Source organism: Corvus cornix, chromosome 5, assembly GCF_000738735.6.
Source record: "Corvus cornix cornix isolate S_Up_H32 chromosome 5, ASM73873v5, whole genome shotgun sequence".
Lineage (NCBI taxonomy): Eukaryota > Metazoa > Chordata > Aves > Passeriformes > Corvidae > Corvus > Corvus cornix.
In genome coordinates this window covers 33,975,633-34,097,191 of record NC_046335.1, presented here as the reverse complement: position 1 = coordinate 34,097,191, position 121,559 = coordinate 33,975,633, and the positions used below count along the sequence as shown (strand labels likewise).

Sequence of the window (121,559 nt, the reverse complement as noted above, 5' to 3'; positions counted from 1 at the left end):
GCAGTAGACCAAACAGAAAATAGCTGAAGTATGGATAATGTAACCGATTCATGTTAACAGCAACATTTGGTAAAGTCTGAAAAATGCTTTTTTAGCAGTTTTCGTACCCCAAAACAGGTTAGGATTGGAGATCAGGGTTGGTTTTCCACCACTGTGCTGCTAATATTTAAATTGCAGATGGGTAGATGTATTCAGCAGAGTTCTGCATGTACAGGGAGAGCTTCAGAGAACTGTCCCCATATGTGGGGAGATTGAGTCTTCAAGTCTGGCAGTCGGAACTTGGGCAAGAGCACAGCTCTTGCTGCCAAGAACTGGAGTACTCTGTGGTGGACAGAGTCCTTTCTTGCCAGGGCACTGTTTTGAGTGGAGTATCTGGTGAGTCATCTCAGTTCTGGCATGCTGGAATTGGTGGAATTGCACTTGCTTCCCTAGCACCAAGGTAAGAGGAGTCAGTATGTGAAGGGAAAACAAACCATCTATAAAGGACACAAAAACTAAATGTGCGTGCAATAAAAAAAGAGGCTTCTTTTTACCCTACTAATTTTCAAAGGCTTTCAAGCCTAATACTGAGGAAGGGTTAGTTTATTTTAGGGAATTGGAAATTTTTACTTTCAATACAACTCTAGCAGTACATTGCTGTAGAGCACTGCCCTCAGAATAATTATTTCATATCCACAACTCCCTGATACCTTGGGAAAGTAGGAAGATGCCCTGTTAAAATAGGATGAAAGCGAAGGAGCACTTCGGAAGGGATGCTGTGAGGGAAAGGTATGGGAGGGAGAGTGAAGAACACAACCTGAAACATTGTCTTACAACTACTGTAAGCAGCCTGTTGTAGGCTGTCTGCCCACACTGGGTCTGCTTTTCTAGGTGCGAAAGGCAAAGGGGTGTTTGCAAACGCAAGCAAAAGTGGCAACAAGAGCAAGCTCTGATACATTGTTACCTATTGATAAAATCATTCAGTACTTACTATATTGTACATCACTGCAGTCGAGATCTCTATAGGAGTGTTTTCCTCGGTTGTATAAACATCTTACTGTAAATTCTGGGTTTTAGCCAAAATCTTGAGGTTGCTGAGTCAAAACTTTTTGATGTCTTAAAAGGTCTTTACATTGAAAAACTTTCTCCTCTCTCACTTCTTCTGGCAAATGAGCATCTCTACCCTTCTTTGACCACAGTCATTTTTTCCTGGTGTTTTCCTGAATGCCTTGTGGTCTCACTTTCTTGTTCTTTTGTTTGTTTTCAGAAGCAGAATAAAAGCTCCCAGACTTGGTGTTACAGAATCACAGAATGGGTAAGGTTGGAAGAGACCACTGGGGGTCATCTAATCCAACCTCCCTGCTCCTGTACAGGCTCTGAGCATAAAGGATTGCTGTGGTTTCCCCAAAGACAACCTCCCATGCTGTCTGCATTCCTATTTCTAGTTTCTGTCAGGCAGGAGGAGGAAGGCAAGCTGCAATCTCAACCTTTTGTACCCAGGAAAATTAAGTGCACACAAGAACTGAAGCTTCTGAAGCAGTGTGTTCACCTCCTCACATAAATAAATGTTATCAGCAGTAGGCAGCTCCATTATGTGGTAAAGACCCCTAAAAAAGCAAGCCAGCAAGCAGCAGCATGTTCCCTTCAGGCAGCCAACACTGAGAAGAGCTGCTCTGAGCAGGTTGCTTCACTCTGTCATTGATCCCGTGTATTTCCTCTCTCTCCCTACACTGGGTTGCTTGTCCTGCTGTGTGCCTACAGTTTCCATGTGAGTTTTGCTGTGTGCTTGGGATTGTCACTCCCTACTTCTGGGAAAAGAGTAAACTGTTTGATGGAAAATCTTACTAATTTATCTGAAGAGATTTTACCTTTTCTAGTAATCTGCCGTGGACTTAAAACTGAAAAAGGTTGTGTAAATATTGAACTACCCTGTTAGTCACTATTTGCTTACCATGCAGCTTGTTATGGCAGGAAATTTGCTAGGCCACCTTGTACAGTTCATCTCCAGAGAACCTTATCAGTGGGAAAGAAAAACCCTCCCTTCTGCCTCCCCAGAACACGTTAGACAGAGAAATATTGATCTTTAATGAAGTTATTTTTTATATATTTCTACAAGGTCACAGACTGTATTTGCTTATTTCAGCTTTCTCTGTTTAAACAGAGAGTCAAAGCTGACTCTTCCTCTGAAGAGCAAGCATGAGGCTTGTCTAGGCCAGGGTATTAACTGCTTGTAGAGATGCAGGAGGATATGAAATCTATCAAGCAAAGTTCATCCGAGGTATTTCCAGCTCTCCAGTGAACATTTTACCAAAGCAGGTGAGTCTTCTCCAAGGTGAGTGGCTCAATGGAGATGAAACTTTGCTGTTTAGAAGCAGTTCTCACAGACTAAACATGAGCAGAAAGAGGCAGCTGCCTTGAGAAGGCAAGAGCACAGGTTTTTACCAGTTGTTTGCAGAAAATTCAGAAATCCAGCCTGTCTCTGCTGGAGAAATAGATGGGGAGGATGACTTATTTCAGATCCTTTCCTCCAAAATTTGCAGTGGATTTTTTCCTGCTAAGTTTCATAATAGAATAAGTGATTGAAACCCCATCCTAATCTTTACTTATAACCTATGTCACTTGGTAGGTGGGAACTCACTATTCCTCAAACATTTAAAGAAGATAAATGTGGTTAGGTCCACTTCTGAGATCTTGTACTTGCCTGCATTGTCACATCCTCATGAATGCATAGAGGTCTCTTGCTCACTGTACCCATCATGAGCTGATGTGGCTGATATTACTAAATTCTTGGGCTGCTTTTATTTGCAGTAAATTTATTTTGCTGTTTATGGAAGACAGCAAGAGAAGATTGTTGTTATTACCCCACTGAGTTAAAATGCTCTGTGTTAGTGAGTTTTCATCTCCTTTTTACAGGCACTGGTACTGGCTCTACACCTGATGCTTTCTCTCATTTTCACCCACTCAGATTATCTGTGTGTCTCTGTCAGACCTGGGAAGCTCAGTGCTGTGCTGCAAGACCTTCAGAGTACCAGAGAAATGCAAATGGCTGCAACAGCTGAATTACTATGTGCACATGCACATGGTTCTTCAGGAATTCTTCAATAAGCTCATCCTAGCACATACATAATTTATAAAACACATCAGCACACTCCTGCAGCTGTGTCAGGATGCACTAATTAGCCCAGCTAATGCTCTGCTCTTACAAACAAGAACTCTATTTCAAACATCTGAGAAAATGGCAATTCTTGAGGGGGAAAAAAAGAGAAAAAACCAAAACCACCACCACCCCCCTCTCAATAAAAAAACCCAAACCAATGCCCCACTGGTTATGGGAGGCTCCAAGTTAGCCAAAGTTTTCTTCAGTGGTTGTGCAGGTCAAAAGCAGGAAATCCCAGACATCAGTGTGCTCTGTGATCAGAGGAAATAAGCAATCTGAATTTGATGTTTCTACTTTGCCTGATTGAAGTCAGGGACTTGAACTTGGGCCTCCTGCCTTTCACTTGAGCATCCTAAGCATCAACCTATTGCATTATTCAGGATGGGGTTTGTTCATCTTTTGTCTGAAATGCAAAGGGAAAAGGAAATGGAAACAGTTCCTTCCACAAATACCTGGAGCAGAGCCTCAAGCCCAGCCCTGCTCGTTTATGGTTTGGTGAGAAAATGCTGGAGGATCCTTTCTCCCTTCTCCACCTCGCACAATCTCTGTTACAGAGAGCAAGAGGGAGATGCTGATGCAGCCTTGTATGCTTGCCATTGTCTGGAATGTGGAAGAATGGTCCTTTCCAAAGTGGGTGGTGTGGGTATGATTTTTTTTTATATTATTATTTTGTTGTAGACATATAATACCTAGCTCCTGAGCTGACTGGCCAAGCCAGTGAGCTGTTCTGGAATACGGCTGGCAGGCTCAGCTTCTCTGTCTCATGGATATCTCATGGATATATTCCTTACTTCAGTTCTAGTCTTGCATGGTCTCACCAGCAGCTCTGGTGTTGCTGTGCAGATGTAGGTTGGCACTGTTGCTGCTTTCAGAGCTGATCAGAGCTGTGCCTTTGCCTGAGCTGCCGTTTACACTCTGGCTGCTTGGAGCTATGTGGTGCAAATGAGTGAAAACATTTTGTATGTTCCTATAAACAGGATAAAATGCCTGAATTTGAACTTTTGAAGGGGGAGCAGGTCCCTCACAGCCACTCGATGCCTCTGGCTATGTCTAGCACTTTCGGTTGGATGCTACAGGAGTTGCAGGTTTCTAGGTGTAATGATGTCCCAGGACTATATTTAACTTCACAAACCACAGCTTCTTATTAGCAGCATTAACAGCTGAAAGCACCAGCTCCTAGGTACTTCCAGGGCTCACCTCCTGGCCATTCCTAAATGGTCAAATCATATGATCTTTGAGAAGGTCTTACGTGTCAGTGTCCTCCTTCCAGAACAGAGACGGAAACAAAAGTTGCTTCAAGGAAAGCCTAATGCATATTTTCAAAGAGCTTTGGCTTTAGTTCAGCATTTAAGTACTCATGAGATACATTTTGAACTCTTTAAAATGTGGATGTGTGGCAGAAAAGGAAAACAGCATGAGCTTCAGAACTGAATTCTGTCAGGAAATAGGAAAGGAGTTGAAATGTTTGTTGAAAAGCAAACAAACAAGCCCCTCATACCCAATTAGGTTCTCAATAGAAGTTCATTGCCTGCTTCAAAGACTGACTTCTAAAAGCCTCAGCAATAAGTTAACAGAATTGACTTCTCACTCTTGAGCTTGGACAGCTCAAAACCACTGATCTGAAGAAGCTGAGAAGCCACAGCCAGGCCTCACATCGCTCTCTTGACAGGCGTGCCACAGGTTGTTACGCAGTCGGGGTCACTCTTCCATGTGCAGCCAGTGTGGTTGTCAGCAGCAAGACTGCCCCTGGCTCTGACCAGCTGATTTTGTCTTGTTTTTTCTACAGCTGTCTTGGTTTAGCTTCACAGTCCCTGGGACGTGCTGAAGAAAACCTGAAGTGTTTTCCTCTAAGGACCTTAGTTCATGTCTGCCTTTGGATCTTGAAGGGAAGGTCTGAGGCTACGTTTCAGGGTGATCTTTATGTAGCCTATTAAAATTAGGAAAAGAAATGCATCCTTGCAGGAAGAGCAGAGGAGTCCAAGACATGAGCCTCCTCTGACTCTTTCCCTTTCTGAGGTTTCTATGTCTCCTCGAGGAGTCTTGTGCATATTTCTTGTCTCTAGGACCTAGAGAGAGATCTAGAAAGCAAAAATGAAACTTCGTAGCTCTGCTTCTGTGACATTTCCAGTATATTAAGTCCAGACCTGGCATTTCCTGGCTTGGAATTATATCCTTGAACACAATTTTCTCCAAAGCATGAGCAAAGTCTGCTTCCCACCTATTTAAGCTTTGTAGGGAGAGAAAGGAAAGATGGTCTAAGCTTCAACAATCTTGGAATGAAAGGATGTACATGTTTCAAGCTGTTTATAAGCCCCCTCTTCCCAAAGTTTGTCTTTCACACACACCAACTCTGCAGTGCAGTGCACTTATCTGCATGCAGGGATGACAACAGCAGAAGTCCTGCATCTCCCTTAATTCAGGGACTGAGAGTGCTTCAGTATGTCTGACAGGGCAGATCTCTAGTCTTTCCAGAAAGAAGCTTTTTTTAGCTCCTACATGTTTCTGATGATGTGGAAGATTTATTTTTAATCTGGGAAAGTCTGTAGCAATATTTTGAATTCCTAAATGGTTGGCTGACTGATAATCTATCTGAGATACACTGCAAGCTATTTACAGCCTTAGATGGAGATTTTTATTTAATTACACATACTTCTAAAGTCAAAACTTGTACAGTTCGTCACCCAACAAGAGGACTCTTCACCTTTCATCTCCCCTTTATTTGCCAAGGAAGGGTGAACTTTCTCCTTCGCTCCACTGATGACCTCCACTAATGATACAGATGCAAAAGGTACAGATCCTTTGTGGCCCATCTTCCCAGCAGTTAATGAGCATGCTGGGACAGTAGATCATCTTGCTAGAGACACACAAATTGTAGCAGACAGCAGGAGAAATGGCTCATTATCTATGTTTTGAACTTGAAAATCTGCAAAAACATTGGAAGGTTTCAGTCTGAGTGACACATTTTGAGGTCTCCTACTGCTGGGCCTGAAATACCTTTGATGTTTCTCCAATTTTATGTTATAGTCTCCAAAGCCAGTATTTGTTTCCAGCCCAAGGGTAAGCCTACTCTAATCTTACTCCTGTCAGATGAAAATTATTTCAGAACTCAAAGTCAGTGTATTGCTTAGCTGATTACATTTCTGAAGTTTAAACCAAATTAAATACTCAGCTGATCATACTATACAATTATACTGCCTAAAGGGCAGGATTTAATTTGTCTACAGCTGGGAAAGAAAAAAACCAACCAAACCAAGCAAACAAAAAATCCCCAAACATTTTAAACTACAAACTCTGAGTAAAAAGGAAGGTGATGGTTGCATGAGCAGCTGAAATCTGCTACTATGAAACTGCTGCAGAGGAGAAACCTCCTCTCCAGGATGGAGGCAGGCAGTCCTGCACTGCTGGCCTTCCTATGGGAACCAGTTCAACTTCCAAAGCCTGTGGAAAGCTGACAGGTTTCTCCTGGATTAATGGGCTTGTTGACTCACAAGGAAGGCCCCAGAAGGAGCAGCAGGAGTGTTTGGTGGTAGCCAGGCTCAAAGAGGGGTGCTCTGACTCCTGTCATCAGTGGTAAGTGAGGAAGCTCTTAGAATCACATCATGGTTTGGGTTGAAAAGGACCTTTAAGTTCATCTCATTCCAGCCCCCCTGCCACGGGCAGGGACACCTTCCACCAGACCAGGCTGCTGAAAGCCCCCATCCAACCTGGCCTTGAGCACTTCCAGGGACGGGGCATCCACAGCTGCTCTGGGCAACCCGTTCCAGTGCCTCACCACCCTCACAGTAAAGAATTTCTTCCTAATATCTAATCCAAACCTACCCTCTGTCAGTTTAAAGCCATTACCCCTTGTCCTGTCACCACATGCCTTTGCAAAAAGCCCCTCTCCACATTTGCTCTAGCACCCTTCAGCTTCTGGAAGGCTGCAGTAAGGTCTCCCCAGAGACTTCTCCAGACTGAACAACCTCAACTTAGAGTTTCAGCCTTTCCTCATAGGAGTGGTTTGCCATCCCTCTGAGCATTTTTGTGGCGCTCCTCTGGACTCACTCCAGCAGGCTGATGTCCTTCTTATGCTCAGAACCCCAGGGCTGGATGCAGCACTCCAGGTGGGGTCTCACCAGAGCAGAGCAGAGTGGCGGGGGAGAATCTCCTCCCTCACCCTGCTGGCCACAGTACCTTGTTACTCTTCCACAAAAGCATTGCCCCATGGAGGAGTTATTCACTGGGGAAGGAGAGGCAGGGAGTTGCCAGGACTTCAGTTCCCTCCCTCACCAATTCCACTCATTACAGCATCTTTGCTTGTGATATCAGGATGTGAAGACCCCATTTCACTACTGCTGATAGCAGCATATAATGGAGCTGCCTGGGTAGCTGTGGCTTCCTTCCATCCAGCCCTGACTTACAAAGGTTTTAGGATGTTTCCCTGGAAAGTCCAAATACCACACTGAGACAGCTGGGTACCGGTGATTTGCAAATGAACTTGGGTTCAGGGGCAGTAAATGCATTCATAAAGTACATATTTACAGTTAGCAAACAGTGAAAAGGGGAAGTTCACTGCAATAAATATGAATTAGAAATATGGGCAAGCAATGAGGGAAACAAATATCCTAAGGAGAAAAAAAAGGAATACAGGGCAAGTAAGAGTACTTGGTCAAATCCAGATTAGAAGGAACCCACTGTTTTCCCAGGAGCTGAAAGTGCAGTTTGTCCGCAGTAGCACAGGGTGGGCAGGACCCTGAGGTGAGCTGCTCCTGCCCCAGGAAAGCCAGCAACTGTGGCTCCTGTTCCTTCAAACCAACAGGAATGGATAATTTGCACTTGGGAGTTTTCAGCTAACCACACAGAGAGATCTCTGAACTGCTAATATAGTGTGGAGAGTATTAATAAGTCTTGCTGCTCAGGAAAGCTCTGGGGGTCTGGGAAGCAGCCGTGGAAACAGGATGACCTAATTCCAGTCCCACTGGCTTGCTTTCAGTGCCAACAGAACGAAGATTTGATATGAGGCAAGTGCTAAAAAAGAAGCAAGAAAATATCACCATGGCTAATTAAATCATGCAAAACTGATAGGGAATGGTGTAGAAAATGGATTGTGTTGAGCTAAGCATATTTTCAAGCTCAGCTGATAAATGTAGAAGTTGCAATAATACTTGGGCTACTGGAGAGGTGTTTTCAGTGTCCCAGGGCCCAAGCATTGTCTATTAAACCAGAGCAATTCACATTCAGTGCATTCATCGTTACTCAACATTAACCCCTAGCAGCAAATCACTAGTGACACTTTTAGTGGAGAGCAGGGCCTGAAATGGGTACTGATACATCTATTAATGTCTTTATTAATGGCTGGGCAACATGCACAAGGGTAACTATGTCCTTTGCAGCCTGTATTACAAGCAGAAAAGACAGAGAGTGAGAACAACATGGCTCTGCAGCCAAGTGGCCAAGCAGCCTGCCACAGATCAGGCCCCAGATCAGTCCCTGATAAACCTGGGCCACTTGGGTATGGGAAAAAACCAGCCAGAAAAGCGGGGATTTGTATGGTTAAGGGATATAAAACAGACAAGTCAATGTTACCTTTTCTTAACATCTTTCAGGATAATTAGGTGAAACCAGACTCCAAGCAGTTTCAATCCTTCGTGTGTTTCACTGCTATCTGTTGATCGCCTTGTCTGGTGCAGCACAAGTCAGAGCTGGGGACTTCTCACAGAGGGAGAAGTTTTCTAGCAGCCCTGTGTCTGTGTGGCTGCATGATGCCAACACTTCTGCAGGTGTTCCACTGACACATGAGCAGTACAGACATTTGTCCCTGTAATCTTGTACTGGATAGCCCCTTTTCCTGCTGGAAGTTAATAGTGCAATGCATAATGCTCTGCAGAGAAAAACCTGCCACCTGCCTGATGTACTGGAGGGACAAGCTGAGAGAGAAACTCCTGAAAAAGCATTTAAAATGTCATTTCAGGTAACTACTCTGCATACATCCTTCAGAAGCTACATTAAGCCCACGTGTGCCATTCCTGAAGTACTGCAGCTGACTGGTCCAGTTGCCTGCTTTTTGATTAATGTGAAAGCCATATTTGCCTCGTGTACAAAGACTAAAGCCCCTTTCAGCCCATTTTGTTGCTAAGGCAGGTTGTGATTCTTCTCTGCAGTTTCTCGCCACTGTTCCCCCACCCCTCGTGCTGCTCAACCCATGCTCTGCCGAGCAGGCAGCTGGAGCCATCCATGCCAGCAGCACCTTGCCGGGCAGCAGCAGAAGCCTCACCAGTGCTAAATGCTGACCAGACAAGGAGAAGGGAAAGAGCCCAATATGAGTGCAAATGTGATCATAACATCACTGCATCCTTCTCTGAGGAGCTGCTCAGAGCACTGTGCTGAGACCATTTCTTGTTAGTCTGATCTTTAATGTTTTCAAATTTATGAACACAAACAGCTCTTTGGAAAATAGTCATGGGGGCATCCGGTTCTGTACGGCAAGAGTGAGGAAGGACGGGATATACAGATATTTTGGCTTACAATCTCTTCTCATATATTTCCGTTGATGGCATTCGAACTCTTTGAGAATTAATAAACTAATTCACTAAACAGTCATGCTGTTGTTCACTAAGTTTGTTATCAGCTCATCTATGAAAAGTAGCAGCAGCTTGAGGATTTTCCTCCAAACACTTGGATTTTGCTTAAGGTGGTTCTTGATTACCTCCAACAAACTAAACTGATTTAAGTTCTCTTCTCATGAAAAGTATGATGGGGGAGCTGATTTATTCAGTCAGAGAATTCATCATTGCATAAACAGAGGAAGAGGCTGAATTAGCATTAGTGAAAGATCTATGAATGTTCCTGGAGAAATTTTATTACTTTAACTCAGAGAATTGACTCTGGGGCTTGGCTTATTCTCCTTTGCTCTGTAAGAGTTTCCAGTGGACTGCTCTGTGATGAATAATATCTCAGTTGTTCTTCTTTTCATAAATAAATCTAATTATGCTTTTTCCATGCAGGAAATGGAATCAAATTATAGGTATCACTCATTCATCCTTTTATAACTCCTGTAATATTAGCAAGACAATGTCCTGCTGGTGAAGAAAGCAGTGTGCTTGGCTCTGGGCAGTTGGTAGAAGATGGAAGCATCTGATCAAATTACTCAGCTTCTCAAAGAAATCATTTTTAGAGGATGTTGATGATGATCATTTCCTTACCTTGTTCTGTCCAGGTTGTTCCTAGCCATGGAAAATCACCACGGCAGAGGAGTGATGCTGGACAGGGGGATATGGGTAGTGCTGAGCACGAGGATGTCACCAAGGCAGCCGGCTGGGATAACCCATCAAAGCAAGTGCTTGGTAGTCTCATACGTATCTTGGATTCTTCTACAGGGCTTAAAGCATGTCATCACACATGTCTTGAATTATATATGAACAGCTGATTGGACGTAGCATATCTGTGTAACCACAGCATTATCCACCTGCCTATGGGCTGCCGGCTCTGCCAGATGGGAAACGTCCACTCCTGCACAGCCCAGCTGCCGTCTGTCTTCCTCCTGTGTCAGAGATCCCAGCTGCTGCCACACTGGGGTGGCCTCCATCCCAGCAGAGGTGCTACAGAAGGGGGAAAAGCTCAGGTATGAACATCCCACAGGGATACAAGTGTTTCCATCTCTCCGTCCTGCCCTGGTCAGCTTCCCCTGGTGTTAGTACCACACTGGCCCTGGGGGACAGGTGGCACTCCCAGAGCATCAGGGGGCTGCAGCATGGTAGATCTTGGACCACAGTGGTCACAGGTAGCTGGCAAGGACGGTTCCTGACTCCCCCATTGAGGGGGCCTGGCTGAGGCCTGCTGAGAAGCTGCTGCTTGTGCTTTTACACAGCTGTTGTAGTAGAAGGCGGAGAGGGCTGGACCACCAGCATGGTGAATTGGTAGCAGGGTGGGTGCAACCACACCTGTGCTCAGCACTGGATGAACAGTGATGGTCCCCTCCAACTTTTGGGTGGGCAGGATTGGGGCTCCTGTCCCCAGTACCTGCACTGGCGTTTGGGCAGGTGTGACCCTTTCACCCCAGGCACTCTGCAGCCAGTGACACAGTGCCATCCACCACAGTCAACTGGGAGCAGCAGGCTCTGTGCTCAGGCTGCTTGGGAAATAAATCATTGCTGGCTGAGGTTTGAGCCTGGTTTCTTTACAAGGGGGTTTGTGGAAAAGCAAGGCAGAGGTGGACTCATGGAAGTGGACTCTGGGCAACAAGTGTGGTCACAGTCCAAGCCCCTCTCCTCACCTGTCTGCAGTGGACACAGTCAAAAAACACCAGATCTCCTAGATCTCATAGAGATCTCCTCTACCTTTATTCCTTGAAGAGCTGCTTGCAAGTCCATAAAGTATGTGTATGACTGGGGCTGCCCAACCTACCTGCAGGGCTGGTGCCCTCAGCTGTGCAGCCTCACTCCAGCTCCCTGTGTGCTCAGACAGAGCACATTTTCAGCAGACAGCCTCAGCACCCCCTCCCCAAGCAGGGGGCTCTTCCTTACTAGTCCCCAGCCCCGGGGAACTGACCCAGTTCGACCCCAGTTCTCTGTTTATTTCAAGTTTTATAGCTTTAGAAAAATTCTTGTCTGATGATCTAGATCTACTTACACCCCACTGCTGTGTAGCAACATTCCACCAGTGCTAAGCAATATTTCATTCAGGGACTAAATTTGCTGTCTGAGTTCAGAAGCTCTTCATCACTGTGGGAGCAGATCTCTCAAAATCTCTCTCAAATATTTATCTGCTGCATCATGTCCAGAAAATTACAATCTGGACCTCTTTTTGGACTAGAGAACTGTGAAAATCACTGCCTGTTTCCCTGGGCCTCTTCTCTACATGGGGCTGAACTCTCTATCCATATCCCTGGGAGCCATGGAAAGTCTGGATAATGGTGATGATGGCAAAGAGTTACAGCTTTGTAAACAAGGACATGCAGGGAAACCAGTTAAAGATAGTTCTATAAATCTGCTAGGAAGAGGAAGGGATTGGGGTCCTGAGGCCTTCCCGAGCCAGCAGCTGTGGTTGTTCCCATCTCTGATTGGTTAGGCAGGTACTTTGATGTCTGACCTCAGTCTCTGCTGGACAAAGGTCTACAGCACTGGGCTAAGAAGGATCTTTCCTTCAGTAGGAGGGGAAAGAATGAAAAGTCTGGGACTGGTAACTCTGGCAAGAAGATTCAATACAGCACAGGTCGTGGTAGCTTGAGCTTCAGGGTTTATGAGATTCAGGAAGCCTCACAGAAGACCACGACTGACTTACTACAGTATGTGACAGTTTCTCATCTGCCTGACTACACAGTTCTCCACTTCCCTCTGAACTGCCGTGCTAGGGCTGCTGCCAGACAAGGTAAACTTGAGGCTTCAATCAACATGGCAATTCCCTTGTCCCTTCTGCTAATGATTTTCCACAGCCCTCCTACCTCCCTGGCTATCAGCCTTGTCAAGGAAGATAAAGCTAGATAATCTGCAAGGACTGAGCACCCATTCTCTGGTTGCTGGTCCTCCCCCACCTCTGCCATCCTGGCTCCTCAGTGAGCTGGCACCAATGAAGTCTGAACTTCGACAGTTTCCTGCCTAAAAGGAAACTTCTCCACAACCAGCTCTGACACCTCTTGTCAGCAGCAATTTCAAATTCACCAGGGAACACGAATAAAAAAAGCCCACACCTAAACTGCAGCCCTGTTTCACATGGTCTGGTGCAGGGACAAGTCCCTGGGGATGGAGCTGTGGCTGGAGGAGAGCAGTGTGTGCCCCCGTGGGGTGGCTGTGTGGCTGCTGCTCCCCAGCCTCCCTGCAGGAATGCAGGCAGGCACATCCTCCTGCACGGCCTGGACTCTGGCCGGGGCGAGCTGCCAGCTGGTTCCGCAGTCTCCCTCAGCTGAAAGGGCCTGAGAAGACCACAGAGGATCTCTGTGGCCTGTGCCTGAAAGCTTTTTCTCTATCTGATGTTGCCTCCTAATAGAATTTGACTGGTAGATACTGGCTAGTGTGCATGGGGTGAGAGCATTTTTAAATGGGCGTTGAAAACTCTTTTGTGGAGAATTTCCAGCCGGCTTATTGCTCCAGGTGGGAGAAGCCTGGAGGAAAGCCACATGTATGCAACAGTCTAGACATGTTTGATTTCTTTTTGGAATTAAAGAACAGAAGTCCCATAATACCCTCTTTTTTTTTAGCATTCATACAAGTAGCCAATATAAACAATTCTCTCACTGCCCTGAAATCTGGAGTTGCTCACAGGATGAAGCAGTGACCTACTGAACCTCTGGGAAGAGTAATATTAGCCTCTGTCTGGTGTGCTGCCGCCTTGGCCCGGTGCGCAGCCGCGCTGCCCGAGGCCGAGCTCAGGCGCTTCGGTGCTGCGTGTCTCCAGGCTGCCTCTGGGGTGCTGCTCCCATCCAAGGAGAGGAGATGCATAACGAGGACACTGAACTCAAGGACCCCCCCGTGCTTAGGCACATAACAAAGCCCCTGCTTCTCATATACAGTTTTGCTTCAATCCACCTGGAGGGATAAGCTACCGAGGCTTTGTGTCCTGGGAGCTGGAACTGGCATTAAATCCCATGTGTTGAACGCAGAGAACATTTTTCCATCACACCCAAGAGCTGCTGCTCATGATGGATTTTGAAGTGCCTACAGACACATGTTCAGGGCACCAAGCCTCCAGGCTGACTCACAAGCAGATGACTGCCACCTGAACTGGGGTCACTTCTGAGGTTGTCAGTGCCCTCTCTGCAGATTAGCTTTCATGCACAAGTGATGGAGTTTCTTGTCACAACGTGAAATATTAGGATAAGTGTCAAGGAGGCTGGGTAATTATTGCACTTGCAATCAAGCAAGAATGAGGGCTGCTTGTTCTTCTCAAGCTGGTGGTGGTGCTGCTCCTTTGGGCTTCCCTAAGCCTTCTGTCTACTATAGTTTTGCCTGGAGTTCTGATGCTGTCACTTCTCTAGCTTGTTTTATACAAATGGATTCTTCTCGTCTGGATTTTCTGTGCCTTTAACTTTGGTTCTGCCTACACACTCATGGTTGGAATCACATTGAAGAGGCACACAACAAAGAACAATGTGAAGCAGCTGCCCATATATCCTGCTCAGTTTCAAATGCAGTGGAGGAGATGACAGCTGCCCAGGTTGGACTCCTGAGCATGGAAATAGTTCAAAAACTGACAAAATCATATTGACTGAAAAGATCTGCTCAGGAGCCAGCCTCTCTGACAGCACGAACAGCCAAGAATGGGGTGTCCATATTTTCTCTGTAGTGGTAGGATGAGTGTCAGGGACATAAGAAATAATTAAATGTGAGGAAGGGATTGTTGCCTTTCAGCTGAGCTCTTGTCCTTGCCTTTTAGGACTTCAAGATAAAGAACTGGCATTCTGATCTAATCAGGACTTAGAGAAGCTGATAATGTCTCAAGGCTTCAAGCCCTCTGGATTCATTTTGGTTTAATCCCTGTGTAGTTAATTTTACTTCCCAAAGCTGTTTTGCAGGCTCCTATTACAGTTTTGTTCTTCTCCATGTCCCACCTCAAGCATACGTGGTGCTGGTGCTGGTGGGTAGCTTTGCAAAGGTGCTGCATCCCACCACAAGCTTCTGGGTTGATTGACTCCCCTGTGCCCCATGAGCTTAGGAAGGCAACTTGGGGTCCCCTAGACCAAAGGTGCAACCCCAAAAAGAGCAGTTGCTGCAGTTATCATGGCTGAAAATTCCTTGGGTATCTCTCTCTGTGCTTTGTTTCCTGCCTTGCTCTGGCAAAGCTCCCCATTTCCATGGTGATGATTTATTCCTCTAAATAGTTTCTATTCAAGAACAATATCATGGGTCCTTCTCTGTTGTTGGTTTAATTAAAAATAACCTACTCTTCTCTTGGCATCAGTCTTGGCTAAAGCAGTTGGAGTTGGACACTGACCTCCAACTTCTCTGATCCGGCCTTGCTCCCACCCAGAGATGACCTTTCTGCCTCCCTGCCACTCAGTGTAACCCTTGAGGACTGTCCTACTGCTCCTGACCTGTCCTACTGAGATATCTCACACGAGTGGAGCTAAAAGGAAAACGCAGAGAGGAGGAGAGAGCAGCTGAGCTCTTGCAGAACAGCACCACACAGTCCCACATCTGTCCAGGAGTGAAGAGGAGCATGACACGCTGGGCAGCTCTGCTCTTGAGCTTTCCTTTGCATGAGCCAGGAGGGTTGTGATAAATAGGAAACCTTTCAGAACAGCATGGCCTGTCATGAAATGGCCTGAAGTGCATCACTCATCATCACAGCCTGGATTTTAAATGGGCTGCCAAAGAGGGAGCCTTTCCCCTCCTCCCTAGGACTTGGCTTCCAAAACAGTTATTTTTTACTATGAGTGGAACAAAGACTTGTAGCCTCAAAACTGGAAACAAAAATGAAGGAAAATTAAAAGGCTGAACTGCATATTTTGTAAATCTTAAAGTGTCCATTTTATCGCATAAAAGTCTGAATAGGCAGCCTGGTCTCCATACAACAGGTGCCATTTGGTGTTTCTTGGGACACTTCCTTCTTGCTTTGCATAATGAAAGAGACAGAGCATCTGGTTTCTCTGCCTCATTTTAAATGCCAGTGCTTATTTTGTTAATACATTTACATTCCAATTTTATTCACATGTAGTAAAAAGGAAATGCTTTGAGGTTCTTCTACATAGAAGCACATTAACATGCTTGATTTTTAGGCACCAGTAGCAGACATACTCAGAGCCTGGAGTTCCACCATGGAGTGAGGAGAACGGACTTTGGGGAATTGAATTCCCATCTATGAAAGCAGTTCCTGAATCAATGAAGAAATTTTCTAACTTTTTCTGTTAAATGCAGCCAGCACTGGCTTATGCTGGGAGACGGATGAAAATCTGTCCACAAAAAAGTATGGAATATAAACTTCCAAATGGCTTTTGCTCTGGCGCACAGAACAGCATCCCAGGAATGTCAGGTTGCTGGCTAATCCAGAAGGGCGGGTACCAGGTACATTTCCTTCTGCAATACTCAGGCTGCGAAATCTTTTAAAGCAGTTGCAGTACCTTTTGAACACGCAGTGGAACTCATCCTTATAAGGTGAGAAAGTTCCGTGTTCTGCTGTTAGAAGATAGGAATGTGAGCTCGGCAATGATTGCTTCACGTGAGCCCTTTATCTGAGAAACTGGTGATAAAACTGAAGAAGTTCACGTGACACAAGAAGAATTTCTCCCTTATCTAAAGGAAGCCGGAGATGTCAAGTCAGAGGTACAATATACAGGATGAGTTACGAGGAGGAAATGATGTAAAGGGGCCGGACAGTTTGGAAATCTGCCTGCCTGCTTGTGTCCTATTTTGTGCCTTAGAGGATTATACTGACATCAATACAATATTGATTTTAAAAATCACTGACTGGAAGCTTGAATCTGTTGGCTGTATGACAAAATGGCAAAATCCAAAGTCCTTAGGACCCTCAAGTGTTCCATCTCTATTTTTGACCTCTCTTTGACGTGGAACGGGGAGAAAGCAAGGGAGGATTTTGAGATAAGCCTTTCAATCTATCAGTTATTTGTCATTTCCCTCATGCAATTTTTTCTGAAAGTAGCAGCCTCTATGCCTCTGAAAGTACAGTGGGGGAAGATGCTGTGCTATCAAAACAGTTCATTTGCCTCTTACCAGACACCCACAAAGTTTGCCCGGGAGAGATTTTTCAATCATTTAAACCTTTGTTTTAAGATGGCTTGTCTCCCTTAAAAGCAAAGAGGAAAATGCTACTTCTTGGTATAGAACATAGGCATGCCAAGTGTTAAATTCCAGCTATTTCCTCCATACACTTTGCAAAGCCTGGCCAGAAACATCTTGTCCCATTGTAAGAAGCCTGTGTGGTCCTCAGCTTCTCTTGACGTGTCACTTTAGGTAGTGTCTCTCCGCATGCTCCCTGGTTAATCTTGCCATCAAAACCCTCTTGCTTCCATGCCTCACGCCACTGCTTCTGCCTATTTTGTGTTTCACCTCTTTACAGCCTCTCCTTCCCCATGTTTCCTTTTGCCTGGTCTCAGTGCTTAGCTGAAATGCTGCTTTTCAGCACAGTGTGATGGAAAGCCAGACATCAGTCATCCCTTCTCTAGTCCATGGACTCCAGAAAAAGCAGTTACAAGGCTCCTGGTGAAACCAGAGGGCTGTGAGGGAAGGGCTACATGCTCACCTGGACCCCAGGAAGCATGGACCCAGCACACTTTCTGTTTGGCCAGGATATCTCAAAGCAAAACTCAGGTACCACAAGAAGAGGTCATGACCAGAACTGTAGTTGCAGTGCTGTGAGGCCATGCTATGCCGTTCAGACATGTTTTTTTATCGAGAAGCCTCATCCTTCATGAGGAGCTCAGATGAGGTTTTTTTAAGGAATAGCCCTGGGTTATTTTTATCAAAGACAATGTGGCCACTAGAAGTAGCATAATGGGGCTCAGCATGATTTACTTTTTTCCAGGACAATGGCCATTGTTCTGGTGGAGCTAAGGACAGTCTGGGCTCTTACCAATTGCCATTTTCATATAAACCAGGGCAAAAAGCAAAACAGAACCTGACTCATCAGCTGGGCAGAGCTGCAGTGGTTTCTCTATTGCTGGTGTAACTAAAATGTGGTAAAAACACAATCCAGTCTCTCAAGCCAGCAGATAGGATGAAAAAGAGAGTGTTAGTGAAATCCTGCTTTTTTTGGCCTGAGTAGCCTGATGAAAACTGGCCCTGCTCTGAGCTGGCAGCTGGACTAGCTGTCCTCCCGGGGCCCCTTCCAAACTGGATTTCCCGACGGTACTCAAGAATGACAGACTTCTACTGGCCTGCACAAAAATTTGCCTTGAACTTCCACAAACAGTAAACCAGAGTGAAATTCAAGATCCTAATTCCATTCTGAATTACAAGCCCAGGGCCCAGTGTGGTTTTCTGGTTTTGTTTTTCATCAAGCCCAGGGTATCCCCTGGTGGGGGCTCCCCAGCAGCCAATCCCCTGCCTAGCAGTTCAGGGAGTGCCTCCCACCCAGCAGTCCATGCATGTACATGCCCTCCCTGAGGGCTACGCCCTGCAGCGGTAGCTCTTTCCAAGACTCCCATTCAAGCTGGAAGGAGTGAGAGATGTGTCTGCAGCTATATATTAAAATGCAAGGCCTGAAGTTTTCTCAGTGGGACTACACATAGAATGAATACTGTTTCTGCTCTTCCAGGGAAGCTGGAAGACAGATACTGGCCCTGTTCCTTCTTCAGAGCATCCATCCCAGGCTCATCTGAAAATAGAGACCTACACTGGGACCAGGCTGGTCTGAATGTGCCTAATAAAAGGGGATGGTACCAATGTGAAAGGGTGCTCACACATGCAACTCTGGGCTGTGCTCAGGGGAAACACCCTCATCAACAGTGACCATGGGGGCCTGGAGGTCTCTGGCTTGTGCAGGCAGAGACCAGGGGGAAACAGAAATGCTGTCAGGAAGGATGAGTTTGCTCCAAGGAGATTGGTCTGTCTGCTGAACCAGACTGGAGAACAGTGTCAGGAATTTTTCACTCATTTGCACCCATCTCTAATTTCTTCCACCAACGCTCTGGCAGAACTGAAGTCTATTGATGTTTAAAAAGCTCTTGGAGCTGGTTTTTTCTCTCAGGGTGTTTTAGATGTATGCAATACATTGTGACTATGCTACCAGAAACCTGTTGGATGGGCTAGATTTTGTAAATATGAATGTTAAGTCACAGATAAATGAACAAAGCAGATAAGCAAGTACAAGAGAAAATGCTGCTGTAAATCCAAGGTGTGCCTCTTCCATAGCTTTATTTGGGAATCAGGAAGAAACCAGCACTCAGTCCTGTTCAAGGTAATAGTAGTTTTGGTATTGGGCATACACAATTTGGATTGGGCCTAGACCCTTTTTCTCCCTCCTTTTTTAATTGCTCTTGCCATAATTACCACTATTGTAGGTAGTTGGTTTTTTCCCCTTGTGTGCAAAAGCTATGATGCAAATGGGAGTCACTCCCAGAGAGTGCCCAAGGGCTTGGATGCAAGTGCCCTGAGACACATCATGCTGAAAAATAATAAGGGTCAGGGGACTCATTCCAAACCAGATGGCATTGGCAAACATGCTGTGCCATCACTGTGCTCCAAAAGAAGTACCAGAGCCATGAGCCTTGGTCATGCCTCAAAAAAATCTGTGCAGCTGGGCTGGGACTCACCTCTCCTCTGTGGTGGTCATACAGGAGGGGTTGGACTTTTTCTCCCCAGAGCTATTTGAAAGTCCTGGGCAAACAGGGAAACTGGCCCTGGACAGGAAACTCAGCAATTGCACAGTGCTGACAAATGTCCAGAGACAATAAAGCACAAAAGCATGGAGAAAATGGGGAGCCTTGTGCTCTCCACTTCACTTTTCATGTGTAGGGATCTCAGGTGCCAGTCACAAAGAGACCAGACATCTGCAGACAACCCCATGATATTTAAATTTATTTTTAGCTGCAGCAATGTAAATTTGTGGCTAATGTGATGGTTTAAAAAAACAGAACCAGAAAGGAGTGAAGTTATTTATGTCTTTCAGCAAGAGCCACACAGCCTGTTCCAGCAGCTCTACAGCCCCAGCCTAAGCCCCTGGGCAGAGGGCATGTGCACAGAGATGACACAACGCTGTGAGCTCTGCTCAGCTTTACTACTAACAGACACTATTTGAGCATGTTATAAAGTGGTATTCCAGTAACCTTAGGCTCATACACTCTCTGCTCTCCTCTCACTAAAGTGGGAGTGCTATGGTGCTAAACTGAACTCAGCACAAGGGCGACCAAAATGGAGCTTTACTTGAGTCAGGGGATGAAGAAGTACTTACATTTATTTTCTACAATGTCAATTGTGCACTTTTTGCATTGTCTGTCCTTCAAAGAATGACAGTTTAGGGACTCAGGGGGATGAAGGGGGATGTTTGGTTACTTTTTTTGCCTTAGCAGAAAATCATCCTTGAATAAAGATCCCAGAAACATTATTAACCCCAAAGCAGTATGTTCCAGAAATTATGAGTATGTGAACAGAGTCTATGCACACATACGATGAAAATTATTTCCAAATTTTGTCTTCTGTCTTGTCACAGGACACCTCAACAAGGTGCTGTCAGGACAGGACTTAACCATAAATTTTCAACAAACCCCCTTAATCAACCAAGTTGATATATATTTGTGTAGTTCTAGGGCTGAATTTGGCACCGCCTTGGCAAAGGTTTGCAAAACTGTAATTTGCATGTAAGTTCCCTTGTGTTCTTCATCAAATATTCACACCTTTTTGGTTTTGGTTTCCATTATTCTTCAGGGTACCACATACTTGAGGTACCTGAGATGCACTTAGGTACTCTTGGGTCTGAAATAAATAGGGATTAAAATAGGCTTCATTAGCTGTGGGAAGATCTCTATTAGCAGGGAACTAGAAATGTTTCTCGTAGAGCATATTTCTGGCTCTATACCTGAGATGGCTGTGACCATTAGTACTGTGCATATCAGTAGTTGTAATGATTTGTAGTAGAAAACAATATATTTCACTGTATTTCCCATACAAATATTGTCAGTTCATTTCACACAATTGGCAGCTCTCTTAATTTTTTCACATTTTCCCCTTCAGAAAATACTTACCATTCAAAAAGGAGCAAACCACCTTTATACACAGACAGGTAGACTATGCCACGAGGGTTTTTCTTTCATGTGGGTGTTGCTATAAAGGAAGATTATAATCTAGGGCTCTTGCCTGGGGGTTATCTTGTGAATTGTCTAAGTTCATTTATGAAAGTGTAGGATATGGAATGGAACTTCATAAGAAAGAACCAGGATATTTCACAAAATCTCAGTATCTTGGCATTTCCAGTTCCTAGTCTGCTAGACTGCAGTGCTGTGAGCAGTGTGGCCCAGAGATGTCAGGTGTCAGAGGGGTGTTCAGAGGAACAGGACAGTGCCAAAAACTCAGCCCCAGAGCTGCCAAGTCTTATAGTAAGACCAGGTCACTTTCTTTTCCTCCCAGACTTTTCAAAGTCCTGGCTGATGCAGTACCTGAAAGATGGGGTTTTTTTCAGCCCAACCTTACAAGAGAGAGTAAAGAGCACCTGTGGCTCTTTACCACAACAGTACAAGGAAGTTTTCTGAGGTTCATGCTTCATTAGCTCAGCTTCTCCAGTCATAACCATTTGGGTACAATGTGCATAACCTGCACAGTGATTATGGCAAGATAAAAATCCTTGATGATTTTTTCTGCCCTGTGGTCCATGCACTGCCACCAAAGGTGGGAGACCTTCTGCTGTCCCTGACTATAATTCTATTTCCCAATACCTGCAACATCAGATATCACAGGAATTACTGCAATAAAAAAATACCCTGTGATATTATTTAATTTTTTTTTTTAAAGTTAAGAGATTAAGTAATTGAGAGAAAGAGCCCAGCACACTGACCCTGTGGCTCATTCTCATCATCTCTCTTTTCCCCAGATGGGGATGTCCTTACTTCTTGTCCGACAAGTTTGAGGCAGTGGTGACTGCTTGGGATCACCTTCTCAGAGCTGTGGGTATAAGCAAGATATATCAGGCTGCATATCACCAAAATGCTAGGATGGAGAAGGAGACCATGGTAACAAGCATCTTAGCTGGAGAAACGGCCTTCACTGAGTGGAAAAATGCTGGATGCACAACAGCTACACGGCTGCTTCTGCAGGCGATACTGTCTCTGTTCTTCCAAATGACAGCTGGCTGACACCTCTCTTTGTAAGGTTCATTCCTCTAGAAGATATGACTGCCATGAGATAGCATATTGCAGCTTGGGATGGGGAGATAACACTTCAGCCTTTAGCCTTTCTCTCACAATTTTCATGAAAATGGATTCCAACTCTCCTCTGCAGATTGAAGAAAAGCAGGTGTTTGCCATCTTGTGTGGGACAGATGAGATAGGGCCAGTGATTCAGTGTCAGAGGAGACATACTACGCACATGCCAGGGCTGCAACAACCTCTTCCCAAGTGGGTCCAAGTAGGAGTAGGCCCCACTGTGTCAGCCCCAAGGCCAGAACATTCTGCCTACGATGAGGCTCCTACTTCATCCCCAAAGCTGCCAAGCTCTCCTACAGCACTGCTTTCATTAAATATATAGGGTCAGGGGCCAGGCTGCTGTTGCCATGCAGGCTGCCTCCCAGCCAGCTGAGAGTGCTGAAACCCCATCTACTACTGCCCTGTGAAGAGGATGTGGTAGGGATGTTCAGGGTATTTTTGGCCAGGAGCATTGATGGTGAGTTTGCTGTTGGCCAGAACAGAAGAAAAAAACCACATCTTCCTTGATGTTAACAAGTGGCTCTCCTTTTTCAGTGGGGAAGACCAAGGGGAGCTGTAAGGGCAGCTTTCCAGAGAGGACAGCACCACTGCTTTCTGCCTGTGACCTGGAGGGCAATATACAGCAGCACATCTTTACCTAGACAGTTATTTAAACAGTGCACATGTCAAGCAATGAGCCCAGCCCCAAACTCCCCGCTCGGTGTTTCTTCCTCTTGCACCCAGTTGGGGTTTGGCCCTCCGTTTCACAGCTTAGGTTCCAAGGGCCTCCGCTCTGGCTCAGGAGGGAGAGCCGGGCGCTGCAGCGGGAGTGGGAGGAGCTGCCCCGCGGAGCCAGCACCCCGCTGGCGGTGGAGCCGGGGACCCTCCGCCGGCGGGACGGCATCGCCCCCGCTGCCGCTCCTTACAAGGCTGGAAGGGTTCCACCTTTCCTGCGGGGGGGGCGAGCCGGCCTGCGGGAAGCAGCCTGACCGTAGATGGCTGTGGAAACCTTCAAGCTCCCGGTCGGGCGCCGTGAGGCCAGGCACAGCCCAGGGTGGGAAAACCTAGAGGGGGACATGGCATGGCCCACCAGGGACTCTCGGCTTTTGTCCCTACACCAAGCACAAGACACCGCTGGGGTAGGGGAGAGACAGAGTGATCCGAGGGGAGTCCAGTCCACCAGTGCTGCCGTGATCCAGCTTGGGTGCATCACTCATCCAGGAGACCCGGTCAGGGTCACTGACTGCTGGGCTGGACAGCAGCCACACTAAACCCTGCTTAAAGCTGTCATGTAAAAAGCCTGCAGTTTGATTCCCAGGCATCCCACGTGGAAATGCATCTGTCCTTCCTGGGGCAGGAGCACAACTACAGGGAAGGCCTCTGTTTGATGCCTGCCTTGCAAAAAAATTAATTCAATAAATAATATTTTTTAAAAGTCAGGAAAGAAACATGTACCAATCCACTGGGGTTAATTTGTTGGTCCACCAAAAGACACGAGAGACTGATGTCTTGACATGTGGATTTCAGGCTTAATGTGAGGTCTGCTCTACCACTCTATAGTATTTATTACTCCTCAGCCACTTTATCTCCCTCTCTGCTATTGAAGAAATAGCTTAGGCTTTCTCAAAGGAAAAAAAAAAAATTTAAAAGCAGAATATATAAATGGAGACCAGGATGCCCTGGAAAGAGCTCCTAGAGATGGGAGAAGACCTATTTATGGGATAAACTCTAAATGGTAAAGATGACCTCTGGCCCTGACTGCTGTGCTACGGCCACAGGGAGCACAGGTGGAACATGTACACAGGCAGCAGCCCAGCCTGAATGAGGTGGTGGCTGGGCTGTCCCGAGAGCCTCCTTCCCTTGGTCTCAAAGTGCCACTGTCTGCATTTCTTACCTCCCTCTTTACTTGCTGTGTATCAAAGCTAATTTTATGAGAGGCTTGGAGGGAAGGCACAAGCAGGTAGTCATGGCTCAGAGAGTCAAAGCACTGCAGGGGAGCCCAGGGCTTGCACAGCTGGTTTGGAGCCTCCTCTTAGAGAAGAGATTAAAGGAAGCTGGGGAGAGCAGCTTACTTAGTTTGTCTGCTGAGCAGCTGCCCTTGCTGTATGCTGTTGGTGCTGCCCAGCAGCATCGTCCTTGCTTGTCTTACAGCACTGGACATACTGCTCCACAAGTGTCACCTTCCTCAAAGTGAAGCCACTGCAAATATAAAGTTATGAGGTTCTCTGCTGCTTTCCAAATAAGAAGCTTTCTGATACAAGAGGTAACTTTGCACTGTGCAGTTTGATTTCCAGTAGCTGTGCAGAGTTGCTCCCACTGTACAGAGAAGAAACAGCCAGGAAAATGAGCTAGTTAGGAGACAAGAATAATGAACACAAGATGATTTTCTGTACAAAGGCATGCATAACCCATAGCTGCTTCTATGCAGCAGTTTTTGCTTGCAGAGCGCAGAAGCTTAACCTGTCCTGCAGAGACAGGCAGGCTGCCAGCCACCCAGGTGCTCCTTGAACCCTCCAGAGAAGTGGGGTGAAGGAACTTCTTCAAGAAAAGCCCATAGCCATACCTCTTTGTACAATGGATAGCTTTGCTCCATTAGCTTGCCTTCCCAAAATACACTTCCTGGAGCCTAGTGACTTTAGGCTCAGCATGTGGGTCCTGCTCCAATTCTGAGAAAAGTCTGAATTTGGATCCCAGCCTCACTGACTCAGTATCATGTTCCCCACTCACTGCTGGACCACTGTGTGCTGAGAACAAGCTGACAAGCCTGGAAGGCTCTTGGTATGTCTTTCAGCTGTACAAACTACTTTTCTAAAGGGAATGAGCTCTTCCTCCACACCACACTGTGCTAAGCTGTGCCACCTCTGCTGCTGGTGGAGGCAGGTAGCTTGGAATTGTACAGAAGAAACTGAAAATCTCAGGTGTTTCTCCCAGGACAGCCTTAGGAGCACTAGATGATACTACAGGAGCCTTGATTAGCATCCTGAAGACCACAGATAACAGGTGAGAATCGACCAACTCCCTTTACACTTAGTTTTCATTTAAAGCATTTTAGAGCATTCATGTCCTGATGATGCACTATGATGAGGGCAGGCCTCTCTAGAATCACATGGATCTGCATTTTCTTAGCCCTTTATGAACTATCTGTCATTGTGGCTCCATACCCAAGCATGGATTGTGAATATAGTTTGCAGTTTGATGACACTGTGACCCATCTAACTGTTGAAATAAACGATGCTAAAAGCATGAGGAGATGGCGAGGCTATGAGAAGTGCATTTAGAAGCCAAAACCAGGACTGAAGCATCTCCTGTCAGCATTTGGAGTACTGATGGTGAGTTTTGATGGTAGCTGTAACACAGAGAACTGCCACTTCCTTTATGAGGCAGCTGGAAGTGGATTTAAAGCAGTTTTTGTCCATGTAAGTGTATATAAATGTATTTTTTCCCACAGCTCCTTTCACCTTACCTCTCTCAGCTGAGTCAAGTTCCTGCAGCAGTTGTGCTGCAGTGTGCTTTACACATGGGTATCTGATGAGACTGTCTAGGTCAGGTTCCGTATGTCTGATTTTACATTTTTATGTCCCTACAGTTGTAAATACTTTTCTTCAATCATTAGCCTCTTTACAATCATGTATCTTCATGGTACTGTCTTACCCTCTGAAGCTGACAGTATTGCACAGTATGAAACCCAGTTGGAGGGGATCACGCAAGGTGACACAGGGTTCATCTTCCAAGCTCATGGTGGGGTTGATTGTCCCTAAAGTTCGGCCTTTCTTATAACTGTCCTACTTGTTCTTTAAAATCTCCAGCAGTGGAAATTCAGCAGCTTCCTTTGGTGGCCTCCTCAAGTGCTTTGCTATCCTGACCATTTCCAGATTCCCTAGTGGCCACGGCAAATGGTGTAATGTGTTACTTTTTGCAGTAAACTTTTATGTATTTGAGGACTGGTACTGTGTCTCACTTAAATTTTTTCTTCCCTAGACTAAACAAAGCCTGTTTCTTCCAGTCTCCTCTCAAAGGTCAGGTTTTCTAGACCTCCGAGCCTTCTTGTTACTTCTCCTTTGGACTCTCTCCAGCTGATGTGTATCTGTCTTAAAAACTGGCACCCAGAGCCAGACAGGGGACTCCATCCACAGCCTTACAAATGCTGAGGGGGACAGAAGGCTTGCTTCTCATGTTCTACAAATGACTCTGCTTTGTGCACACACTTCTGGGCATGGATTTCCTGGGGAAAGGCCTGAAAGAGCTGCAGCTCTGGCATTACCATCTGCCTGCACAGCATTCATACCTTGCCATGCCACTGCAATTGCACAGCATTCCCTGGCTGCTGACAGTACAGTCTGCTCCAGATATGTTGATGTGTGCTCGTATGTGTTTGTTCTGCATATAGAACTCACATAGCCTCAACTCTCACACCATGCACTTCCCCACAAAGAATTAAAGACTGCAGTATGTGCCTGGCCTGCTTGTATTGCATTTTGCATTGTATCAAATTTCTACCATCCATCACCCTCCATGGTTTCCCCTACAGGATTATCCCAGGCCTGCATCATTTGTGGAGCAAAAATTATGAGCAAGTGAACTTCATGCACGATCAGGTCTTACACCAGCTCTCTGTAACCTGTCAGGGATGGAGGGGCTGTGTGACCACAGCACTGAGCTCTCTGGCAATGCATTTCTGCAGCAGAATCCTGCAGATCTTCCCCCAGGAATGCTTCTTTTGTGCAAAACTCTCCCATGGATGGATGGATGGAGCCTGGGGTCTGCAGACAGCTACAGACCACTGCAGCAGCATGCAAAATCTTGAGCAAGCACCCTCAAAGAGCTTTGCTCTAAACATATCTGAGTGCAGTTGTGGGTTTGTTCAGGCAGGGATTGCTGACAACTACTGTGACCTACAGCTGCATGCCCTACCTATATTGGCTGTATGTGTAAGGGACCCAGCTCATCCCAGAGCAGTGATGGATGGCATAGCAATGATATTGCTGTCTGCTCAGTGTTAAGATTCGCAGGTTAGTGGCAGAGCCATGTGGGAAAGAAGCCAGTGCGGTGTGTTGTTGCTGAAGTATGATGAGGCAGCTGCCTTGCTCAGAAGAAATGAAATGTTTGTTGGCTTTCTCTCTGGAAAGTGATTCCAAGCCATGGCCAGAAAGGGGTTCTGCCGGAAAACAGCCTGAGGATACCACTGTACAAGTGATATACTTGAAGATGGGGGAGGGCTGGTTTTTTTTCAAGCACTGTACTACAAAATAGCAGACTTGCAATCATGGAGAACATCAAAGTGAATGGATTTTAAGTAGAGTTTTTAAGCTGGAGCTAAATAATGGTGCGTCTGAGAGCTCAGTGACTCTCGTATAAAAAAAGATTTTGTGTGAAGGCAAGGGTGGAGCCAGAAAGAGACTAATCCCGGTGCTTGCTTTTCTTCTACTGTGCTGCAGCTGTTCCCTTTCCAGAAAAACTTTGCAACATTTACCTCCAAAGCTTGTCACACTTGTTCCATGGCCAGTTTTGGTGCCTGGGAAGTGAGAGAAGCAACAAATTCTGCCTCTTGCATCTTTAAGCCATGGGCACATCATCAGGCAAGCTCTGCTCAATCAGAGTGAGAACAAGAGACTCAAACCTAAGTCTCCCTCTTGGTGGCACGAGGAATGAGCCATCCAATATTTCATTTGCAGTGTCCAGAAGCAAGCAGGTTCTTCTGTCTTCCTGCTACCATGTAGAAGGCACTGGTTGGCTTTGCCTTTCAGAGCTCTGCTCATGGAGGTGTGTAGCTTCTGCAGCAGCTGCTGCACCATGGCTTCCCCTGTGCCTCAGGGCAGCCCTGCCTCCACCAGGAGAGATGGCACTGAGCATGGCCTGGATCAAGCCTTTGGTTTGTACAGGGATACACAAGTTGTCAGGGATTTGTCCACTTATGGTGTCAAGTCTGAAGTGTGCTCTCTTCTACACTTTAATCCATTCCCTGTCTCTTGTAGGAACATGGAAAATGCTATTGTCTTAACTTCTCTGGTCCCTGAGTCTCCTTGTTGTTTGGGCCAGACAGAGGTACTGTGTCAGCACTGTGAAATGGAACATCCTTAAAACGCTAACGCAGAAAACCAAAAAGACTGAGGAAAAGAAGCCCACAAAGACCTGCCCCTCAATAAAGGGCAACTTGGAGGCAAAACATGAAAATGAGAAGTACTTATCATAGGTGACTGAAGGTCTCTATGCCCATATCATAGAATAAGGGTGGTAACCCCAGTGAGGTGGTCATTTCACTGTACAATGTGTTTCATGGGCATCTAATGTGATTCTGTCACTGCCACTGGATGGTTTTACTCCCTGTGTCCCTCTGCAGAACCAGCTCGGCAGCTGCCCAAGTTGCTTGGGTTGCATGATGCTCCTGTGCACTTCTGAGCAGCAAACACCTTTCCCTTCAGTGGTAAAGTGAGGGAGAAAAGAGGACATTATATTCTTCTGGATTCCTCAGGTGGAAAGTGTCTTCATAAATAATAAAAACTAGTAGGTACGAAACTTTTAGATGTCTTTGTTGTTTCTATCATGTGATCAGGCTGTAGCTGTTGGTTCACAATTTCTGTTACTGGGTATTCATCGAATAGTTGTATGAAATAAAAATTGGCCTTTCCTCTTCAAAATTATGAATGTTACTGTACTTACATATTTAAATAATCTTTATCTTGAGTGATGCATGGTAAAATGAATACAAGTCTCTGAACGGTGCAGAACTGTTATGATTCTGATAATTATATTTGTGTTTTTGATGTCGGCAAGTGTACATAAGGAGCATCATATGACACATGAAGACAGTGTACAGCATAGAGTACCATTATACCATACATCTGTCCATTATATGGACAGTTATTTATGCCAAGAAGTGAAAGAATACGTCCAATTTCACCTCCAATGTTGGTTAAGAAGCAGGAGAAAACATTCCCCTTTTTTGCAAGTGGAGCTCATTGGTGTAATTCAGGGCTAAATCCAACTTAATGTGGAACATTTCAGCTCAATTCAACCTGGTGCTTTGCAGCATCTTTCTAATTCACTCTCAGCTACCCCTTCTCCCACATTCCTGGGCCCCAAACCCTCTGCTTCCTCTGTATCGGACGAATTGGGACACAAGCTCACTCTGCCCTGCACGGTGTTGTAGAACGGCGTTTCCTCGGGCTTCCTCTCACTTTTGTGAGAAATGCCATGGTGCTTCTCAGGGAGACTACTTGGCAAACAAACTGCCGCTGTCCTTTTTCCCCCCTCCACTTGTTCAACTGACGGAAGCCCATGTCGAGCGTTTGCGTGTCGGTACACTCCTTAATACGTTTTGTTTCCCTTCTAGGGATCTGCTAGATGAGCCAAACGCACATTAGTTTAGCGTTTTCCTGTCAAACAGGATATTTGTGGGCAGACAGCAGCAGGTGTGTCTGGGAGGCCCGGCCGCGGCGCTGGATGCCCCACAGCTTCACCTGCTGACTGCGGGTGTGAGGACTCTGGCTGCCAGTGCTGGCAATCCCAGCCTTGACCAGCGGTTACCAGTCAGGAACAGGATAACACAGCCCTTTCTTTTTGCGTCCTAGGTGTGGGCACACCTGCATGACCCCACAAGGAAGCTGTGTTTTGAGTGGGGCAGCAGGACTGTGGGGCTGTGAGTGAGCGCCCGGGCTGGCAGGATGGGCCACCAGCTGTGCCACAAGGAAACATCCTCACAGTGACAGGATGCACCTGAAGTTGTATCAGGGAAAGTTTATGTTGGGTATTAGGAAAAGGTTCTTCGCCCAGAGGGTGGTTGGGCACTGGAACAGGCTCCCCAGGGGAGTGGTCACAGCACTAAGTCCGACAGAGTTCAAGAAGCATTTGGTCAATGCCCTCAGGCACAGGGTGTGACTCTTGGGGTGTCCCGTGCGGGGCCAAGAGTTGGACTCGATGATCCTTGTGGATCTCTTCCAACTCAAGAATATTCTGTGATTCTGCCACCCGGATCCACCCGTGAGGACGCGCCTGGTACAGGCTCCTGCGCCCCGTCTAGCCGCGGAGCGCTTGAAAGACAAATACCCCGAAAGCGGCGGAGAGCTTCCCCTCACAGCACGGCAGGAGCACGGGGCACCCACCCGCGGCCTCCGCCGCGCGCCGGGGAGGCGCCGGGCGGGCCGCGAGCTGGGCGGGGCTGCTGCAAACCGCCTTATCGCGGCACGCGGATCCCGTGACGGACGGGCATAACGACCAATGAGCGAGGGGCTCTCCCTCGGCGGCCTGTGCTCGGCCGCGCGGATCGCGGCCAATGAGAGGCGCGGAGGCGGGCGATGGGCGGGGCGTCCCGCCCCCGTGTGCTGCGCGCGGCCGAGGCGGAGAGGTGGGAGCGGGCGCCGCCGCCGCGCGCTCGGGCTGAGCGGCCGCGGGGCCGGTACGGGCACAGCGGGCAGCGGCACCGGCGGGACGCGACGCGACGCGGCGGGACGGGCAGCAGCGGCCGCAGCCATGGATCACTACGACCCGCAGCAGACCAACGATTACATGCAGCCGGAGGAGGACTGGGACCGGGACCTGCTCCTCGACCCAGCCTGGGAGAAGCAGCAAAGGAAGGTGGGCGCACTCCTGTCCTCTCCCCTGGCATACATCCTGTGGGGCTGCCGGGACCCGGCCCCGCCGCCCCCTCCACCGCTGCGGCGGGGCCGGTGCGCGCCCGGCCGGGGGCTGGCGCTGCGCTGCGCGGCGTGGCGGGGCGAGGCGGCGGGGCCGCGGGGGCGGGCGGGGCGGGCAGGTGATGGCGGGGCGGGGAGGGAGAGAAGGAAGGAGGTGCTGCGGCGGGTCCCCCGCAGCAACAGATGTCGGCCGGGTCACCGGCTCCCGGCCCGCAGGTGCGCCCGGGCGCAGCGAGGACGGCGGTGGCAGGGCCCCTCCGCATCCCCCCCCGCCACCGGCCGTGCTCCGGCCCCGCCGGCCGGCGGCGGGACAGTAACTGGCTTCTGGTTTGAATGGTGTGGTTTAGGGCAGGGCTTGCGCGGAGCTTATGTCCAAAAATGGTAACATTCGGCCCTTTTTAAACCGAAAGGATGGCGGTGGGGAGGGGAGCTCAGGAGGAGCTCCAGCTTCGCTGCTCGCTAGTTAAATTTTTTTTCCCCTCCTCCTTTAAACCAAAAGCATCCTGTATTAGATCACTCAGGAATCCTAATCCCCGAAACGTTTCCGTTTTAGTCACTCCATCAGACAACAGTAAAGCAGAATTTGGAACACCACTCATGCTGGCATGGCCGGGGCACTTGGGGATGCAGCAGGCTCCCACCGGCTTCCCAGCCAGTCCCTCGTTTTCTCTGGGCTCGTGTTTTGGATCGTGCCTTGCACTCCCCGTGCTGTGAACAAGCAGAAGAACCCTAGACCTTCCATGAGAGGGGGGATGATACTGCTTTTTTATGCACAAATGATATATTAACATACATAATGTAGCCTGAGGTGCGGGGCTTTCTGTAGGAAGCTGGGAACAATTGGGAAGGAAAACACAGCAGTGAGAAGGTGATTATTCCTCTTTAATCCTTCTCCTCTTCCCCTCCTGTGCTTCCAGATCAAAGGTTTTCAGGTTTTCCTGTTCAGAGCTGTCTGAAATGGTCCCACTGAGAAAGTTTTCCCCAGGAGTCTGATGAGTTAATGGAAGGTGATAGCTATAGAGCTGCTGTCAGAGGTTTCCTTGCTCAGGACTTGAGTGCTGAGAGTAGACAGCATGAGGACTAAAGTATACAAGCAGGGGCATTTACTGGAGAAAGAGTTGATAGTATGTGAGGTACTATTTCAGCAAAGGAAAAGTGAGGAATGCAGTCTTGGTCTGGGCTGTGAGTGCTGGGTGGCTTATCAGAAGTCAGAGCTGTATTCCTTTGACGAGGGAAGTTTCTTCCTTTTCAAAAGATCTGCCTGGCTGCAATTTTTTTTCCCAGTCTTATGCCTGTATCTAGCCAACACATCTAGAAACAGCTATTGGGGCCCAGAGCAAGATCGCCAGCCTTGCTGACAGGCTGTGAAGGGAAATTATTGTCATGCTCTGGGGTTTTTTGCCTTTTATGGTGCAGGGTGAGATAAAATATTTTATAAGTAGGGGGACACTGATTTGGTTGTCAAAAGTAGGAGTGGAACCTTAGGACTCAAAAGAAGTCTCAAACCCAAGGTTGTAGTACATGCTGTAAATATCGTGCTCTTTTAGTATTGCCTCCATCCAGGAGATTTTAAGTCCTCTTGGTCCTATCACAAGAGGGTGACAGAGAGCTGCTCTGTTAACTTGGGTTACTTGTGCAGAGGGAAGAAGCCAAGAGGGAGTTTCAAGTAATGAATACGTCTGTTTCAACATAATCACAGGCAACTTCTTGTGGTGGTCGACACCTACCAGTTGAATTTGATGTGCTGGGAGTCACTCTCCAGCTTGCTGGACTGGAGGACTCTGTATAGTTAAATGTCTGTCTCTGGTGATGGGATCACTTCATTGTTTCTCTTCCTGCTGATGGACAGCTGAAGCTGTTCCCTTCTGCAGTGGGTGCAAGCTCAAAGTTTCATGGAGACCCACCCTGCTGGTGTCTGTAGTTAGGAGGATCAGGTCTGGGAGTGATGGCTCTTCCCAGTTGCAGCCCATCAGGCTAATGTCCCCTCAGAGGGATTGGTGATTGGACCCCAGCCTGGACAGGCGATGCAGATATTGAGGGACAGTCTCGTTCTTCTGGGGGTTTGAATGTGACTAAAAGCCCTGTTGGGATCTTGGGGCTTGCTTCCTTCTGAGGTAGGGAGGTAACAGTATCTACCAAGCAAAAGCCTGCAAAGTGAGGTGTAGTAAAACTGTCAGTCCTTCTTACCTGTGAAATGAATTCGTTGCAGTAATTAAAGTTAAATGTTCAGTACAGTACATGTTAGCTAATAGCTTACTGAGAGGAAGAGGAGAGATTCATGCCTACCGAATATTCCTGTAGATTCTTTTCAGGCACAGTCTTTTCTTGTTGACTCACATGTTTTGGGTTTTTCTACACCTCAGTCTGATTTAAGTTCTACTGAATTATTGGCATTATTATTTATAACACTGAGGCCAGCTGGTGAGGCAGACTTGAAACTTTTTTTCTTGGGCCCTCTCTGGGAGCATGCACTGCATGTCTGAAGTGGTGGCATGGCCAGTAATGCAGTGAGCAAATGTCTGTGCAAGAAGTGTCTGTGTCTTGCTGGCTGTTCCCAGCCCAGCCCCTTGTGTCCTGGCTCAGTAAGGCTCTGTAGGCTGTGGACAGCTGTGCCTCATTGCAGTTCTGCCACGCTTTGTGCAGCTGAGGCTTGGGAAGCGAGCAGTCTAGTAATGTTACTCAAGTATGAATTAAGTCCAGCTCCCCTTCACCTGGCTGCGTGGGCTCAGCAGAACTCATGGCAGAAGTGGGAAGATCTACTGAATTTTAGTAACAGCCTCTACAGGAGCGCATTGTAAGGACAAGTTTGCTGAGCTTTTGGGAACTGGTTTGCAGATTTCCTACCTGTGCTGAGACAGACATTACAACCTTTGCTGTCTGGGATGGTGCTTTGAAATGGGTGAATAGGCAAACTGCAGAATGAATTTCATATGTGGAGGGTGAAAGTTGGATAAAGTGACAGTTCCTGGGAGGAAAGCAGCTTTTCCTGTGAAGCCAATTTTTCACGTCTATCCGAAGTGACTCTCTAAGAAGTTTTAAGGAGCTCGTCACAGCACCGCTATTCTTAAGCAGCAAAAAAAACCCCTATTGTGCAAAACAAATTCAGCTACTTTTCACCTGATGTAAGCCTCTGCACAGTCTTTTGTGCAGGAGCAGGGGGTCTCTTCTGGAGATTAAAATACTTTCTCCTTTGAACTACATCTCAGTAGTTTGAACTGTTGAACTCATCTCAGCAGTTTCTTCTAACAGCCTTTTCTTTCCTCTGCCTTCTCTTCTTTTCTCTCTGGAGTCAAGCCTCAAAGTAGCACTAGCCAAGGCATAACAAGATTGATCCTGCTGTTTCCCAGATTTACAAAGCAAAACTTGCTGTAAAGCCATTGCAATGGACTCACCTAGCTGTCGATATAGACAGGCTTGCCATGTAAAAAGTACACACGTGGTCTTTAGTGGCCAAGAGATTGTCACTTGTGCCCACAAGGACATTTCTATCTGCTGATGACACGTTACCAGCTGCAGCATTCAAATTTTTCCTGACAGGCTGGTGAAGGAGCTGGATATGGTGTGAGAGACTAGGTGAGCCACTTGGTGCTCAGCATGCCTGGCTGATCTTCACAGATGAGGTGAAGGGTAATTATAAGGGCAGTCTGTGGCCACTGTATCCTGAGTGGCAGGAATAATGCTGGGGTGAAACTGGCTTTGTTTGGGGGTGCTGGTAGGGGTCAGCCTTCAGGTCCTGCATACAGCTGGCTCTCATGTGGGCCATTCTCTTTTAATGAGCTCATTGCTCAAGGTTTATTTTAAAATCTGGCCTGAAGCAACTTGTCTCAACTGTAGAGCTGGCAGAGAAACTTTAAATGCCAGATTGCTTTTTGACCTGACAGCTGCTTTCTTGACAATAGGAGTAGGAAGCAGTGTTCATTTGCAGTGTGTAGAAGACAGCCATATGCAACTTTAATGCTCTAAGGAATGATAGTAATGCTTGTCTTTATTTTTAAAAAATCAAAAATCAAATTGATGGAACTAATGTGCCTTGTGCTTTATCCACTGCTGCTCTGCCTTGCCACTTTGGCATCTTTGTGACAGTGTGGCAGGAAATTATATCTCTGGCTTTGAGAACTGCACCGGTCAGATTTATGGTGCTGCAGAAGCAGTGATAGCACAGACTTTGGGAGCACCTTTTCTGCACCAAAGAAGTGCTTACTAAGTACAGTTGTTCATGAACTTACAGAAATTTCCTGTTAGAAACCCAAGTTTCCTACACAGGTCTCCTGAAAGCCCTCTCACTACTCTGTGCAATGCACTGCATGTAAAGATGCACATAAATACAAGGGTGATCCCGTCACCTAAGAAGCCATGGGTCTCATGGCCCTGCTGTGTCTGCATCCAGCAGGCCTTACTGCCCTTCTGATTTGAATTTTTCTGTGCTAATCACCTCTCTGAGGTGGGGTTATTAATGGTAGAAAGTACCCATCAAACAGGGCCGTCATGGAAACACCCCACCTCCAAGCCTGCTGGTAAGCATGCTCCAATCAGGTGGTACGAGTGTGACTGTTCTCTCTGATAAAATGTAAAAGCCACAATCATAGCTTCCTTTTCACTTGAATTGAGTGTTCTCTTGTCCAGATAGGGTCTATTTTGAGAAAGGTATCTAGACTTCCAGAAAGCTACCATTGTGGTGGCTGCTGTGGACCCACAAAAAGGTGTGATAACACTCTTAAACTGAAGTTTGCTAAAATTTCTTTCAGTGCCTTCTTAGATTCAGCCATGAGGTAAATAACTGTGCATTGTTGATGAATGCACTGCACTGGGTTGCTTTGCTCCTGCTGTGACACTGCATAGTACTCTGTGTGGGTGATAGCAAGGGATGGTCCTTGCATGGTCTCTGCAGTGTGGGTGTGGTGCAGGGAAGGTGGCCCTGATGTACCTGAGTATTCTGTGTGCCTTGTTTTGTACTGACCAGTATCGATACAGAAGCAGAATGGTGAAATTTGTAAGGCTGCTTGCTCAGCTGCTCTTTTGCAGTCAAACAGGCAGGCAATATAGGTCACCAGGTATCTCCTGTCTTTCAGATCAAACTTTTGTTGTTTAACATAGGTAGCTTGTTGCCAGATACTTGCTTTTCAAAATGTTAAACTCAAAAGTTGCTGTAGGGAACTCTGGAAATATCTGGCTTTGTAGATCAGTTATTTGTTCTTGAGTGTGGGAGCTGCCTGATACTTTCTGTGATCAGGTTGCATCAGGATATGCGTGTTTGGTTTTTTTAACAAGAACATTATTATTCATTATAACTTCATGGTGGATGATGAATGAGGTATGTGTGTTTTGCTATGACTTACCCTCCTATTCAGAATCCTGTGTAAGGGGGGAGTCTAAGGAAGAAGCAGGCATGGGTTAAAAAGGAGACTGCAGGATTCTTTCAGGGGGAGTGTATAACAGATCCCAAGGATCAGTTTATGAGAACATGGTACTCGCCAATCTGTACTGAACTTTTCCTTCCAATCCTCTAGGGAAGGGTGAAACACCTCAAAGGCATCCAGCTACCAGCTCAGTGATGTAAAGTATGTGTGTCTGGGGAATTTCTTGATGACTGCTTCAGGCAACCAGTTTAAATTCTTGTGCATGTGATTTAGTAATGACATTTTTTCAGTGCATTAAGTGCAAAGGCTAGAGAGGGTAGCATTGTTTCCTGCCCTGACCAATTGCCGTGCTCATAGCTTGGGGCATGTGGCATGCTCCTTAGGGCATCCATAAGTAGAAGCTGTTTGGAAACCAGTTTTATTGTGTGTGGGGTGAGAACTTGTCCCTCGGAAGCGTGTGCTTTTGTATGAGATGGTGTTGTCTGTGTATAATTCAAGTATAACCGGGTGGTAACTGAGAATGTGGGACAGTAAACCTGTTCAATAGAAGTGTTCATGAACGCTGGAATCACATTTTTAGAAGCTGTGTATGTTACAGTGGTGGCCCAGTGAATGGTACAGGTTCCTCCTAGCCCTGAAGTCCCAGCTACTCCTGCTGTAGGCACTTTGTCTTCTCATGTGTGCTGTGTGAAAGGTGCAGCTCTTACACATTGTCAGGTGGAGGAGGAACAGGGTTCAGGTGGCCTCCCCAGCCACCTTGTGAGCCTGTGTGCTTTTCTGTGGTGACTCTTGGAATCCACTAAAAGCATTGTGCCACTAAGGTTGGCACAAGCAGCAGTGACAGAGATGGTGAAAACTTGCATGGCTGTGCTGGTGAAGGACTGAGAGCATTTTCCATCTGGCTGTGGATTATCACTGTTGTGCCTGACACTTAAGCTGTTCTCTGGGGTGCGCTTACGCTATCGGAGAATGGCTGTGCTCTTTCTGACAATGAGGTGCAGAAAGCAGTCAAAAAAAAAAAAGCAGTAGAAAAGAGGCTGGAGAGCTGTCTGGGGAAACATTGGGAAGCTGCAAAAATACGACATACAATGGACTGGTCTCACTTTAATGTGTTGTGTCTGCCCCAGAGCCTTGCTGGATGTATTGCTGTGATTTTGAGGTATTTTGTACAGTCTAAGAAATTATGTTTGAGGAGGATGGAAGGCAGTGCAACAGTTTGCTCTTCCATATGAGAATATAAAACTGATTTCTTGCCATGTGTGACTGTTGGAAGCATGATGGTTATCATAAGAAATGTGCTTAGCATGACTTCTACACATCTTCTATAGCACTATAAAACCCTCTCATCCCATCAAAGCAATATGTGAGCTGTGCCTGAAGGGGGAAAAAGCAGGTGTAACATGCTTCACAACTGCCAGGGTGGGAAAAACATAACCTCAGCAAGAAAGGCAGTCACCTTTTATTCACAGAGGCATAAGATTTGCTCTAACTCTGGGATTTTGGGGCTGAAGCATGTTACTCAGAGATTGAATCTGTGGGGAGGAGTTGGTGAAGAGTGGTGAGATAGACTTGTCAGCAGCAGTACTGTCTGTCTGGTGTTAGTCATGCCAGAGAAGCCTTCTATTGAAGTCTGTAGAACCACCCACCTCTTCTTTTTGACCCCAGTGCGTGAGAGTGACATACAGGTTCCCAGTAGTCACTCAGATCCCTGAGACAGAACTGGGGACTTCCTGGGCCAATTCAAAAAATGCTTAGGTGAATAAAAGCACTAGCATTAATACGATTAATTAAAAAAAAACTTACTTCCTGTTCCCATCCTGCCATTGCCATTCCCTGCTCTCATACTGTATGAGAGCAGAACTTGGTATGTTTGTGGTGTGGCCTGGTGCCAGTTTAACCTCTTGGTTCCCTATTAGGCAGTAAAGCAGAACCATTTTTTCTCCATGCTGATTTCCTGTCATTGTGTCTTGGCCATTCAGCTGGCAATCAGTATATCTTACTGGCAAGGGCTGGGTTGGACCTTTGAAAGTCAACTGTCATACGTACTGCAGCTTGCTGTCTTCATGCTTTTACCTGCAGTTTTCCTCTCTTACTCTGCTTCCAAATCCATGGCTGCTTTGAAGCACTACAACATGAATGAGACTCTGCAGAGACATTCTCAACCCTCAGTGTTCTGAAACAGCTCCCATTGGCAGGGCTCGGGTATGCGTGCATAAGCAGGGATTTTGGTCTTTCATCCAGATGAGTCTTTGATTTGTCATTCTATCTATGTAGACTGGAAATGTGTTCAACCCTGTGAGGTGAGAAATGACAGCAAACCTGTCATTTTTCTACTGTATTGGAGCCAAGATGGGAAGTGTTGGCAAGTGAAAAGACCGTGTCTTGGCTACACTCACTGCAGTGAACACCACTAGTGTGTGTCTCCATATCACCTGTCTGTCAGTCAGATTGGAGGGGTTTCAAGTAGGTCTCTGACCAGGTCCCAGGGCTTACTGGGAGCACCAGGGTGGATAGTTGATAGGTGTGTGAGGCTGCAGGACAGACTTCTTAAGCAGCAACTTTTTCCATATCCTTCTAGATAGCTTATGTGGTCAATGTGAAGGCAGGGATGACTTGATGGATCAGCTGATTGCTTCTTTGGCAGTCTGCTTGACTTGGCAGTGATTGTGCACTGCTGCAGTGTAGGACTTGCCCTTCAGGATAGCACAGGTGGGCTCTGCTCATCTGTCCTGTGCATGGCCCTCATTTTTCAGAGGGACCCATGTGAAATCTTGTATGTGTCACATAGCATAGCGTGGTTGGGCAACTGGTTTGCTCTGCTCCTTCCATGAGCACAGTGCTGGATGGCTGGAGAAATTTCGCACAGAATACTGATGTTTCCTTTTATAATGCGGAGGATGACTCTCATGTCCTGCAGAGGTGCTGAACCAAGGCCAATTGGCAGTGGATGAAGGACTTCTGCTTTCCATGTCCTCTGGATCAGGCAGCCAGGGCGCTTTCTACTCCTCCCTGCAGCATATGATGCTAAGCATTTGAACTTCACTGCTGCTGTAAATGGAAGTTGTGCTCTTACATCTTCACTGCAGGAGCTAGCCCATAAAGGCCTCTGAGAGATGAGAGAGTGAGAGAACCATGTATGGTCTCTGCATCCCAGCTGAGTGCTCTTTTCTTCATCATGGAAAATGATGTGTACGTCCTAGAGACCTGTTTCCTGGCCAGATTCCGTGGCTCTACAGCAGCCAAGTTTTTTTTGCTACCCAAGTACGTACTTACCTGTAATCCCCCTCACTTTATTTAAATCTACCCTTCAGTACATGGTAAGTTAGTTCTGCTACTTAAACGTATTATCCCCAAGAAAACTGTAAAATTTGACTCCATGGGTGAAAAAAAAGCAAGCTAATTTCTTAACTGCTAAACAATGCCAAAAAAAGGAGGCCGTTTAAAGCTGTGTAGACCATATCTATGCCAGGCTTTATCTCAACAGAAAATACTTAATTTCCTGAGGAAAACTTTGACTGCAGCCAAAATCAGTTCCAAATTTTTAAGCACATGTGTGCTTCCAGGTGAGTTTCCTACATGTCTTACCTGGTTTGCGAGATGTGGACATCTCCCACTTAGGAAGTCGGGGAGAGCAGTAGCCCAGATGCAGGCATGTGGTGGTAAGAGGAGTGTTGGGGGTATGTTTGTTCAAGCCTCTGCCTTCCCTCTAGCCCTGCTTGTGGTGTTGCTGTACAAGAGGAGCATCTCCACAGGAAGCATTGGCCTTGGCCCCACCTGGTTCTGTGCACAGAGTGAGAGGCCCTGTGCTTCGTCAGTGCTTGCTCATCAGGCACCCTTTGGCAGTGGCCCTTGCAGGCGGCTGCACTGTGCCGTGAAGGCTGGCTGGGAGCAGCGGGGGAGTACAGTCATGAACACCAGTGTTTCAGTCTGTTTTAAAATGGTCAGCATGTGGAAGCTTGCTGTTTCCCAAGGGTTTTGTTGGGCCGTTGGGGAACTCTGGCCAGAGATGAGACTATTTCCAGCTGTGGTGAGCCAAGTGTGAACTCACTCTGGGCAAGATGCCCAGATCCACTGGTTTTCTTGCCAGAAATCCTCGCCCTCCAGCCAGTGATACCAAGCTCAGTTTCTGCCAGTCCTCAGCTGAAGACCTCTGAAAGGAAAAGAGAACAAGGAGGCCAAGCAGAGCAAAATACTGCTATGGGGGGCAAGGGGAATAACTGAAGAGCTTCTGCAGCGGGTACGGTGGTGGTGTGTCACCACTGAGGGCTGGCTGTTGTGGGTGAGGGCTAGCAAGAGGTGTAAGAGACCTGCTTTTCCTAGGGAGAGGAGACATGTAAAAGTGGCTGGTGGTGGTGCAGGGGATTGGCTTTTCTTGGCTAGGCAGAGCTACCTGACCCACAGGGCCATGCCATACTGCTGGCGCTACCATCAGGGTGGTCACCAGTGAATGAGTATTGTTGCCTTCATTGTGATTTCAACACACTGGGGATTTCTTCTGTAAAGTAGGATATTGCTTTCCTCTTTTGTGGAAGGTGCCCTTCAAGGTGGAGAGGCTGTGTGTCTGGTAGTCTTGCCTTCCTCGTATCTGGGAGTCTTCTTGCCTTTCTCAGAAAAGGCATGGCCACAAAAAACTTCATCTTCCAGAGCTGGCAGTCCTTCTTGTTGCAGTCTCTCCATTGGGATAGGACTTCATGCAGGGATCCATTGGTCCAGTTGCTTTTCTGCAGACTGCTCTGTAGTCAGACTGTGAAAGAGCAAGGAGGTGTATGTGTCAGCAGGTGTGGAGGGAGCCTCCCTTCCCATTACTTGTATGGATTTCTGGTCCTCCCAATGCTGGCAACAATTGCTAGTGAAATTTCTGCTCTTTTTGGTGAGTGCCTTTGGCTTTTGGAGTGTGGGTGGTTGTATTCAGCTGTTTGGTTCAAGCTAGCAGGTCTCTGTTAAGACTTTCCAAAAGGCCTGTATTCAGGGCTTCCATGCTGAAACAAAGCATCTCAGGCATGATACCATGTCAGTAACTTAGCATGCACACACCTGCCTGCACCATGTCTTTTGGGTCCAGTCATGGAGAAGTTTTGGAGCTGACGGGATCAGTGCATTAACAGAAGACCTTCTGTTCCTGCAAACACACCTCCTCCAACGCTGATAATTTTCATGAGCCAACATATCATTTAGTGACACATTACACCTTGCTGTTGCAGCATGTTGCAAGTAGTCTGACCCAGCCAGCTACTAACGGCCTCCTACAGGGTGAACTGCTGAAATCTGTTTCTATCCTAAACTCAAAGGAGTATTTCCCTCCCCCTCCTATAATGGCTTGTTTCTTTAAAGCTGTTAACTGGCCATAATCCAATCATTACTACTGTAATTAGTGAACTGCTTACAGTAACTAAAGCACTTGAAGCGGAATATCCTCTGATTGCAGAGCTTGGAACAACTTCTGCCTGCAGTCGTGTGAGAGGTAGTTACTGCTGATGGCTCAGGGGTGGGTGCCGGGGACACAGGGCAAGCCTGGCACAGCTGCCACACTGCCTCTTGTGCCAAGCCCCAGCTGGCGCCATGTGGCCTTTCCACAGCAGGGTGATGCCTCAGAGCCCCATGGATGTGAGATGCTGTGCCTAGTTTAGGGTGGTGATTTGCTGTCAAAAAGGAGCCTTCTTTTTGCAAGCTGTGGCAGAAGACAGTGGCTTTGGGTGGAACTTTCAGGGCAGCTGGTGGCATTGAAGGTGTGATGTATTTGTACTTAACGTTTGGTTTATACAGGCTAGAAAATCACTGTTGCAGCAGGCTCAATGTCTTCTTGCTGTCAGGGTACCCTCTTGTCCCAGTGTGTGATGCCTGTGCTCTCCCTCCACCTGCCAAATCACTAACTTCATAGGCAAGGCCAAGGGACTTTAGCTCCTGGCCCTGCACATCCATTCCTGCAGGACTTGGGATTTCCAGGCAGACACATCCCTCACTGCACTCTTCAGCCACTTTTCCTCTTGGGAGCAATGAGAGAGCTTTCCTGAGGGCTTCACCTGCTCTCCCCTTTATACCCTGACAGGAGGGCAGTGCCAGTATGCTTGTCTCTGGCCTTTGTTCTGTTTCCTCATGTTTACCTCCTGAGATGAAGCCTGTTGTAACTTGAGCTCTTCCTTCTTGGGGAGGAGGAGGGCCATGGTGAGGATCAAGTGTGGGCAGCTTTTGAAATGGAGGGCCCTGTTGGAGAGGAGGAGTGAGGGTAGATGAGTACATACAAGTACAGCAAGCAAAGGCTGTGCAGTGGTAGAATACTTCGTTGCCCAGCTGCCAGCCATGACTTGGCAGGTGTGCTGTACTCGGCAGCTGAGGAGGGTATTTGTTGGCAATATTTGGCCTGTGATGGGGTCAGAAAAATTAAAAGTCTTTCTGGCCTAAGGAGGAGGTTTTAAAAAAAAAAACCACAACAACAACAATACCCAAACCAACCAAATGTGACTACTGCCACCCCCCTCAAAAAAACTCCCCAAAATAACACAAAACCCATCCACCCAAAACCTACTCCCCTTGCAGGGTTTTCATTTTGCTCTTGAGCAGTTAATGTGTAGTGTCTCCAGGCTTTATTCCTGTGTGGTGCTGGGCATTAGAGGCAGGTCTGCACCATGGTCCCTGGCACATGAAATGGAGAAAAACAACCTCTGATGAGAATGAATTTCTTCAATGTGCTCTGGATTTAGCCTAGGAGTGAGATGTTCTCACTCCTTTGGACCCTGTGCATGTTGTCAGCTTCCACCACTGCTGTCTATATACTTAACTTGTCCTAGAGCTGTGTGAAAGGTTGAAAATGTACTTGTTGCCATATAGGTCAGAGTGGTCAGTAAGGTGGGGAGAAGTCCTGGAGCTCCAGTGGCCAGAGATCTATATGGTGGGCACCGTGATGTGCCAAGATGTCTGCCTGCTGGCCTGAGCAGAGTCTGCCTGCTGCCTTGCCCTCTGCCTGTGCACTGCCTGCATCTTCCTGTGCTCTCTTGTTGGGCTTGTATCCTGCAGGGAATTGGGGAAGGGACCGTGTTTCTGCTGTGTTTGTACACCTCCCTGCACCACAGAACTCTGATCTTTGAGTGTGGTGGGTCCCAGATGATGCAAGGCGACAAGCGCTGCAAAGATGGTAACAGATTTTAATTGGATCTTGGTTTTTGTTGCTTTTACATGTTACCTTAAGACCACTTGTGCCGATTTCAGTACATCCTGTTTGTGATACTTGCATGTAATGCACTTGAATCAAAGAAATGATTTACAATTCCATGTTCTTTTGCACTGCCACCATGTGTTTGACTTGGTGTTGGTTTTAGGTGCTGGTGCAGCCACTGTAAGCACACCTTGATTGAGTGCTCCCAAGTATCTCTTCAGGACCAAGTCTAGTGATGGACCACTTCAAAGTGGTTCTTCTGTATTTCTGTAATGTTTAGCTTCAGATGTTTGCTTTCAGTATGTTGCTACAAACTTGAAACTATAGATAACCCTTTATCCACACTCTTTCAACTCTGCGAGCGTAGTACAGAAATATTTGGTTGTGTGTTTCTGATGTGGGTTTAACTAGAGAATAAAATCACAGCATATTATTTTTTGTTAAATTTTGCTTTGAGTTTAAAGCAATCTTATAGTACTCCTTGATATATTTTTCTACCTATAAATCCCTATCCCAAATTCTACCTCCTCCTCTTCTTCCTTTCTTTTCTTGCCTCACCTTCATTAACAGGCGCTGGGAAGGGAAATGTGTTCCCATCTTATTCTGCCATTGTGTTCAGTGATCTCATATGCTTTGGATTGAAGATTGCTGTTCTGCTTAGGTGAGTTGCTGGCTTTCATGGTCTGATACATTAACAAAGTGATGTGCTGCTGGAAGGAGCTTTTGAGACTTTTTGTTAGTAAGATTTTAATAATTACCTTCATCTCTTTCATGTAGGGACTATTTTGGTGGTGTCACTGTCCTTCAGAGGTTATTTGGAAACACCCTCCCCACTGGGAGTGGGCTTCAGCAGCCCCTGAGCAAGCATTGCTCTGCTTCTGAGTGGGGCAGCAGTGGGGAAGCTTGAGGTAGAGGAGTGTTTGTACTGGGCACAGTCAGGCTGTGGGAATTCAAGGTGTGTATTCAGGGTGCACAGCCCATCCAAAGAAGCAGGTCTCTAGGCAAAGAGCAAAGTTCTTCATCAGTGCTGGAGCAGTGTACACAAGTACACAGTCAGAGGTGTCCTTTGGGTAAGCGTGCCTCTGGGAATGAGTATTGTCCTCATGCTATCGCAGAGGCAGGCATCTGCACAGCTCACTCGGGTTTCTGTTCCACTCTGACCTTCCTGTGTGATGGCTTGGTAGATCATGTTCTCCTATGACCTCTTCTCATGTGAACTCTTAAAACAGTTTTGTAAGGGTGCTTATTTGCCATGAAGCTGCAGTGCCCAGAACAGCCATCACCCTTCTGATCTTAGTAGAAGAGAACAGAATACAAATATTAGCTTGACATGCTTGTTTCTGTCAGGCTAACTGGGATTTAATTTACCCCCCATTTGCTGCTTGCTTTGCTTTCCCAAGAAGATATTAGTGGGCAAAATATTTCACATATGTATATTGGGGATAATACACTCCAGAGCTCTTAATGTAGTTTATATAGTGCTTATCTGCTTTTTGGCTTGTAAACTTTGCTACTTCTGCAGCCTTACAAAAGGGGTGAATAAATGTATTGTGTAATTGCTGTCTGTAAAGCAAATTCCAGAGAGTTTGCCAGAGGGTGACATAAAGTATATTCAAATTTACAGTCCCTGATGATTCCAAATACCCGCCAAAATCTTGTTTCGCACCTAATTTATTTAACTTTGGCATATGCAAGTGCTGAATATTCTCCCTTCATCCATTTACTTGGGACAAGACTCACTCCAGATGCAGTTTCACAGTCTTTAGTCCAGTCTGACTGTGCTTGTCTGTCACTTTTTCTCAGCTGGACACACTCTTGATCAGTACCTGCATGTGTTATGGAAAAGTGAGTTTTCAGCCAGATCAGAGTTGATCACTACTGAGCCTAAGGTTAAAAGAAGGAGGTAGCAGAGTGGGGGAAGGGAAGGGTAAGTTCAGAGTGGGACTGCTCACTTTACTGGCAGCTTGTCAATGAAGTGGCCGATGTCAGCCATGAAACCAGTCCCTTTGGAGCTGCAGCAAATGGAGAGGGGACCTGGCTCCTGGCAGCCAAAGGAGCTGGAGGTTTGTGCTTTGTTCCAGGCTTCTGAGTACCGGTTGCTATGTTGGAAAGCAAAGTGATGCTTTCCCCTCTTTATTTAAGCCCTGCCCAAATTCCTTGAATTTTTGCACCTTGGACCAGGTGATAGTTCTAGTTTGCATGTAAAAAGAATAGAGTGTCCGCCAACTCTCCGTAGGTAGGAATGCAGCTTAAAAGCTGCCCTCCTCTAGCCATGGGAGATATCTGAGATTGAGGAAAGGTTTTTAAGCAGGGAATGGAAATCTGCCTGGCACAAGTTAGTCATGTTGGAAGCAGTGAGACTGTGCTTACTGCTTGGCACAGTAAGTGGGCTGAACTAGCAATGGCTGTCTAAGAAATAGGGGTTCCTTCCCTTCCTTGCAAGGCACAGCCTCTGCATTGCTTCCACATTTACTACTTGTGGACATGAACTGTGAGCCAGATGAAAAATCTTAATTTGTGTTAAAATTAACTTACCAAAACAATAAGAGGAAGAAGAATTGAACCTAGATAGCTCTCCACAGTGAAGGAGCAGCAAGAGAATGTTTTTTTTCTTAGACTCTCTCCAGCTCTTTCCCAATCTTGACTGTTTTTGCTGTGGAAATAAATACCAGCACATCTGTGTTCTGAACATCACATTGCCTGGGTCTCCAGGCACTGACCCTGGACTGGGATTTGGCATCTGTCTCAGTTTCAAGTCCAATGCAGTCTCCTGCCTTCTGGAAGTGAGTACTTGATGGCTGGTCAAAAAGTTGCTACATGGCAGCTGCTGAGCTGCAAAAGAAGCTGCTGCTGTTGCCTATGCAGGAACATTAACTGCATCCTCTTAGGCCCTGCAGAGATTGCCAGAGCTCAGTGCAACTCACATGAACCCAGTTGCTGAAGCTTTGAGGCAGCAAAGCTGCTCAGCAAGTGCAGTCTTCAGCCCTCCAAGTCTGAAAGCTCAAAACCTGAAGACTGCCATGCTGCTTTGCAGAATACCAGACTTCTTCCATGAACAGGTACCAGTACCTGATCCCCCATCTTTAAAGAGGGGCCAGGCTGCTGTAGAGAGCTTGGGGAACACAGGGTTGTGCTATGGGTGGTTGGCCCCTCGTGCCTGGTAGCTGGTGCTTCCTTTTTGGCCAGTTGCTGCTACAGTGGGAATTCCCTGTTAGTAGGGAGATGCTTTGCTCTAGTGGCTCCACTGGTGGGTGCCTGGCTCTTTATCCCCTGTCCAGTGCATAATGCTCTGATCTGATCTGCTTTTGCTACCATGTCACTGTTCATAAGAACATCTATTGCTCTGCTAACTGATGCTTCAAATATAGTTCAAAGTCAGCAGCATGAGCATTTCAGGGCTCTGTGCTGTTTTCCTGGGTAGACCTCAGCCTGCAGCAGTCCTAAATACAGAGAAACCACACAGAGAGCCGGAGACAGGCTCTAAATTATCAGGGTTGGGTTCTTAAGCATCAGGAAATCAGGGGAAAAAAGTGCTAGAGTAGCCTGCTAAGCAGTGCAAACGACTTAACAGTTTTGGCAGCTGAGAAGGGAAGAAATAAATTCTGATTCACTTAACAATACCTTACCTGTGTGCAGAAATGAGCTGGCTGGCTCATGGCATGGGAGGCTGTCTAATGTGGAAATGACTAACTTCCTCTGGCAGTACCAGTACGCTGCATAGGATGTAGGAGGTAGGATGTGAGGAGGTCCTGGGCCACTAATAAGCATAGCTAGGCATGTTAAGTATCAAGTTGAATTTAATCTGTGAAAACTACTTTCTTAGTTGGATTGTCTGATTTCTGCAGGAAGAAAATATTTCTCTTACAAGCACAATGCTCTGTGGCTATCTGACTGCATAAGAGGAAGTAAGACTGTTGTGAAGGTTAGGTCCTATGTGCCTTGATAATAGGATATGTGATCCCATGGAAAGCAAGAGAATCCCACGGGAGAGGAGGACTGAAATTCTTTACTTACTGTCTTCTAGCCTGCTGGTTCAGGTCACTTTCTCTTCCCAGCCTGTGGTGGGTGCTGGTGTAAGGTTGTGTGATTGTAGCTGCGTGATGTGTGAGCAATTGGAGCGGGGGCACAGCGAGCAATTCCCTGTGCTGGATGCTTGTGTAGCAGCTGTGGCGTCCCTGGGTGATGGCCAGCACCTACTGTAGTGTGTAACAATTGCGTGATTGCTTGCCGAGGAAAGGGTTGGGACAACTATACCCTTGCCCTTCAGGCCCACCCGCTGTTTATTCAGCTTGTTGGGAGTGGGATTATTTCTTCCTGGCCCACAGACAAGATCAGCTTGAGCCTCTCACTGCAGCATCTTAATTACCCATAGTCTTTTCCCTGGGAAGCTGCATGTAGTATTGCCCAGTTGTGTGCTTGGGTCAGAGCAGGGGAGATCACCGAACAGCAGACTTCCAGGCTGCTGGTTATGGTCAAAATTGCATAAATCCTTCTGCAACCTTCTGTTGTGTGGATGTGGCTCATCAGAGGAGACAGCAGCAAGCACCAAGCTGAGGACAAAAGGCCAGTAGGTTTTTGGAGACTGTTTTGCTGTTCCCACTGCAGCTTTGTGCTGATGCGCAGCTGCCAGCAGGAAGAGGGTTAAGCCCGCATATCACATGGCATGATTCTGTTTACTACATATTTCTCATAATCGGGACTGGCATCCAAATCCAGATGATTAGCACTTAACCAGAGACCCTGAAACAATGTGTGTCAGGTTTGTATTCCTCTGAAGCTATGCAGTCTGCCATCATTTCTCTTGCCGAGACGTGGTTCTCTCTGCAGCCTTCAAAGGGAGCTATGGGGAGAGCAGAAAATGAACAATTTTATGATGAAGACTGGATTGGCCTGAACTTCATTCATCTTAGTCTAAGCTTGAAGCCAGGGTAATTTTGCCAGGAATCAACTTACACTATAACAACTTGATCCCTACCAAAGGAGATTCTTGCCTTACCCTGGTCTGAGATTAGAGCACTGGCTTGATAGCGATAGTTGGGGAAATGAGACTGTGCCTCTTGGCTTAAGAGTTTGGATGGATATTTTTCAGTGCTGAGTACAAGCTGTGGCGGTGGAGAGCTAAGTATAAAATTCACGTTAGTTTTTGAGGTGTGGTTTTGGATAAGAGAAAAGGTGTATTTTCACAGCACAGTCTATACCTTATTCTTGCTATGAGCATGGGCATTACTGTAGCAAGCTTCCATGGGGCCCAAGGCAGGTTGTGATTTACGTTTCTACTACTCCTTCTGCACAAGGCAGTTGTCTCTGTTTCTTTCTCTCTCCTAACAAAAACATCTCTGCCCATACACATACACAACACGTGGCTTTTCCTTTCTCTGGTGGAGTAGCAGTTCATTTGTAAAGACCTGCTTTGACCTCCTTAGAGCTTCGACACGTGGCAGCAACCTGCAGTGCTGCCATTTCTGAAGACAGATTGCAGAAGTCTGTTTTCCCCCATGTTTCTAAAGGTCTTTTTCCACCCCCCCTGCTTTCTGTCTTATCTGAAAAGTCACATCATCATCCATGGATAAAGTTTGTACGAATTAAACACGAGAGGGGAAGGATGAAGAGGTGTACCTTTCCCCCCCTTCTCTGTGATGAAGCCAATGCTAATGGAAAAAGAATTTCTCTTCACAGTCCTGTTATTGGGATCTACCTTCTTAGAAAACTCTTGGGCTGAAGGGAATTAGAAGAGGTTTTCTGATCTAAGCACAAGCTTGAAATAAACCTGTCAATATGTCTGCTAGTAATGTCAGAAGGACCCTCCTTTTTCTTTCTCAACCACAGTGAGTTTTTACTCTTTTGTACTTCAGGAGAAAAGGAGATGAATTCCTGCTTTCTGTTCTGTTGAGTGCTGGCATGGCTGCTAACGTATGGTACTGTTTCTTAGCCACAGATATTAAAAGTATAGCACATTGAGTCTATCTTGAATTGTCTTTTTTATTTTGGTCTTACACTGAACTGCACTACTGTAAGAGAAAGAGAAAGCTACTTGAACTTCCAGAAATACTCTCAAATTTCTCTAACTAGAAAACTTGTGGTGGATGGCTTAGGGTGCTAGCAAGATATGTATTTTCATTAGATACTGACAGACATTGTGTGGACATTTTTGGAATAAGGTTTTTAGGTTTTCTGAAAAAAGCGACAGTAAATGTTCCTTGACTGTTTGTACCAAGGTAATTTGACTTCCACATGGTAACTTAACACTGCTGTCATCTGCATGTACCTTGCCTCGCTCAGATGATTCTTTATTTGAGAAAACAGACAGCACACATGATGGCAGTGATCATGACCTGCATGTCCTGCCATTTGAGTTACCTATTTCTCTGGTTTGAATCAGACTGAACAGCCATGCATTTTCTTACGTGTAACCATTAGGACAGTAGTCATGTGTCAGTTGTGATACTAAGCTGAACTGCAAATGTTTTGCTTAGCAACTGTTGCAAAGGAAAATTGTCAGGCAACAGCAAAATCAGGAGTGGTGAGTATGGAAGGCACTCTTTGTGAGACATGAGCTGTACTCTGATGTGTTATCTGTGACTAAGTGATTTGGCATTTTCTTACACAAACACATAAGAATATGAGCGTTTATGAACAGATATCAAAGCAAGTTCAGTCTTAATTCCTTAGGTCTGCCTATGCTCTTGCTAACCTGGGTATAGTAGATACTTGCAGGCAGTTTACCAATACAAGGCAGCAGGGTCAAAAGCTTGATGGGGTGGTAACTTCTACTACCAATCCTTGGGGATCAGTGAGGAATTTCAGTGTCCATCCAGCCGTGGTAACTGAAGAAAGCTGGTTGTCTTAGTCATTCTCCATCATGAAACCGTTCGTTTTCCTGTAAAATACAGGATGTACCTGAGAGGACTATGACCAATACTGTATTTGAGATTTCCCTTCTGTGGGATTACACCAAGGTTGATGGCAATGTAAGTACGAGTGTGAATGAGGTACTGGTGTGTCCTCTCTTAAGTATGGAGCAAGACAGGGCAAAATGATGAGTGACACCATGTGGTGTCCGCAGAAGTCCTTGTTCAGTAGTACTGGCTGTGGAGCCGGAGGGTGAATCTACGGTGAAGTAGGCTTTAATTTTGTCATTTATAGGTGTGCACATATTACAGAGAACACTGGGTTTAAAGTCTCCATGAAGGGGGCTAAGCCAGCAGTCTTAGGGCATAAAGTCCAAAATAAGGAATCGGTACTAAGCTAAACAACTGCTTTAAGCATTTATGTTAAGGAGTGTCTGTGTTCATGTCTCCTGCCCTTGCTGCTGTAATCTTAACAAGAGACTGTCTTAGGAGAGCCATATGCATAGCAGTTGGGTATCAGAATACAAATACTGTCAAGGTAAGTGCACTTTCATTAGGTGTTACTTATTCATGGGAGAAATGATTAAAGGCAAAAGAAACCTACCTTGAACTGGCACATGTGATGTGCCTCAGAGTGTGTGGGAGCCTTTCTACTGGGGTAATCTGTGAGAGGGTGCTTGGTACATGTCTTACAGACTAGTTTTTACTTGATTATTAAATTCTATGCAAAAAAAAAATAGATAAAAAAGTTATGTAAGGAATACTCAAGGTACAGCCTAGTAGTAGTCTGCCCAGACTGCTTCCCCAGTCTTGAAGCAGAGGTTTTGTTTTTCCCAGTATCCTGCTGCTGCAGTAGTGAGGTTTTACAGTACTTCCATTGCCCTTACAGGCCAGGGCTCAGTTGGAACCAGAGCATTCTCTCCTCAGTACCTGCCCTTTCTTTCTTGCCTGTCACAAACGTGGATCATGTGGACGGGGGAATCGCTGTTTTTCCTGCGTGACAACACAGCTCAAGCAGAAGCTCTCCAATATGAAAGCTTCCATGTTTGAACCAGGCCATGCAGGAAACTGTTCTCAGCAAAGTGTTACCTTTTTCTAAAATTTGCTTCCTACCTGTGGCCAGGATATTTCTGCAAGTCCTGTCCCTTCGGATGGAAGGATACCAGACATCATGTGGAGAGAGGACCCGTCACTGTGGTGGGTCTCAGCAAATCTGGTCTGAGCACTGGTGCCACTTGCTGTGCTTTCGACTTGCAGTTACGTCATTCTGTCTGCCCTGTATGGTTTTGTGTCCTCCTATTAGGAATACTCCTTGTTGCAAGCTTACAAATAAAGATAGAATTCCTGCTGCCTCATCCTACCCTCAAATGAAATGTCTTGTGTAAATAATTTGCCTTTCCCAAAGCAGAGACCTCATGTTTATTGTTCACATCAGAAGTGGGAGCATCTCCAACCTCATTCCCTGCTGTACCTGTGGGGTTTCAGTCATGGTAGTAAGGGGTGTGTGTTGCTCTGTTACAGAAACAGTGCTGTAGCTGTTATAGTTGATCCCTTCTGTGTCTCCTTCATCACCATCTCGATGAGCATAGTGTTAAACAGGCCCTGGGGATTCTCCAAATCTGCTGGAGGAGGCAGGTGCTGCTGGCAGACACTGGAGAAGCCTGTGCTGTTGTTACTGACTCTCTTTTCCTTGATATTAATAAAAAAGACTGTTCTAAAAAAAAAAAAAAGTGCTACTTGGATGCACCTGCTTTTCCAAAGGCTGCACAGCTGGTGGAAAGGAAATGGTGTCTGACAAGGGAACAGGGGTGTGTAAGCATCCTGCATAGCTTCCAGGGCCTTCACAGTGCAGGCAAGAGGGTTAGTTTAAATTAGATATAAGAAAGAAGGTTTTTACAATGAAGGTGATGAAACGCTGGAACAGGTTGCCCAGAGGGGTGTTGGATGGAAACATTCACCTGGAAACATTTAAAGTCAGATTGGATGGGGCTCTGAGCAACCTAATGTAGTTGAGGATGTCCCTACCCATTGCAGGGAGGGTGGACTAGATTGAAGGTCCGTTCCAACCCAATCTATTCTATGTTTCTGTGCATCACAGAAAACAAGGTGTGCCCATTGTCCTAGGTAAAAGTAGTAGTTCCAGCTACCCATTTGCAAGTATAAAGCAGCGGGCATCCTTGTACTTTGTTCTTCCTGACAAGCCAGACCGCAAAGGGCTTCTGTGGTCAGGAGCCACATCTGAGAGTTTCAAAGGCAGCATATGCCAGTTGGGGACCTTACAGCTAAAAGAGCATACATTTCAGATGAGATCAGAGCTTACTAGAATGGAAAAAAAAAATCTGAGGAAAGATATGAGTTAGAGATATGATTGCATGCATACTCACAGGCAAATAATGTGATGGTTTACACTGGCTTTGATGCCCTGTTTTATGGGGGGTGCTGAAGCACTACTTTTTGAAGTAGCCCAGTTCTGATACCCACCCAGAATTCGTGTCTTTGTAAGACTATTTCAAAACTTGCAATACACAAGGTAAAAAGTACCCCATTCTTTGAATGGATTCACTTTTGTGTATGAGAGAAGGGCACCTCCCCATGCTGCCCTCAGAGCTGCTATTGTCACTGGTAGTTAATATGCAACCATAATGTCCACAGAAAATCTAGGTTTCCGCAATTATTTCTGTACCTTGACAATGTCTTTTCCAAGAGTGGCAAGGGAGGGGCAGGAAAGGAGAGATTTCCTTTGTATTGCCTTAAAAGAGCTAAGCAAACTAACTGTAAGCCACAGAATATAGATCTGACCTTCATTTAACTCAAACTCTGCATAAAATCTGCTGTAAATATATGGAACAATTGCTGCATAATTCTATCCAGCTCTTTGCTACTGAAGTGTAAAACAGAAGTACGTTAAACATCTCAGATGATTCAAGGCATTTGCTTACAAAAATGTTTTGTTCCTGCTGTCTTGTTGCAGGTTCAGGACCTCACTGTGCTCTGCATGCAGGTACAGCATGGAGCAGAGTGCTCTTACTGTGATGTCCATAAATTCTTGTTCATACTGTTCTTTCCTCACCTGTACTTGCAGTCTCACATGTCGGATATTGCCATTTGTTAAGGGAATGAGTTTGTGGCGCTTCCCTGTTTTGTCCCAGTTTATTTTGAGTTAATTTAGGATCTAGTAAGATGTTTGTGTAGTTCCAATACAGCAGAATCCTTGGGGAATTATCACCAGTGACTTTTGTCATTGTGTTACTCGCATGTCTTTGATTAAATCTAGTTCTTCACAGCTGGACTTTATAAACCAAAATATGTTTACACCTTACTGATCATCTTCTTTTTCTGTATCACTAGTAATTACACCAGGTGATACTTGTGCTTGTATGACATTTTGTGTAACCCCCTGCTTAGTTCTCTCCACGATGGAGACTGGCCACTTTATGCTTTCATTTTCCATCCTCTAGCTCGTTCCTATTCCAGAAGAGCTGTTTCCCTGTGAAAACTCAATTATGTCAATGGGGAAAATAAGCCAAAAGTTGGGCAACAAAGAGGAAAGGTGCAAACTGCATCTCATTTCTAGACGTGTGGCAGAATGGGACAATCCAAATAGGTTTGTTCCTTACCTAGACATCAGCACACTTGGGGCAGTGTAGGGAGCCAGAATTCATTAGTACTGCTTGCTGAATGGCTTGCTATCAAAGAATGAATAGGTTAATATTTGACTTTGGGGATGAGGCATTACTTTTCAAGAAGAGCTGAAACCAATCAGAATTGAATACAGCAGTATGTAGGAAAATGTGCACTAGCATTATTTTGCATCTTTCAAGAATGGCACGTTGTTTGTTTTGTTACTATTGATTTGTTTGAGTTGCCTAGGACAGCTGATATATAGTGGTCAGTGGCTAAGGCAGCATCCTGGAAAAAAAAGCTCTACTGATAACCAAAGCAGCTGTGGGTTTTTGATAGCCCAGCAAAGAGAAGAGGAGCCAGGGACACTGCTTCCATGATGTTTCAACTTGATTCCATCTTAATGATTAGCCATGACCACTTAAAGCCTTCACTAGGAAGATGGTGTTGACTTAATGCCTGTGGCAGGTGCAGTCAGTTAAGCTGTACTTCGGTAGCCGGCACATCTGAGAGCCAGCCATCTGGTAGTGCAGATGGAGGGGCACTACTCTTTGGGTGTTGTCCTCTCCTGCCTTTTGCCACGAGACAGTATGTTCTGAAGTAATGGATTTCCATTCCTTTGCCTGGGAGGGAAGGCCTATGGTTGGATACCCATTTTGGTCACCTGACTAGAAGTCTGGTGGATTGCCCTTGGCGCTGCAGTTAAACTAGCTTCTTGGTGGGGCTTTCTTTGTGTTCATCAGGTCTGGCACAGTTTTTGAAAGCAAGTGCAAAACACTTTGTCTAAGTGGGAATTAAGCTCCTGTGTTGATTCTACCACAGGACTCTTCAGAGATAAAGACCTGAAGTACAATTTATCTCAAGGAGGAGGAAACTTTTCTAGGGCCATGGTTTCAGCTGCAAGATTCCATTTGCTCTCAGGTGAAAGGGTAGAGAAGCTGTGAGGGCTCCTGGCCCAGTAGTTGGAAAGCCAGGTCTCAGCCTTTAAGACTTTGTGAAGAACATGTGTTTCTTGGGGTGATCGAAGTGCATGGAGGGCTACTGAGTTCTCTGTTAAATTCAAGCAAGTGGGATAGAGATGAAGAACAGCATACAGGAGGCCCTTTAAGAATAAATTGGCAAAAGAAGAACTCAGTATTTAAATTTAGTGCAGATGAAGAGGGAAAAAAATTCCCTACAGCATCTGGTTTATATTACTGCTCTCTGCCTCAGTAGAGGGTGTGTTTACAGTGAAGCTCTCTGGTGCATAACGAGGGGGCTGCTCAAGCTGTTTGTTTCTGGGGAACTCTGACCTGAGGGTATGCCTTGCAGCCATCTCCATGTCCTCCCTTTGGCCTCCTTAACTAATCCTACCTCAGATGTTGAGCAGAGTGGAGGGGTGCCCTGTTGGGGATGAGATGTCTGAGCACAGCACTTCAGCTTCTAGGGTTCTCCAATATTGCTTGTTGTCATGGCTTCTTCCCATTTTGCTCAGCCTAGAAATGGAAGCAAATAGTCCTCTTATAAGTTTATGCAGACATATTAGGAGTGGCTATGTACAAAGACTAGAACTGCTGATGTGTCTGTGTCCCAGCTGTTTTAATGCTTTGAACAGAGCTGGTCACTTTGGATTTTTCTAAATGCAAGTTTGAAGCTCAGTGTGGGAGGTGGAAAGAGCAGAAGAATGGCTGGGTTTTAGTTGTGGTGGAATTTCTATTTTGTGTGTATGTGTTTTGTTTATTAAAGTGTGGTTTGTGGTCTCTGAGCAGTTTCAGCAGAGCCCAGAGCCAAAAGGAAACCTGAACTAGTAGCAGTAGTGGGGTGAGCTGCTCATCAGAATGTAGCACAGCTTTGCATAGGTAGTGCTTTACAGAGGCCTGTGGTAACCTGTGCAAATGCTCACCTCCACCAGTAGCTTGTGCATCCTGTGGTGTATCTCCTTAAGAACTGACTGCACCTGTGGTCATGAGTGCTGTAAAAGTACAGCTGGACTCACAGTAAGCTCCTGTGCTCTGTTTGACAGACAGGGAGATTAAAAATTAATTTGATTTACATATCACCTGATAATATATCTTGTATTGTAAGATTTCATCATGTTCAAGGCTAAAATACAAATTTTTTTTAGACCTAGAGCTGTGGAAAAAATAATTCCTTGCCCACAGAGCTAGTGATCATTTCAATGTCTGCTATTTGAAACTTTTGGGAGTAGATGCCATATGCTTCCAGGCAGAAGGAAGAGAAATGGAAAATTCTATATTTATGTTCATTTATAATAAAGATTTTTCATACGGTCATTCTCTCCAGCTGCTGCTGGACCAAAACCGGTTGCCACCGCTGCTAGACTGAGATTAAAACTTGTAACACAAACTCTTCACTCAGCTATTGTTGCAATTTCCCTCATGCAAGAGTGCACAAAGCTAGAGCCCATCTTCCCTTTTTCCTCCTCCTCTTCCGGAACAAGTCAGAAGCAGTTACCGTCTTGCAATTTTCATCAACTCTTCTCTTTAAACAGTAGCAGAGACAAATAATTAATCTTTGCCTGACCCTACTCAAATTGGTCACCTCAACTGTTTGTCATCCATCTCCCTACAGGTGAATTGAAATTTAAACCCTACCCTTGCCTCTGTGCCATCCTCTTTCAGCAAACCACCATCTTGTGAGGTGTCATGTTCACTTCCCGATGACTGTCCTCCTAGAGACAGCCTGCTATCACTACATTCAGGAACTGCATGATTGATGGCAAAATGGGCAGCACTGTGTGTGTGCCCTTTTCCTTTCCATGATGCTTTGGGGAATGCTGGTATGTAGGGGGTTGATTAGCAATTCTTCAGTTGTGTCTGTGAGGCGGTTTCCAAAGGGAATTGCATCTCCCATGAAGTGCACCCTCTAGACTTCTGTAAAGTACCATCCTACTGGGTAGCTTATTGTGGACAGTGCCTTTAAACAAGTTCCTGCAGAGCAGAAGAAAATGGGAGCATGAAGCATCTGAACTACAGTTCCCAAAAGACATCACAATTCCACTGCCAGAGCAAAATTCTCTAACTTGTAACAAAATATTTTTATTATATGCACCCTTGCTGTAAACAGATCCTTTTCTGTAGAGCAGAAAAAAGCCCGAATTCTCAGAGCTATCCTGAAACTCGCTTTTCTAAAAATGGGGTATTTGCAGCCATCAGTGGGGAACACAATTTAAGAAGAAAGTATATGGGAGTATGGTTAGGGTTAAAATGGAGCTACAGTAAGGAAGGGAAAATACTAACAAATAATGTACAGTTGCTTGTAAAAATTTACTTTTAGCTTTGGTTCTGCTGGGATTTTACTCTTCTTCTGTCTTTGCCCTTTTCTAAGATACTTGCATTAATGCACAGTAACTTGGGACATTTGTCATGGCACATAAGAATTGTTCCAATCCTCTTTATTCCAGCCTAAAGCTGACTAAAAAAAAAAAAAAAAAAAGGAAAAAAGGCCATCTGAGGCTTTTTATTAGAAGTAGCTAAGACACTGTAAACTTGAAGGTGTATTCATTTTCCTTGATGAAAATACATGATTTTTCTTCTGGTTTTGGTCCTCTGCCTGTCTGAAGGCTCCTCTTAGTGAGGGAAAATATTGGAGTTTTTTCTCCCATTCCTTAACTGAGCTGTGGCAACAGTGCTAACGTGTTCATACTCAGAATGATGCCTCCTCTGGTCTAATGAAGAATGCACCTTTTACATCAATGGCCTTTCCTATAAATGGAAAGGCTTGGGATATGTGTGGAGCACAGTGAGAAAAAAAACCCCAGCATAACACTGGCACTCACCATTCAGTTTACGTCATTCGTCCTCTCTTGTGGTGAGCTCTTTGACCTCATCTCCTAGAAATGAGAAAATGCAGGAATTTGAATGTGTCTGTGGCTAGGGCTTAAATCACACTCTGTCCTCAGCCATTGGAGTTGCTACAGATCCAGCTCCTGTGTTCAAGTATTTCATGTGCTTTCCTGGCTGCCCTGTGTGCCAGTTTCCCCAGCCAGATGCAGTAGAGTGATGTTACTAATATAGGTTATGTTTGGGCTTGTCACATCTTTTCAAAGGGTGACTGTGGAGCAGAGCATGACTTTACGAGAAGGCAGACCTGGGCTGGTCCCCAAGTCCTCACCAGTCAATGGCAATGTCTGTTTGCCTAAGGCATTGATAGTGAGACTTGTGTCCCTTTGTTCTCTGTCTCTCAGAGAACACAGTTTGAAGCCTCCAGCATTTTGACATGGAAAAATAAAAAGAGTAAACATTTCCTGATGGGCTGAACTGGCTGGTTAGCCATGTTTTCCTCCCAGTTCCTTCTGCAGTGTGTTTCCTGCTATGTTCCCTTAGGTTTTCCTGTCATCAGGACGGTGAAAATCTTGCTGCTAGGTTTAAGAAGAGATCAATTTTTTCCCAATAGTATCTGGTAAAGTGTTCTGCGTGTCTGCTTTTAAATAACACAGCAGCTCCGTACGACTCCTTTGGACTTGGTTAGAGTCATCAGACATTTTCTGTCATTCTGCCACTCTCCCCCACAGTGCAGGGCCTGAACCCAACTCCCAGCAGTCAGTGGAAACATTCTCCTTGGTAGCATTTGGGTTAAGTCCAGAAAGTTTGCTGACTGCCTTTCCCAGGCTTTACCTAGGACAGCTATTCTAATAAGCTCAACACTCTCCCTAAGTATTGCAGATCCCTGGTGAATGTGTCTTTAAGTCTCGCTTCCTTTTCTCCTTTTCATAAAAGTTTTGGAAAATTAGACTATAAACCCTGTAGCACAGCCTTTTAAAATAATAAACAATACTAACAGATATTAGCTCAGAGCTACTGTGCTGCTAAGAACTGGAACTGCCTTTGCTAATGGTTCAGGTTGAATAAAAGATCAAAGAAAGAAGAAAACAAAAATACCCAACAAACTGGAATGTTTCTCTTCTGTTTTTAATCCTTGGTATCAGTCCCACATCTGACTTCCTTTAGATAGTGTTCCTTGCTTTGCTAAACTACATAAACAGTCTCAAGACAAAATAATTAAGATAAAAATAGATAAAAATATGAGGCTTTACTCATTAGATCAAGGAAGTGTTTAAAGATTGCATCTCCTTAAAGTTAAGTATATTGTCCTTAGATTCCTAGCCTGAATTTTTAAAGGCTGTGGGCAAGGCCAAGGAGCATGAGTTTGGAGCAAAGACAGCAAATTGAAGGATGCACAGGAGGGTGCTGTGCTGTCCTCAGCCAGGTGTTATGTTGGGTGAGCCTCCCAACATAACAGCATTGCCTCCACCTCTCTTAATGCAATTGCTGGTTTCTTAGGATGTTTGAAACATTGGACCACAGCAGTCTGGAACCGAACTCCTGCTGTAATTATGCCCTATCATCATTTTTAATCTTCAACTGTCTTTTTTTTCTTACTTTGTTTCAAGATCTGCATCCTGGCCTGAACACAACATACTGGGAAGACATGATGTGAGCTCCCCTTCTTTGCTCCATTGCACTACTGAGCCTCAGTTCCCATGTTTGCTGGGTACTAATCTCTGTGGGGGGCTGTGCCCTCCATGCCTGTTACAGCTCCTACCTTAGATAGCCATGGCTAAGCTGTGCTTTACTACCACCAGTGTTTCTGGCACCTTGGCTTAGATACTCTACACTGTTATTCACTGTGCTGTCCAGGTGTACCCACAGACTTGGCACAGATCACTCAAAGCACACCTCAGTACCAGTCAGGACTATATCTACTGCATGAAGATAGGAGATCTCATTGTTTACAGTGCATGTGGTGGTAAGTCAGTGCTAGAAGCTTGCAGTGGCATGCAGATGCCTTAAGGTCCATGAAGATGCTCACTAATTAGACCCTTCCTCGGGCTGTGATGTATACTGAGAAATTACTTGCTCTTCAGTGTCATTGTAGAGTGTTTAAATCCTGTTGTATTCTACTCTTAGATGACATATTCATGCCTAAGCACAAAATATGTCTTAAGATTCCAGAAAAGACCATCTTCATAATCTCAGCACCCACAGTAGCTTTCACACTTTCGGTATCCAATTAAAAGTAAGTCTCAATGCAATTCAATTTTAAATATGGCCATTACCTTAATAAATACTCATCCCCACAACCACAGGACACAGAGACACTGATCTATATCAAATTTTGTTGTTGTTAGCGGTTTCATTTAAACTATAAGCTGGTTATTTAAACTGTAAGTGAAAAAACTGTTGAGCCTACAACTGTGCAAACATGTGAGCCCACCTAAGAGTTAAAGCCTGGGAGGCAAAATGCCTGTGGTCAACTCCCAGTAATTCACTGAGGATCTGATCATTCTGACACTGCTTGTCTGTGCAGTGTTGAAGGCCTGGAGGTTCAGTTAGACACGGAGTGGATACATTGGCAGGCTTGTGCCATAGTAAAGACTTACCTTCTCTTCATGCATGAGAAGGTGTAGATGTCAGTCCCATTCCAGTTGTCTGTGCTGGCTTTACAGAGGCAACAGCAGTAAAAGGTGACAATTCCTGCTGCTCTGTTTGTGTGAATGAAAGGAGCACATCTGCTTGGGGGTAGATGGAGGAGCAGTTCCACCTTCTCAGTCTCTCTGTTGTTCTGTGTTGCAGGGGTGGAGGTGGGAGGAAGAAGGGTTGCCCAGGTGGTCCCTTTTCAGAGTTCCCAAGGCTCAGTTATGTATTTTGCATTTTAGAAGACACTGCTCACATGGGTTATCAGTGAGACTTTTTTACAGTGTCTTTATGTAAACGTTCAGTATCTCATCTTCACCCAGATCAGTTAAATCATTTCATCCAACAATAGATGTGACATTCCCTACTCTGACCTGACATTTTATTTATTCCAGAATGGCTGATGAATCTCCCATGCAGCTCTCACACAGGCTCTCAATTATCTTATGGTTGAGTAATGGCAACATTCTTTTTTTTCTGACCTCCATGAAGCAATCCAATCATACTCACCCAAAGAGCTGCAGCAATAATTTTTGTCATCCATCACTTTTAAACATGCCCTTCGGTTCATGTCTCTTCAGTAGCATCCCTTTCTTCACCTCATTAAATATGAGGTACCTACCTTTGTTTTCAAGGCCCTATTTCACCTCTCCCATTCTTACCTCTACAGGGAGATGTCAGCCCGCACTCGTATCAGCCCCTGATGCCAACTGTGTGCTTGTTGCATTTTCAATTGCTTTCTTGCTCTTGTTTGTGCTGCCTTGCTTGCTTAGGTGTGATCTGCTGTAGACTGGCACGTTGTTTCCCCTGCATTAGGCTGGCAGCACCAACTGCATGGACCAAACTAGAGGGAAGTGCACCATGGCAGCAGGATGTAGCTATTGAGACCAAGGTGATGGCTCCAAACGTTGGAGTGTGGGGGAGATTCAGTCCTGTGGTCTTGCATAGGAGGCTACAGTTCAGATACATTTGTGTAGCTTATAGGGGTTGTGAACTGTTTGTTCCTTTTTCAGATAGGATCAGTCTTTTTGTGGATCAAGTTTCTCTTTAGTTTACTACGATCTTGATATAGAAAATGACAAGAGCTAGGTGGTGGGTGTGCTTAGACCACTGCCAAGCACTCTGACTAACACTGCCTACTGGTTTCCACCCTCATCTTGAGTCTCACATTGAAGTGCTTTGGAGCACAGAGCAGCTTTTAGCCCTGTGTATGGTAGTTCCTAGCACAGTAAGATCCTTCAGGGCCCTTACTTCTTTGGTAGCACATGTGAATCACAGTCATCTTGTCCCAGGAGCTATTTTCCTAATTTTGGAAAAACCCCATTTCAGGTGAATGATACTACCAATTACGGACCTTATTCAAAAAGCGACTCTTCCAGAGCTGGGAATAACCCCCCTGGAACTGGGAATTATGTGTTTCACAGTTGCAAATGAGTGTGAGAGCTCTGAATGCTGAGAGCACATTGTGTCAGGGACAGTGATGATGGCCAAGGGGACAAATGTATCCAAAAATCTTACATTTTTTCTGTATGTTTTATCCAAGAGTTGATGTTACTGGTGATGAGAGTGAAGCCCAAATACATAGTACATCTGTGCTATGTAGCTTTCTGTTGGATACAGGTATCCTGATTCCTTGCTCTTTGACAGGGAGCTCCAAGGCTTCATGCCAAATACTGTTTTGGAGGCCCTTTCTTGCTAGAAATGCAGCTATCATTTCTTTTATCCGAAACATTTGCCATCATCCCTTAGAAAACAAGATTATTTCAAGTTTTTTCTATGTTCCAGAGCTGCAGCGTCCCTAAACTTCTGCCAATGCTTTGTGCTAATTTTGCAGCATCCATACAGAGCAGTGGGCAAATACATTAAGCTGTTTCAATTATTCAGCCTGTTTATGTAGCTCTTTATTTAGAAAGCCTGGATAAATGGATCTGTAACCTCCTCTCCCTCTCTTCCTGTTCATCAGCAAAGTAAACAGCCAAAGAAAAAACACCACCTGTGAATCCTCCCAGGAAGTTCTGGGCAGCCCCTACACTGCAGAAGGGCTTTCAGCCAGATCAGCTCCTGCACTGCTGGCTCTATGGACTCAGTACTAACTGATAGGCCCCACACATACACCTTCATGGCAGAAGCAAGACAAATCTTCATTGGAGCATTGTCTGCCTGTGAATCCACCAGAGGGAAGGTGCTTCCTGACCTCCTTTGAGTTGAAAGATGTCTTGTACCTTTGGTCCGTGCTCTCAGATAGGCCAGAGCTGGAGCAGAGCTGCATGTCCTGCTTTGTGTTACAGTGCCAGGTGTTCTCTGTCTTCCCCCCAGCCTCTTCCTGGGACCAGGTGGGTGACACCTCACCTTCACGGTGAAATCAGTACTGGGTCTGGATAAACCTGGATGGTGAGATGTAAAGTGTGGGCCTGCCATCAGGAACATAAGGCTGCTCGTGCAGGTTTTCATCGTGGTGTCTTGGCCCAGTCCTGTGCTGAGCAGTTGGAGTTCAGCTTCCATGAATTGAACAGTCTGGCTTTCAGTGGTTTGTTGCCACTTTTCAGTCTATAAATAGTTTCATCCTAGTGCAGTAAAGTAATTTCTTCCAGTATATTTTCAAATGCTATAAAGCATTTGGGAAATTCAGCATATAAAATGCAGAGACAAGCTCTGTTTAATTGTTGTTGTGAGAGAGCTTGAAGCAAGTTGACATTTATGAGCTGATTTCATAGGAGAGAGAAGAGTATAATGAAGAGTCTTGCAGTCTGAACTTCATGATAAACTCTTAAAGACCTTACTTCTAGCTAGTTGATATCCTTGTATAGTTTTGGGGGGATTTTTGTAGTTTTTGCATGTTCGAAGGCTTCTTGTGTTTTCCTAGCTCTCAGTGCTCTTTGGTAACTCAGGGATCAAGAGACCTTATACTTTACTGATCTGAAATGCTAACCAACTCACTGATTTAATGGTCAGTAGCTTTCAAATACCAGAAGCAGATTCTTCTTGAAATGGTGCAGTTCTGTAGCAGAAGTGGAGTTAAAGGCTCCAGAGGCACAAATGTAGAGGAGAACAAATATTTACCCTGTGTTGGACAGGAAGTGTGCTGGATTAAGATTTCTGCCCTTGCCACTTTAGCCTGTTGTTAGCTAATAAAAGGGCATGTTCTGGCTCCAAAGCAGTTAATACCACACCAGTGGGAAACCAGTGTGGAAAGACTTTTGGTTTTCTTCTTTTGTCCTGTCTTCCAGGATATGAGAATTAAAAACTAAGCAAGACACTGAGAACTCTATGCCACTGAGCAAAAATAAAAACTCCTGCACTGAATTTACGTGGCGCTTCTTGCAAGTGATGTGTTGCTGATTCATTGCCAGTGTCCAAAAGGATGAACTGGCTGTCAGAAGAGTTTATTATCTCTATGCTGCAGTTCCTAGCTCCTCTGGACAAAGAGACTTCAGTGGAGAACTTCATACCACCAGTGGGATCCAAGCCAGCTTACGCCGTTATGCTTAGGGATGGAGCTCTTACTGCTGTAGTATTGTTCTCATCCTGAGCTGCAGAGATGGGTTTTGGAAAGTGGCTAAGAAGTAGTGACTGAGTTCTGTGTTTCCAAATTGCAGGGGCTGTGCCCTGGGGTTGGTAAATGCAAGTAGACTTACAATTCGCCTTTTCACCTTCAGTAAGTCCTTATGCAGCCACCAAATGGCTCTTTGAGCACATGCTGGTACTGCACAGTACAGTGTAATGATACCTCCTATTTTCAGGGCATAGCACTTGAGAAGTAGTGTGCTCTCTATTTTGTTTTCCAGCTTGGAACTCAGCAGCTGCAATTAAGCCGGAACAGGACATTAGCACTGATGCTAGTGGTACTAAACTCTTTTGTGCGGAGTTGGTGAAATTGTGCTGAGTGTCTGTAATGATTCCTTCTGAATATCCATTTAATTCCTTCGGCCTTTCTAAAAGGCCAACTCTATTGGAAAGCAAAGCTCTTCACTGTGCAGCATCCATCTCATTGAGCATCATACCTGTAATTCTTTAGAGGTCAGCTGCTGATAGTGTAACTTGTCAACACAAACCAAGCTCTTTGAACTACCTCTGTGTCCTGGGGACTGGATTTGGAACATAAATACCAAAAGGTTTATCAAGTGCCTTTCTTTTTTTCAAAATTGTAATGTGGCTTCAAATGCAAAGCAACATGCAGTGAAGGTATTTCAGGTTAGAAGATGAGATTGGGGAGTATGGCAAATGGTGACTTTTCTCTTAATTCAGGCTCAAATAAAAAGAGCTTTGGGTGGTTCCCTGTACTTGTGACGAAGTTTGTGTAGAGGATCTGCAATACCTAGAGCTCCCCTGTGGGGAGAGGACAACTATTTTTGAGTATTTTTGGGCACTCTAGCAGACGTCCAAATACACCGAGGAGTAATCCAAGAGGTGTAGTATCCAGAAGTAGGGATGCAGTAGGTCTGCACTTCCTCCATCACTATTGAAAACCAGTAATATGTATGTGTTTAAAGCTTCTGCCACTTGCAGCACATGGGCAAACAAAATATTCAATGGGCCAGTTGTACCTCATGGACAGCCTTTTTAATACCCAGCTTTCTTCACTAGGGTTGTTGGTGTGATCTGTTATGACCAGCCATGGCCTTTCTTGTGCCAGGGTGTTGACAGGATCTAGGATTACTTTGTAATTACTCCCCAGTTAAATGAGTACCTCCTTGTCAGCTTATATCACAGACTTGTGCAGAAAAAAAGCTGCAACCAAGCCTGATAATTGAGTCTGTGTTGAGTGTGGAGAGGGTGTTAAGCAGCCACCCACGAGACCCCAGCATTTCTTCCAAGTGCTTTAAGATGTGAAAGGAGGACTCAGAGCAGTAGCATTAGGAAAGGGAAAAATCACATGAGACCCTGGGAGGTAATGCTGGTAATGAGTTAGTACTGAGTGAAGGGAAACTGGAATGGATTGTTGAGCTTTATTTTTCATGGCCTACCCAGCCAAATCCTTCCAATTAGTAAGTTGATGATGGCCTAGTCTGTTCAAGGAGCAAGGGAGAGATATTTGTGGTGGCTGTGGGTTAGCATCCTCCTTAATTGATACAGTATGTTCAGCTTCCAGACTACTAAGGTGGAAAGGATCCCTTTATGGGGCAGCTGGACTCCTTTATTAGTAATCCTATTGCTTAAAAAAAGCTATGTGTGGAGCAGTTTTCTGCCTGCTATAATAAACTATTAGCTGTTATTAGATGATTGCGTTAGTCCTTGTTTCAGATAATTTTATTTAAATAAAATTCCTTGCAGCATGGCCTCGGCTGTAGAAGTTGTTGCAAGAATTAGCTGATCTGCCCCAGCAGTCCTGTAAGGAATGTATGGCGTTGCAGTACGCAGGAGCCACGGAGGGTTTGCGTTCAGGCCAAGCGGAGAATGCAGCCCGGCTGTGCAGTCAGAAGCCCAGGTGCACTGCTAACTACATGACTAGCAGAAGTGCAGCACGTGCAGCTGGGTAAATTGATTCTGTTTTTCACCTATGTATGAAGTACTGTTTGAATATCCTGCTTTCTTTTCTGGTGAGTGGAAAGGGAGTACTGCTGTCATTTCTCCTACAACACTAGAAGAAAGCCTGGGCTAGCACCCATAGCTTTCAGCCCACTCAAGACCTCCCTTTGCAGAGAACATGTGTAGACAGCATAAAACTCTGCTACTAAACTGAGATTTGTGTGCTAGCAGCTCCATCCCCTTCTTACCAGGAGCCAAATCTTTGTGGACACATCTCAACAGCAGAGCTGTGTTGAAATATCTAATTAAAATTCATCCCCCAGCATAAACACAAGGAAGGAGGGCGTCTTGGTGACTGTGAACACTGCCTCCCTTTGAGCCCAGTGGTGGTGGTCTGGAGAGGCAGTGCTCCAGTGAATTCTTTTGCTTAAGCCAGACCTTTCTCCTGTCAGAAAAGAGGCAAGCAGCACTGCTCTGGCTCAGTTACGGCTTCTCCAGGGCTGTTACACAAATATGGCAGTCTCTTGGCCGTGTCAGAAAGTTTACATTCACCCATGGAAAGCAGGGCTGTGTGGAGAGTGATTTAGCAAGGAGAGAAGTAAAGAGCATCTGGAAAGGTCAGATAAAGCTGGAATGTCACAGCCACAAAGAGATGAAACTGCCTGTTTATTTTTTCTTTGTATCTGTCATTTATGTGGTTGTGGTAGCTTCAACATTTACACTACTAAAATTGCTCAGCAGCCGAAGTGCCTTATGCCTGCTTGCTTTGAGCAAAGAGCTCTCTAGATTGGCTCTGAGTGATATCGTGGTGCTGTTGCTGCTTTCCAGGCAGAAACATTCTTTAAAATGTTGACATACTGTCCTGCTTCCCTAGGTTTCAGGAATTCTGCCTGAACCACTTTGGTACCAGAAAGGTACTCAGATTGGAAATAACAGTGTCAAGGGGAAAGGTTATTGGCTTTCAGGAACAAAAGCAAATGTTGAGGAAGTGCAAAGAATACCAGAGAGTGCAGTGTGTATGCACACTTAAGTGGTATGGGTAGGTTTGCAGTTGACATGGCTGAGAGATACCTGGAAGGACCTAGCTGAATCTCATTAGAGTTTTGCTTGCAGGACTAGCTATCACCGAGCTCTTGTTTTAATTAGCTTGTGACCAGGAAAGGGTTAATACAATGAAGAAGCAAGGATTTTTTTGTATTGTGTCAAGAAAAAGAGTGTGCATGCCTGTTAAAATAGGTATGCAGGTAGGCTTGTAGAGGATACCCCAACAGCAAATATGCTGAGGCAGCAGAACAGTTAATCATATTTATTTGCTTTAGGAACATTTGTTATTCTCTTTATTATCCGACACGTTATATTGTGGTAGAATATGAACGTGTTGGTGTTCATTCAGCACCCAGCAGCCAAATTGCAGGAGGTGATCTTGATGTCTGGGATCTTGCTGATCAGGCTGGGGTGTAAAAAGGAAAAAAAAAAAAACCAGCTACAAATCTTAACTAGGTTGGGAGCAGGGAGTACAGAGAGCAATGATGAGAAATGCATCCATGTACATGCAAATACACAGTTGCTCCTTCATTAGGCGTCCTCCATAGTGAACAGTGAAAAAGAGACAGACCTGCAGGGGTGTCCTGGCAATCTGTTGTGTCCAAAAATGAAACTAGGAGTACAATATATGGAAAGATCCAAGGGCCAAGAAATACAGCTCTGTTTGCACCTCTTGTGCAGTTGCCAGAGAAAATTTATGGTGTGAGGTTTCTGTGCTATTATTTAACAGTAAGTAGTTTTCCGGCTCTGAAATTTCCGTAAGCCTCAAGATTAACAGACTATTTGTTTTCTTGTCTTTGGGACAGGGAGTTAGAAGTAAGCAGGAGAATAATCTCCAGACTTCTGTGTCTGCAGACAGCAAGGAAGAACATCTGCTGCTTCCAAGCAGCTTCCCACCTGGCAGTGTATTTTTGCCCTCTGAACTGGGGTGCAAGTCGCCTCACCCCAACAAATGCAGGTGTGGTGTTTTTTGGTGTTTTCTTCCTTGCCTGGCTGCTCCCAGGGCCAGGCCTGCAACAGAAAGGTGGATGGCTGCTCTTGACAGCCCTTTCCACTTCCAAAAACTTGTTTGCTGGTGACAGGCAGCACAGCGGGGCTTAGTATCCGCCCCGAGCCAAGTGCCACCAGTAGCTGTGACTCAAGGCGTGGGGAGGAGCGGCTGTGTTGCCCAGAAGGTAGATGGGGTGAGTGGGAGGCTTCAGTAGGTTTCCTAGAATAACAAAAAGGATCCTGTGCAGGTGCATGAAGCCAAGTCAGTAAAAACGGCTCTAAACAAGACTGCCGGGATTGCAAGACCCAGTGGACAGCAAAAATTTCAGCTCTCCCTTCTCTTGCTTCCCTTTACTTTTCTGGCGCATTTGTCCGGGCTTCTCATATCTGTCAGATCTCTTTCCAGTTTACTACTCTGAAGTAAGAAGATATTTTACTGCTCTGCAGTATATGCAGTAAATGCAACATAAAGCTGTTTTCTGATGATTGTGTTTTGATAGATACTGCTCTGGGTTGATCTGTGGTGAATATAGTTTGTGAGTCCCACTGCAGTTATTAAAAGCATTCATAATCCTGCTTTCTTGTAAAATGGCCTAATGCATCTACACTGGGATATTAGTTGTTGCTGTTCACTATGCTAATGTGCTGCTCATAGCATTATGCTTGTTGGAGTTCATGTAGGACCTGAAGAATGCCTTGAGAAGATGTCTGCACATCTGGGAATTGTTTCATGGAAACTGCACGTGCTCTATCTATTCACCCTTCATGGTCCATGTTCTTGAGGAGCTGAAGTGTCCACTCTGCCACTCATGGGTAATGGCAGTGTTTTGCAGAATTGTGTCACTTCAGCCTGTCTGAGGCCATGATGAGATGGAGATGGTTCCATTTGAGAAGTTGGTGCTGACTCTGGGACTTTGTTTCCTACCAAGCCCTGGGTGACTCTTGCAGCAATAAAAATACTCTCACTGATCTAGTTACCCTGCCAGACTTTATAATAAGGAAAAGTTTAGAAGATTTGTAGTTTGCATTTAAGTTCATCTGTGTTTCTTGGAAGTGTAGAACTGGTGGCCCTCTTCCACCCTCAAACCATGCAGAGGGATGCCCTGTTGAGCTCTATTGGGATTATCAGTGATTTAAAGCAGAGATGTCTGATCTGCTTTGAGCTGATGGAAAACAAAACTGAAATTATTTCAGAGAAGTCAGACAAGAAATAAAAGTGCAGGTTTGTGGCCTGTGAGTTAGATCTCAGGCTTCCTCCTCAAATCAACACCAGTTTTGTAATGTCACCCAGGGCCAGGCACTAGCTCAAGGTATCTCGCTTTTTCTGCTTTCCAGATATGAGAAGGAGGTTCATGGGCAGCCACAACCTTTCTGACATAAGTTGCTCGCATACTTTGATATGTGATGATGATGATGTACCATTTGAAAGCATCTCTGCTGTCATTTGCCTTTCTGGAGGAGTGAAGTAGCCTGGCTGCAAAAGGGAGCCAAATAAAATTAACCTCTCTTGTAACACAGCTCAGGCAGTAGCATGAAGGAAGTAGAGCCAAAAGAACGTACTTCAGGATACAGGGCCCTTTTCCAAATAAAACCACTCTTATTTGAAAAAAACTCACCACCTTTTATTTCTCAGGGGGTTAACAATAAAAAGCAATAAAAGGTGCTTAATTACTTACTCTTCTTTTTTCCAAGCTTCCAAATCTGGAAGGAAACCAGGCTATTTTTGAAAAAAGAGATCACAGACTTTCACAATACATGCATCCGTCCAAAGGGCCATTGCCATAAAAGTATTTACAGCTGTGCTGTTATCCTGCTCCATTCCACAGTCCCAGTGGAGAACAAGGCCAGAGTGCAGCAGTGGAAAGCTCTGCAGCTGTTGAGCAATGCTTTTTCCAAGGAAAGCTTCTGCCACACTGTTTGTGGTGTGGTGAACTCAAATAAGAGCAGGTTAGCAGTGAAAGCCCAGCATTGAGACCACTCAGAACAATCCTGTTGCCCTTTGGGATAATCTTTCTTTTGAAATCCTGTGCATGCTATAAGTAATAGTGAAGCATTTCTAAATTTTTGGCATGCTGTGCTTCAGTATTAGATGAGTCCTTCCTTCTGTGGTTCCCCAGCAGCCTAAAATGGCATGGCTTCTGTGGTCCACTCCACCCTCCTGCTTGGCCCTTGTATGCCAAATTTTCTCTTGTAGAGGCTTGTTAGATGCTGCTGAACTGCCTCCGTGCACTACTGAGCAGGAGACCTTTAAGAAAGTAAACAATTTTCTTTGCTGGGTCAGTGAGTTGAATTGGACCAGATCTGGGAGAGGGGGGGAAGACTTTACTTGTGGTAGCACTGAGATTTTGGGTACATTCATTTGTGAGTAACCTCACCCTTCTATTTAGAGAGTGACTGCGGGTTTATCAGGTTGTACAAAGGAAAGGGTTTACTTGGTTTGCTATTCAAACACTGGGAAACACATTCATTAGCACTTGAACAAACCTTGTCCTCCTGGTTGCTACCATTTACTCTTCAAACAGTAGTTTTGTGTCAAACAGCTTCTGCTTCTTCAGATGAGATTGAGCTCTTTGATTCACCTGTTTAAGTCTATGCCACGCAGAGGTGTCTGAGGTGTTTCATATTTGCTTCTTGTGTTTTGACCATCAAACTTTTCTCTTTCAGACCAGTTGACATGGTACTCTTTTGAGATAACCCCTTCTGTCACATCTCTTGGAAGAGATGGTCTCTCCCCTGTCAGTCCCCCACATGCCCATTGTTCAGAGCATGGGCTTACAGATTGCACCCACAGAAAATGTGCTGTCGTCTGTTGTAGTGAAATTGATTTCTTTCATATGAGAGATACTTTTATCCTGACTACTTGAGGTCAGAAGGTGCTTTCAAAAATGAGTTATGTTTAGCTTGCATAGTACTGACTATATTGTAGTTTGGGCCTCAGTCTGTCCTGCACTTCAGACTCATCATTCCAGTGGTGGTGCATTGTATCACTAGTTACAGAGTGGCTGTGATTTTTATTATTGAGATGGCTGCAGTGATGCTTCTGCCAGAGGCTCTCAAGTAGTGGGAGTTTGGGGCTGTGCTAGACAGTAGTGTCTCTAAGTAATGGTTACTTACATCCTTTCTAGGACCTGCACTTCTGCTGAGATGGGTGATATTATCCTTATTCAGAAAGTATTTACTCCTCCATGTTGTGGGGGAGGAAAGGTGGGACAATCACAGGGGAGGGAGGTCTACTTAGCAGCTAGTCAATGAGAATGGAGGCAGCAGGACAGGCACTCCTGGGATGTGATTTATGTGGCTAAGGAGGTCAGCATGCTGTTCTTCAGTGTCTTAAGGGCTGCTGGGGATGGAGTAGACCGGAGGCAGTTGAAGAATGGTTCTTGTTTGTTCTCAAGCACATATCTAGAGACAAGATCATCTGGAATGCTGTTCCCTGTTCTCCTTCATAATAATATGTGTCATCTAATACCACTGGAAGTCCTTAGCAATCTGAGCACTTAGCATACTTTAAAATCAGTTTCAAGGTATTCTAAGCCAAACAGAAAATGAGAAGCCTCTCCAGTACATCAGATGTGCTAGAGCTGTAAAATGACTGTCTCAGATTCCCTCTGCTACAGAAACACTTTGCAACTTCTTTGGATGTTTAGAGGTACAAATGCTTGTGCTCCACAAGGACATTGGATGGAGAGGTGATAACCTAATGAGCATTTGTCATGGTACCTAGCAACACTGCTTTGGTTGGGAACTGTTGTTTGGTTTGTGGGAAGATTACTGACTGCTTTTTTTTTTTTTTTTTCTTTCCTATATTTTAGACATTTACAGCATGGTGTAATTCTCACCTCCGCAAGGCTGGGACACAGATTGAGAACATAGAGGAAGATTTCAGGGATGGTCTTAAACTCATGTTACTTCTGGAAGTCATTTCAGGTGAGAGAGGTTCTATGTGGTGCTGTCCATGTAGGATACTGACTGCAAGGGCTGTAATGCTGCAGTTTTTGCTGGAATGTAAGAACAGCTGCTTCCTGGTTCAGAACAAATTTCTGCCTAATAAATATATGTCTCTAGCAATGACCATTTTGGAATGTACTCCAAAGCTCATGGCATGTGCAGGCTGCCTGTTGCATTCCTGCTCCGGCTTCTTGGCTTTTCTCGGCCTGTCAGGAATGCACAGCCTCCTGTGAAGATCCAGGCAGTGGCTCTTACTGTTTGGCAGGGCTGATGAAGCAGCTCTGGGAAGTGTGGGAATGCTGCACTGGCAAATCACACCAAAGCCACATGGCAGTGGGAGTACGATAGAAATTACTGGAAGAAAGGAGTCAAACCAGTAAATCTTCTGTGTCATTCAGTTTCAGCCATGACTGAAGTTTTTCCATTCTAGTTTCAATCTGAGCTCAGTGCTCAAACCTTCATGGGGGGAAAAAAAACATCCCAAAGAAAAGCATAATCCCATAATAGTCTGAAATAAAAGCAGTGGCATGAACAAGTTAGGTCAGATTTGTTTTTACTCTGTGTCACAAGTGTCCCACTGCTAGACAGATATCTCCCAGGGATTGTTTCATATAAGTAGTAATCCCTTTTGATATGCCTTAGTAGGAATAAATACCTTAGTAAAGTGTTGTAGGATGGATTGAAAGAGGGCAAGACTGTATTTTTCAAACTGGGGTTGTTCACCCCCAGCTCACAGACTTTGTTTTGATGGCTTTGAAGCCAGTTACAGCAACCCAGTGACTTGCATTCCTGACCTTGGTACATTTTCCAATAAAATGGCCGTGATAGAAGCACTCACATTGCCTTTCCTATGTCCCTCTTTTCTTTCCTTACCTTCCTTTTTCTCCATTTTATGGAAAGATTCTGTCAGTTTATTGTCAGTGTTTGTCAGAAATTATGAATATAGAATGGAATCTCAGGGGGTTTGCCCATACTGGTGGGTTGGAGGGATCAGAGTTTAAAACATTGTAAGAACTTTGCAGTGTGCAGTGCCTGTAAGAAATGAGGTAGCAGAGTCCTGTTAGTTTGTCTTCTGTATTTATGTTCCCTCACAGAGGCAGGGCTGCAGCCTGGACTTTGGGGCAGATGGGCCTTGGTGGCTTAGCTTCTAATCACTGGACTGGAAGATGGGGGGAGAGAAGGATGTGTAGGAGAAGGCAGATGGGGCTTGGTGCTAAAGCAGGGGGTCTTGTATCTCATGCTGCTTAATTTCCTTGCATCATCTCCCATTCTTCCTCTCTTGTTGTCCCTTTGGTAGCCCACTGGCAGGGCCTGTCAGATCCACCTGAGTTTGGGAAGAAGCTAGCAGCTTCCAATCGCAGTGGTGTGGGCATGGCACGTACCTGTCCCAGTGCAGAGCAGCTCTGCCTGAAGCCTGCTGCTGCATGACGAGTGGGCAAAGACATGGGGACAGCTGGGGACTGCATCCCACTAGAGACCATAGTCCTTCACACACTTAAGACTGAGCATCCTTCCCCTAGAGACAGCAGAAGCCAGAACTGCAGTTCTCCTAAGTGCAGTGACAGAAAAAGAGAAACGTGGCACATTTTTTCCCCATTTCACTTCCCTCATTGCAGTTCCATTACCCATTCTGAGCCCCACTGCTCATACAGAGCCTTCTTCCAGCTGCCAGCTCCACTAGCAATCCCTTAGGTCTGGAGCTGGGGAAGTAGCCGCCCATATGGGGAGCAGCGTGTCTCCTGATTGTTTCGCAAGGGCTCACCTGTATGTTTTTGCCATGGTTCCTACTCATCATCTGCCTAAATGGTGAGTCTCTGGGTGGCTGTTAGCCCTCCAGTTCCAGCTTCTGGCCTTTCCTTTCAACTCTTGGCTCACACCTTCCTTGTCACGTATTTTGGGGGACTGCAGAGCTGCTGATTGGGAATTTGCCATGGGCAGGGTTAGTCTGTGGCAGGCTGATCTCCTCTAACCCAGAGGATGATGGCCATAAGAGCTTTCGGCCATGAGAGTGCTGGGTCGGCTTGGCTGAGAGCCACATGGAGCCAAGTGCCTCCTCCACCTGTCTGCCTGGCTGGGATGCGTGGGACTGAGGGAGCACTATGTCCCTCTGCGCCATGGCAGGAGGGATGGAGCCTGAATCAGGGAAGCTACTGGAGACCCTACGGTGGAAGAGAGACTGCCAGTGAGACTGTGGGAAACCTGTATCCTTGGGAACGTGTTGCTGCTACGCAGCTAGGGCAAGTAGGAAGCAGTTTTCCCATCCAGTGCAGTTTCCCAAAGTATGGGAAGCAATGATGGTCTGCAAGAGGAGAATGCTTCTGTTTTACTCAGTGTGGTACCTTCTGGAGGTGAGCTGTGCTGCTGACAGCTCCCCTTTCAGCCCCACCAGAGACCCTTGGTTCCCCAGTCACTGTGTAGTGGGCGAAGTTCCATGGCCTGTCCTGGGACTTCCTCATTGCAGGTCTTCTCTGGTTGGCCTGTGTGGCTGGAAGTAACAACTGCAGCTCGCCTTAAAAACTGCCCGAAAAGATACACTTTCATTTTTCACTTTGTGTTTCCTTCCCTGACAAAACTGTTTTAAAAATCTACTGCAAGACTGAAAAAGGCTAAACTCACGTTTAGTGCTTTTAAAATAAAATTGTAAGGTGCTTTTTATTCCCTTTGAAGAGACAGAGGCACTAATTGAAATTTTTCCTAAACAAATTTGCAGTGAACAACTTCTATGCCAACACATCCTTGCATTGTTTGGCTTTCAAAGCACAGCCTTGGGCTAGTATATGAGAATCAGAGTGAGAAGCGAGCAGATGATTTTCATTGTCTCAGCTAGAAGTTCTGAGAAATAAAACCAGTGATGGAAATAGCTCAAAGTAGAACATATTTCTAGCAGGCTTCCTTTTAACAGTCTACATCATTAATAATGTATGGCATGGCACCAGATGATGCGTTTTTCTGGAAATCTAAATCTGTAATAATGTCCAAGTCTGAAGGAATAGCAGTTGGGTTTTGAAAGCTAAAAAGTTCCCAAAGAAAGGATTCTAATCAGGGAGAGGTTTGCAATCACCATCAATTGCTTGAGGATCTCATGGCTGTCAGGGGGAACAATCCTGCTGTCCCCAGCCCCGGGGAGAGCAGTTCAGATGTTCTCCACTGCACTGGCATTGAACATGCAGCCACAAGGTGAATTGGATCAGCTTGCTATTCCAGCTGAAACCTAATCACCTGTCTTTATTTTTCTTATTGCAAGGCTAGTTTACAGTCACACGAACTGAAGAAAATGGCTGGTTTTTAGCTGGCTTAACCCATTTGTTGACATTGGGCTGCGTAAGACTGCTTAAGTCTATCGTAAAATTACATGTAAAAATGTCGTTGTGAAACTGTCACAAATAACTGTCACACAAAATGCTTCAACTTTTCTTTAGAAAGACTAGCATTATCCAAGTGGAAAAAGAAAGCAGTGTACTGTGACATGTACTTGAGGTTCCATTAAAGCAAAAGAGCTGGGTTTTTTTAATCTTACAAAGGAAGTAATGCCATAAATACACCTTTTTACTTAAATTGTCAGACATCAGTGTTTCCTTTTAAAACTGAATCTGGTTTTGTCCTTAAGCGTGAGAGGTAATGACACCAGCATACAGTAACTACTGAAACACTTTTTAAAGGATTGTCATTTCTAGACTTTTTCCTTTGGAGGACATGGTTATGGAGATAGTATTCTCTTCTCTGTTTTAGCTTTTCCTCATGCCTGTGTTAGGAAACAAGCCAAGTACTTTTCTTTCTCACACTTAAGCCTAAAATAAAGGGTTTGAGTCAGCTTGCATTGGCTTAAATATTTAGTTCAAGATATAGCAGGAGACTTTTGGAACTGAATAGGTCAGGTGGGTAATTACTTGCCTAGACTTGCCCATTTGATCTCCTTTTAATTATAACTTTTTTTAAGTACAAAACCTACTTGGATTTTCTTTAGATTGTTTTTGTATTCTGCAGCTTGTGATCTGGAAGCAGATGTTGTCTTCGCTTAAAATGTTGTGTCACATACAGGTGGTTCCTGAAATCCCATCTAATTGTATTTCTAGTTGAGGTTTCTTTGAAAAGTCCACCTGTCCAAGCTTTAATTTGCTTACTCTGAGTGTTTGGATTATTGTTAGTAAAAGTAGACTGTGAGTGTAGTTACAAGCAGCCTATCAAGAAGGACATGACTGCACTTAATGCACCTCTTTCAAATAAATAAGGTCGGAATCGACCAGCTTTGTTGCAGTCAGGAGCTGGGTGTTATCCTAAGACTGATTTCTATTGGATACTGACCTGTTCTTACCTCAGGGCTAGGCTGCTGCCTTCTCTGTGCCTCTGTATAAATATTTCAAATGCACCTGTGTAAAAGACCTAGTATAGAGTCAGAATTACATCAGACTTAATGGAAAGGAGTTGAGGTGACAGTCCTTACAGTTATAAAGCCACTTTGCCAAAGAAGTAATTTTATTTCCTGCTACATTTGGCCATTCAGTGGAGAGACTAGAGAGGTAGGAGATTTGAATCTTGGCTGGGGGAATGAAAAGTCAAGGTACAAGATCACCCTCATATTTGACTTGTAGGTAGTTCCAGGGAGAGATTTGGTTTGTGAGTTGGGTGTTGCAAATGCTGGAGGAGAGCTCCTCGCCTGTCTTTGTCGGGAAGGGGAGTTTGTGCTCTTTCCAGGCCTTGTTATCTGTGTCTGGAGGAGGTTGGTTCCACTGCCTAGCTCAGTGGGGTTTTAACAGACTTTTTCACTTTTTCACTTTTTTCACCTCTGATGCAAACCTACTCTGCAAAGGACTTGACAGGTTCTCTGTAACCAACTTACCTGTGATGCATCAAAAAGATACTTTTCTGTCTGGTTCTTTCTAGAGGTGCTTAAACAGTGAGTGTGGCTGTCCTGAAAGGATGCAGGGAAGTCTACTCTCTGCCAGGCTGAGCAGTGGGAGCCACACCCCAGGAAACATGCACCAGGGAAGAACAGGTTCAGAGTTATTTTCTAATACTTCTTTTTCCCCCTCTTTTCTTACTAGGTGAACGTCTGGCTAAGCCTGAAAGAGGCAAAATGCGAGTGCACAAAATATCCAACGTGAACAAGGCCTTGGATTTCATTGCCAGCAAAGGAGTCAAGCTAGTATCTATTGGAGCAGAAGGTAAAGGAACCATCTGATTTTTCTGGGCCCAAGCTGTGCTTAGCCCTTGCCTTTCTTTCATAGCTGCATGTCATTTCCCTGTGCCCTAGTGTTCTTGTAGAATAAACCATTGAGTTAAAAATGGGATGTAGTAGGCCTTTACCCTGGATTTAAATCCTGTCTTCACACCAGGCTGCCAAACCTGAATCCCACTTGGCATTATTGGTCAGGTCATCCTGCTTTTCTCCTGGTTCTCATGAGTTGAGGAAAACTTAGAGCAGTGGCAGAAACAAATTAATTAAGATGTTTCCTTCTCAAATGAAGAAAAGTCTGAATTGAAGCATAGCAGCTATTTGTGTTTAGCTTGTTTCAGAGCTGCTGGAGAAGGTCTGTTGCTGGAGGACATTGCATGGGTCAAAGCCAAGCGCAGTCCCCAACACAGGACAAAGACCCCAGAGGCTCCAATGTTCAGGGCTTCCAAGCTTCTGTTTGTGCACCCTACATAGCTGGATGCTCTGGCTGGAAGCGTGTGTATCACTGTGTAGAGACCAGTGCAGGCAGCATCTGGGATGCCCTCAAGAACTTGCAGATCATGCAGAAAGCAGGCAGTTGCATAGGATTTTTGTCTTTTTAGCAGAGATGGGTAGGTGTTTTACAGATATGTCACCCAAGACCCGGAAAGGCTTGCAGGTTTTCGTAACACTTGTTTTTCTCTGTTCTGGATCTGTGTGTAAGTCCTTCCTATGGATTCAGGTTGTCACTGTTGCTGTGGAGACACTCTGCTTCTGTGATATTTCTAGGTTTGTCTTTACAGTGACCATGGAAAATGAGGGAGGTTTGTTATCTCCATCTTGCAGATGGAAATACTTGGTTTCTCTAGGGAAACTTCTGACACATGCAGGAAATGAGCCCATGATACAGTTCTGGATGAGTATTCCTTCTTTGGGAGAGTCCTGGGGCTACAGGGCTGAGCTCTGCCTATTTTCAGCTCAGTGAAAGAGAGCAGTGCAGTCTTGGCCTGCTGTCCCCAGTTTTGAACTTTCAGGCGTTCTCCTGGGATATCTCCAACACCTGTACCCACCCTATGGTTCATTTGTTCCATGTCAGATCAGGCAGATTATTGCAGCCTGCTGCAGGTGCTTATGTTTGCCTTACCCAAACCTTTACCTCAACGTACTGCTTTAACTTCATGGAGACTTGGAATAATTCAGAACTTTTGTCAGGGACATTGCAGACACCTGCTTACTGTGTTTGGTACTGAAGAGCAAAATGCAAGAGGTGAATGGCTGAATGATATTGATATTTTGCATGCAAAACTTTTCTTCAAATTTCTCAGTTTTTTCCAGCAGTAGCAACCTGAGGCTATTGTTGGCCATGAGTACTGTTTATGGAGCACAAATAGATATCTAAGGTCATTTTGTGTCCTTACAAAAAACCTGATGCATCCAGTGTCTGACACAATAGTCCATATATGTATGAGACCCTTTTCAACTAGAAGACTAGAAGCTGGATCTAGACCCAGAGGTGGTCTACCTTAGAATAGCTCCCCTTTTCCCAGAGTATGTATAAAACCTATCTCTCTTTTTTTCTTCCTTTGTTCCCTTTTCTTTTTTCCTTCCAATTCTGCTCTCCCTGGCACTATTTTGCCTTTTCCTCTTCTGAGGGATTTCTTTTTTTTGTCTTTGTTCCTGAGTCAGCTTTGACTGCATCCTCACAGCACTTGGATACCATTTGCAAGTCAAATGATCTGTGACCAAAGATCACCAGGGCCCGATTGTTCACTATGGACTCATAGTGGTACCCTGTTCAGAAATAGGCTGTGAGGTGGCATTTTGTGACAGAAGTATGATTCATATTAATTGAATAGTGATCCTGACCTCCCCTGCCAGATGTTTCCTGGCTCTTCTTTGTCCTGATGCCTATGCAGCTACATGGAGAATACATATGGCTTTCTTTAAACTACCAAAGGCAGCATGGCACTGCAGTTTAGACGAAGGTTAGCTTTGATTTTTATACAGAGTGCTTGGGCCTGTGCTGTGATGCCAGCCCAGGCCATGTAAGTGTGGTCACAGCACAGACTCCCCCACCCCAGTGCCTGCCTGTGCACACAGACTGAGCCCATGCCACTCTGCTTGTCACCAAGAAGCATAACCTGCTGCAGGGCCTTCTGCCCAGCCCATCAGGTGCTTGGTGGACAGTAAACTGCACATCAGCTATAAAAATGGACTTTTACTTTGGACAGCACAGCAGTTAATTCTGTCTATTAGGACAGAAGGACTCATGTTTCAGGAAGGGATTATGAAACCTTCCTGAAACGTGAATTTTAGGGACTTGCTTTCAGATTTTCAAAAGACATCATGCAGCAGCAAAGCAGGAGGTCAAAACCAATGAGTCAGTCATAAGTCTGCACCAAGAAAATGAACTATAGATGCCTCAGTCAGGTTGGACTGATGTAGAAAGTTTTCTAGGGGGCTTTTCTCCTAGAGAAGAAAAACATCATCCAGCAGTAGTGTGGTGGTACTGGTTGAGGGGGCACACTCCTTACCTCAGGGGCTTGTTCCATCTCTGGGTGTCTGCTGGGCAGTGAGGTCCTGTTGAAGGGTCTGCAGCCCAGCTGTAGTTCCCTGTACACATTGGCCATCAGTGTCCTGGGGTTTTTTTTTGGTCTTTTTTGTTTTTTGGGGTTTTTTTGAATCTAAACATTTTGTTAGCCAGAGTCTTTAGAATCAAAGTATGTTGTGGCATACAGCAGATCTATGTAAATCTGGATCAAGGAAGACTCTAGCCAAATGGTTTTCATCTGCTTTTAAATCTCACTGTCATCTGACACTTCAGGAGGCTTCTTTTGCTGTAATAGATTCCATACTCATGTCAAATGCTTCTGGGATTTAACAGACTGAATAGGTCAAGTATGTCACCCTAAGACTGGTTTATTTTTACCTTGAATCTGCGTAGAAAGTTGCTGCTTTCTTAACCAGATCTTGCTCACTTCAGCATACAGATAACTTTGGGTGAACTGATTGCTATTCTCACCTGCACAAGTAAAAGGAGAAATAAAGCTTAGAGATTTCAATGACTGCAGAAGTCCCATCTGAGTTTAAAACACCTACTGAAGCACCAGGCAGTGCAAGCATGCATTTATTTCACTATGGAAAGAGGGGGGAAATAGGGTCTCTCTACGTCAGTGAGTGAAACATAGCATTTTATTTGTCCCTGTATCCTGTCCACTCAGTTAGGGACCTGAGAGTTACCCTCACTAACAGTGCCAGCTATGTGTCCTAAATCTGACAGGACCATCAGGAGCAACACACTTTCTGAAGACAGGGGCATGGATAATTGCCCTGCTGTATTTGGCTTTTGTTTGATAAACAAAATGCAGAGCAGACTTTATATCACCATTGTTGTTCTGTGTCTGTAATTCCCAGATCATAATGCTATCCTGCCAGTTGTTCATGCCCTGCAACAACTTCTCTCCATGTGGTAACCAGAGGCTGTGCTCTCATGGGCAGCTCAGAAGTATCTAGGAGGGGATAACAACTTCTGTTGTTATTGTTGATTCTGTTTCTAACTGTCCAGGGCAGGAAAGGAAGCTTAATAATTTTTGCGTTTTTCAAAATGAGCTCATGCATTTAAAAGACATGGTGGCATTTCAAAAGGCTCGTCTCTTTAGCCAGCCAGTACTGTAGTTTTTTCATACTTGTTACTTGGTACAATGATGGGAGCTGAGCGGAAGCATAGTCACTGGTGCAAAAAATTTCCTTCTAGTGGATGCAGATGCCTCCCCAGCTTTAGCCAGCAACTGATCAACCCTCAAGTTGAATGTAAATCACATTAATAACATGTGCTTGCTGCTGCTGTTCCTTCAACAGCTGCTGGTGGTGAAGTGCACACAGTGCTTGCAGAGGCCCTGCCTAGAAAGAGCACTTGGAAAGCACAGTCAGGCTTCCAGAAAATACTGTCTGATTACTAGCCTTTTAGTACGTGAACTGCTCTCACATTACTGAGTCTTCCTTTCATCAGCAGGGAGCAAGCATAGTGTCTTTAATTAAACATTAGATTATTCTACCTTTGTAGTGTTGCAGTCAACTTTTTAACAATTCCTGTGGAGTTTCTTTTTTTTTTTCATCACCAGGAAGCAGAAAGCTTCATGCAAACCTGTTTTGCAACCATGTTTTTCACTTTTGTTTCTTGGCCTGTTCTACTCTACTAGAAAGAGAGTGGCAGCAGATGAAGTGTCCTGAATTCTGAAGGAAAAGGAGGTTGGCAGCGGGGAGTGCAGGGATGGAAAACCAAGTGAGTCAAGGCCAAGGAGCATAGTCTTTCTGATCAGGCTGGCTGGCTTTGTAACCAGGTTTCCAGGAGAAGATTTTTAGCACCAGAAATGAAAAATTTCTTGCTTGCCTGCTTCTAACACAGAATAACCATTTTGTCAACTCTATTTAAAAGAGGGGGAGGGAAAGGGACTGAGGACTGTGAGGCTTGCTAAATGTGTATCCTGGGATGGATCACTCGCTAATCTCACTGACATCAGTATCTGCTTGGCAGGTGGTGGTACTATGTAAAGTAAAATGACATGCAGAGATGAAGTGGTAGAAACATTCTGGGTTTCCTCCACAGCAGCATTGTTTTGGTGCACTGCTAAGGAATAATCGTATATAGGAACAGGGAGCACGTCTTCCTTTTTAAATGGGTAATGCTGTGAAGAAGACTGGGAAAGAAGGGATGCTTCCATCTTAATTCCAGCAGCTGACTTTATAAAACTGGAATTTGAGAATGTGACTAGAACATAGTGCCGAGTTCTTAGGCGACATTAGCGACTTAACACTATCTGGTGTTACGTAAGTGTCTTGACCTTTATTTCCAATTAAAATCCATGGAACAGAAATATTAATTGCCTGTTTCAGCTCACTGATTGATTTATTACTGTTCATGAAGCATTTTCAGCATTTAAGTATTGTCATCAGATTTTAATCAAGTCCGTTAAAATAAAGAGCTCATTTTAGTTTCAGGTCTTAAATATGTCTTAGGAGAGTCCTGGCAACTGTGGTGGGTTTTACGAGCATTGAGTTTTTTGCTTTTTGAAAATCCCCATGAATATCTATCACATGAACAAAACAAGCAAGCTGAAAATACAGATGCTTTCTTGTCTATTTTAGCTGCAGTATCTCAGGTATTTGTAAAAATAGTAAGGATTTTCCTTTAAGTTGATTGCAGTGGTTTTTTTGGAGGGGTGAAGAATGCAAAAAGTACAGAACTGAATACACTTGCCATCACATGACATTTTCTTGCATCAGCCTAGCAGACAACCACCTGACCTCAAAATGTCTCTAAAAAATTAATTTGTGTGAAAACCGTCAACAGAAAAACACAGTTTTTTCATGCCACCAAGAGTAAACTGAAGGTTTTTTGTACTGAACAGAAAAGTTACTGGCTGTTTAATTCTGGGCAAACTGGTGACCCACTAAGAGATCTGTGTGTACTCTGAAGTTTAGGAAGGAGCAGAGACAGTTTTATTGCGGTTCAACAAGGTGGCCTGTCTTGTTTTCTGTGTTTTGCATCTGTAAGTCCCTAATTCAGGTGTATGTCAAAGGACAGCAGAGCTTATAATTCTAATTTACACTGTAAGTTGCACGACATGTATCTCTAAATCACAAGTTCTCAGGAATTTGGACACGATTTCTCAAAATGTGTGTTTGGGGTGTGTGCTGCTTGTCTGTTGGTTTGAGTGGAACGAGATTCACATTTTGAAATCTTTTCGTAAGAAGAAAAGCATTTTTTAAATAGCTTAAAAGGAAAAATTCAAATATTGTTACTTTTGTGTCAGAATCCAGACAGGTGTCAGTTGCCTATACTGCAAATTCTACTTCCCCCAGAACACAATGTGTTCCTGCTGGGCAGCTTTATGAAAGAAGTAGCACAGAGGTGTCTACAATAGTACAAAAATGGTTTCTGACAGTCTTCTTGGGACCTGAATTATTCTGCCTCCAAACACTAGGTTAATTCTAACCATTTTCTTACTGAAAATACTCTTGTAACTTACCATTTGTTTGTGAAAGATCCTGCCATACAGGGATCTGCCAGAGAATGATGAGTAGGAGAAAGCAGCTCAGCTAGTTTCACTGTCTAAAAATGTGAAGGCTGTAAATTCTGTAACTGTATATATATCTCTCTGCAATTTCTGTAGATGTTGAGGATCAGCACTTGAGACCCATCTGCTCACTGTTTGGACTCTGGCTCTAGTCCATACGTGGTGGAAGCTCCTTTCTGCATTGCCCCAAGTACCTCTCCCCAGGACCTTGACCCACCATCCTAAACAGATCGTACCCCACACACGCAAGCAGTTGCCTTGTAAAACCTCCAAGCTGTTGACCCTTGCTGATCTATATTGTGGAATCTAATGGGCAGTAAAGCACAGTCTGCTCTCCTCATGGTTTATGTTACGTTCTGCACAGACTGGTCAGCATGAGTCTTTGCTTCCTCTTCCAGCAGGATGCGTGGACTTTGAGAAATGCTCTGTTGTGTCTTTTGGCAATTACATGACTGAAAAGAGTCCTATACTGGCAGTCTGGTGTATTTAGTCTTGTTTGAAATTAAAATGTTTATGCTGTATGGTTTTCTTGGTGGTATCTTGTTCACAGGACAAAACCAGCTGTCAGAGCTCATGTGCTCTGGGAATTGTCACTGGTTCTTCTGGTAAAATTATGCTGGGGCAGTTATATAGGTGACGTGGGGTAGACATAGGGTAAGAGAAGGAAGGCTTTTCCTTTTCTCAGTTTGGTTTCTCTAAGTGATAATAATTATACCTGAGGAAGGTGCTTTTAGGCTTCTGTGGGGAATTACACTGATCTAAATTCGTGCTTATTCTTAATCTTTGGAAACATCTGTGTCTGTTTTGCTCTCAGTATTGTACTGCAAAAGAACCAGTCTGATTGCTGGGTACTGTACTGTACCAGCGGAGCATCTGGGAAGGCAGGAGAAAACAGTTTTTAGCAGGAATTCCAGTTTTCCATCTGCAAAAGGAAATGTTCCTCGTTGCTCCTGTTTTACAAGGATTGCAGTTGCAACTTGTTGTCTTCTATTTCTTCTCTTTCTACCTTTTATTTCCATAGAAATCGTGGATGGCAATGTTAAAATGACCCTTGGAATGATCTGGACCATCATCCTTCGTTTTGCCATTCAGGATATCTCAGTTGAAGGTAAATTTTAGTTCTTTCCTGCCACTGTTCAGTAAAGGACAACTGGGGTAACTAAATGGCTTTGCCACTGAATGGCCAAAATGTGCTCTTAAGTGAGTCACTGAAAAATCCTAGGGAGCTACTCTTCCCAACCTGCCCTGATGTCTCACAGACATGTATGGCCAGGTTCAAGCATACTGAGATGAGTTTTTCACATGCTTCTCTTGCAAGAGATTTCAAGGGTAGCTCAAAAGGATGACTAAGCCTGAAAGTAAACTTTAGTGTTGGATTTTGATTCAGGCACTAGCGCTGAAAATGAACCTATCACTTATGAGTCCTACAAGACTCTAATCCCAAAAAGCTATCTCCTTATTACTGAACCTCATTAAAAAGATAATAGTAACAAAACTATCCTAGTAGACTTTTCCAAACAAGACATTTTCTGACAAGTGAAGTTAAATAAAACATAATTTAGTGCAGTCTCTACCAAAGAGGAATTTGTGATGGTTTTCTAGCTTATGCTCCAGAGACTCCTGTTTTCTAAGAAAATGAGTTAATTGATGTGTTTCCTTTCTTTCTTTAGAAACATCTGCTAAAGAAGGACTTTTGTTATGGTGTCAGAGGAAGACAGCCCCGTACAAAAATGTAAACATCCAGAACTTCCATATCAGGTGAGTTACAGGCAAAAACTTAGCTTTACAATCAGTGTTATTTTCCTGTGTCTCTCAGTATATTCAACAATATTCCTGACAGGCCTCCCAAGGCAGTGCATGTGCACTTTACACAGTAGCAGTGTGGTCCAGAGAGATGCCTAGGAAATTGAAGGCGGAGGATCTAAGAGGATCCAAGTACCTACATCCCAATTCCTCATTCAGGTTACAGTTGCTGCTTTCATAAAATTCTTCAGGGCATTAAGTCCTCTGAGAGCAGCATTTGTGCCATGGGCTAACCAAGAGAGCTTTTGCTCTGTGAAAACTCAGAACACTTTAGGAACCATGAAGAAAGGACTGCCTCTTAACTTTTGTAGTATGGCAGAGCTGAGAAGGGATAAGAGGTTCTCTTGCTCTGTTTTTCATATTTCCAAACTGGCAGATGTTCCAGTGAAGATTCTGCGTAATAGTGTTTTTTCCAACACATTTTGGAGCCTTGTATGAACCATAATAATGTAAAGCACTTCTAAGAGCTTAACTGCCATCCATGCTCTCCAGTATTTTAGTGGAGCTAGCTGAGGACACCTGCTTTTTCCCTAAGGAATGCACTTTTTCCTCCTTTACGGCTTGCGTCTACACATTTTTTCACCCTTGAGCTCACGTGCTGCACAGGATACGCACAGAGAGTTCAGCACAGAGATCTGCCAAAAATGAAGTGCTAACTCAATGGGCAAGTCCTAAGCACAATGGATTTTTGTAGGGGTTGATGGGAGTCTTTATTGCAGTCTCATGCACATACGAGACATCCCTCACTCCCAGCACTTAGAGAAGCACTGCTAGTTGGAAACTAAACTAGAATTAGTTGTCCCACTGCCTTGCTGCCTTCCCTCATGCTCATTGCTGTGTGTGTCCGTGGCTGAACAGTGTTCATTGTTCTCTCTTGTGTTTCTCTCGTAGTTGGAAGGATGGCCTTGGTTTCTGTGCTTTAATTCATAGACACCGTCCAGAGCTTATCGACTACGGGAAACTACGAAAGGTACAACTCCATTTGTTTATCAGACAAGATGCTTGGCTCCTTGGAAGTAAAGAGGGAAAAGAATTAGCTTGATAAACATAATTGGAGAACTTCAGCACAAGCTGGCAGTTGCAGGACTGGGGAGGAAGGAAAGAGGGATGAATCAGTACATTCAGGCTTCTTAGTGAAGCGTGAACTTAATGAGCTTCCTGCTTGACTTTTCCCTGCTTTCAGACTGCCTTGTATGAGACACACGTGCCCCAATCCCAGCTGATGAGCAAAAGCTGGCAAACTCAGTAACACCAAATGTGAGAATAGTTCTGTGCTAATGTCACAGACTAGTGAGTCAAATCAGACTTAACATTTCTGTGGAGAGTTGGATAGAAACCAGTTATCTGGTTTCAGAATGCAATAGCTCGTTGAGGGGTTTGTGTGCCCTCACTGGACACTTGTCACATGGTTCCAGCTTAGCACTGAGTCATCTGCAGTGCTTCTGGGCTTCCCCTGCCACATAGGTATCAGGTGCCAAAAAAGCATTTGTCACAAAATTCAATTTTACTTAAAAATTTATTCTGGTAGCATAATAGCAAGCTGCTCCAAAGTTTACTTCCTGTGTGATCTGGAGACAAGATTGCTGAATGGATGATGACAATAACCACTTAGTGGTTTATGCTGCTCCCAATGTCTTGACCCAGCAGCGTGATAGAAGATCAGACTGGGTTCTTATCCTACTGGCATTCCTGCAGTCTCCTGAGATCCAGTTTCGCTGTATCTGTGCCCATGTCACCTAGAGCATAATGAAATGTCACCAAGAGCATAATTCATGTGTCATTGCCGAGGCTAACGCAAAAAGCTTGTCCATCAGATCTCCTGGGCTCAGTATTTTAAGTGCATGTGTGCTTGATGTTAGCTAGGGAAATAAACATAGAAGCCCATCACCAACAGATCTGGGCTCTTGGACCACCATGCAAATAGACAAAATGTAAATGACCCAAGCAAATTAGCTGCATTGCAAAGGGAATGAGTTGTACAATGCCTGATCTGCTTTTCAATAACCTTTTAGATCTTTACTGTCTTGCAGAGCAGTCAGTTATATTTTCTGATCAGTTTTAGTGTCTGGAGTCAGCACATGATGAGTAAACAGTGGGAGGAGACTGTACCTGTTCACATAAACAGCAGTAAGAAGAAAAGGACTTAGTAGAGTAACATTTTCAGTGCCTAATCTTGGGAAAATAACGCAGCTAAGCAATGTGTGCCTGACAAACCCAGGCTGGTAAATGCTACAGTGCACTCTGTTATCAACAAAGCCCTAAGCCAAACCCAAGCAAAAACAGAGTGAAGGAAAGTGAGTTATTTGGTCATATTGTCTGCAGGGTTTTTTGGGTGAAAAATAGGGTGATTGTTCTAGCCAAATTCAGTGTACATGAGAGGGGTTTTTCCTACTTGGAGTAAGGTTAAATAGAACCAGCATCTTTTGATCTCTGCTTGCTTTTGATCCTATCCTTCATCCGGTTCCCTCTGTCCTCCTTAAGTCTTCTCACTCTCTCTGTATTGTTTTTATTGTTGTTCTGCCTCAGTTACTCTAAAGGGATGAGATTAAATGTATGTTGGAGAACTCTACAGCAGCTGAAATCTTGAGCAAATAGCTGGGAGGAACTTAGAGCCTAGTCTTTAGTTCTGGCAGTTGATGTGTGCTGAAGGGAAGTTAACCTTTTTTATGCTAGGTGTTTGAAACCCCTTTGTGGAATGTATAAGCACAGAGGAGACTGCTGAGAAGCAGCCATTACAGTGGATAGTAGATTTGAGATCCACCTCAAGTTCTCTTCCAGCTCCAGGGAGCAGTGGCATCTCAATTGTGTGTACCTTTGGCAATGCTGTGTGTGTTTCTGTGTATAGACACACACACAAATGTACAAGATAAAGAGGTGAAATCAGTCCAAGCTGTCCAGAGTTCTGCACTGTACCTCCTGTTTGGGCAGCATTCTTTTGCAGCTTTAGTGTTTTCTGCTCTTTCACAGAAGCTGTGTCTAGGCTACAGACCTCTATTGGTGCTGTATACTTGAAAAAGGTAGCCAGTGGAGTAGCTGCATGTCTTCCCAAAATTTAGCAACTTCTTTTGTCAGCACTGTTTTGTATTGAGTTTGTTCCTAGCTATTTCTCCTAGTCTAGCTATATTAGTGGAACAAGCACAATTAATTTCTGCATATGGGCACTGCCTAACTAAAGTTATTTCTATAGTCCCAGCCTCAAAACAGCAGGTGCAAGTCCAGCTTGGTGGTGGTGATTCCCTGACACTACAGCTACTTGGTTAGATAGTTTCTATTTAGTGCAGGTCTGTCTGCTGTTACTTGGGTAACTGTAGATAAGCTCATGGTCTGCAAGTGAGGGGTATGCAGAAGGTGGGGTTTCCCTTCCTCCTTTTGCCCCTGATTGTAGCTCAGCCGTGAGCCACATCTAAGATACTTTCATCAAGTACAGTGATTGACTGATGGCTCCAACACCCCATCATATACCACAATCTGTGTAGAACTGTGGTCTGTGTACTGCTGTGTTATATGCAGATATTTCTGAAAACGTGAGTTTTGGAATTCTTTCCTAGAGTCTTTAACTCTGGCAGATATAGTAAGTGCTTGCACTCTCTCAATTTTCCTCCCCCTCCATCTCCTTTCCTGACTGCTAGATAATAGATGATGTTTTTTGTTACATTGCAATAATTGCCATGGCAACCTTGTGTGCTGCAAGGACTTGGAAATAGCTGGAGGAAGAGAGGAGTCCCTGTATGAGTTAGGGTTGTGGCAAAAGATGAAGAGCCGCAATAGTCTTTAGTCAGCAAAAGCAGAGAGTGAGCCAGGTTGGCATCTGTTAGGGCAGGTTTGCTGTCTGCCACTACTAAAACAAAGTACCTCCTCCATGGTAAAGCTGTAGATTTCCTTGTGGCTAGCCCAGCTAGAGTCTGGCAAGTTACTGTTCCTCTTCAAGCCTCTGGCATTGCTATGTTCATGTAAATGAAGTTGCACCTCTGCAGCCTCATCTGGGTCAGTGCTCTTCTGGGTGTGTGTTTCAGCTGTGGAAGGAATCAGGGGACAGGTGACTTGTCTTTTGTTTGATCTGCTGTGTCGGGGCCCCTAAAATGTGCCTGCAGCCATGGTGCTGCAGTGTGAGGCTTGGAGCTGCTTGGCCAGTCTTTACTACATTGCCCCTTTTCATGGGCATCAGCTGAAACAGGTGATTTGAAATAATGATCAGTTAGCGTACAATGGGATGGAACTGAAAGTGGTGGAGTTCGGAGGAATTTCATAGGCCTTGAGACCCTGTTGTAGTCTTAGATAAGCTCCAGGGGAAGCCCTAAGTCTTGCACAAAGAAGCATCATTGTTGTGATGAGCTGCTCCAGTGTACTTGAGGCGTGAAGCTTTTTCTACAGGGGACAGTCTTGCTCGAGTGTAGCTCTCTGCTCATCTCAAAGCTAGTCTTGGACTTAGGTAGCTTGCTTTCAGTAGTACTATCTTTAGTTTCATTCCTTAAGAGATATGTGATCACACATCTTTCTTGCATTTGAAGTAGAAATCTGCTGGCTTTATCTAGGTGAGTCTCCAGTTTCCCACGTTAAAACTTACAGCTCTTCCTTTGGGACTGCCCAAGCCCAGTAAGTTTTTCCATCAGGAAACCTCTCCCAGCTTTCAGCCAAAAATTTCTTCTTAACCTTTGGCAACAGTGCTCCTAGTGGTGTTACTTGCAAACTGATAGGAAAGCTATCTGCAGTGAGAGATTTGCTCCTCCCTTTCCTCCAGGAGAGGCTGACAGATCATGATGCAACTTGTTCAGATGGGTCTGTGCCAAGGAAGAGTGTGTGTTAATACTAAACACTCTATCAGGGTGTTATAACAACCATGATGGTCATGGTCAGCATAGGGTGAAATTTGCTACACAGTGGTGACATTTCTATAGAAATAGAAAATGGCACATGGGCTAGGGGAAGGCTGGCAAGAGAGCTGCCACTTGGCATTTCTGGACGCTCCTGCACTTGAGTAAAAGAAAATCAGTTCTTTTTTCTTCCGAAATGAAGCTAGGGCCATGTCTACACTCAGTGAACAAGGTATGTTATATACCAGCTAGTCTCACCTCCTCAAGTAAGGCTTTTAGTTACACTATGGGTTCATAGAGGTTTCTCCACATCAGGCACAGAAGACAAGTAGGTTGAAATTGAACTGGTTCCTCTAATTCCATGCCATATGATGGTTCCTTGTGTCTGGAGAATAGTAAAAATCCACTGCCTCCTCCACTGCTCAACTCTGAAGAGGTGGATGTAGATATATCTGATGTAGTGTACCATTGAAAGGAATATGGGGATTTGACACTGTCATACTGTACGTGACAGCTGCTGCCTTCATCACAGCACGCCTGTACAACATTTCCTTGCTTAATACTGACTTGTTCCAGTGGACTAAATACAGATCACTGTCTGTTTTAATGGCCTTTGTGTGTGATTTACTTCGATAGGTGAAACACTGCTGTCTGCTAGAGACATTCACCCAAAGGAATATGTTGCTGATGTTGGATGCCAGCCTAATACATCGTTGATTCCTAGGGAAATGCTGCAGGAAACTGCTTTTTGGAGCAGCTGAGTTTCCTAATTCATGAAGGCTGTAATCTGAGGGCTGCATAGTGACCAATGCCATAAAGGAAGTTCTATTCATGCCCATACCTTGTCTGCCCAAGCCTGCCTAGCTTCATCTTTCCTGCTGGGTGGGTTCAAAGGAAACTGCCTGTTGATTAGAGTTCAGAGGCACAGCTTAATCTTCCAAGTCAGTGCAATAAGCAAAGACATATGATTCACGTAGAAAATAAACAGAACGTGGATGCCACTCTAGAAAGAAGGTGAAGTAATTTTACTCCCTATTTCCTAGTTTTTTATGTGGGTCTCAGTGTGGGTGGCACAAAGGGCAATATGGAGAGTACCACCCCATCTTTCCTCCCTCCCAAAAGACACCAAACAAGATGGCTAAACACTAGCAGTTTATGCACAGCCTTTCATCCGGTAGAAGCCGTATGTCTCAACAGTAGAAACTGATAATACAAATGTAATTCGAATCCATGAAGTGGATTGATCCACAATAATGAAGTATCATGGTTATACAGGAATATAGGAACAAGCTGGTATGAGCATCTTCTACAGGTTGGCAGGTGTCTTGTTGCTGATTATTATGTTTGAATGCTGGACACAATTTGCAGAGTGTCTTTCATTTTCAATGACATTTGTATTTCATGTTTTCTCGTGTGGCTCTTTAAAATCTACAGAAAATTTATATAGAAAGGAATAGAAATGTACTAAGGAAATTACAAGACCTGTGCAAGAGGAAAAGCAATACTCAAGGCAAACTGGGTACTTCTATATGTATTTATTTTGTAGAGATTTGTTGAAACATTTCTCTTCCTCCCACTCAACTGGTGTTCAGCAAACTGTACACTAGCTAAGGACAGCACCCATTGCAGATGTTGTTACTATTTTGGTATTGCTTAGATGTTCTAACAGATACACAGCTCTGCAGTTCTTGGAAATGGAAGTTGCAAACCTAATACAGCATGAGATGTAAATGTGAGATGTGGTCTCATCATTTACTATCAGTATGATGTGAAGCTAATTTTAGTTTAAACTAGGTTCAAGACAAAATGCATTATTCCTTTTTTTTTGCAAGTGCACAGACTCTATGTTAATTATCATACCATGAGTCCCCAGGCTCTTCTTTCAAAAGGAAGCTAATTATTTCATCCTGATACATGAGGCTTCACACACAATTTTTTCTGGACAGCACAGTTACCTGAACCAAACCAAGCTCTTTCTGAGAGAAATGCTGTGTACCCTGTTAAATTTAACGCTGATGCCCTTCCTCTGTTTCTTTCCCAGGATGATCCTCTCACTAATCTAAACACAGCTTTTGATGTGGCTGAGAAGTATCTGGATATTCCGAAGATGCTGGATGCAGAAGGTAAAGTAGAATCCAACTGCTTTTAACTTGCTTTTTCTCAAGAAATTTTCCACTTCTTCTAGGTGGACTTCTTTTGTACAAGATTTCAGTAACCTCTGAATGTTCCCTGCATGACTGTGTAGTCAATGTATAGGGAAAAAGTTAAAATGGAATAATGAGTCATATGTTCTGCTTCCCTCTTCTTCCTCTGTCCTTCAGTCTTTTGAGTCTATCATGGAGATCTTAGCTTGGGGTTGACACGAGGCAGAGATGAGTAACACCTGTCATCTGCTGACTCAAGTGTTCCCTTTCAATTATCAGGCCAAATAGTGAGTTAGTGTATGGTGTAGGACTGTGTTCCTTTTGCTCCAGGGTTTTTTTGTGTGGTCTTTCTGACATTGCTGGTGTTCTTCCTTTTGAGGGCATGATATTATTACTATTATTATTATTATTATAATTATTATTATTATCTGCTTTTTCTTGACTACTCAGAAGTGTTTGGCCTGAAGATCCTTCACTGACTGGATCTGGAGACCAAGGCAGAGTTCCATGTTGTTCAGAGATGCTTTTGCTGCTGATTATGATTGCTTCCCTGAGGCCACTGGGACAGCAAGGATTACTTTTCAGAGCCTTGTCAGGACCAGCTTGGCAATAGATTTTGAAGACTGTAACTGTGGAGTACAAACAACAGCCTGAAATAGTTCACTGGTTGTTGGCTGTTTGCCTAAAGCCAGCTGGTTTCAATGGTAGAAGCTGTATTTCGGGCTTGGGTTGGACAGGAGAAGCAGTTAAAGATTTTTGTTAAATAAAAGGAGTAGGAGGAGCAAAGAGGAAAGGTGGGAATAGGACAGCCAAACCCAGTGAACTTATATTTCAGTAACTAGGATGTTCATATTCCTAGGTAATATTTCCCATGCCCGGAGATGAGTTTTGCTTTCCCTGCATTCATCATGCTGAGGTTAAAAAAAAAAATCATGAGGTTTCCAGAGTAGATTCAAATGTTTCCTACCATTCTGTAGGAAACACAGACACCTCCAAAATAAGTGGATTTAGCTTCAGATCTCAGCAAAAGTAGCAGTGATGAAGAGGGCCCCTGGCAGGAGCTCTCATTTCTCTTTACTGATCTCTCTCCTCCCTCATGGAGTTGAGCTAATGTGCATTCCTCCACACCATTAATTCTGATCTCTGGAGGTGTTGAGTTTCCCCTGAAACTAATGAAAGGGCCTCTTGAAATTCAAGCCATCATTGTATTGAAACGGAGGAGGGAGGCATGGAAAAGAAGGGAGAAAATATGTTTCCAGAAGAGCAGAACTGCGTGGAGGAATTGCATGGCTATAAAAGTCATGTCAGCCTGCTGCCAGTTTGGGTTGATTCAATCCACCAATCACAGTAATATTCTCAGGACAGGGAAGTGCTGTGACACAAGACATGCTGACATATGGCTGCATTAGCCTGTCCAGACTCTGGAGGAAATTTTATGATGAGGGAGGGGATCCAGAAGGGTGATCCTGGGTTCTGAGACACACACATCTTCTGGGGAATGCTGGGAAGCCCTGTGGAATCACTATGACAAGCACACACCGCAGCAGGCCTCCTGGACAGTTGTGGTTCTTCCTCTCCTTTGCTTTCCTCCCATCAGTTGATTATGCTCTTAACGTGAGGTTTTTTTTGACAGACATTGTTGGAACTGCCCGTCCTGACGAGAAAGCCATCATGACCTATGTTTCTAGCTTCTACCACGCCTTCTCAGGAGCCCAGAAGGTATCGCAGGATCCCAAGCTCCCTCCACAGAGCACACCTGGTGCCGTTGCTAATGTCCAAACCTTTTTTCTTTCTCTTTCTCCTCTCTAGCTACGGGCATCTTTATTATCATGTTCTTGGTAGAGTTGGCTGTTGGTTCAAAGTGGTGCCCCAGATATAATACATGGGGCAAGGGAGCCAGGAATTCCATTTCCCTGTAGTCAGCAGTACTTCCAATGGCACTTAGGTATGCCACACTTTGGCACACATGCAAATTTAAGGGAGCAGGGGGCTCTGCCTTCTCCATTTGCCTTACAAACTGCTGTCCTCCTGGCTGAGAACCTGTACCTCCTGTTCCTGGTAAATCTGAGCTAGGATGCTTGGTCTCACAAAAAGTAAAGGCCACCACATAGATGCTCTGCCCAGCAGGAAACTGGAGCCTGCCCCAATGGGAAGATAATACAGATACCTATTAACTTTTTTTTTGCCTTCTCCAAAGATGGAGAAACAGAGCTGACTGAGGTTTCATGAAGGGTTTAATGAATGGCCAAAGCTTTCTTTTGCCTTAATGTACGCTTCAGGTTCCAGCACCCTTGCTTTAAGGTCTGAACCTGCTGCTTTCTCAACTTGTGCCACAAATTCAGTCTCAGTTCATCTGGGGCTTACAAAGCATGTCTAACAAGTACATCCATGGTGGTTTTGCAAACAGAGCATTACTTATCATGACAGAGATGCCTGGTTTTGTTCATTTGTATCTTTTTTTCCCCCTCTTTTCTCATCTGTGTTGGAAATCAGGCAGTTGAGTCCTTGCTACTTCTGGCTAAGCCATTTTCCTGTTGGTAATGGAGTCACTTCAGGAAAACATTTTGTGGGTGAAACCTTGTACACATCTCTTGCCAAAACCAAGCAGCCGCCTGTACTTCAGTGCCTTAGGAACAGGCAGTGCGCGTTGCAGCAGAGCAGATCCTGTGTAGGAAGTGCACTGCGTAGGAAGGCTCTGATCTCCAGTTCCTCGGCGTACGAAGGGCCTCGAGCGCGGGCGTTCAGATCTCCAAACAACTTGTTTCCATCCTTGGGCCAGGCCCCCAGACCGCAGCTGTGAAGGTGCAGAGCCCAGATCCTCCTCTCAGGATCCCCCTGGATTGGGGGGTAGGGAGGGGTGCCGCTTTGAGCCACAAGCCAACGCTGCTAGCCACCTTCTGATCCGAATTCCTAGCTCTCCGCATGGAAATCTGTTTGGCCTGTCCTGCAATGCATGATGGGAAGTTTTCTCCCCCTCTCTCACGCCACCCATGATTGTTTTGTTTTATCCTATGTGCTGCTTCTTACTTTATCCTTTCAACCTCTTTTCCTTCTCTGCACAGATATTATAGGCACGCTAAGGCCGGATGAGAAGGCCATAATGACCTATGTCTCTTGTTACTACCACGCCTTCTCAGGGGCGCAGAAGGTGAGACTTTACTGCTAACAACCCCTCCCCTCACCCTGCCCTGCCCACCTGTCCTCTCCAATGAGGAATGCCAGATCCATATCCGCCCCAGGGCGTTTGCAGGGAAGCCCAATGCATCCAGTGATGCATTTGGATATGCCATCTGTAGTCTTGCTGGAGAAGTGATGTAAATGTCCTTTTGGACAGACTTGAGCTGCTCCTTCCCTCCAGTGTCACACCACAGCAGAGGAGAAAATATTTGGTAAAGCTGGCATTGAAAGGTGAATGGATGTCTGCTCTGACAGAGGCAGAACCCTTTCAGTAACTAGTGGGCGTTGTCCTGGCCAGGCAGTGTGCCTCCAGAAGTACCACAGTCCAATCCGCCCACTCCAGGAAATCACAGCCTGTCCCTCTTGGGCTGCCATCCTGCCTTCCACACTCAGCCTCCACTAGGTCTTTTCCTAGGCTGAATCATCTGTGAGCTGGTTACATAGCACTTTTGTGCTCCAGCCACAAAGTTCAGTTCTACCAGACGTTCAGCTTTCCCAGACTAAGGAGGTTTTTCCATTCCTCGTTTCTTCCTTGTCATTCTCTTCCGTTTCCCAAACCACCTATATGTTTTATTTCTCTTTCCTCTGCCTTGTCCATTTCCATAGCTTCAGGCTTTCCTTCTTCCTCTGCTTCTTCTTTACTCCAAAGTTTCCTTGCCTGACATCAGGACATTTGTAACTAAATAGTTGCAGATTGCCTTTGGGCAAGCAATTTCCCAGCAATCCTTTGAATAAGGGAGAAAGTTCCATTCTTTTCTCCTGTGTCATAACCTGCCTGGGCTGCGGCCCTTCCATAAGATTACTGCTAATTTCAAATTGTAGGCTTTAGAACAGTAAAATCCAAAATCCAAGACTGCATTCTTCATGTTACAAACAGAATTAAAATCTTGTTGTTTCCCCCAGCCACAATTTCTTTCTCTCATTAGGCTTTTTCTATTTGAGACACAGTCCTTGTGTTGCCCATCTTGAGGGCTAATCTGACTCCAGGAAGATTCCATCTCTTTTGTGCAAAGCAGTGCTGATGGTCCCAACATTGATTCAGTTACCATGCTGATGCTGACTTTCAGAGGGCAAATGCAAGCAGTAGTTTCCAGGGAGCAGCTCTTTAGTTCAAGCTTTTTGTTCTTTACCCAGTTTTGTATAAATTACATGATAATGTCTTGTTTCCAAGGAACTGGGAATGTGTCCCACAGCAGCGCAGTAGACTTGCCCATGTGGTGTAATGACTTTCCTGCTAGGATCCTGCTTTGTGATCCTGTGGTTTTTTGTTCAAAACACTTAAGACCAGTCTGCAAGCTCCAGCCAGCTGATACTTGCCCAGGAAGACTGTAGTTTCAGAAGTCATGCCAGTCTGATAAGGCCTGCTGTTTGCCAGGTGCCCCTGAGGGACTGCTCCATGCTGTCTGCTTAACCTGAGGAGCTCCAGATGAGGAAACATCAAACCACAATACGAGGAGGGTTGGAGCCTGCTGCAGAAACAGCCATGCAGCTTGCCAATCTCTTCCTTTTCTCTCTGCACTCACTCTGTGATTTGGGAACCTGCTCAGCAGGTTCCATGCTCTGATCAGTAATTTAGGTGGATGCAAAGTCTCCTGGGATAACTGAAAACAGTCTTTTACTTGCCTCAGGACCTGAACCAAGTAGCTGAGGCAAAAACTAGAGATGAAGTTTCTTAGTTATTAAAGTTTCAATCCCATGTAGTCCAACCGGCTTACAGGGAAGATTTAATAGTTTGTTCATTTTTTAGCAGTCCTGGTGGGCCAGCAACTCAACTGTGCCCTGGCAGGAGGGGCACAGCTCCATTTTGGAGCTGCCCTAGTCATACATTAGCCAGCCGCTAAGTGATACAGATTCAAACCTGCAGGCAAATGCAAAGCGTTTACTGAATACAAGCCTCTGCCCAGATGTTACTGTGTTGCCACCTCATGCAGGGTTAGGTGACTTACTGTGATATCGCTGAATTTTTCATCCAGATTTTTCACTACTGCCACCAGGCCTGAGGGGAGAGTCCCATGAGCTGCTTTCTACTTCTTTCACTTTCTTATACTGAGCCTTTGAAGGTACAGGGTCCCCAGCCTGACATGTGTGTGTAGATGGCTGCTTTTTCTCTATGCCATTTATATATATATATATATATATATATATATATATATATATACACATATATATATATATTTGTAGGTATACTTGCTTTGGTTGGTTTGCTTGTTTTCTAACCGCTTCTGACTTTCACACTAAATGCATGCAACTCCTGGTTGGCTTGATATTTTGTAAACTTGTGGAAATTTCTAACAAATGTTTTACTGTTTTATTAAGAGATTGTGTTTGGTGTACAGCATTTTGGAGTGGTCCCCTGATGCCAGAGGACAGCAGCAGGCAGGCATCTTCCCCTGAGGCTAGAGGACAGCAACAGGCAGGCGTCCCTACGTTGTGCACTGTGGGAATGCCTTCCTTCATGATCCTCCTCAGCAGAAAGATTTAGATCCATGAACTAGAGAGACTGCAAACTCTGCTCCTATCCTAAGCAGTTCAAGTTATGGTTGAGAAGTACAGAAAAGACAGAAGGCAGATAAATTACTGCCATTTAGATTTTCATTTTGATTCCACCAGAGAGCATGTGCAGAGATACTCCAGCGTGGTATCATGCAGAATGTCCTGGGCTTGTCCTCCCCAGCACTCTGCGTGCAAGCAGTACAGTGCATCAGCACGATGCTGCACTGAAGCTGAGGAGCTCACACAGATTCTCTGAGAATACAGCTGTGCAGCTTCCAGACCCCAGGATTCTGCATCTTCTCAGTGCTGCCCTTGTGGGCATCTTGGCTTGTTTGGAGCCAGGGTGAGCATCCTAAATGCATTGTTGCCATTAGCAGTGTGGGGAAGCCAAAACAGCTTTTTCCACTGAACTAATGAAGGTGTAGGGGGAGCTGCTTTGGCCTCATGAAAACATCTTTGTGTGCCACTCTTCTTTTACTTTGAAGTGTTTTGCTTTAGTTTTGAGGTTGCCATCACCATGGATCAGCTCATTAGGAGTAGTGTGTGGGATATTTGTGAAGGTTGCCTGAAAGCACTGGGATCCTTCTGTCCTACCTTGCTCAGAGCACAGTGTAACATGTTGCTCGTGACATTAATGGTGATTAATGGCCACAGAGCCTTTCCTGTGGCTGCAGCAACAGCATGCTGTTGCATAGAGCAGTAGCAGTTCCAAGGCAAGAACCACTGGGAGGCAAGTACTGGTGGGGGAAAGAAAGCCTCTAAGCTTCTGCCATTGGGATAATACAAATAATGTCCTAACTGTTGACATTCTTAGGGTCTTTTTGTTTGGACAGTTGTTCAATATGCTTATACACACACACATATTTAAATTTGGGCAGCTGGAGAAAGTCCTATCATCAGATACATGTAAATATGCCTCAGTGGAATGGGGTCCTGCCTGCACAGCTGGCTGCTGCTGCAGTGAGCTCATGGGGTGCAAAAATGAGAAAGTTAAGAGTGTGCAATGAACACCTCTCCTGGAGTGATTGAGATAAACATTTGGTATTGCCAGTTCCCTGCAGTCCCTAGGCATATCATGGCAGGGCTCTAGCAATGTCTTTTTGACATACTATTTGGTCCCATTGTGTATAGTTTTCTCTGTATATCAAAACCACTGCATTAGAGTACAAACTTTAGTTAAAAACAGGTCAAAGTACAAGCTTTTTTAAACATAACCATTGTTTCCACTTTTTGCAGATTTCTTTTAAGTGAAACTGCTCATTTTCCTGTACAGGTCTCTCTGATGTGTTTTATATTAGCTGATAATCTGTGTATCTCATAGCTGGTCCACTTTAGGGAAGGGGCAGATGACTGAATAGATGTTTTAACAGCTTCATTTCATTCTACAAATTAGTAAGATTGCCTTGTCCCCTGGGACCTTAGCAATCCATATATCACTGTACAGCCTATGACTTTGTTGCTATTCTTGCTGCTTCACATCAGCTGCAAAAATTAGAGGTTTTTTCTCAAATGTCCTTGAAGATTGAATAAACAGATAATTAAAGGTCTTTTAAAAATAGAAAAAGGTTGAAACTTACCAGCTATAAACTCAGCAAAACTTATTTTGGCATCAGTCCCAAATGTAGTTTAAAGGCAGAACACAGCGTTGACAGTTGGTTTGTTGTAGTGTTGGCATGTACCCTCTCCTCCTTATTTGCACTCAGCCTCTGTAAGGAGGACTTCTCCCAGCAGGGCCTGGGGGTTACCTCTAGCACCTTCCCCAGGCACCAGGGTCACAGCTGTACTGTGGTAAGAGGGGTCTGAGCAATCCCCTGAGGCATCACAGGGGCACATCCTCAGGTGATGTAGCATGACACACACCATGGTAATGAAAAAGGGAGCTGATAACCCACAGATACATTCTATGCAAGGATCAGCCTGCTTGTATGTCCCCCATGCCAAACACATGCATGGCACTCCAGACCAGACTGACTGCTTCCAAGTTCATAGCTGGGATTTTTCTGATCCTTACTTTCCAAATACATGTTTTAACATGTTCAGCTCCCTGCAGAGAATCAGGGTTTGGTCTCACAATGGAAAGAAAGAAAGAAAAAGAAAGAAAGAAAGAAAAACCTCCAAACCTAAGTAGTAACAGTAGGATCATTTTTTATTGTGAGACTTGTTTTGGAAGAGTAAGCAGAAGGATTACCTGGAAAGATGGGGGGAAAAGAAATCCTCTTCTCAGCTGGATCATGAGACCCTGAATACATGGTGGGTGTATGCACCACCAAGGACGTAGCCCTGTAATCAGTGCCAGAAATACAGGGAAAACTGGAAGACAGTGCTGCTGGGCAGAATTTAAGGTTAAGAAGAGTATCTACCATTTTGTCTTCCAAACAAAATTAGGAATTTTCCTGTAAGTCCAGTCTGTGGATTAACTCTCTTTGGATAGTTCTTTCCTGGGGTAAAAGTATGGAGACAGTCTCATGAGCTTGACATCACTCTGTTACTGCTGTTCCAGGTCAGAATGCTGGTATGGGGAGTGGAGGTGGCAGCAGGAATGCCCTGTCTTTATGAAGAGGTAGCCAGGGTCCCTCTGGTAGGAATCAAACCACAAGGCCCTCTTAACAGAAGCAGCTCCAGAAAAAGCATAGAAACATTGGTTGTCCCACAACATATAAGGTAGAATCAGTACAGCTGAGAATCTCTGAAGGAATGCATTCACCTGAGAAGGGAAAAAATAAATCATTATAGAAGGCCAGATGGAAAGCAGAGCAATCAGGACAGATGTTTCAAAGTGCAGGCAGGTTGCTAGAGCTAAGGGTAGGAGATTTTACCTTCAGGTATGTAGCAGGAAGCTAAACTGCAAGGTTCGGATTGGGTTTTTTTCACACTTTTCCCTTCTTTTGTTTTTCTTCTCTTTGTCAGGCGGAGACAGCAGCAAATCGTATCTGCAAGGTGCTGGCAGTCAACCAAGAAAATGAGCAGCTCATGGAAGACTATGAAAAACTGGCCAGTGATGTAGGTGTTGGTTTCTGAGTGTGGTAGTATGCAGAAAAGAATTGCATTTAATGCTGATAAGTAATCTTGGAAAGTGCTATTGACCCACTGCTATTTTCCCTGGGAAATTATTGTTTCCTCTTCAAATTGAAGACTGAACTTACCTTAAAGACAAGAACAATCTACTTTAAAACAGAAAGCTTCCATAGAGAAGCTTTGAATTGCTCAGTTTATTAGGAGCCAGCCCAGAAATGCTAAAATTGAAGGAAAAATCAAGCTGGCTTAACTTGCATTTGTCAGGACTATACCAGTTCATTATGTCTTTCATACAGCTTGTATGCTAGTATACTGTAGAAGTCAGGATCAGAGAATAAAAGTTAGAGATAATTGAAGAAAGAGATATGCATTTGCTGATAATGGAAAGAATCTGAGTCAGATACAAACTGGAGGCTGCTTTTGTTAACTGAGAAGGCTTACAGACTGACAGCAGAGAAACTACAAAAAGAGACCAAATGTGGACTGGAGTATGTTTGTGGTAGGTAAGTAGGGAGAAGATGGACAACAGAAGGGCAAACATAACCCATAAGCCTGGTTTCAGCCTGATCTGAAAAGCATAGGGCACTACTCCACTCACTCTGTGGACTGCCCATTGCATTAGTGTTTTGCCAGCTCTCCAGATAGGTTTGTTATGGAGGTATATTCAAAGAGCTACACTGACTTTGAGGAAGCTAGAGGGGAAAAAATGTAACTGAAGGCAAGAACTTGATTTCTCCTGTCAGATTGTTCTGGAGATCATATGACTTACAGCATCTTTTAGTTATGCAACACTCCAGCAAAATTCCTAAGGCTTTACCATAATCTGAGGACATCGTTTTGGTCCTGGTTGTGCAAAAGCTGTGCCTTAAGCATGTTGGATTGGCACTGCTGCAACAAGCAGTACTACTTAGTGTGGTAGGGAATGTGCTGCTCATTAAAAAAAAAGTACTTCCAAAAAAGCTGGCAAACTTCTCTTCACGAGCACTGCTGGTAGCAGATCTTTCTGGCAGCAAACGTAAAAGTAAATGGTCCCTTATGAAATCAGAGCAACACCTGCAGTTTTAACACAATTTTCAGTTGAAGGCTTCTTGTCGTTGCTCCTTCCAGCTGCTGGAGTGGATTCGTCGCACCATCCCCTGGCTGGAGAACCGGGCCCCAGAGAACACCATGCAAGCCATGCAGCAGAAACTGGAGGACTTCCGGGACTACCGCCGCCTGCACAAGCCCCCCAAGGTCCAAGAGAAGTGCCAGCTTGAGATCAATTTCAACACCTTGCAGACCAAGCTGCGGCTCAGCAATAGGCCAGCCTTCATGCCCTCAGAAGGGAAAATGGTCTCGGTGAGTGGGGGTAACTGCTTCTGTGTACCCCAACCATGCCTAAAAAACAAGACTCCCTTTCTGCCCGTGGGTGGGCAGAGAATGCCCACCTTCATAGTGAGATACTCTGCAGGAGGAACCCTGCAAGATATGGATCAGGGAGGCCATGATAGGAGAGGATCAAGTGATCATTGCTTTCCTTTGTCTAAATCAGACTCTCAGGCTCTTCCCAAATTGCATGTCTTTATGAGGAGATGTCTGGGTGCCTTTTGTTCTTTCTGATTCAGAAACTGTCGAGTTTTATTAAAGTTTCACGTAGGGAAACTTTAAAACTCTAGAGGTGTTTAGAGAGGCTTTTTTCTGCAGACAGTTATATCCTGGCACTTCTAGTCCTGCTTGTCTCCCTGACTTGTCTGCAGAACCCCGTGAGGTGAAAAGCCCGTGCTTTTCATGGCTTTCCAGTCAGTTGGAGCCATGTAGCTCACTGAGACTAATGCGGGTGAACATCTTCCCTCCACCTTCTAACCTACCTTTCCTTCTCATGTTCCTGTCTCTAGGATATAAACAATGCCTGGGGTGGTCTAGAGCAGGCTGAGAAGGGCTACGAGGAGTGGTTATTGAATGAGATCCGGAGGCTAGAGAGGCTGGATCACCTGGCAGAGAAGTTCCGGCAGAAGGCATCCATTCATGAGTCCTGGACAGATGGTAATGCCAACCTACATGCTTCCTATTGCCTGACACAGTGCTGACTGTTATTTAGGGAGGAAGAGATGGGTTGTGCATGGGTCCTTCCATGAGAGTTTCCTCTTGAGAAGGCTAGATTTATTTTTTATTTTATTAGAAAATAATGTATGAAAACCAGCTTGATCTCTGTTCTGCGTCATGCAGTCAAGTGTTGGCATTCCCTAACTGTGGCAAAGTGAGAACTTTGGCTAGAAGAGAGCAGCTACAGAGCAAAGGAAAAGTTCCTGTGCTGTAAAATGCTACCATTGGCTTTTGCAGGATCAGCGTAGCCCATTTTGCACATACTGAGATGAGTCCAGTATAAACTGTGACAGTGCTGGCCTAAGCTGCATTATGTGCCCTTCTGTGCTGTTAATGGCAAACTCACACTTTGTGGTTTGAAAGTGAGCATTGTGCTTTCTCTGGGCCAGCAGTCATGGGGACAAGCCTCGGGCAGGGCAACTGGAGTGGGGCCGATGCCCTTTTGAGGGTCCTCGAGGGTGCCTGGGTGGCCAGAGCTGGCTTTGGCCACCCTGGGTCCTGTCCTTCATTCTTCTGTCCTTTGGCTCCCTCCACAGGTAAGGAAGCAATGCTGCAGCAGAAGGATTACGAAACTGCAACCCTCTCAGAGATAAAGGCCCTGCTGAAGAAACACGAGGCCTTTGAGAGTGACCTGGCTGCACACCAGGACCGCGTGGAACAGATTGCTGCTATTGCACAAGAGCTCAAGTACGGCACCCCAGCGCACGTCCCATCCTTGGGGCCACAGAGGCTTAGTGAGCTTTGCTCTCTGCCCCCTTGAGAGCAAAAAATCCATCCTCATACAAAAATGCTGGGAATTCCCAGTGTTTCCAAACAGTATCTAGGATACTGCTATCCAGTATCCGGACACACCAGAAAAGCAGGCCAGAAAATGGATGAGTCGTGGGTGCTATGGAGGAGGAGGCAGAATTAGATTCCTAAGCCAAGTTTCCATCCTCTTGCAGTTCATTATGCTGCCATGCACCCTTTCCTAAAGAGTTTGACCTGCTGCTGGCACCTGCTGTGTTTCAGAGTTGTAATACTATCACACTTTTCCAGGAACAGAAGGAAAGAGGAGAGGATAGGAGGGTCTCAGTTTGCTCTCTTTTATAAAAAAAAAAGTCCTCCTTATTCTAGCCGGAAAAAAGCTGCTGGAGGCCATCATGGCCTCATTCTTTCCCCCAAGAGTACTGCACTGTGTGCACTCTGTTAAGCACTTGCTACAGGGCATCCTCACAGCAGATTAACTCTTTCCTTGCTCCACTCCAGTGTGGAAACCTTCACCTCCACTCCCTTTCCTGGTGTAATACAGGTTACCAGGAGAAATGGGAAGCTCATCAGGATTGCTGGAGATAACAGGCAGGCAAAGAGCTAGTGACTGCAGCAGGGAGGTTTTGAAACCCTGCATTTTTCTTGGCAAAAAACAGTCTGAACTACTTGGTGTTGACTCTGTTTCCTATTTTAAAAAGATTTATGTTTCACACTGGCCTATCTAAAGTTAGTGTCTGGGCCAAGATCAGTACTCTTGGGCTGAAGAGCTGTTTTTCTCTAAAAAATTAGGATTACTGGATCAAGATCATTATCTTCTTTGACAAAAGAGATTTACAGAATTGCTCTCTTGTCTACTGGAGAATTGACCTTGGAACAGTAGGAGGGTTCAAGGCAATCCTCCATGTCAGTAAGATTAAAACTGAGTCTGTCTGGCCAGCAAGCATTACCTGACCTGCCACTTCCAAAGCACACGCTACATGTCAGCCAAAGCAGCTGCAGCTCTAAGAGCAACAGGGAAGACTGAGGCCCAAGCTGTGGGAGAGGTTATTTCGTCTAAAGTGTGAGAACAGCGGGCTCTGCTATTCTTATAAAAGCCATCTTCCATCTCAGCAAAGAGGCCATGTCCTGAAAAACCATGGCAGAGCTCCTTTTCTCCCCCTAAGACACACTGCCAGAGACATGCAGAGGGTGTGGAGGAAGCCACTGCAGCTACCCATGGCAGGAAAGTTTGGGGGCATGGCACTACTACTACTACTGCCTAGCAGTAGTGGTCCAGCATGGGTGTGTTAAAAGTCAGACTTTCAGAAAGAGTTCTTTCTTCTGCAGTGCTGGGTCTGCAGCAAAGTCGATCAAGCAACTGATCTGGATTAGAAACCTAGCAAAGACATTATTTTTAGCCCAAATCAGTTTCCTGGCTAGTTTACTGAAGAACTCCATTGACAGCTATGCCCACGCACCTCAGGAGGGCAATACAATGGCATGAAGAAACACGATTGGGGGAGGCAAGAGTGTAACCTCCATTACTGCTTGGAGAATTGCTCATCAGATGGCTCAGGGTCACTCAGTATCCCAGTGATTTATTCTGGGTTTTTCTTTCAAGGCTGGCACTTCCCAGATTGGCTGGTCTCCCTCTCCCTGCAGATTTCTCCCTCTTTGACCATATGCAGAACTATGAGCACAAAGCAGTTCAAGGCCGTAAGCTTTAGCGTGTCCCTGTGCTCTCCTTTCCCCAGTCATACTTTCACCAGCTTGTGTTCCTTGAGTGTCAGCCTGTAGATATGTCAGCAAAGCACTTCTCGTCAGGCTTCTAGGAGAGAAACCTACACTGTTATTCTGGGACTGTCCTAAATAAATTTACTGGGTTATGTAATTTAGCTATTCCTTGCCACCTGTACTATGCAATTCTTAGGACACTCTTAAGCAGTTTCTTAGTGTTCCTAATAAAATCTTTGCTTTCCATTCTGATGTACAAGCCACAGTTAGTTAGCCTGCATAATGTTCTTAAGCAGAGTACCAGAGCAGATTGCTCCGCTCATAATCTCCTTATTTCCAGTCTGAGCAACAGTCTATACTCCCTTCCCCCTTTGGCAAGTTATTCCCATCAGGTAGCCAGCTTCAGTATTTATTGAGGCCTTGGGTGGTCCTGTTCTGTGCTGTTTAATGTACCATAACATACAGTGTCTCCTAAACTAGATCCTGGTATCATCCTGACTTGCTTTATTTGCAGTGACCATGATCTCTTTGTCTGAATCTGTCTTCAAGACTGATAAAGATTTCTAATGGATTTCTCTTATTTCTGTACAGGGTCTTTATTTGACTTTTTTTCTTTTTTTTTTTCCCAACCCTTTATAGTGAGCTGGACTATTACGACTCTCCCAGTGTCAATGCCAGGTGCCAGAAGATCTGTGATCAGTGGGATAATCTGGGTGCTCTAACCCAGAAACGTAGAGAAGCCTTGGAGGTGAGATATGTTACAAATTGGACCTTCTGGGTAGTGCATTTGTGGGGGGCAAGCTGCAGTGTGCACAAGCAATATCAGCTCACTTGTGAACTCCTAGAACATCCTGGACTGTAAACAAGGGCTACATTTCAGTATACTTAGTCTGCTTTTCTTCCAGCCCAATTATGGTGCCATTTATTTTCTCAGACTATTGATTTATTTTTACATTTTTTGTGTTTTGTAATCTCATTCTGCATGAAAAGACTGTCTTTGTTTTGTTTTATTTCAAAGGACCTCGGATTTGTTTTATTTCCCTTAGAGAAAAAATCTGTCCAGTGTGTAATCTCTTAACAGCAGAGAGATTTTTACTGACGTGCCATCCTGGGAGCACCAAGGAGGTCTGAAAGGAAGGAGCAGCTCAGACAACCCATGTATCTATGTGATTATTCTTCTCCAACCATCTTTCCTGATTTTCTTTCTTCTTTTTCTTTTTGTGTGTGCACAGAGGACAGAGAAACTACTGGAAACAATTGACCAGTTGTACCTGGAATATGCCAAACGAGCTGCCCCTTTCAATAACTGGATGGAAGGGGCCATGGAGGATCTGCAGGACACGTTCATTGTTCACACGATTGAGGAGATCCAGGTACAGAGCAGTCATTTGCACCAATTAGGTGGGGACAGTGAGAAGTTTGGGGTCTCCTGAGTTGCATGAATTCAGAGTGTATGAATTTATAAGTTATATTTTGGTACTTCTGCTCTATTGAGTGAGCCTTATCAAGAGAAATAAAAATGAGTATGTTTTTCCTTGATTTTCTCCAAAAACCTGGATCTGAATAGATACAAAACATACATACATCATCCTAGCTGGACAACAAAACTGAAAGCAGATTTTTCAGAGTAACTCCAGAGCCATATTGATGGAAGCCTGAAAATCGAGAGAACCTTTTAGGGTCTTGTGGAATTTTTCTTTAACCCACACAAGCAAAGCTTAGTGCTGCTCACAGGGTCTGCAGGTCAGTTCTCACATGGAATGTCACGTCCAGGTCATTTGGTCTTATGTGACTGACAGGATGTACCATGAGGACTGTTGAGCTGCCAGCTGGTTCTTGGTGCTGAGCACAAGAAAAATCAGAATTGTCCTCTTTGGCATGGAATTACCATTTGAAATCAAAGTTGTCTTGCCTACTCTAAGACAACAAAGACAAGTGTCTCATTTTTTCCCCTTCTGAAAGAGTGTTAGGAAAGCAGCTTGAGGTATAGACAGGTAATTTGCAGACCTTAGAGAGCAGGAATTACTCTTTCCTGAACTGCAGTGAGGACTTCTATTTCACCTGCTTGATGGGCTTGTGAAAAGAATCCAAGTCAGCTCTTTGCCGGAATTGCTGACAGGAGTGTGACCATCAGTGAGGCAGCAAATGGCAGACCTACAGGGAGCATGACAGCCAGGGCAGAAGCAGAGCAGTGACTGTTACTGAGGTGCTACTTGTTTCATCCATGATGCCCTCCTGAACAAAGGGCTTCATTAAGTCTTTCATAATGCAAAATAAATCTAAACAGCGCTTAAACACTTCCATCATTTCCTTGTGACTGTTTGCAGTGTCTTTCCCAGCCCCCAGACTTGTATTACATCTCTATGGCCACTACAGCAGCTGCAAAGTAATGAGTCACTGTGTAAGAAAGGAATTTTACAGAAAGTAGTTAACAGTGTGTGTTGTGAGAGAGAACAGTCAGTCACGTGGTTTACTTTCATGCCCTCTTCTGTCCACACTGTTCCCTTGGTTATCCCTGCACACACCCGCTGTTTCCCATTCATTTTCCTGCCTCTTTCCCTGCATTTGCTTCCCTAGTCTTGATCTTCTAGGTTTCTGGGATGAAGTACCTTAAAGGCCTGTAGAAGCAGTGGGAGATGAGCCAGGACTAGCTGGCTTGTCAGCTGACTACAAATTTACCAGCAAGCACTCCCCAACCGGCAGTCCTTGGAGCACAGCCTGGGCACCGCAGCGAGACAGGGAGCAGGAAGGGCCTGTTGTGGTCAGGCAGAAGGAGCTGTTTTCCAGCAGCAGGAGCATGTGATGCCTGTGCAAATTTGCAGCTGTCTGGAAGACCTTCACCTGGTTCTAAATGATTCTAATGAAATTGAATCTGACTCTTAGTACTCATCTGGAGTTACTTTGGGTGTAGAAATGGTGCATACCTGGTGGGAGAAGAAAAAACACAGTGCATTTAAACTAGTGAGACTTTTTTTTAATAGTCAGATCTTCTTCCCCAAAGAGGCTGGCAAGCAGTCACTGAGGAGTGTTGCAGAAATAGTTCCTTCTAAATTATGAGCCGTTACTATTCCATCTTTTTTTGGTATGTGATCTCTGTCACTGGTCAACATGGGACAGAAAGAGAGGGAAAACAAGACTTCACATCATTTGACTACTTAAAACATCCCATTAGTGATACTGAGAGAACCTGAAAAGTGTATTAGATTAGCCTGCTTTGTATGCTGGGAATATGTTAGCTTTTGCAGTCACTTCAGGAATATGGTCTCTGAAGAGGCTATTTCATAAGTAATGTTCTTACCCTCCCTTTGCTGCTGCCTTCCTTCTGCAGGGATTGACCACAGCTCATGAGCAGTTCAAAGCCACGTTGCCAGATGCCGACAAGGAGCGACAAGCCATCCTGGGAATCCACAATGAAGTTTCTAAGATTGTCCAGACATATCATGTCAACATGGCAGGAACGAATCCTTACACTACAATCACCCCACATGAGATCAATGGCAAATGGGAGCATGTGAGTTCTTTCCAGCCTTGCAGGGTAGTGGGGGCAATGTCACTGCTCAACCACTGTGGGCCCAGGAAGTGGATTATTTACTCTGCAGTTAACCTCTCATGTTTACTCCTGAGTTTGGTGTGGTTTTGTCATTTGATTTTGGCTCAATTGCCATGTGCTTGGAAAGTGGAAGATGTCTTTGATATAAATGTCTAAGGCACATCAGACTCCCTTTTACGTGCTAATTTTAAATGAAAGTTGCTAAATTTAAAAGCTTTGAGGTTTTTGATCTTCAGTTGACCTGCATGTATAGCACATAAATCGGTATCCTTTTTCACCATTCAGCCCTTCAAATGTTCTATCTCTGCAGCCAAGTACCCTTTCCTTGCTGTAATCCTAAAAGAGCAACTACTGCCCATACCCGTTGCACTTATGGTTCCTACTACCAAACAAAATCACCAAAGTGAGATCTGAACAGAATCCTGCAACTCAGTTAACATGAGCCACCAAAAACCCAAATAATGAATGGAAGGTGCTTCTGGTCTTTCGTGGCCTGACATATGCTTGTGTGTATCCTACAGCAGATTGGGTTCACATTCCATGAGTTTGCCCACTGTGACTTAAACCATATGAATGCTTGTTTTCACTGCAAACACCCACTCCTCCCTCCCTTGAGGCAACTTCTACATTTACTGTACATGTGCCTTTGTGTGTCTAAACTGCACACTTGCTCGTTGTAGGTGAGGCAGCTGGTTCCCAGAAGGGATCAAGCCCTGATGGAAGAACACGCTCGCCAGCAGCAAAATGAACGACTTCGTAAACAGTTTGGTGCACAGGCCAATGTCATTGGACCCTGGATCCAGACCAAGATGGAGGTAGTGCTTTGCAAATTTTGAAACAGTCTCTTTTTCTCTGTGATCTTCACTGATATCCTTATTCGTGGTCTTTCTTGATCACTGTCACAGCCATTCTTTCTTCAAGTTACAACAAGAGAAACATCATAGAAAATACAAAGAATATCAAGATTAATATTGGTTACTGAAGTGCTTGTACTTTTCTGCCCCTCACTCTAGTACCAGAAAAAAAGCATTACTTAAGATGGAGAACATTGGTATTTTAAGATTTGTGTTTAAATGCAACAAATTAAAAATCCTAGATCAGAGACATAGTTTGTGTAATTGCTTTTGCAGAATGATCTTGATACACATGACTAAATAAATACAATGAACATACCAAACATCTGCAGAGGAGACATTTTTAAGGGAGGTTTCTCTTTAGGTAAGATTTGAGGTAAAGTAGTTGGAGTTGATGAAACATAAAAATACTAAGCTATTACTGATGGTAGGAGCTGGAAAGAAGAGAGTGATTACAGAAATACGTCTGTATGAAGGAGCTAAGTGGCAGACAGTACACCAGAAAAAGATCTGGCTTGGTACATTACTAGCTTATGGACTGCAGTTTCTTTTTCTTTTGTATCCTTGTATTAGACACATCTTATGTGATTCACCTCACTTGGAAAATGTTCAGGGCTGTGCTAAATTTTTTGCTGACACTTCACAGGAGCCGAGACAGTAACTGCTCCATGAGATTTTTTTTTTTTTTTGAATCATCATCCTGTGTGAGAGTGAAATTGCTGCAATAAAGGTCAAGCATGTTGAGGCTCGTCCTTTCAGTGGAGTGTAACTCCTTTGGCTTTGCTATCGCAGGAGATTGGCCGCATTTCAATAGAGATGCATGGGACCCTGGAGGACCAGCTCAACCACTTGCGGCAGTACGAGAAGAGCATTGTGAACTACAAACCAAAGATTGACCAGCTGGAAGGAGACCACCAGCTGATCCAGGAAGCGCTTATCTTTGACAACAAGCACACCAACTACACCATGGAGGTAAGTGTTTTGGCAGCAGATCAGACAGCCTCATCTGCTGTGGCCAGCTAGCGTCAGCCACATCTAGTTCTGGCAACATATTGTGGTTCTCAGGCAAATGGAGAGCTTGATAATATGGCCAAACATGCAACAACATGTCACTGAATTTCATTTTTGCCTTGCTGTACTTCATGCCAAGCCCTTCCAATGTACTTCCAAATATGGACAACAGAAACAACCTGAATGAGATCCACAGTATTGCTTGAAAAATTGACAGGTCTCGTTTCTCCTGCCACCCGATTGTGTTAGCTGGGATTAGAAAGGGAAGTGCTGCTGATTTTGAGCTGCCACTACCTGGCACAAGAAAAAAGTCCAACAGAAGGTTTTTTTAAAGTTGGAGACTGGCTTTATGTTGATAACGTGAGGTTTCTTGGGAGCAGTCAGAGTTCAACATGAGTCCAGCTGAACACAGGCTTTGAAACTGGTTTTTTGGTTTCTGTCCAGCTTTCCATTAAGCAACAGTAGAGGCAGGGGAGCTCCAGTGTCTTCCAAGCACTGTGTTTTATTTAGTTTCTTGGTAAAGAGAGTTTTCTGCTTAACTAAGTCCTAGGAGCACTGGGTTTGTTTCTCATTTGTGTTAAAGGCCCCTCCAGTATGTTGCTCTGACCAGGCAAAGGAACTTTGAATAGGACCAAGTTTTTCTTAAGATCAGAATTTGGCCTCTTCAATATGGGGTTTTTTCAGTCAAAATTCAGATTTTAAACACCTGCAGATTAGAAAGAATTTTTGTGAGAAAATGGACACCAGGACTGTGTTGCACACCAGGATCATTTAATTTGCACTAAGTAGCACATCTGATCCACTAGCCTCAGAAGGAGAAGAGCGACTTCTTAATTTCAATATTGTCCTGACCTCTTTTTCCAGCATATCCGAGTGGGCTGGGAGCAGTTACTAACAACAATTGCTAGAACCATCAACGAAGTGGAAAACCAGATTCTGACCCGTGATGCCAAAGGAATCAGCCAGGAACAGATGAATGAGTTCCGGGCTTCTTTCAACCACTTTGACAGGGTGAGTCAATGCTGACTGCAGCTTGGTAAACTACAAGGTTCCATGTGGACTGCACAATGCAATAACAAACAAGCAGTCACTGTGATAAAATGAGATCACAGAAGATGTTTCATTCTTAAAAGTGCCACTCCTGTGGAGCAGTCATTTCTGTGAAGAGTGCCAAGTGATTGTTAGCCTGGGGAGAAGTATGTCTTCACAGGAGACTGCAAAATTTCCTGGTAAAGCAAAAGTGTGGAAAGGTTTGAAGTCTTTTTTAGGCAATAAGACTTTTATCCATTCCTCTTCAGAGAGCAGATTATTATTTTGATTTATAAAATTCTTGAGACAGTCTGTTTTCCACTCTTCTCTACCATCTCTGCTATATCTGAGGGCAGCCTGCCCTCAGAGATTGGCAGTGCTTTTAAATTGCTGATTACTGGCTATTTCAGCCCTTCTCTAGCTGTCAAAGAAAAATAAACCATGGCTTCTCTCCTTAGGAGAGGGACCCATAAAGTTCTATAGATTTTATATTTTGACCTTCATATCATTTGCCCCTTCTGAAGTTCACAACAGTCTGAATGTTACTGCAGACAGAACACGGGTTTCCCACCTTCATCTGTTTGATTTATGATGGCTTAACATTGACTTTAAAAGCTGGGGGTTTTTTGAAGAAAGTCACTTGAAATTGGGCCCACCATCCTGTCTGTAGCTTCCTTGATCTGGCCAGAGGTAGTGGCAGCAGGCAGGGGCTCTTCAGTGCTTGGGGGCCGTTCTGAGCTAAAATTCTGCAGAATGGGTGGGGATTCTTAGTTCCTGTAGTAGCTTGTGTATTATTTCATAGGTACATCCAAACGCTGGGGGAGTGGGCAATGAGCAAAGGGAAGAGCAGCTGCCAAGCTGCATTGTGCTGCACTGTACATCTGTGGTGTTTGCAGAGCTGAGCACTTGAAATAGCTTTGCCAGTCAAAGCTCCACCTCGTGTGCAGGTCTCATAAATACAGCCATAACGCTGCTCCCCTGAGCTTCAGCTGTTTTTCTTTGTCTGTTCCTGGGATGCCCTGACAGCTAAGCTTCCTTGGGTGTGTTGTCAAACATGCCTGCCCTCACCTACTCCTTTAGTGGAACTTTTGACTATAAGATTAAGGCAATGCTTCCCACTGCCTCTGCCTGCTCACCTGCACTCTGGGTTACTGGTGAAACACAGGGCTTCTGACACTGGATAACAAGCAGTGATGCAAGTAATTCACTTGGGAGATTGAGATCTTGAGGCTTCTGAGCATCAGCTGTTTTTGTCATTCAAATGCTCTCAAGATGGGATGAGCTCTCTGAGAAGGAACTGTTCCAAGAGCATTTTTAGCACATCCTAAAATGTCATTGTGATATCTAATGTTGTGCACTTTTTATTTTTCTTCCCTGTCTTTCTATCTGCATGTCATTCTTCCTCTTCCTCTCTCCTCACCCACTGCATGGTGCACCTGTTTGTTGTCCTTTCATCTCCCTTTGATCTCTCCTGTGTCTCCCTTCCTTCTGCCCCACACCATCACTCCACTGGCACTGCATGTCCTGCTGCCTGGCACACCGCATAACCAGGACCACTCCGGCACACTTGGCCCTGAGGAATTCAAAGCCTGTCTCATCAGCTTGGGTTACGATATTGGAAACGATGCACAGGTACTGAATGCTAGTGGTGAACACAGACAGATATTAAACTGTGAAAAAATAACAGTTTTTTCCTTTCTTTTCTTGTTTGTCTTAATCCATCTGTCATTGTTGTTCTTGTGTTTGACTATATATACATCACTTTTCTATACTACTTCCTCTCTAAATGCACTTTGGTATCTATTCCTTTTTAATTCCTTAATTTTTTGTCTTGGGAGAATTCCTTTTATGTCTTCGAACTGTTCTGCTTACTTCTGGGTCACTTAAAACTCCTTTTCTTGTCCATTCCTCAATCTATCTTGCTTAATGTCTTTTTGCCGTTTTTTCATCGCCAATATGTTTCTTGTGTGTAAACTATTCCATGTCCAAAACCACCTTTGCTTCTTCATGGTTTCACAAACTCTGTTTCCTCTGTTATTTTTCATTGTCCTGTAAATCCTTCCTTCTATCTTCTCCCCCTGCCAAAACTCATTCTTTGTAATGTCTCCTGTGGGTTCATTTCTCGCTGGACTGGTCTCCCTTTTCTCTCTTGGCTTTTTCCATCTTTGCATCATTCTCTGTAGAAGAAGACTGGTATGATGGATTGTGAAGATTTCCGAGCCTGCCTTATCTCCATGGGTTACAATATGGTAATGTAGAGTCCTCTGTCACTCCTATTCAAAGTGATTCTGTAGGCACCTTCAAAAATACAGGGAGAATGTGTAGTGAATCAAGGTAAATATAGCCTTATTTTCCAGAATTATCAACAGTGTTAAATCTAAATCTAATCTTGGTTGTATGTGTAAAATTCTTGTCTCAAAACTATAGCTAAAGGTAAAAACAGAAATGATTGTCTAATTCCTGGATAGTTCAAATAAAAATTATGTTTATCAAACTGTGTAGCTACTAGTGGAAGAAACAATAAGCTCCCTCATACTGGTGCCTGCTCTCTGCACAGCACACACAATCTCCCCCAGCCCTGAATTTCAGTTGAAATCATTTGGAAGTATACACGACCTCACTTCTGAATACGCTCAGAATGCTGCTCCTCACATTCCTACCATTTGTTTCACATCTCCTTTCCTGTACATGTATGTTCCAGTTCCAGTCATTCTCCCCAAAGCTTTTCCCTCACGAGAATACCTGAATATTCAGAGCAGTAACATATAGCACCTTGAGAGGCATCACAGCGAACAGGAAGAGCTTCACCAAAGACTGATGCTCCTCAAAGGGCAGGAGAAGAGCGCAGTGCAAGCATATTCATCTGCACTCTGGGTGTCTTTGCTCCTGATAGCAGGCAAAGCAGTTTAATCATCTTACTCATCAGCCCAGTATAAATACAGACTCTTTGGTGTAGCGTGCCAAGACAGTAACATTTGATTAGGTATCTTAATTACTCTTGAAGGTATACTGTTCTAAATGTGTTAGGAGAGCCTGTTCCCAGGAGAAGACTCAGCTCTGCTCTCCCCTCCTCCTTACCTGGGGAGGAAGGAGTCCCAGAGATGAGAACAGATGACCTTTTGTTTAAATGCAGAAAGAAATGCAAAAAACTACACTACAAGGTTTTGTCTTCCGTAGCAAAACTTCTCTGTAGGATCTTCCCTGTAGAGACTATTTCCCTGGGCCACTCCAGATATGCAAGTCCTTCTTTCCAAAGCCTGCCTATTAAAGATGAGTAAGATACTATGAAATATCCCAGAGACATTTGTTCTGTTCTGTCAGCTGAAGAAAATTGTAAAAGTTCTCTTTAAGTAAATGAAAGTAAAAGGATTTGAGAAGTGCAGATCTTCAAATACTGCTACAGACATCTAGCACATGTGTAGAGAAATTTGGGTCTTCCTTTGAAGTCAGTTGGTATTGTTCCCCAGTAGGAGCATTGTCCTAGAGCTAGATGTTATCCTCAGGCATAGCTGGCAATGTTTTATTCCAGAGGACAAATGAGTGGCAAGCATTTGTACACAACAGCAAACTAGAAAAGAACATCCTGATTAAAACCCTAGAGGTGGTTTCTATTTGGTTTTTTCTAGCTATGAGATGTGCTGCTGAATGGTTTCTCTCACTTTGGTAGCACTGCTGCTCAAATACCCAGGCTTACATGACTCTCTTGCTCTCCAGGGAGAGGCAGAGTTTGCCCGCATCATGAGCATTGTTGACCCGAACCGTTTGGGTGTAGTGACCTTCCAGGCCTTCATCGACTTCATGTCCCGGGAAACGGCAGATACAGATACTGCTGACCAGGTTATGGCTTCCTTCAAGATCCTGGCTGGAGATAAGGTCAGGCTCCACACCTTGGCTTGCTGTATCTGCTTAGCTCCTGCTTTCTTTTCTCACTTGTCTCTGAGAGAAGGTGTTGAGGGAAGCACTCTGTCATGGGGGGGTATTTTCACAGGAACATTCTGTAGTGCTGGAGGAGTGCAAGGTCAAAGTGTGGGTTAATGAGCAGCCTGCTAAGGCACTCGAAAGTCCTGTTCAGCTGTCAGTCAGAACTTTGCAGCCCACTCTTGCTTTAAAATTTTAATTAAGAGCTTGGTTGCAATTTGTTATTTTAAAATGAACAAGTTCAACAGATGGTTTTTGATTAATCTTGAAAACTGTTCTTTACTGACAGCTGTAAACTTGAGATGACCTTTCTCAGATCTACATGTCACTATCAGTTTTTATACAGTCAGTAGATTTTCATTGAGAATATGCAGTATCTGCAGGAGGAACACCTTTTAATCATAGAAATTGGTCGAATGTAGGAAAACTCAGGATGATATGAAAAGTATTAATTTTTTAAATATAAATGATCAGTGCAAGCAGCTGATAAAAAGTGTAATCTTATTTTTCTTATATAACAGTGCCCACTAAGCTTTTATGTAACTGAAAATATTATATGTACATGTAATATTAACATATCTCTTTATTTGCTAATGATTTGAGTTATCTCACATGAAATATTGGATGCCATTTCTCAGATTGTAATGAGTTACCCTTAAATCTGGTACTGGTTTCCATTTTTCACTAAGAATCTTTTCATAGTCATAATCTAGAAACCCATGATACCTGTCCTTTAGATATATACCTGACCAAAGCCAGTTCTATTGTCTTTTGAGGCCTGAAAATTCCATGTTATTCAGATGAGCTAACCACTGAATAAATAGGTACTTTGAGATGCAGTATTACTTATTAACTTGTTTACTCTGGACAGTATGTTACATGCACTCGTCAGTGTTTAACATGCTCTGGTGACTGTAACATGAGCTAGTATTTCATTATGAAGAAAAATACCTCATACCCCAGTCATTAAAGTGAAAGGCAAAATTATAAGAAGTCACAGGAGAGAGAAGGGTGATGTGAAACCTGAGCTATTGCTCAGACAGACTGTAAATGGCCATGAGTTGGTAAGCTAAAGACAACATACTGATTAGGAGACAGGCAACTACTGTTACCTACTGCATGGAGAGAAGCCAAGCTGGCTCAGCTCAGCGCAGCAAGTCTTCAGAAGATGAATTTACATAAGTTTTGCTTGCTTATTAAAAATGTCCACAGTGAAAGGAACTGTGGAAGCAATACAAAGTGGTTGCTTGTCTCCTGCCTGCATTGGTGCACTAGCAAGAACTAGTGGGGCCCCTTTCCTTGCTCTGAAGAGAGGGAATGGCAACTCGCAAGCAGCACAAGCAGCTGTTACCTCCTGCTGGTGAAGGACAGCATCCAAATTAAATTTCAGCTTCCTCCCATTTACTTTCAGCAGGAACTCCTTTGTCAACAGGAAGGCACAGTCTTACTCTAACAACTTGCCTGACTTGCCTTCAGGTCTTTTCTTTAGCTGCACCAGTATCTCTCCTGCAAAACCAATATTCACTGTAAAAACCATCTACTTGCCCAAACAGTAGGGAAGGAGTACGTGTCCTGCCAGGGTGTAAGTGCAGAGAGCTCCCTGTGTGGGTATACAGCACAGGTCTCATTGTTGGGATCCTGTCCCTCAGTGTTGCCTTGCTGCCCTGGTGGGGCAGGGGGGGGTTGTCCCGCAGAGGAAAGTCAGTTTCCTGAAAGTAATGATTGCCTTATCATTTGTCCTCATTGCAGAACTACATCACTGTGGATGAATTACGGCGGGAACTGCCTCCTGATCAGGCTGAATATTGCATTGCTAGGATGGCACCCTACACTGGCCGTGATGCTGTACCTGGTGCCCTGGACTACATGTCCTTCTCCACAGCGCTCTATGGCGAAAGTGACCTTTAACTTTTTTCTGTCCCACCACACGCTCCCTCCCCTCTCCCCCGTCCAACACACCCTATTTTCTCTTTGCAAAGCAACTTCTGCTCCGCTCTTTTTTTGTGTTTTCCTGTTTTGCGTCAGATAACAGATCACATTTTTAAGTGGGGGGGGAGGACATTGACACGGCACCGCCTACCTTGCCCTTGAAATAACAGTTTACAAAATTATTTTGTGCAAAAAAAGTTACGTTTTAAAAAGAACAGACATATTTTATTATAGAAAAAGGTATTTTTCTCCACCAGATTGAAACTTAAAAAGGAAATGTTAGAATATTGCACCAAATATTTTTTTGTTGTGACATAGAAAGTCAAGCACAATGTTACATTCCATCCTTTCCAAAAAGAACCAAACTATGACAAAACTCCACTTGTTCTGTTAACTATTACATTTGCATATGTCTCCTATCACATTTATCTTGGGAGGGGGGAAGGCACACAAGTGCATGTGTTTGCTGGTTCACTCATTTCATGAAAATATTTTATGATAAACTTTTGAAATTGCTGTGTTTTCTAGGGAAAAAATAATGTACACAGCTCATGTTTTCATATTTAATTAAAAAATACAATACGCCGCCTATGTTTATCAGTGCACAACTTTTTTTGTTGCTGAGAGTTGTCTGGTTTCAGAACATGAAGCTTGAGAGTTGATAACTTTGATATTGCTTGTCACAAACCATATTAAAAACTTCTTGTGATAACAACTCTAGACTTTATTCATTTGTATAGTAAAATTGTTTAATCCTATTTAGTTAAACATGATAAGGAAAATCCAAAATTATGTTTTTAATTAAAATTACAGTACATTTAATGGTATATTCTCAGCCCCATAGCCTTTTCATTCTTGCTGAATAATGTTGAAATTTTCACAGCTTTATGACCACTTTAAAACCTCAATACATCCCTATCTTTAGAAGCAGTATTCTTGTTATTCCTTAAAAACCAGCACAGAATTAGTTAGTAGAGCTGTACAAAAAACCGTCATATCTTAAACCATCCATGAAACATCCATCCACTGTTCCATGCTCAGCACTGAATATCTGACTAATTTTGATACCACATCTCCTGACATCAGAGATTCCTCCAGAGGTCATCTTTCTATTGGACATACAAAAGAAACCAGCCTTCAGGACAACTCCTTTGGGACTTTTATTGTGTCATAAAATAACACACGCATGCATGTGTCTAGAAATTAGCAAAGGGGGGAGCAGCTAATCCTTCCAGCCATCTCATACTACAGGTGCATTTCCTGCCCTCCCACAACTTTAGGAAACACAGGGTTAGGAGCAAAATAACATTACTGCTTTGTGACGTGTTTCAAGTAAGTGTTTTATAGGTATAAGCATATACCTCTGTCTCTAATCCTAAAGGCAGATTTTATTTTGAAGTAATGACTGCAGGAATGGTGAATTTGTGGACAGATTCACAAGGAGCTCCTTGGTAACATCGTCCTCTCTTCCCCAGGGCAGAGCTGAGTCCTGAGGAAGGTATTGCACAGCTTTCTGGTTTATTCCTGACCTTCAGCAGGACACAATAAAAATCAGAGCAGCAAGTTGTGATGTGTCCCAGTGTGACAGTATCTGCCTACTGTATTGGGAGAGGGGATGCTAATGTCTGCTACCACACTTCTTTCCAGGAGACACCAAGACCTGCATTCTCCTGAATGCATGAATGAGTGAAGGCTGAATAATGAGTTTACAAGGGGGCATGTGAATAAATGCATTTAGCTTCATACATGGACAAGGCCAGGCTACACTCACCATGCTTTGTCTTCAAAGGTGACAGTTTGTGTAACTTAGCTGTAATTGTGTTGTTAATGAGGGCTGGAGTTGAGCTGAAGCCGAGTTTCCTGTGTTGAAACCCATGATACTGAGAAGCCTGGAGGGGTTGATATGAATTGTCAGTAATGTAGGACTTGGAGCCACATAAGTATTTAATCCACTTGCAAGCTCATTTTCAGCTATGTCACTACTGTGTTGCTGCAAACGGGACTGTCCTCTTCAAAGGTACGGTATGCTGATTTCCACTGCCATGTTTTAAAGTACGTAGCATAGGTTATCTGTTTGAAAGCTAAAACAGCAGAGAGGATGACTAGAGCAGATAATCTTTATTGAAGTCTGCCTCTGAATATCCATTGCCCTTGCTTTGGTAACCCTCTTTCCTCTTCCACAGTAGCTGCCCTGTCCTTGCTTTGCTGCACCTGAGAAAGGACATTTGCACTGTCAAAAAATTTGAGATCTCTGTAGGTTGTACCCCTGCTCCCAGAAGATGTAATGATATTTTAATATTTTTTTATTTATTTAAACAATAAAACTGGAGTGGGGGAGAATGGGAATATCTTTTGGGCTATTAAGTGACCACTGTCTGGAGAAAAGATTCCTGTTATTTTGAAAAAGGGGTGGAAAAGACTGTAGCTGCACCTTGGGCCATCGCTTTGGGCCCAGGTCTGCTACCACTCTGAAAATGAAACCAAACTATGTTGAATGATCATGGTGACAGGACTCTGCAAGTCCATGCTTGGAGATTTCAGAAGTCTTCATAAAAGTCTTTTACTGAGCTGTGGCAGCATTGCAATGTGTGACCAGGTTTCACACAAAACCCCAGCTAGGTGTTGGTATTCCTAGTTTTATGACAGCAGGTGGCTCATCCCTGCTGACACCACAGATTGGTGATAACGTGTGGGCTCCAGCCTCGCGGAAGTTGGCACCCCAGCACTGCTTTGGTGAAGTTGAGATGTCAACAGGAACAGAAAGCCCTTGCCTATGCTTCTGAATACTTGAATAGAGTTTAAAATATTGACAATAGGTGTGCCTAAAATATACTGGCATGTTTCTTCTTGGGTGGCATGGCCTCTGAGAAACTGGCTAGAGCTTACGTGATGTGGTCTTTCCCTCTGGGCTGTACATAAAGCCTCCCCATTCCCACCTCACACACGGAGGAGTGCTAGGATGCTGCCAGACATTGGCCATCCTCATTTGCAGCACAAGATTTACCTTGCAATTGTGTGGCCTAACAGTCTGGGGCCATTCGTATGCTGAAATGTGAAAACAGCTTTTGGTATTAGGCTCATGGTTTTGCAGCTAACATGCCATTCTTTAGCCAAGTCCAGGCATCAGCCTTGATGAAATTCATCTCTGGAAGCAGCCGTTTGCAGCTGCCCCTTTGGCGACTGCCCCTTCGTCTGCCAGGAACGGAAAAAGTGGATAATCCACTTCAAGCTCACTCCTTCCATTCAGGGGTAAACCATTTCTGTCAGTCTCCCATACTCACTATTTCAGGTATGGAAATAATACTTTTTGAAGAAATTAACCAAGAAATCTTCCAATTCTTCCATGACTGTTGATATGTTTGGCTGCTGAGATCTCAATAACCTGCCTTATTCAGCCTGACTGTCTGACAGTACAGGGGCAGAAAACACTTCAGTGCTCAAACGACATGGGTCTTGTCTTGCCTGCCAGAATGTCAACCACATTTCCCAAAGCCTCTCAAATCTATCTTGTGACTGTTGCATGTCATCTGGTTTGGAGCAGAGTGCAGGAGCAGAGCCAGGAGTCTCAGAAGACAATGAAAGGAAACTGTTCTGCAACCTTGAATGAACTTGGTTTCAAAGAAGTATTCATATATCCATGGAGATTCCATCCAGACAAATCTGAGTGGTTTTATCAGGGAAATAAAGGAGAAGGTGAGGAGTAGAGAGGTTGGGGTTTTGTAATGGCTGTGAAAAGGAACAGCTTGAACTAAAATGACTTTTTTAAGAAAACAGAATGCAGGTATAATTTTCATACCATAACAAGAAGATTATTTGTACAACATTACTTGCACTACAGATACTGAGGTAGGACAGACTTTTTCCACCCCTTTTTCCACCCAAGTATGAAAAAATCCTTAATCCTGTTGAATTCATTAAACCTTTGAGGTGACTCTGGCTACTGAAAGCGTTGCTACTGTGCAAGCCCTTAAAATCCGTTGCATTAGCGCTAAGCTGCTGGGAAAGTCTTAGCATAGTAAACATAGATTAACTAAGTCTAGGGCATATCCTGATGCAAACAGGTAATCAGAACATTCCCCAGCAGGCACTGAGAAAATGTGCTAAGTGCTGCAGTCACTAGAGAAGTCAGGCATTGCTAAGGATAAAGTTGGATGATTGCATCTTATACAGGGAGGGATGCTCTAAGGCTATTTCAGATAGATTTAAATCTCACCAATTTAAACCCACTGAAAATAAAAGGAGAAATATAATCTTTTCTATATTCTGAGGGCTCAGAGCTACTATAGACTAGATCTCACCAATAAGATATTAAAATAGATTCTTCCCATCTTTGAATACCATGCAACAGCCAGGAAATGGGGTCTCAGTTTAGTTCTCTGCTTTGACTTCTGGGACATACATGCACAAAAAGATGTTGGCAGAAACTGCACTACCTCCTGTCACTGTCTTACCTCTTCTCAGCAAGTCTCTTTACACCACCCCCTTTCTATTAGTCAGTCGTTCACATCCTGGTGGCCTAGCTGACATTCAAGCAGAATATTGAGGACCTCTAGTTATCATCATGCCTCAGTGACACGGACCCTCAGACTGTCTGCAAAAGCACGATCTCTCATTACTGCTGCAGGAAACCTGTAGTGTTACTCCCACTGTGCAGATAAAGAAGGCACATGCAGGAAAAAGGGCTA

General features: G+C 44.7%; 1 protein-coding gene across 5 annotated transcripts; it reads left to right on the top strand.

Annotated features, from left to right (window-relative positions):
- The first annotated feature begins 30,286 nt into the window (after positions 1–30,286).
- Positions 30,287–117,594, top strand: ACTN1 (actinin alpha 1). 5 transcript variants are annotated; one of them, XM_039552421.1, is made up of 22 exons: positions 30,288–30,467; positions 71,231–71,345; positions 76,409–76,528; positions 83,617–83,703; positions 84,266–84,353; positions 85,290–85,368; positions 91,251–91,332; positions 92,987–93,072; positions 99,931–100,023; positions 101,146–101,376; positions 101,913–102,060; positions 102,657–102,807; positions 105,223–105,331; positions 105,816–105,956; positions 107,912–108,094; positions 108,814–108,948; positions 109,780–109,959; positions 110,863–111,009; positions 112,579–112,659; positions 113,211–113,276; positions 114,742–114,900; positions 116,695–117,594. In XM_039552421.1, exons 1-22 carry the CDS (start codon positions 30,363–30,365, stop codon positions 116,851–116,853), a joined length of 2,745 nt encoding a protein of 914 aa, XP_039408355.1. In that variant the 5' UTR covers positions 30,288–30,362; the 3' UTR covers positions 116,854–117,594. The 5 variants fall into 5 exon arrangements, with proteins under 5 accessions (XP_039408354.1, XP_039408355.1, XP_039408352.1 ...); XM_039552420.1 differs by lacking the exons at positions 92,987–93,072; positions 112,579–112,659 and adding an exon at positions 94,416–94,501 and having other exon boundaries at positions 30,287–30,467; XM_039552418.1 differs by lacking the exons at positions 92,987–93,072; positions 113,211–113,276 and adding an exon at positions 94,416–94,501.
- Positions 117,595–121,559: the final 3,965 nt, after the last annotated feature.

What these genes read in the sequence shown, in the direction of transcription:
- ACTN1 (XM_039552421.1), top strand. Translation starts at nt 30,363, where the DNA reads ATGGATCACTACGACCCGCAGCAGACCAACGATTACATGCAGCCGGAG. An exon ending in ACACGATTGAGGAGATCCAG is followed by an intron (nt 105,957 to 107,911) that starts GTACAGAGCAGT and finishes TTCCTTCTGCAG; the next exon opens with GGATTGACCACAGCTCATGA. An exon ending in TCAATGGCAAATGGGAGCAT is followed by an intron (nt 108,095 to 108,813) that starts GTGAGTTCTTTC and finishes TGCTCGTTGTAG; the next exon opens with GTGAGGCAGCTGGTTCCCAG.